General features: G+C 40.1%; 6 protein-coding genes, 1 long non-coding RNA gene and 1 pseudogene across 9 annotated transcripts; 5 read left to right on the top strand and 3 right to left on the bottom strand.

The window, feature by feature from the left end:
- The first annotated feature begins 4,594 nt into the window (after positions 1-4,594).
- LOC118228125 (neuromedin-B-like) lies at positions 4,595-6,478 on the top strand. The gene is made up of 3 exons (XM_035419438.1): positions 4,595-4,929; positions 5,288-5,487; positions 6,094-6,478. Exons 1-3 carry the CDS (start codon positions 4,764-4,766, stop codon positions 6,148-6,150), a joined length of 423 nt encoding a protein of 140 aa, XP_035275329.1. The 5' UTR covers positions 4,595-4,763; the 3' UTR covers positions 6,151-6,478.
- A 14,062-nt stretch (positions 6,479-20,540) lies between these two features.
- Positions 20,541-29,905, top strand: LOC118227619 (tetraspanin-3). Its single transcript, XM_035418263.1, has 7 exons — positions 20,541-20,769; positions 24,477-24,668; positions 25,162-25,236; positions 25,828-25,929; positions 26,688-26,840; positions 27,894-27,977; positions 28,644-29,905. Exons 1-7 carry the CDS (start codon positions 20,707-20,709, stop codon positions 28,734-28,736), a joined length of 762 nt encoding a protein of 253 aa, XP_035274154.1. The 5' UTR covers positions 20,541-20,706; the 3' UTR covers positions 28,737-29,905.
- Positions 29,906-31,461: 1,556 nt separating this feature from the next.
- On the bottom strand, positions 31,462-45,157 carry LOC118227617 (proline-serine-threonine phosphatase-interacting protein 1-like). Its single transcript, XM_035418262.1, has 15 exons — positions 45,001-45,157; positions 42,264-42,364; positions 41,689-41,763; positions 40,495-40,529; positions 40,287-40,393; positions 39,649-39,711; positions 37,954-38,058; positions 37,347-37,392; positions 35,769-35,848; positions 35,099-35,197; positions 34,498-34,594; positions 34,201-34,279; positions 33,643-33,728; positions 32,431-32,540; positions 31,462-31,597 (listed from the first exon to the last, which is right to left on the bottom strand). The coding sequence occupies exons 1-15, from the start codon at positions 45,031-45,033 to the stop codon at positions 31,466-31,468; spliced, it is 1,248 nt and encodes a 415-aa protein (XP_035274153.1). The 5' UTR covers positions 45,034-45,157; the 3' UTR covers positions 31,462-31,465.
- Positions 45,158-48,482: 3,325 nt separating this feature from the next.
- On the top strand, positions 48,483-54,569 carry LOC118226934 (dnaJ homolog subfamily A member 4-like). Of its 3 annotated transcripts, none has more exons than XM_035416937.1 (8): positions 48,483-48,792; positions 49,048-49,206; positions 49,963-50,140; positions 50,902-51,006; positions 51,770-51,997; positions 52,497-52,727; positions 52,860-52,960; positions 53,995-54,569. In XM_035416937.1, the coding sequence occupies exons 2-8, from the start codon at positions 49,075-49,077 to the stop codon at positions 54,205-54,207; spliced, it is 1,188 nt and encodes a 395-aa protein (XP_035272828.1). In that variant the 5' UTR covers positions 48,483-48,792; positions 49,048-49,074; the 3' UTR covers positions 54,208-54,569. The 3 variants fall into 3 exon arrangements, with proteins under 3 accessions (XP_035272828.1, XP_035272826.1, XP_035272827.1); XM_035416935.1 differs by having other exon boundaries at positions 48,484-48,722; XM_035416936.1 differs by having other exon boundaries at positions 48,758-48,878.
- Positions 54,570-54,899: 330 nt separating this feature from the next.
- Positions 54,900-57,367, bottom strand: LOC118228176 (annotated as a pseudogene).
- Positions 57,156-76,891, top strand: rab8b (RAB8B, member RAS oncogene family). Its single transcript, XM_035419295.1, has 8 exons — positions 57,156-57,519; positions 71,649-71,709; positions 72,107-72,167; positions 72,522-72,599; positions 72,998-73,087; positions 73,485-73,550; positions 73,831-73,881; positions 74,161-76,891. Exons 1-8 carry the CDS (start codon positions 57,396-57,398, stop codon positions 74,251-74,253), a joined length of 624 nt encoding a protein of 207 aa, XP_035275186.1. The 5' UTR covers positions 57,156-57,395; the 3' UTR covers positions 74,254-76,891.
- On the top strand, positions 57,537-59,801 carry LOC118228068. The gene is made up of 2 exons (XR_004765403.1): positions 57,537-58,180; positions 58,810-59,801. It is a non-coding gene; the product is annotated as an uncharacterized LOC118228068 (long non-coding RNA).
- A 4,397-nt stretch (positions 76,892-81,288) lies between the features above and the next one.
- trpm1a (transient receptor potential cation channel, subfamily M, member 1a) lies at positions 81,289-113,791 on the bottom strand. The gene is made up of 28 exons (XM_035419512.1): positions 113,705-113,791; positions 103,371-103,445; positions 103,109-103,185; positions 101,224-101,428; positions 100,788-101,001; positions 100,570-100,694; positions 99,928-100,099; positions 98,806-98,980; positions 98,004-98,127; positions 95,983-96,055; positions 95,721-95,821; positions 94,879-95,052; positions 94,620-94,754; positions 93,456-93,506; positions 90,979-91,119; positions 90,837-90,866; positions 90,348-90,637; positions 89,408-89,636; positions 88,530-88,661; positions 87,911-88,042; positions 87,339-87,467; positions 86,827-87,078; positions 86,299-86,473; positions 84,216-84,236; positions 83,514-83,658; positions 83,090-83,292; positions 82,707-82,839; positions 81,289-82,537 (listed from the first exon to the last, which is right to left on the bottom strand). The coding sequence occupies exons 1-28, from the start codon at positions 113,789-113,791 to the stop codon at positions 81,289-81,291; spliced, it is 5,049 nt and encodes a 1,682-aa protein (XP_035275403.1).
- Positions 113,792-124,491: the final 10,700 nt, after the last annotated feature.

Genomic DNA, 124,491 nt, shown 5'->3' with positions numbered 1-124,491 from the left:
AGGATGGAGGAATTGAGGCAACATGTATTGGGCAAATGGAATGTCCTTGTTCAGTCAAGAGTCAGTTTGAAGCCTTGTCAATTATAGATGTGGCAGATGTGGTCCACAGGTGGATCATTTCCAAAAAAAAAAAAAACTTCCGCAAAGGCTGCACTTGTGTATCCTTGCTGAAGTGTTCTCTGGCAGCCTCCTCACTCCTTGCTTCAGTAAGGCACATTTATTAACCCATTATTCAAAATTGGACTCTTCTGTTCATATTTGCAATAATTTATTTTATAACCGTATGATTAAAGATGTTGGAACAGCTGGTCATTGCATGTTGGAAAAATTTCACTCTGTTAGAAAAAACAAGTTAACAAACCTTGTAAACCCAAGACAGCACTGTGTAACCCAGGGAGACAGTGACAAGGATAAATCAACCTGCAGAACAGGGTTATTTCACATGAATTTTTCAGAAGATAGGACTGAACAACAGAAAATAAGATGAACTACTAACCTGCGGGCGGTTATGTAGAGGTTAACGCAGAGCTCAACAGCACTTCCGGGCATTCTACTCTCTGGAGTGTTCCTCTATATGAGACTGTGGTCTTTTGTATACTGAGTGGTTTTGCATTGGTTTCACCATACTAGACGTGTACTAAATACAAAGCACCTTTGTTAGAATTGGTAATGTGGCCCAGAAGGACCGACCTGCAGGACAAGTTCCAATATTACTAGCTTTTGAATGAGTTTGTGATTATGCATTTTAAAAACCATTCTTCTTTGCTAGGTTAGAGTAGGTTGTCCTGTGCAGTAACTGACTACCAGGCAGCATGAAGGAAAACAACATAAGCTAGGCTTTACCATCATACAGTTAACACGGCAGATCATTCCATGTGTACTAACACTGCAACACTGAGCTACTCTAACATTCGACTCAACAGCTGTGTCGAAGTGGAAATTTCACCCAAATAAAGAAGGGCTTTGATTCCACATATCTAAGCTTGAAAGCTATTATTGGTAGCTAATGGTAGGCCTACTTACCAATCCATAACATGTCCGTTCTGTAACAACCGGGAGTGTCACTAGCAACATCAGTTGGAAGGAAAGTGAAGGGATGGTTATTTGCAGAGCCCATTTGGTAAAATTCTTTTGGTTAAAATTTTAAAATCAATCTGGTTACACAATACAATGCTTGACTGTTGAAACTCACGGTTCTATAAGCTATTTTATGATGCTAATATTTTAGTGACAACAGTTCCATATTTTGTAATGTGGGGTGGCAAAACAAGCTTGCTGTCCTCACCTGTGTGTTTTGAAAATCCAAAGATGACACACATGATAAAGTCAGTCAAGTCAGTATGCTTGTCATAGTAAGAATTCAGCAAACAAAATCCATAGTCATTTTTAGTCCCAGGTCTGGAACATTTTTAATGTTCCAGACCTGCTGCTGCCAGAGGATGTAAGGCTAGAGCAAGAAGAGGGAGGTGAAGGGGGTAGTAGAAGGAGAGGGAGGGGGCGGGTGACAGGCAGGGGGAAAGCAGGCCACTGCTTACTCCATGAGCATATAGTATTCTAATAACGCATAATATAATTTGGTTACCAAGTGTCATTTTGGAGTCTCCAAATTGATTTTTTTGTAAACCTGCCTTGACATAGCTAAAAAAAACAAACAAAAAAAAAAACAATATAGAATGCTAATTTTTGGTGGTATTGTCATCAAATGTGAATCAGGATTTGTTTAGCATTGTGGCTGTGTCTGCATTGTTTTTCTTAGCCCACCCGACACAGCCTCAAGCATCTGTATCCACAACTAAATCTTTTAGTTGAGAAAAAACATCCACTTCCACTGTGTTTGAGCTTCTGTTCCTTTGTTGTTGTGATATTCAGAGTAGTTCTGACAAACTTCTGGAAAAGAAACTCCAAGGATTACCTTTGAGAAGAGACCAGGATTATGCCCGAAGTCAAAATGGTCCAAGAATAGTAATCATTTTATTTTCGGTATGTCATTTTCAGGCTTGTGGTAAAAAAAGGGGGCAATACATAAGGGGTAAAATAACCAGTCATTATTCAGAACTAAATTATACATTCTACCATCTACAATTCTACAAGCTTTCTTGGTCATATGATTGGAAAGGTTATTGTTTTCAATTTCTTATTTTATTTAACTCACCAACAGTCTTATTTCAGACGGTGGGAGGACAAAGAGTAAGTTCACTTTCTGGGGTTTTTCAATATTATTTAAACATAGTTTTTGTATTGGCCCAGATAGTTTGCATATACTATGAATGATATTTCGGATATTTCCAGCCTTTCTGAAGACCAGTACATTGGCTGGCTTTACAGCTTGTCTATCTGTAGCTGACTAGCACTGTTTGCCTAAGGGTGTCTGCTGTGTCATCAGGTGCAACTAATAATTAGCTCCTGACGCTACTTTGGACCCCCCTCTCTATATGCTTTGAGAATCTAGATAATTGGCATTTTTACTGAAGACGTGTGAGAAAGAATGAATAAAATTGGTCTGAATTAAAATGGTAAAGGTCAAAGCTGGGCCAAGAATAATCTGCAACTCCCCTGCTGAAATCTTGTCACCTTTATCTGAAGTAGATGATTGGTGACAAGCAGACTATTAACAGTTCTGATTTTATAGAGGAAATCAGCATGTTTTCACATCACATGAAATCAATCAGATTTCATGTGACAAATGTGACAACTGTTAAAGCTGACAGACATTTATTAGAGCAGTGCTTACAACTTTTAATTTCTCCAATATTAATAAAATAGTAATTGCAAAATTTCAGGTTTTTATCAAACTGCATCCATAACTTTTTCATGAACAATTTACCAGTCAGACAGATATAGATGGTCACTACCCTTTGGTTCATCTTGTGGTTTCCCAGCTGTTGATGAAAATTGTCAATTAGCAGAAGATGTCACGGTTGCGGACTGAGGGGGATCTAAAAGTTAACCCTGAGGGATAACCACCAAATCGCTGAGCGATAGAAAGGGAAGGGGAAAAAACCAAATAAAGAGCGAAGTAATCGCTCTCTCCAGTAACTGAAACTTCTATCAGCGGGCTCAGAAAACTAAAAGAAATGAAACACTGCCGCAGCGTAGCTGCCCAAAAAGAAAACCCCCACTAGAAAAACAGAGTGGGGTCACTTACAAAAGAAAAAGGATATTCGCAGACTGGCGGGTAGAAAACAAAAAGAAAACTAAAGAGACGAGGGCAAAATGTCCTCCACAGCGCAGAGAGATAAACAACTCGAGAAGAAACTAAACGGTGATCAAATCAGGCAGATAGGATCAACACAGTAACTTCTGCCAATTCTCACACCCCTACACACTAAGAGTCTGACAAACAATGAGTCTGTGCTGAACCCCAGAAATCAGAGGCTACATATAGGCCTCCTACACCTGACCCTCATCAGGGACAATTAGCTCAGACAAATGCCTGTGAGGTGCCATCACCTCACCATAATACTCACACACCTGCTCCTCGTCAGGGTCAATTAACCCGCAGAAATCAGAGAGAGAGGTGCCACTACCTCACAGAAGAAAAGTACGACTCAGAGCCACATCTGGTCAAATGACACAATACATGCAAGTGCAATCCTTGGGTGATCATGGGGTTAGAAGTTTGAACTCGTAAGAATAAGGTAGGCAGGTGCAAATGCAGTCCATTATCAACATCAGAAATTGCCGGAAGTAATTAACCACCTCAGTTCCTCCTACATTCATGTTTTTTTTTCTGCACTGCTCCTACTTGACCTTTAAGAATTTAAAGTGCAAAGAGTAGTGATTCCCCAAAGAGCAGTTTATCTGTTGTCTTGGAATGGATTTGCTGCACGTAACTTAACTGGCTTTGCATGGTTAAGACTTATCCATGCAAAGAGGATAGTCATAAGTGAAATGTCCAGTGTTAAATCAACTTTTATAGAGTATATATAGTCCTGTTCTGGTCCACAGTATGACCATATGTACAGGACTCTGTTAGAGTTGAATTAACACATTTTATTATGCAGAGTTGTGGAATTATGGAAATAATCTTTGTGACACAGTATCAGACATAGACCACAATTAAAGCACGTTGTTGTCGACTAATCATTTATCCATAATTATCGGTTTTACAAGAAGACAATCTGCACCAGCGTACCAATGCTGTGTGTTTTATGACAGTTAGCATCAGTTTATTATCAATAAACTGTATAGTTTAACGGCATTATTGCCACATTAACATGCCTTTGCCTCGTGTTTTAAGATGTCTGCGCTTGAATTGTCTTGTCATTCATAATTTGAATGTTGGCAGCATTACATAACCCTCTAGTTGCGAGTGATTGTAATTACTACAGTGAGCGTCTGCTGGAAACACGCACTCAGTCTACTTAATAAACGTTTATGCATCATGCTATAATCGTCCAGAGAATAAAGAATACTAGTAAATTGTGTTCATGTAGTCACCTACCGTGCGTAAAAAGTAATGACTTCCTGCCAATCTGAACCAACACCTACCGTGCGTAAAAAGTAATGACTTCCTGCCAATCTGAACCAACACCTACCGTGCGTAAAAAGTAATGACTTCCTGCCAATCTGAACCAAAGCCCACCCAACTGGTATCGTATAAATGCTGATGCATGCGTAAACGCAACAGCGTGAGGGATTCAAGGAGGAGGAAGCGGAGCCATCAATAAAATTCCACAGTTTTGTGTTCACCATAAATATACATCAAAAGCGGCGAAGTGACAAAATCTAAATTCTTAACATTCGTAATACTTTTTGGGGAGATGGCTGGAGTTATTTGGAGCAGTATCTGCAAGTTTGTGCTCCTGATACATCTTTTTTTCTTCTCCTACATTTCTAAGACCTCTTCAGTGAGTCTCGACCTGACCGAGCTCAGAAATAAGGTAGCAAAGATTAAAGTAAATCCGAGGGGAAATTTATGGGCCACAGGTAAGACCATTTTATAGTCTACTGTCTATGGATATTTGCTGTATAGTGTCCTTTACACTTTATTGTTTATTCAGTTCGCTCCTAAATTTGAAGTTTATTTCGTCATATATTGTATAATATTAGCATTTTCGGTGAGATACTTTCACATTCAAATGGAATATTCGCACTTTGAGAAATAGGTTATGTGGAGGGAAACTTAATTGTTGTAAGAATATGTTTAGACTGCATGGTCATACTTTCAAACGTTTGCAATATTTGCCTCAGATTTAATATTCGTCGACACGATTCTGTGCTTCACTATTTCTCCGATTATTGGAAATAGTTATAGTTTTTCTGTTTTCTTCCTTTAATCATGAAGGGCACTTCATGGGCAAGAAGAGCGTCATGGAAGGCTCATTGCTGGAGTCTCCAGACGAAGAATCTCTGAACGCAATTCAAACCGCGCTGAATTCAGACCAGCATGTGCAGGAACTGAGGGAGCTGATCACACAAGAGGTTCTGAAATTCGCGCTGCAGAATCAGCTACAGGACACGCGGAGGAGACAAGACAATTATCCGGTAAGCCAACGCACATATCAATAAAATGAAATGTTATGAAATATTTTTTCCCGAAACAACATGAATAATGAATTTTTAAAAATATATTTATTTTCTTTTTATTTAATCGCTGATTAAAATACTTGTGGATGAAGCTGAATTTTGGCAAAGAGCTTATGAATACCAGATATCATAAATTTAAAATAATAAAACATTATAAGCCTACTTCCCTGTTTTTTTTTTCTTATTTAAATGTTTTATTTTTTTTATTTTTTTTAAATTGTGTATATAAAAACGTTATTAGCATGCTTTTCAGTGATAGGCTAGTTTGGGAGAATAATGGGCTTATCTGTTCGTACATCACACATTTTCGTTGAGTTAAATATGTTTTGTGAATGCTTTGTGCTCTGCAATGTCTAAAGAAGCATACGATGGACGCTTTGAAAGGAAATTAGAGAAATAGAATTATATATTGACAAACACTGTTTGGGTATAAAACAGCCTTTCACGGTGAGGGGTCACCGCCATACTGTATCAATTCCGCGTCAGTGAGCTCACATAATTTAATCACTTCCGCTAATATGCGGCTCAAATCTCTTGCTTTACAGTGGTATTTCAATCTTACAGGATACGGGGTTGCTGCTGAAGTTACTGGAAAACTACATCGGATACGAAACAAAGTGATCAAGGCTCTATAGTACCGAATGTCCCCTATGGTTATAGCCTACTTCGCAGAAAGTTTGCTTTCAATACAGGATTAATTACTCGCGCAAGTAATCTACAAAGGTTTACATATACATCTTTGTGACAGACCAAAACATCCTTTTGAAATAAAGTGTTTGTAACATTATCCATTGATTTCAAGGTTAACTAGTATATTAATGTTGAGTAAAATTGTTGTGATAAGAGACAAAACCTGCTTATATATGTAGGCCTATGCCGTCCCAAATTTCTTTTGCATTATCATGTTCATTTTAATGCAATAAAGGAAACGATTTGCAAAATGAAATGTCTGTCTTAAATTGAAAAGAAAAAAGGGCTTTTGAGGGTCGTATTAAGTCTGTTCATATATTAATGAAATATAACCACTGTTCTATTACTTCAGCATCATTGACTGCAATCTTTTTGAACCCCATGGATAGTCCGAAAATAGATAATGAAGAGATTTTTGTCCATAGTAACAGTTTTTCCTGTTTGTTCCAAAATCATATTTGTCCGAAACAGGAGTCATCTGGACAACTATTCACTAACTACCGAAGCTCCCAAATGCTACTACCATGAATCTGCTGCACTGAATCTCTAACATCCAAGAATGACTAATTATTGGCTATTTCTTATGCTGGCTCAAGAGAAACTGGTGAGACAGATTTGGTTTCCGGTATTTCTCACTGTTAGCGAACTATTTTCTGCTGTGTATCTGCAGCAAACGTCCACTTCAGTGTCTGTGCACAGCTAGTGCCGGAACGTCCGGACTCGTTATGAATGGCCTTGTTATATTAATCATGCACACATATTGCACGTGCACCAGAGGTGCTTAAGTTGACTGTATCTAATAAGGTCATGTCAGAACACACACTCAGTGGCCTCTTTATTAGGTACACCTGCTTGTTGTCACAAATAGCCTTTTACTCTAAATAGCAAATCATGTGGCTGAAACTATATATATGTAAGACCAAACATTGAAATGTGAAAGATGTGTGATCTAAGCAGCTTTGACAGTGGTATTATTGTTGGTGCCAGAAGTGATGGTTCTATAAGTTTCATGCACTGCATTCTTACATAGAATGGTGCAATAAGCAAAAAATATCCAGTGAGAGGTATTTGTGTGGGAGAAAACAGCTTGTTAGTGAAAGAGGTCAGAGAGGAATGGTCAGACTCATTCAAGCTACCAGAAAAACAAATGGCATCTGTTTACAACAGTAGTGTGCAGAAGAGCCTCGCTGAATGCACAAGGTGTCAAACCATGAAGTGAATGAGCTACTACAGCAGAAGGCCATTCCTGGTTCCATTCCTGTCCGCTAAGAACAGAAAGATGAGGCTACAATGGGCACGCGGTCACCAAAACCAAATGATTTAAGACTGGAAATACGCCTGGCTGGAGTAATCACACATCCTCCTGCAACATGCAGATGACAGGGTCAGAATTTAACGTAAACAGCATGAATCCATGGATCTGTCTTGTCTTTGTCAACGGTGCAGGCTGCTGTTGGTGGTGTAATGGTGTGGGAAATGTTTTCTTGGTACACATTAGGCCCCTTAATACCAAATTAATATCATTTTGAATGTCACAGCACACCTAAGCATTGTTGCAGACCATGTGCATCCCTTTATGGCCACAGCCTACCCTTTTTCAAATGGATACATTCAGCAGAATAATGTGCTATGTCACAAAGCATATATCATCTCAAGCTGGTTCCACAAGCATGACAGTGACTTCAGTTCCAATGGCCTGCACAGTCCCCAGATCTCAATCTGAAACACCACCTTTCAGATGAGGTGGAACGAGAGGGTGTCAGCATGAGTGCGTGGCCAAAAACTCTGCAGAAACTGCATGACGCTATCAAGTCGGTATGGACCAAAATTCCTAAGGAATGTTTCCAGCATCTTATTGAAGTCATGCCACAAAGAATTCAATCTCTTTTGGAGGCAAACAGGAGTCTTACCCAGTGATAGAAAGGTGTACCTAATAAACTGGCCACTGAGTGTATATGGATAATGAAATGAAGAGAGAGTGAAAAGAAGATAGACTTTACCAGGTTTGTACATGCTTTTGAGGTGTTGTGAAACAGGTCTGGATGATGTGCGTTGTGAGCAGGATATTTGAGTGGGATACATTACATGGGGCAATCTGAGGCAAACATAAGGAACGTGTTTCTCTATAGCAATGAGACAGCTATTCCCTGCCCTGAACAGGAACAAACATTACCATAGGAATACATTTCCCAATCAAACGCTGTATAACTACCACACAATGAGATCTGTACCGTTAGCTTATGCTTATGCTTATAATTACATTCTAATAAAGCTTCATTTGCAAGCTATTTCAAACATGCAACTTTGACAGAGATGGCTAATGTGAATGTTTAATGCGAACATTAAGCAGTACTTTTCGTATCTCAGTAATGAATCCTCAAAAAGAGGTTTTTTGTTTTACATTATGCATGATCAAGAACAAATTCCGAACAATATATACTGTTTAGATTTCATATCTGCCAATGAATGGTGTCATCCCTGTTTCCAAGCAACACTTTCTGTGTGTAAGGGAACATATGACTGAGAAATGTACAGATTGCTTGCACAGCAGGAGTGACAAAAAGATTTATTTGTATGGTTTGTGCATGAAGCAAACACATTTATAAGTTATCTCAGCAAAGACACGTGCACATGATTACATATACTATATTTTCATTGGTCCGTACCAAAGCACAGATTTTAGATGTGTTTCTTTTAAAATTGAAATATCAAATTAATCATGATACGTACATGAATCGTGTTCAAACATATTACAGATACACATACTTGTTCTCACAGCAATTAATTTATTCTGCCTGTTCAATTTGAGTCCAGCCTTAATGAAGAAACATTTAAAAAATGATTTTGCATTTGTTTTATTCAAGTACTAATAAACATTCTAAATGTTTCTGTTCACGTGTGTGAATGTAAAAATTTGGTGATAAATGCAAATTAATTATTAAAACTCAGTATTATTATAATTTAATGGCTAGAATAATGATTAAACTTAACTTGAAAAGTTAAACCACATCTCTGTGTTTGGAAATCTCCTTGATAAATGTCTTCTTATTAGCTATTTGCAGTCATATGGAAAGTGGAATACAGCGGAATTGACCAATCTTCCTGTGTGACCTCTACCCTGTCTTTGGCAGCTGCAAGATTTTTAGGCTTTTGTCTTTTGACTCTGGCTTATCTGACTCCTATGAAGTTATGATGGTACCATAATTTTACCACTAGATGGAGAGAAAACACATGAACAAAGTAGATCCAGCCTATGAATGGTTCCTATGAGAGTGATTGAGAATTGTTTTATTTAATTTCTACACTGGTTTATGTACGTGAGACTGAACCTGCGAAGAATTTGCACAGTGGATGTTGGTGACTGAGCTTCCTAGCTCTACAGAATTTTATATGCACACATCTGCGGTTAAGAGGCCTGTTTCTTTAGCTTTGTATAATTTATCAACCTTTTTCAGCTCTAATTTGTTTGCTGTGACCTCCCTGAACAGGATAATGTCATCATCACAATGCCCAAGTTTGTTTTGCATCTAACAAGAACCAGGGGACTTGTGTGGGTGCTATTAATAATTAAACAACTCCTAATTGCGTTTCTTGGCTTGTGTAATTAATCACTTGCGGTGGCGCATTTGTATCTTTGGGGAGGAAAGAAATATGACAGTTTTGCTTCCCAACTCGCTTAATTACACATTTGAAAAATAAGTTATGGATTTATTCTTTATAATTTATGATATTGTGTGAGATAATCATCAACACTTCTTTACCTTAAAAAACAATGTTGAAAAGAATGTGAAAGAATGTTTTGCTTATCAAATCTGGATGTGTTCAGATAATTGCTCTTGATATCACACTCACCTACCCCAAAATGACGCAAAAAAATGTCATAAGGTAATGAAATTTGCCCCCCAAAAGTGAAAGCTTTACTTGTTGAAATGAAAGGCAGGGAAGACCACCTGGAAAGATCTAAAGACACATTAAATAATTCAAACTATTTACTGCGATTGTGGCAATATGTATTAGGACGGAGTGTAGCACAGTGGGTAAGGAGCTGGGCTTGTAACCGAAAGGTCGCAGGTTCGATTCCCGGGTAAGGACACTGCCGTTGTACCCTTGAGCGAGGTACTTAACCTGCATTGCTTCAGTATATATCCAGCTGTATAAATGGATACAATGTAAAATGCTATGTAAAAAGTTGTGTAAGTCGCTCTGGATAAGAGCGTCTGCTAAATGCCTGTAATGTAATGTATTATTACAGGACTGGTAACAGAAGGTGTTCTTATGGGACAAATCATAAAAGATACGCAAATTTGAATCTGTATCCAAAATGAACATGTCATATTTAATACACAGTCACACTCTGAGGCCATTTGTTCCTCCTGTTATTCAATCAAACCAGTCCAGCTGCATCAATCTGCTGCCAATCAAATAGCTTTTCTCTCCTGGGCAGCTTAAGATATTGTACTGAGGTTAATTTACTTTATCAAAGCTTCTGGAATAAAGAGCACAATTGGATTTGAGTGAAAATGTAACCAACTGTCATACAACTGTCAAACAAATGTTGAGTTGCTGGTTCGGGCCCCTGGTGGGCATAAAAGGAGGCTGACTCGTATCTGGAGAGATGAAGTTGGGTCCCTACACAAAAAGAAAGAAGTCATTGGGCCCTTAACAAAACAACTGCTCTGTTCTCTCTCTCAATTACAATTTGGTATTTAACAGATGCTTTTATCCAGAGCACCTGACAAAGTAGTACAGCATCAGGAGTCAACATTCAACACTGACAGGGTCGATGATTAACCTTTAAGAGCCATGAAAACAATTGCTTTCGCAGTAAGGAGTAGACAAAAGAATACTTTCTGAGCATGTTTTTTATATATACATTATTGAATGTATTAATTCTACACATACAAATTTCAGGACAACCATAGAAATTTTTTTAGCTTTTGCTTTTTTAAGGAGAGCTGATAGTTCACCCTCCTTTCATGATTTTTGCTTTAGTCACACAGATAGAAATCAGAGAGAGTCACCGACAGAGAAGCGATGCAGCCGAGCAGGTACCATTGCAGAGACAGAAACCCCACCCATACAAGGGGAATCGCATATGGTGTGAGAGTCTGCCTACATGGATAGATCAACCAATAATTGGCTGGCCAATGGAGGATGGGCTCCCCCTCTATATTCCTCCAGAAATTTCTCTTCAAAAAGAATTTTTTTTCTTGCCAATATCTGTTTGTTTCTTCTCCCAATGGGGAGTTTAAAAAAAAAAAATTTTTTTTTACCTCATTTACTGGATTTTTGTTGGTTCATGTCATGACTGGTTCATGTCTTATTTCCATTTCCTGTTTATGTCTTAAAGTTAATATAAATTGACTGCATCAACACAATTTCACGATGCATGTGTATGTGTCAGTAATAGGCTGCCCCACACACAGTATCACAGCTTGATGCGCAGAAAATGAGGGTTCTTCCATGTTCCCCATAAGGAAAAATATTGACTTTATCTTTGCATTTAAAGAGGTGGGCTAATGTTTTGTATTCAGAAATACTGTCACACCTTTATTGGCTTGCCACAATCTACAGTACTTCACTGTGAAAACATAAACAGCTCAGTTTTATTATCCATTTTTTCTGTTTCCCCCACACAATAGTATGTATTTGACATGAGCACAGAATACAGTTTGACAGTGTCCTGTGGAAATCCTGTTTTGAGGTGCAAAGCAGCTGCATTTAAAAAAAATGGGGTCTTAGCCAGTTGGTTTCATCCCTGTGTAAGTAGGTTAGGTTTGGAAGTGTAAATGTTGAAATTAAAGCTGAGATTAAAGGCATTTTAGATTTCTATTTAACTGCCATTGTTTGAGATTTAGCTGTTTAAATTATGTTTTGAAATCAATGTTCACATTTAATGAAACTGAAACAAAAATGGACACTATTTATTGCATTCAGTGAGTAATGACAGCTTCACAGAATCACACAGGAAACTGGACATATGCTGATATTCAGAAAATTAATTATCTTAAAATCTGGAGTAACTACAAACAGCAATATTGAGCCATTAACTACAACGTTAGCCACGTCATATTGGATCTGTCATTAAACCTACAGCATTCAGTATTTTTTCTTTTTTTTGCAAGAACAGGAATGGCTGTTTTCCCATGGCCCACAACCGATGTGGGAAGGGGAACACTCTTCGTCTATGCAAAACTCATCAGTCCAGATCTCCCCTGATAGATCTCTCATGACCCCCAGGGGAGGGAGAATTTAATCTTGCAGGACTTCTGAGTCAGTTTACTTCACAACCATTTTATGACATCAGGGAACATAAGTTTCCTTTTGCCTCATATCCTAGAGCCTAACTCTGACATATTCTAGCATCCATCCCTGCTGGGAAAATAAAAATGAGGAGGAAATGCCTTATTGACCCATAGTCATCGTGTTAATGATGCTGCGGGTCCCAATTAGGCAACAGAAAGTAGTGGAGCATGCTCTGATGAGTACACGCAAATGATAATCTTAAAGAAATAATTGCTTACGTAACACATGCACGTAACTGAAAAAAATGGACATGCATAGAAAGCAAAAAATGTCCTCATATGGAAAAATAATATATTTAAATATATGGTGGGAAATCCAAAATCAATGTAAATATATTGTGTAATATCTGTATTAAATATTGTATACTATTATATTTAAATATATATAAATACATCATAATATGCTAAAATGACCCATTTTGAATATTGAAATATATTTTTTCAATATATTTGAAATTGTATGTAAGTGTATGATAATGTTATATAATGTCAGACCAGGAATTATAGAAAGAAAGGATGTTTTGTGGGTCCTCATTTCAATAATGTTCAAATGTCTCAGTTTTTTGGCTGTGGCTAGGACTTTATGTATTTTCATATGTAACAAGAGTGGTTATTTTTATTACCGCTGAATGGATGCTGTTCAGATTGTGATAGTGTTCAGCCTGTTATAGACCTGAAATCAAGGATGAGGGTGTGGGCTTTTCTGTAAGCAATTTATCACAATAAAGGCAACACAGCTTTGAAGGCTAACACTTTGCACTTGACAGGATATTGAATATGAAGTTCCATGTTACAAAAACAAAATTAAACAAAAGCATTCACACATTAGAAGTGCGGCAGAAAATATTTCTATAGACTAAAGACTATGGGTAATACATGATGACCTTCTATTTTGTCATCTAGGGTACACCTGCACTTTTGATAAAAATCTGTATTTCAGCTAGCAATATAAGACAGCTAAATGAATGCTACATGCACACTCACGCTGCACTACGTTTGGACCCTGCTCTGTGGACACGTATGGCAAAAGCAAATCCTTACCACTCCCAGCGGGAAGTGGCATGTCTCAACACAGTTTCAGAAGTGTTAATCAGAAAGTGTGAACTCCATCCTCACAGTGAAAATTTTTCCTCTTTCATTCGGCTGTTGATTGTGGCGACACATGCAGGGTGTTATTCATGTCTGCTCAAGCCGTAAAGGGAGCTGCCATTATGGTCTTAAAAGTGCTGACCCGCAAAGTTCTTGGATTCCATTTCTTTGGGTTGTGTGGAAAAAGAGGAAGGGAGTTTCCTGTTTTGGTCAATCTCCACTGTCTCTTGACCTCTTCTGAATTAGAACATTAGGAATTAGGAAATGACGTCTGTAAAGGAATACTTTGCAGGGCCACTGTCAGTCCAATTTTCCTTACTGTAAATCTGACCATCTCCTTGTCTCCCTCCCCAGGCAAGAATATGAAGTCAGTCACTGCATCTGTCTGAGTGACCAAGAACAGCTTATATGACACAGGGTGCAGGGTGTAAAAGTTCCCAGCACATCTGTAAGAAGGCAGCAGCTCTGCAGGTGCCTTTGTATGGCAAGCCTTTTCATTCAAATGCTAAACAAATATACAGGAAACAGCTGGGTGGCATAGCCTCGCAAGCCAATTACTCTGGACACAACCCAGTTTGGTAGCACTGAGCAACACAACTGGAAAGGACTGACTGACTCAGTTTTGAAGTTGAGATATGTAAAATATTTTTTATTTACAGAAATGAGCAATTTATTTCTGAGATAAACATTCTTATTTTGCATGTTCAGACATGCAGAGTCCTTTAATCTCACAGTGAATGTGCTTTTTCTTCATCTTCAGCAATGTGAGAATCAAGAACGGTAGTGTGAATAAAGAATGCTGCAACACCCCATTGTTCTGTATGGAGGAGGAGAACCTGCCATTGTCTTCACTTGAGTTATTAATATGTAAATAGTTAAGAGTAAGAAAATAGTTTAGATAGCTTGTTGACAAGTAATGGCCTGATGCTGTATCCTTTAACTGTTGCCAGTAAAACCTGATAACTACGTTGTGAAGAGAAGACTCAACAGTAATATTGCAGCCTTTAAAATACATCTACATAATTTAAGCAAATACACATTGCCCAGGCTCTACCCAGCCCTTTAGAATCATTGCCTTGGCAGGAGTCAGTCCTGCAAATAAAATACTTTGTTTAACATTGACAATAATATTAGTGGCTACTCCAATAACAGTCTATCCAGGGCAAATACTTAGCAACATTTACAGAGGATCTGTTAGTATAAATATTGCATATTTACAAAAAAGTATTAATAAGTGGGTGATAAATGCGCAGAGCCTACCTGTGCAGGCAGCTCCAGTTCCCCCAGGAGATCACCACCACATCCCTCTTTCCAGACATTGTTTTGTGGTCCATGGCTGTCAAGACGATCCTCCTCATCAAGCTCACCGTCCCATGGGAGGAGGGAGTTGAGGCTGACAACAAACGGAAGACACTGAAGTACTCGGAACTAGCTGCTGAGTGCAAGGAGGCTGGCTGGAAGACCATCATCTGCCCCACAGAGGTGGGATGCTGTGGTTTTGTCAGCTCATCGGCGTTGTGGAAACTCCATGACATTGGAGTGGGTGAAGCTTTGGCAGAGGAAGAAGGCCCCACCAGTGAAGAGCAACCCTCCTGTACTGCATGTGAGAATGAAGTAAACACACCCAGCAGTCCCACAACTGCAGAGCTATGCCAAGGAGAAGCAAGATCAGATGGCTAAAGGTGAATGTGTGGCTGGTGGCAGTGTGGCAGAGTTTGCCAGTGCATTCCATCAGAGTGGCAAAGAGCTGTGGCAGTCTTCAATCCCATTTGAAACTGAACTCCTGTGATATCAGCCAGTTCTGAAGCATCAAACTGCTCAATGTTGAAGGAAAGATCTTCTTATCCATTGTGGCCAAGAGAATGACTGACTACCTCATGAGCAATGGTTACATCAACACCAGCTGTCAGAAGGCAGAGGTGCCAGGCTTTCTGGGATCTGTAGAAAAATCATCAATGATATGGAAACAGATCTATAGAGCCAAGCGAGAGAGAGGCGACCTGCATGTTGTTTGGCTAGACCTCGCAAATGTGATCTGTCCCTCACCAGCTCATTGACTTTGCCATGGAGTTCCTCTACTTTCCTGACTGCATCTGTGGCCTGGTATCCAGTTACTTTAAGGACCTCCTGATGTGCTTCTCCCACCAAGACTTCACAAAGGGGTGGCAGCAGTTGGAGGTAGGAATCGCCATGGGGTGCTCCATCTCTCCCATTTTGTTTGTGGCAGCGTTTGGGATTATCCTCACTGGAGCAAGACTGATGGTTGGGGGATTAAAGCTGCAATCAGTACAGAAGCTACATGGATGATGCCACAAGCATCCTTCAGATAGCAGCATGCACAACAAGGCTGCTGATAAGACTGGATGAAGATCAACCCTTCCGAGTCGTGAAGCCTGTCTCAGAAGTCAGAAGTGATAATACCATCTTTGTTGCAGGTGGAGAGGAAATCCTGCTGTTAGCCAGGCGGCCAATCCAAAGCCTAGGGTGGTAGGACACCACAGTGCTCTCTGACATGCAAGATAGGTAAAGTAGCACAAAAACAGTTTTCAGATGGCCTAGCCAGAATTGATCAGAGTGAAACAGGGGCGAAACATCAATGAGTGGTGGTCCTCTTCTGATGACTCTGCTGCTGACCCAAGGGCACCGTAGGAGCTGTGGCAGGCAGTAATGCCTAGCAGGAAATAACACCTGTCTGTACATTACACATTTGAAATTGGCTAAGGCACTGATTCAGCTATGCCTCCTCCATAGTGGTTTATGGCTAATAGTCTATTGCATCACACTGTTCAAATGTTCAAATTTTTGAGGATGAGGAAAAAAGAAGGGAATTTCTGTTAGACAGCGGAGTATGGAGAAGCAGTGAAAAAAATAAAGCTTTGAAATTGTTAAAGAGGACACATCATTTTCAGAATCTAATTCAATACAAGATTGAACAGGCAATAGTGTGGAGGACTAGACAGGAAAAAGTAACAAGTTGGAAGGTCAACTCCAGTAGGGGATGTTTGGAATATGATTAGGAAAATGGAAGGAAATGAAAGGAAATTGGATTATCCAGTGATCCAAAATGGAAACGATGTAGCAGTTACAAATAAAGAAAAGTATGGTGATGAACAAAGAGCATGTACTTGGAGGCTTTTAGTAAAAAAATTGATGAAGTGTGCAAGTCATAATGCGCAATTCATAGCCAGCGTTCTTTTGGGAGTGCTGTCGTGTGTGGAAATTGCATGCGGGGTAGTGACTACTTCCCTGGGCAGCCTCTGCACAGGAGGAGGGCCAGGGAACTGAGTAAAGCAGGAGAGAGTGGGAGTGAAGAAGAGCATTATCGTTCTGCTGTGTGTACATGGTCATACAGTTTTAATGAATTTTATTTGATAAAGATCCCCTGTTTTTTCTTCTACCTACCTTGCCTGTCTTCTTCTATGATTTAGTGGATTCCTGCAAAAGAAACAGAAGAAGAATAGGTTAATTCAAGGTGGGGGAGAATTTGCCCCCGACATATACACATACATGCTGTGCCTAGAGGTAAAATCCCTGCTCGCACATACCTTTTAATACTAGGCATTGACAAAGATAGATTCCACTGGCCGTATTTCAATATTGAGGACTGGTTGATGTGAAACCCTGCAGCCTTGTGGCTTAACTATGATGTAAGAGGGTGGTTTTTTCTCCTTTTTTTCTTAATTACTGCTCTCATCCTTTGGCTGTCAGCAAAGACTAATGTTCACTGTGTTACAAAAATCTAAATACACAAAAACGACTAAATAAATTTCTATTTACTTATTTGTTCATGGTTTTCTAAAAAAGTTTCTAAAAAATAAACATGAATAGGAAGGCTTGTTGACCACATTCAGCACCACAAGTCTGTCATATAACAGAGTAAAAATATACTGAAACGATTATTAAAATCATAATATATTTCTCCATGATACATGTGTTTTCATTATGTCTGCCAATAAATAAACACTGAAATATACAATGTCTTTTAATAGTCTTACATGTAGTCAATGACATTGTCAGTGTTTTTTATTGTGGATTTTTCCTTGTTTGCTTGAAAATCATGTTTAGATAGGGCAGCTCATGTGCATGTGTATGTTGCACCCTTGAAATACACTGCAGACCACTATAATTGTTCTGGCAACTTTATTTACATTCTTGGTTTTACAACTGTTATTTAAGTATTACCAAGATGAAGCGCAAAGATACAGCAATAAATTTATTAAATCTCTTTATAGCTTTCTATAGCTATCCCTCATGCTCATGAACTATCACCTTTTCCCAGTGCATCTCATTACATAACGAGACACGTAGCCATTCTGCGTATATTGTAACACTGATTAACAAATTAAATGAATTTCTGCAAATATTATTTCCTTAGTATTCTGTAGTATGTAAATATCTGAATGAACAAAAATTTGTTATATTCTTAATATTAACTGATATTAATATATCAGTTGATTGATATATGACATCCAGTGGCCAGCTAGGTAGATACCCTGGTCAGAGCCACCAGCCAATGGCACATTTCCACATTCAAAAAACAAAAATACTACAGCCTATGACTGCATTTCTTTCAATGCTCATTAACAGAATTTTCATGAGCCAGAAATTAGTGTATTCAGTCAGATTTTACGACAGTATGCAATGCCAAGGAAAGGCTTATTTTGTCTGCAAAGACTATGCTTTCCCAAGTCAACAAAAAGACATGAATTTGTAGGTGTTGATCAGCATCTTCTGGTGGAATTGAGAAACTGCAGTTGTATGGGTGGACACAAAATAACTTAACTGATAGACACGACAGACACTTTTATGTACCAATAGCTGATACGATGTTAAGCTGTTATCTGTCATCAAAATATGCATTGGAAATATTCAATATTTCACTCAATGTACATAATACATAAAATGTATTTTATTTTCTAAAATAAAAAATGAGGTAGAGGGGACAAAGCCAGATTTATGCCTGGGTTATCTGGAAACATCACCGTTGTCAGCCTGATCAAAGCCTGCCAGCTCCCTTGCCCTAGTGTTTTTCATTTTTGTCTGTTTGGCCACCTTTTTTTGGCATTATTGTACCATTGGTTTAATCATTGTTTGCACCAGTGTTGTATTGGTTTATTTAGCGCACCAGTTTTTCAGTGTATTTAAATTACTCGTTCTTTGTGTTTTATCACTTGGTCTTGGTTTTTGTTTGCATGTTCTGCCAGCCTGTAGTTTCCTGCATTTGGATCTGTTCTTTGAGCAGTGCTGATAACCCTGGGGCAAATGTAGTATTGTCCACTGTACTCATTTTTAATTTTAGATAATATATATATATATATAGCTAGGGGGGATAGTTATGGGGTGAGATTTCTCCCATGTCAAATATTGATTAGGGAGAATTTCAGTGCTGTTTACCATATTTTGCTTCAGGGTGCCCAGATATGCACTTGGTTCCCTTGAATATCAAGTTGTTAGGCTTATTCATTAGGGTGCACTGACTTTAGAACCTGATCCTGAAATCAGATCAATGTTTCCACTGCATGCATAAATAATCCAGTGCAGGTTTAGAAACCCTACCCAAGCTTGTTTTACTATTTAGCATGGCAGAATATACTGTAATCCTCTTTTTAACTCTAACATTCCATCAAACACTGATAATTAAATGTATGAAGGCTTAGCATGTCCTTGTGGAAAGCAAACAATGGTCAATTTCCTGTAAATAAATACTATTCTTCATGAAAAGAAGACATCTCCTGAAAGGAAAATAACAGCACTGTCAGCTTCAGTGTCTGCCAGGCCAGTAACAACACTGGCTGCATATTAATCATGACTATTGATCAATCCATACAGTTTGAAACCTTTTTTTAACCACTAGATGTCAATATTAGTCTTTTCTCATTTCATTTTTAAATGGCACTTGCCACAGAGGACTGGTAGCAAAAATGTCTGTTCAAAAATTGTGCATTCATTTTCAGTTAGACAAAAATGCAAAGTTAGACCTAACACGCTGCACAGAGAATGACACTTTTATCGCCAAAGTATTATCAATGCACTATGATCACTCAACATTTCATTGTAATGTATTATATAGGTCAGGTCATCAGATTTAAGACAACAATATATATTATCTATGGGAATTACCAGATGCTGTCTTCAAAGGCTGCACCCACATCTTTATTCATGGAATGCCTGTTCAGTTCTGTGATTATCAATGAATTGTTGTGATTGCAGTCATAACATAAACTCAGCTACAGGCTAAAATAGCACCACAACCATTTGTTTCAAAGTCCTTCCTACAAGCTCTGGCTACTTGTGTTTTAAAATTATTATTGTGATCCCATTACCGAAGGAGCATGTGAATGGTTGGTAGTATAGCAAAATGATTAAGTAACTAGGCTTGTAACTCTAAGGCAGTAAAATCAGTTTTCAGGTGGGGCACTATCATTGTACCCTTTAGGAAGGTACCTGAACTTGAATTGCTTCCAAAAATATTAAACTGTATAAATGGATATAAAAGAATGTAAGCAGTGTAAGTGTTTTTTAGATGAAAGTGTTTGCTAAATACCTCAAATGTAATTTCATGTAAATCCTCTGTGACATTTCACACCTAGACATTACTTTGGGCCAATATAATGGCAGAGTAGGTCTTCATATCATTGCCATGTGTAGTATAATGCTGGAAATATTATCAGAATCGCCTTCCATTTTAACTAGCAATGAAAGCATACTTTCATCGGTTTACTCCAAATAAAAATAGTATTTATTGCAAAACCGCTATAACATCACAGATGAATTCAACTAAAATGTTGATAAACTGCAACATGTAGGCTATTACATGTCACGTACCGATAAATGGTGTACTGTAAATTAATTCCCCCAGGCCGTAGGAGAGCGTGTTGTTTGCAGAGATGACCTCATCTAACCATGTGACCACATTCAGCAGGCTTGTTGCTGTTGTGGTCGTTCTTGTATATCTCGATGGTTGGCGCACCGATGAGCCAGGGAGGCGAAGAAGTGACCGTGGCAGTCAAACAGGAGGAGCCGACAGCCATTTTATAATTATAGCTGCGTTGGAAATTAGTACCGCAGAAATAACATTCTTCCAACGGCAAACATGGGACAGTGTGGCATAACCTCGTCGAAGACGGTGTTGGTCTTCCTTAATCTCATTTTCTGGGTAAGCAAAAAATACGGGGCCTGCTGTAATGCTGTCTGGAATGGCAATACGCAGTAAACTAGCTAGCTACTGTCGTCTAGGGCCTAACGTTAGCTAAGCGAACTGCAGTTGGCGTCGGCAGACCATTGTTATTGGCTGCGGTGTGTGCCCCGTGGCAGATAGAGAGCTAAATGAAATTTATTTGAGTATAAAAATAATATCTAGTAGTCACTGACACTACCATATCGAACACTAGTTAGCTAACGTTAGCTGTGGGTTAGAAGCGCAAAGTATTGTTTGAGCGTCAAGTGATTGGGATTAGCTAGCAGACTGTATGCTATTTCATGACAGCTGAACTTGTATTGCGACGCGTTTCGAATTTCTTGTCGACAGCTGATATGTAGGTCTAGTTGGACTGCAAGATAGACCGAAACGGGTATATCAACTGGAGGGTAATATTTAAAGTATCTAGCCAGCTATAAACTAGATACCGTGTTACATTTTCAGATAGCGTTAGGATAGTTCTCCAATTGGATAGCTAACGTTACTTCTTACTCGGTTCCGACTGCAAGCTAGTTTAAAATTGACATTACATTTAGCCTACATAAGACAGACAGTTATTCAGAGCGATATGCAAGAATTCTTAGTGTTGCAGTCATTTACAAGATGGCTTTGCACCGGCGTAGTCTGTTTAGCAAGGGAAATCTCCCAGGACGACTACGCTACTTCACACGCAAATTGTGCTTTTTAGTGGTTTATGTTGGCCAACAACTCCTGTCTGTAACAGGTCACCATGAATTATTTCACTTTCCTAAAGTTAGGTGACTTGCAATTTAGCTTGCTAGCAACATCGACATTGCAAAATGTTACCACGCATTATTCTGTATGGGTTGAATTTAAATGGCATTGCATCTGTTTTATTTTATTTGTCAAGTGTTAGCAAGCTACGCACCTTGAATTTTAGTCTATACATGTTACGAATGATGCTTTGTTGTTTAGACTAGAATAATTTGCGTAGTGTCGCAACGAAAACCCACTTACAACCTAGGGCTTTTTGTAAGAATCCACCCAAAATAAACCACATTATCTGCAAAACTATATACAGTACAGACATGGTTCAAAGCTTGAAATAAAGAGCACATTTGTACCAAAATGACCAAATGATCCTCCAGGAGTCTCACACAGTCAACATACAGGGCATATTTATTCTCAAAACAACAAAGAAACCAAAAAATCTTTATTTTATAGTGATTATTTATATGTTCTTCTGATACCGGACAAAACCAGATAAATTCCTATCTTACCCTGGATGTATGTACACAGGATAAAAGTTTGGAGACGGTTGAACAAAACAGAATTTTTTCTAAAGGGGGGCTCCATGTCTCCAAAACCTCTCCAAATGTCACTAAACCTCTCCAAAGTGGAATATTGTGCATATATGTTGTTCCCCACCCACATTCCATTTCCAGTACCCTCTGGAACCCCAGGAAAAATCTTATTTGTGTACCCATTCTATTTTGGCTAAGCCTTGTATTTCAGTCAAAAGATGTCCTTTTGGAGAGCTTAAAATATGTTCATTATGGTTACATATCATGCACACTAAATTCACTTAGAAACAATCAAACCACTTGGTTTTACCTTGCTGTGGGGACCTGCAGTCAGCTGTCAGTACTGTAAATCAGGCTTGTAAGTAGTAATTAGGCTGCTACAATTTACATATATAAACAGTGGCTGTATGAAATGTAAGAGGCTTCCAACACTCCTATTATTTATCAAACTTTATAAATGAATTTCACAGGGAAGTGTGAAGTGAGGGAGCTCATGTCTTTCACCAACAATCGCGCACACACACACACACACGTATGTGAGCAGGCAGTGCTCTCTACAGTAACGGTTGATTCTCCTGTGCTGACCTCTCACCTTAGACCTGTCCAGTGTGGTAAAAACCTGCCAGGAGTTTTCTCCCACTGGTGTAGCTCATAGCGTCAAAGAGGTACCATAGCCTCCTGATCACAACAGGGAAAATTTGAACTATTTACAAAAATCTAAAATCAAATCAGAAATTACAATACAATATACAATTACAATAATGTAGTGTCCTTTATCAGTATCGCAGTGACCTTTATGCAAGCAGAGACCGATGGTTAAGTGCATAAGTATTGATCAGTGTTTTTGTATAAATTGGCCTCTTGCTTGCTGACAAAGAGGTGTTGCTTTTCAACAAAGTCTATGTAGCCTATGTTGTGGCTTAACACAGTTTGTTCACATGCACTTATTCAGCTTCTCTCCTTTTATCTAGATTGGTCTGCTAGATGGTGTATTCAACTACTTCCAGGCATTAAGTTATTTTAGGATGGTTAGCAGTGAAAAATATTGCATTACAAATACAACAACTTTTGCTGCTGACACATTGGCTACCAGTCGTAATAAATTAAACCCAAAGGTTTAAAAGCTGTTTTAAAGCTGCGTTTCTGTGTTTGTTTTTGAATTGGCCTATATTTGAATTGGTTGATTCAGGTATTTAACCAAGAAACATCCCCAAAATAACGGAAGAATGTGGGCATTTAAAAACTTAAATCGCTCAGTTTTCAGGTGGTTTAATTTTGTTTACATGACATTCATTTTTTGATGATGCTCTTATGCCGAATGACTAAAAATTAAAGAGAATCTAAGGGTATCCACCAGATGTGAGTGACATTGTGCTAACAATACAAACCAAAACTGCACTAATTATGTAAAAAAAGCAGAATAATCACCCACTTAACCACCCACTTAACAACTGTTCAATAAACTACAAAGTGACCCAAAGTAAAAAATAACAACAATTACTTCAGTAAAGTTACACACTCAAAACTACATTGGCTGCTAAGTAATGATATTTAGCTTTAATGATATGCAGTATCTCAATCCACACCTGATGACCCAAAGAAAAAAATAACAATTACTTCAGTAAAGTTACACACTTAAAACTACACTGGCTGCTAAGAAATTGCTATTTAGCTTAATCAGTGTGCAGCAGCTTAATCAACACCTGATGAAATGCATTCTACTCAGCAGCTCAATCACCTCATTAATAAATGGGCTATGGCAACACATCCAGATAATTAGCAAAATGATACAAAGTGAAACTTCACCAGTCACAGTGCTCTGTGTATTGTTCTTTTAATTGGGTGTACTACAGTTCAAGGGTTTATTTTTGGAAACTGATGTTCAAGCAAATGTTATTCACTGAGTTTGCTAGATTTGCTCTACAGTGAAAGGGGAAGTTCTGGGGAGAGAGGGGATGTACATTTGGTCTGGAGTCTTTAAAATTTATGTTTCAGTTGAGCATAAGTGTGCATAAAATTAACTCTGGATTGCTGTCTAGATTAAATAAATGTGGTAGCTAGCTCCTGTTATCCACCCTTTAACTACCAAAAAACGAGTTGCTTTTGTTGTGTTTATGTTTCAATCCCAGACTAAGACACTAGAGGATCTAATTAACCATTTGGAAACTGATGCTCGGTTACTCTCATGCACACCCAGAAGACTGCTATCCTAGTGCTTGGTTCAGTCAGTACTCCAATTAACCATGTTAATAAGGTTATGAAGTTGCCGACAGGAAAGATAGCCCGTAGAGACTGTGGCTGTGGTAACCAATGATGGCATAGGTTTCTTAAACTTGTATGAATGGATCTGATAGGCTTGTGATCATGTTCTTTCTCTTTCCCTCCCCTCTCTCCTTGCAGGCAGCGGCAGGCATCTTGTGCTATGTTGGGGCCTACGTGTTCATCACATACGACGACTATGACCACTTTTTCGAGGATGTGTACACGCTGATCCCGGCTGTGATTATCATTGCCGTCGGGACCCTCCTGTTCATCATTGGCCTGATTGGCTGTTGCGCCACGATACGAGAAAGTCGCTGCGGCCTGGCTACCGTAAGTCTGTCAGGTCTTCCTTGGCTGGCTTTAGTGTTGTCTGGCCATCTTGTAGCCTGAAGGTTAACTGTTGTATACCCAGCACAATAGCTTGCTGCAATTTTCTATGAAGTGTATGGATGTTAATTGGCAAAACTGCTGGTTTATACAGTTGATCCATTATCAAAGGTCATTGCTGGCTGGTATTTTCTGCTAAGCCCATTTGCAGTATGTGTCCAGGTTCACACGAAATGTATTGAAAATAACGGGTCTCAAAATTTATCTTCTCTCATATGTCATCTTCAGATTAGGCTGCTTTCATTGGTTTGGCTGTTGCTGTAATGAAATTGACTTTAGTCACAGTATTACCCCTTTGGATTTATCATTGTAATGAAAGCTCATTGCAGTGGAAGCATAGTTTTGCTCAGTCAGTCGGGTGGTCTCACAGCATTACTGTGACTGTCAGTATAATCCTGCATGAATTTGCTAATGTTTTTTTCTATTTGTCCTGCAGTTTGTTGTCATTCTTATGCTGGTGTTTGTCACTGAAGTAGTCGTGGTGGTGCTGGGCTATATTTACAGAGCAAAGGTGAGTTCCGGTTCTTTCTGTAAATATTGAGAAAGGGCAAAGCATTACGGTAGAACACAAATGATTTCTATGCAGAATTAGGAATGTGAGATAACAACTGATATGAGCAGGTATGTACAATATGCCGGATCAGCAAACTTAAGAACCATATGCTTTCAAAAGTATTTAATTAAACAGAAAGTGGAGATACCAGTCAGAATAATCTTATATTCCTTTGCTTTTGATATGAAAACTGTGCATTACTCTGAGGCCAATGTCCTCAAAATGCAGAAATACAGAAGTGAAATTCCCTCAGAAATTCCCTGGATTCTTTGTTGTCAGACTGGTTTGTTAGCACTGGATTTTTCCCTAATATACATGCAGTTTAACTTTTAAATTGCATCATGTTTGCAAAATAGGAGTAGGCTTTGGGTTTGTGGCCATAAATTACTTTTTACCTTCCTGTTCAAACGGCAAGCTGAGGTTAATGCTAGCATGGTAGCATCGTTTGATTCTCTGTGTATGTGCAAATCCACCAAACGGAACAGGATGAGGTGGTTTTGAAAGTGTTATTGTGCTAATTTCCTTACTGAGTTGCTGCTTGTTCTTCAGGTTGAAGATGAGGTTGATCGCTCCATTCAGAAAGTGTACAACGAATACAACGGCACAAACACAGATGCCCCAAGCCGCGCCATCGACTATGTCCAGAGGCAGGTTAGTACGCTGGGCAGGGGGTTGCTAATTTTACATATGTTTTTTAATAGTTTTTTTCTTGCTTTTGACAAGTTTTTATTCAACTTGAGATGAAAATCTTTACATATTATTCTCATACTGAAATCATAAAGCTTGAAATTTTTCACAATTGAAATTTAGCATTTTTGTTAGTAAAGGCATAGTTGTGCTCCTGAGTGGCTCAGTTAGTAAATGCACATGGCTCAAGTGCAGACCAGGCCCAATAGCTCAAATATTGTAGGCCAGAATCTAGACTTTGTGATTATTTGAGTCTGACTACAAGTTCACAGTGCAGTTCAGATGCAGTTGGCTTTGTCCTACCAGGGGTAAGGTGAGTTTAAGTTAGTCTGGGTTCCTGAGGTTACCACTGCATTAGCTCCTTCAAACAGTGTGCTAATTGTTTTCAGTGAAAAATTGACCTCTTCTCCCGCTGAACTCTCCTGCAGTACTGCATAGTCTATAGCATGTAAAGTATTAACAGAAAAGAACAGGTGTATTGGACTTATAATAGTGTCCGTGGCTGCGTATTTTTGGCTGGACCGCAACAGCGGGGCCCGCCCTACAAGCGCGAATGTCTGTGACTGACTGAGTGAGTGACTGAGTGAGTGATGAAGTTACACCATTGATCGGCCGGATCACGTGTGTTAGGTCCAGCCATATACTAGGTTTTAACCTGGTCTTGTTTCAGGTTGGTTTCTGCTTTTGTAATGTCTCCCCCCCCCCCCCCCCCCCCTTTACAGCTCCACTGTTGTGGGATCCACAACTACTCAGACTGGAAGATCACTCGCTGGTTCAACGAGTCCCGAAACAACAGTGTCCCGCTGAGCTGCTGCAAACCCAACGTCAGCAACTGCACTGGCTCCCTCGCCCATCCCGCCGACCTCTACCCGGAGGTGAGAGAGGTCGCATCATCAGCGTCTCTGTCAGGCTCAACTGCCCCAGTCACTGCTTTAGATTTGAGTTGGTGGGACCTGCCACAGAGCGTCAGAACAGAAGCCGTAACATGAAGTGGGTGCGGTCTTGTTTTGCCAACTGAGAAGTTTTAAATGAATGAGACGCGTAATAATGTTCTGCATTGCAAACCATGAGATTTGCTGTTGGAATTCCGTGCGGTTACATAAAGTGAGGCGTCGTTGTACGTGTAATCGCAGATCTGCTCTTCAGAAGAGGAAGAAACAACAAAACAAGGAAACAACATTCCCCTTCGGTCCCCTAATTACAGCCTCTGATAAACCATCTGAAGGCCATTAGCCTTCTTTCTCATTGCCTTGGCAACAACAGGAACATTCCTCTCTTTCAGCCATGCACACGCATACGGTACCTTTATGAAATGCTGCTAGGCTCGAATGAGGCATGCACTTGAACCTGCACCTGCTGCTCACCCACACCTGCCCACTCATCCAATCAGAACTCGTGTCCTGGAGGCCTGTAAGGGAGGGTCTTCGTGCCCCTGTGTTCAGAGTGGCAGCACAGAGATCAGTGTCTTCACCACGGCCCTTTTTGTCTCAGTATCTGTGTTGGGACGTACTGCATAATGAGGAGGACTGGGATGTTCACTATCATTGTATGGCCACAGTGTTGTGTTTGATTGTAAGGTCGTGCTCTCTGGATAAAGGAGGACTCAACAGATCAACATGGCTGGGTTTATGTGGCTCACAGCCGCACACCTACCTTCACACGTGTACACGCACACACACACACACACACACACACACTGGCTTATCAAATTATTTCCTTACCTTCTGGTTCTCAATGTCAGTCTGTTTGTTGTCCTAAAATTCAGTGCTTGAATAAGATGCATGAAACTAATTTAAATCCATACTTATGGTATTTTAATGCAGTGAGTCATTCTTAAGCAATTGATATAGTGGGAAATGGGCTGGAGCTAAAACATTGGTTCATTATTACACTGTGCTGTATATAATGTATTTGTTTTGTGCTTTAAGGGCTGCGAAGCTCTGGTTGTGAAGAAGCTGAAGGAAATCATGATGTATGTCATTTGGGCGGCATTGACATTTGCTGCAATACAGGTAAAAAACTATGTAAATGCACACAAAGAAAATCATGCATAAATAACAGCTACCCAAATATCAGACATCTTTATTCAGTTACTTGTGAGTGTAATCAAATTAAACGTGTGTCCCAGTAAGGCTCAGAATCTACTGTGTCAGTAGATCCATCTAAAGGTCAAAATGCAAAGTGTTTTTATACAGTATTAAAAGGAGTTCCGTATTACAGTGTTCATAAGTCAGAATAACTGTAAACATATGCAACATAAAATAATCCGATAATGTGCCAGTAGGTTTACTCTCACATTACGCGTTTAGCTGAATTTTGTGTAATACCTGTGTTTGACCTGTGAGCACGATTAATGTGTATTTAACCTGTGAGCATGATTAATAGAAAGCAAACGGCAAGAAAATTTCACAAATTTATATAACAGCCTATTATATTACCATCCCCAGCAGAAAGAAACAGACTGCAATGGTTCAGTAAATATGTTGTTTCCATTAAGATGGCTGAAAGACCGGTGTAATTGCAAGGGGTGCTTGTCAGTTTGGATGGCGGGTGGAGCGCATAGATGGTCAGTTTGTGTATGAGGTCTGGACCTCTGCAGTGTGCTTTTGCAGGTAGTCAGAAACACAATTTGCAACGCTGTCCCGATTCTCTCTCTCTCTGTCGCCCCCTGTCTGCAGATGCTGGGGATGCTGTGTGCCTGCGTGGTGCTGTGCCGAAGGACCCGAGACCCCACATACGAGCTGCTGGTCACTGGGGGAACCTACGCGTAAAGAGGGATGTGCACGCACACACGCTCACCCAAACACACACACTACATTCACATATACACGTACAGTCACACGCTCATGCACATAAACACAGTACAGACATTTACAGACAAATATACGGACACGCAGTAGCACATAAGCACACACACACACACACACACAGACATGTACGCACACATACGCACGCACGTGCACACACACACACACACAAACACAGCAGGGCGCAGGATTCAGTGTGTATGGGAGGGCTTATGGGGCAGGCCCACACTGGCTTTCTTTTCCTTTAATAAGCTGAAGCACGCCTTGCACAATTCAGGACTGCTTTTAGTATCCACTGGTGATGGGTAAAGCGGTAACTAAACTATTTATTTTACATGCTTTTTAGAGTTGGTGTTTTAATTTAAACCTCCTTTTGTTAAAGTGATCTGAAATCCTTTTGGCAAACACCTCAAATTGGCAAGTAGTTATTAATGTGTATTTTTTTGTTTTTGGAACCTATGAAAAATATTTGCTATTTTCTGTAATATAGCTTTTTTCTTCTTCAGTGAGGCACAAGAAGGTGAACACTAGGGGATTGGGGGGTTTCCTGAGATGAGATTACAGACAGCTGTATGGAACGATTGTACGGAATGTATTCTTTCCCTTGTGTGGCAGTTTGCACTATGTGTAGGGCTTTGGAAATATTTTATAAATATGCGATAACACGCGAGTGCAGGGGCGAAGAAGTCACCCTGTGCTGCTGCGTTTTTATTTCTGTGGGTCATCTGCTCTTTTCCAGTCAGTTCAGGTGAGAGGTGTAGGACCCCATTTCCATTCAAAACAATATTGAAGTGTCAGGATATAGTCACACACACCCATACTCAGTCTTGACCAGTGGTTCAAGTAGCCCAAATGACAGGGTATTCTGCTTTCTGGAATAATCAATACGCAGTATATGTTCTATACACAAATGTTTAGTTTGTTTTTTCTTCTCTCTTTTTCCCCCCTCCCCTTTTTCTGTGTTTTGTGTCACCAGTCAAGCGTGCTGTTAAGACATAGATTTTAAAGTTGATTTGGGGATGTGTGTAGCCATTGATATGAACATCAGATGATTTAAAACTGAAATCCATGTAAATAGGTTGAAATGGAAAAACCTTTCATTGAAATAAATCTGTAAATTCCAAATGACAAAACTGTTTATTTTTCTTGCTCCGTCTTTAGTTTCAGTGCTGTGAACAAGTTTTTGCCCCTTTCCTTATTTTCATTCAGTGTGACAAATATGCAGTAGAGGAAATCAGGAAGTGGGCAAATAGTTTTTCATCGCACTGTGTATATGATGATATATTTTGGTAAACTGTGGTCGGCAAGGGGTGTGGTTTGAATCCCACTGCAGCTGACCATTTATAACACCAACATCAAATCTCACAGTGGGTGTAAAGAACTTTCTGCATAGACCCTTCCGCAGTGGGCTCTGGTATGGCCAGTGGTCTTGATTTACCAAACTGGAGCACATTTCTAGTCTGGTTTTTGCAGATGGGGCCTCAGATGTTTATATCCTTAAGCCAGGTATACACCAAGCTAAGAATAAAAATGAAGATTAATTTTATAAAAGAAAAAATCTCGAGCATCGTAAAACCTTGGAAATAACCCCTTATTCGACATCAGTCACTCTTTGGTATTTGTGCAGTTGTTGTATCGTGGTATGGGTTCTGTTGATAGGGACACGTTCCCTGCTGCGCCTTGTTTCTTTCCGAGCAGGCTTCTCGTATGATCAACCTCCTCTAGCGCGGTAACGGAAACCTTTGAACCCGAGGGATCGGTCTACACCGTCACCCAATACCGTGCAGAATCTCACACCGTCTGGCTCTCGCCTGTTTCGCTGACAGAACAGCACATACCCCCCAAACCCAACGCAGCAACAGTACTGAAAATCTCCTGAGGGTACTGAAATCTCCAGAACAGAGGATGTTTTTGCTTAGCCGTTTTGGCTTTCCTAACCAGCATGCATTCTCTCACATTGCTAGCATGTTAATGAATCCTTAGCGTACCAGTGCTGACTGAGAGGTGGTCCCACAGGAGCAGAGTTGGTCATATTATTGCCAAGGGAGGGATCGTTTGTGCCACTGTGGGTGTCCCGCTCTTTGCAACTAGATTAAAACTGCAGTACTTGCAGAACGATCAATGAGCAAAAGAATTGCAGCTATTTGGGCATTTGCACAACAGCCTTGTGCTGGCAGGCCTGGTCACAAATTGATGTATCCCTGTTTGACTTGTCATGCTTGGAATGGGGTAGGCATTGTGAGGAACACTGATACCAGGGGGTGTCGAGTTCATCTCTCTGCTCATGTTCCTGACAGAATGGTGATCATGGCTGTGAGCTTTAAGTCTCTTTTTGGGACCGTGTAGAATTTAAACTGAAGGCATATTTCTGTCTTCTTTCCATAGGCTTACATAAGACCTGCAGGTGTTGAATGAAATTAACGTCAGTGACCATAAGCTTGCCATGCCTACATTACTATTGTGAATATAAACTTTGACCAATGAAGTTACCAATATCACAGTTGAAAACTAACTTCAAACATCACAAGATAAGAAATGCTTAAATAGAGAATGTTTATTTTTTAAATTATGTACAGGCTTAAAACATTTTTAAAGATGCTTCCGTAATATTTAAACATTTATTTTAACAAGAATAGATTTCTTTGCATTGATTTCATTGAAAGGAGTACTGTTCTATTTTGTTTGCCTCATGCTCAGGCTTTGGTGAGGTAGGATCCTGGAACCAATCCAGCCTGTCCGTCCCTGCTCACTGTCCACCAGCCATCCTCACTTTGCTCCACCACCAGCACCACGTCCCCCTCCGAAATGGACAGCTCATCTCTGCACTGTGATCAGAGTGGATAGCATTAGGAATGCCGACAGGCTCTCTTTAACCCCCCGTGACAAATCCACCGCAATCCAGTATGGTTGTAATTAGCCTCCGCTGAGATCAATTAGCAATCTAACGTAGTGAAGGTGAAAGGGACTGACGCAGATCAATGGAACACAGAAGAATATCCTCTGTGTGACCGCATCACTAAGAGAACCGTGAGGGTGCTGACATCACAGTTCCCATGACGATGACTCTTGCCAGTAATACTCCCATCTGTATTCAAGCTGTATCTGCTTTCCTAGAGCCACCTCCCATTTCCATGGAAACTAAGGGATTTTAGGCATGGGTGCAGCATGAACCATCCCTCTGCAGCTGCTAAATCACCTTTTTTTAAACAAATTTTTATCTTGCTTTTTTATTTTTCCCTATTTGGAATGCCTAATTGTGATTAATTCACCTTGTTCCATCTTGAAGTGACCCTATGTCAATTTGGGAGTGTACAGGCAAGTGCGCATTCTCCTCTAAATACGCTGCTTCTTTTCACTCTGCAGTCTGCTGCAAAAGAGCACTATATTTTTTATTTATTTAACCTTTATTTTGTCTGAAGAGGATGAGCCTCACAGCAACCCTAAACCACCTTTCCTGGAGAAGAGGGACTAAATAAAACCATCTGTGTAAACTCAATGCAATTATGTCATCACAAGCAGAGGTGATTCACCCCTGCCCCCCCTTTTTTTTGCTGTGTGGTTTGACCAAACATGTACCCTTAATATGATCCCACATGGACACTGCTGTGTAATGGAATGAATAGATGTTACTTTGGTTTCCTCTGATACTGTGACCCACCTGGGCAGTGTAATTATATAGCACCCTGTATTCTGCCTCCATTGGCACGCTCTGCTGCGTGTGCTGCTGAAACCCGGGTATGGACGCGTACGTGTTGTCCGAGTGGTCAGCTGAGGGATTAAAACAAGCGCAAAAAGAAAACCGCTTCATTCCAAGAAACTGACTGTTACAGTCTGAGGATGCTGTCATTTGATCGCAGTCAACAGTGACATCAAAATGAAAGCATGCCGAAGGCTGAAGCCACACTATACGCCGCCGACAGGTGGCCGTCGCCGCGTAATAGTGTGGCTTCAGCCGGACGGTGAAGCCACACTGTACGCGCCGCGCCGCGTCCCCACGATCGGCTGTTTGTGGGCGTGTCACCTATATTTGACAGACAGTTGTGTTCGTTAAATGGTGACCGTGTTTAATATCGTGTTTCATATTCATTGTCCTGTCTGAATAAAAGTATTTTTTGCAGTAACCTAGATCTGAAAGATGTTAGTCAGCTGCATAGCTAGGCTGTTTAATGTCTAGCTAGTGAGTAACAATCAACAACAAAAACATTGTCTGGCTAATTAGCCAGATAATGCCTTCAGAGTTACATCTGGTCAGCTAGCTAGGTGGCTGGTAGAAACGAACAACTAGCAACTAATACATTAGGAAGATTTTTTGTTTGTTTGTTATTGTTTGTTGTTACTAACTATAGCTAGACATTAGACAGCCTAGCTAGGCAGCTTATTAACATTTTTCAGAGCTAGGTTACTGCAAAATTATTTTTATTCAGACTGGACAGTGGTAGTAGCTAACGGCGAAAACTACATTGCAGATCCACCGTCAATTTCAGAGACTTTTCTCCACACTGCGTTCCTCTTATCAATGTCTCTGTATGAGATTTTATTAAATCGGGAAACCCGATACGGAAATTACGAGTTAGGTCCTACATTGTGGAACGATAGAATGTGGAACTAAAATGAGAAAAAAATAAGGACTATTTACTTGACGGATCATTAGATCAAATCAGATTGGTTACCGCGACGCGGCTAGGGGGTCAAAGCTGAATTTATGCCATCTCCCCCGCAGCCTCGCCCCCTCTCGCAGCGCCGCCGGCAATCCCAACATGCCTTGCGGGGTCTGGCCGCCACCAGCCGCCACCTCTCATTCAAAATGAATGGAGGCGGCGGGGCCGCGTATAGTGTGGCAGTGATAGAGCACATTAATCCATAAACGTACCACTAGATAGCGCAGTTTGTGATGGAAGGTCACTGACATTTAACCTGGACCCACCAGAGCTGTTCCCTTGCAATAGATTGGAAAATCTAAAAATAGAAATGCACATGTCAGACATGCTTTTAACTGTACACACAAAAAACTGCCCAGGTATTAAACTAATCTGGACAGAATTTACTGGAAACATTAATTTTGTGGCTTGTGGTTAAATGTATGACCTCTGGCTAGACACCAAGCCCTCTTTTAACATTATCAGATATCAAAATGTTTCTAAAAGGCCACTGACATCATGTACTGAAAGAACTGGGGATTTATGATAGTCATGTACCTATCTTCCGAATCTTCCATGCCAAGTTATGAAATAATTTTCCATTTTAATTCAATAACTTAGAAACGTCCTGTAAGAAACCCTCCCCCAAAACGGACATTTCAGGACACATTCTGAAATGCTGAAAGCAGTGTTGTCTTCATTTACAATTACGGATTATATTGTTTTAGGTACAATACGTTTTAACTCCAAAAGTGAAGTGTGTTTAGAGAGCGAGAGAGGGAGTGCCTCACCTCTTCATCACTCCTCCACATCGGGCGGTGCCATTGTTTGGAGTGTCCCTCTCATAATAATTCTCAAAGAGAATGGGAGCTGGATAGAGGTGAGATTCAGCAAGGCAAAGTTACCCAGGTGCAGAGAACGAGAGAGAGGGAGCAAATGCAAGCTATAGCAGCCACGCTGAGCCAGAAGGCCGGAAACTGAGCTGATAGTATACTGATAGTTTTTCTGTACCATGTGTGAATACTGGTCAAATACTGTTCTACCTGACACCTGCCAATTTAGAGAGAGCGGCAAAAACAGGAACGTACCTGGCGGGCATGACCCTGTTCTCTTCGTCTCAATGAAACTGTTGTTATCTGTGATAATGTCACATAATTCTAGACTCTTCCTCACCTCCTCGTAATACTGCAAACATGCAAACAGGGCACATTCAGACCGCTCAGGTTTACAATACAAACACACACACATGCACACACACACAGACCCTTCATAATTACAGAAACCCAACAAATGCATGAAAGCTAGCTTCAGGGACATCTTATCAGACACTATAGGAAGTAACGGCTCAGGCAGCTCAGGGGGCTATTCTTGATCTATTCATCACATCAGTTATAATAAAACTTTATTTTAATCACTTCAGCAGACGGAAGGAAGGAAGGGAATAAATCAAACTGTATCTCTGTATTTGCCAGTGTATTTAATGTACTGCTTCTGACCAAAAAGGCTCCCTTGTGTTCTCTCTGTGTGCAGCCTAGGTGATGCTCTCACCTGTCTAAAGCACACCAGATGATTACTGCCACTGAAGGGGTTAAGCCCTAAAGGACCTGAGAGAGCCACCTGAGCCAGGTCAGGTGCAGTGCCAGCATACAAATGGCAGTTGAAGCGTTGCTAGAACAGCAGCAGACTGACCTCGTCTTCTGTGACACACTGCATGGAGAAATGGTTGCAGTGTTCCCATATGGCATTTCTCAGCATGCTGATACGGTCTCCCTCCTGCTGCTGAAAGACCTGAAATACGAACACAGCAAAACGTAAAACCAAACACAACAGGAAGTGAAACGTGTCTGTTGCTATTACTTTTAGCACTCTCACAATGACTGTCCACTCTTCTGCTCTTGAAAAATATAGCAAAGCTCAGTCATTATGAGAGTCTCTAATCTCTTGCAACTGCACTTGTCTTTGATTTGGAAGTGTCAACTGAAAAACAAGATTGTGTTTTTTTAATAACGAATTTCCACTGTTCTATTCTGTTATATTATTTTATGTTGAACATCACATTCACAGTCTATGAACTCCTGAGTCTATGTACCCCTGAACTGGCATGCACTCTCTCTCTGATTCTAAAGACAGAAGCTGAAATGCAGAAGTGACACGAAAACAAAAAGGGGTGACTCTGCATTGGAGTTTGCAGCAACTCGCTGATTAGGTCTTTGATTGGTCGATCAGAGACAGTGATTTACAGCACATGGATACATCACCCATTATGGAGTTAATTATGGTTCACTCTCCTAGAAGTAGTTATTTATGTCATGGATACAGGTGGTACAGGGCGCAGGGGTGCCAGGCTGGTTCAGTCTACCTCACACGTGCTCCTGTGCGTGTTCTCCCAGTCGAGGCGAGCCTTATCCAGCTGCTCCACATTAGCCATGTACTGCTTCTCTGCAGGGACAGCAAAACTTTCGTTTTCATCATTGGCTATTTATTTCCTTTTTTCTTTTCTCCCAATTTGGAAAGCACAGTAACATTTGTAGGCCTGTCCCATTACTGCAGCATCCTGCATCAGTTTGGGAGAACACAGACTCATGACAATACACCTACCTTCAATACATGCCTTCAATATGAGCCTTCAATAATGCTTCAATTCCCCAGTGAGTCCTTCCAATGCTTCTCAGTTCAGTTCAGTTCACTAGCTCGATCAATGCATCTGAGGAGGACACTTTGTATGCGGCTAGTGCAACCAGACTAAAACACATTGTTGTCCTTGGCGAGGCAATAGCCAATTACAGTCCCTGCACGCCTGCTGACCATTGGCACAGTCAGGATTCAAAGCCAAACAATGGTACATGAGAACAAGGATATAAGCTTCTGCAGTCCTGGTTCAGTATGAAGGTTTTGCATCAACACTTCACCCACGCAAGACAAAGCATGTCATTCACAGACTTTAGTTGCTTGCGGTAAACCACAGATAAAAACTCACTAGGTAACTCACAGACTCAGGAAGCAGCATGCGACTCAAGCATCCAGTGACTTCACCACAGGATGCTGAGCATCCAAGTGACTGTAGCTCTTATTTTTAAATTACTCATGAGGTTGCATGACTGCACCTCTTTATTTAAATGAGCTGTCATCCCGACTGGAAGAAGAACAATGCCAGAAAAGACATTTTAAATTGGCCAGAGAAATGATGGCATGGCAAAGTATGAATGCTTATGCCTTGAATGTTCATGTCCTGCAGACAGGGCTTTGGTGTGGCTCAAGCCCTCCATCTTAACTGTGGCTGTCATTATTGAAGGCTGGAAAAAGAATTCCAGGAACTCATATTTTGTGGATTCTCGACTACTGAAAGACGTCAGTGTGGTAAATTGCCCCAAGGTTTTACATTGATTCCTAAGCACATTTGGCCGTAGTGGTTTCAGCCAGGCACTGTTGGCACTGTATCTTCTCACACAATGGTGTCTCCGTGGCGACCAGGCAGCTACAGTCTGCCTGTGCCAGCTGTACTTGGAGTAGTACTTTTCCAACAGGCATACACAGCTCAGCGTGGTGGCTGACACTGATGTGACAGAGGAAGCTCCAGGGAAGGGACAGGGATGAGTATATGATTTGGCAATCAAAATTGGGAGAAAAGAAAAAAATGTAACTACATTTAAAAAAAAATAAGAGTCTCAAGCATTGCAAATTTTCACAAAACGGACTTCTGAAAGTGACAGATGCATCTTAGAACGAGCCATCCTAACATCCTTGCAAGGCCTGAAGTTTTCATCTCCCCCCTTACAACAGTGCCGAAACGTTGAAAAAGGAAGTGATTGCAGGTTTCCATAGTGACTCCCAGACTGCACGCTCTTGAAATGAGCCCCTGGGCTGAAAGAAGAACTGGTGGTTCGCCGGAGCACAGGACTGCGTGGTGAAACGCGCGAGGCGCCCATCCTCCACTCACCAGCATCGGTGGCAGCCTCGCGGCACTGACGGGCTTTGTTCTGCACCTGCGGACACAGAGGGAGGGAAAAAGGCATCACGGGTTGGGGCCATGGTTGCATCTTCCTTCCTGAGAAGAAGAATTGCCCTCTTCTCACATTTAGGAGAAATGGTGGGACAGGCCACAAAAAAGTACACATCGCAACAGCAGAGGGATCTCTTCTGCAATTTACATTTTCTGTTCCTGCAGCTCATACAGTGAAATGGCCCCTCTTTTTAATAATTTATAAAGCAAGTTACTACTTCACAAGGCGGTTTCAGTTCCACGGACTGCCAGCCATACTTTCCATATCCTACGGTGGACATTTGAATAATCCTACATGGGATTCTGTTTAAACAAGAGATTTGATTATACCTTCATCAAATAAATGCCATATAAAGCATTGTTTGCAATGGCAACAGACATGACTATGCGGCAATTGTTTATATAGCACATTTTAACTTTCATTTCAAAATAAAAAACACTAAAGGTTTAACAGGTGTAGTGCAGAAGTGTGTAAGAAAATTCTAGAACAAATGATTCCCTGAGTTGTGGGGCAGGCCGAGGGAGGTGGCAGTGGCTGTTTTACCTTCTCATACTGCTTTGGTGTGACACCGCTCACGCTGTTGACCCTTTCAGCGGCTTGCTCAGCCTCGTCTGCCTCTCTGCACTTCTGGTCATATGACTTTTTGGACTGAGAGAGAGAGAGAGAGGGTAGTAGTTAAAGTACTGGGTTTTGTAAGAGAAAATGTTCCACACTTGATTCCCACATGCAACACTGTACCCTGTAACCTAATTTGTTCTGGTGAATACCCTTATCAATGCTTAATGTGTACAATATGACCATTAAGTAAGGATGGAATTTTCTGATGGTCTATCTCATCTATGAAATGACACACTTTGGCATGTTGACTAATTCGGCTCATACGCAATATGTAACTGTGACATGCAGTAACTGTAAGTTATCCTGAAACGGGGATGATTTAAAATTGAGCAAGTCTCTGAGCCAAATGACACAAAGACAATTACACTGGTACGGTTAAACCTGTGTTCTGGGACTTACCTTTAACAAATAGTTGAAAATATAGCCAAGCTTTACTTAGAATTTATGTTAACTTTTACAGGAACCTTCCTGATGTGGAAAACATGGTAGATATAAATGTGCAAGCAAGTGTGTGTGTGTGTGTGTGTGTGTGTGTCTGTGTGTATGTGTGTGTGTATGTGTGTGTGTGAGTGTGGTGTATACTGGAATGTTTGTGGGTGGACATGTGTTCCTGAGTGTATGTTTGAATATGTATGTGCATGTATTTTACAATTGTATTGTATTATTTTCCAAAACTTTGAACCATGCTTGTGGTAAGTTTTAAGATGGCACACTGTATTAGTTCAGTGGCTTTGAGGATGCATGCCATTTGTTTCAAAGGAGTTTTCTCTGAAATGGTGTGCTTAACATGTTACAAGGACAAGAAGAGTTACTGTGTTTTTTGTTATTCACAGTAACACTCTTCTTCCTGTTCCCCTCACTGAGCAGCATGTTCCTCTCTGACTCAATGTTCGGGTATATCAACACATTTCTGTACAGCGGATACACTGTGACACTGAGAATAACCGTTCCTCTTTCTCTGGTGTCGGCATTTTCCTATTGATATGTTTTCTATTCATTTTTGTTCCTGCAGTAATATAAACATTGAAAGGACAAACAGAGAAAAAGCAGAAAAGTTTACAGATAGATGGGATCACAGTACAGAAAGTGGCACGGCAGGGAATCAAACCCACGGCCATACGGGGGCGGATTAGCATACGGGTTGCGAGTCTACCGTCCTTTCGACTGCACCACACAGCCTCCCCCGCAGAAAAATACCCTCCAATACCTTTGTGTTACATTGGATGCATCTGTGCCATTTATAAGTCTGTTCATGTATACAACTGCTTTCATTGGTGTATAAAACAAACTAGCCAACCTTCTGCATGCATTTAAGATATCACTATTATCACAGTTGTGAGAATCATGTCCATTTGGTAGCAGCCTTTGTGAATTACTGTAATGGGAGGAGAGCCAGTGAGTCTTCTTGAGTCTACTTACATATGCCCTACCAAATCACTACAAGCATGCAACAAGTTCAACAAGTTCACATGCAACATTCAAAACTGTTTGCATCACAGTCTAATACACAGTTGATGAACACATTAAGTTGCTAATCTGCACATGTTATACAGAGAGAGATGAAAAATGATTGAGCAGGCAGTCCCCATGTTTGTACACCATTTTACTTAACTAGCTCACCTCCAATGTCTTCTTGTACAAGGCCACCTTAGTCTTCTGAACTTTCTCCATAATTCCTTCAAACTGTTGCCAAAATGGAGGGGAAATACTATTAAAAGCACTGAACGCATGATGCCTGTACAGCTACAGAATATAGTAGCAACACAATGATGTTGATGATTTTCATTCATCTCAAATCACTGAAAAAAATACATCCTCTTTGGCAATTATCACATGCTGCAAGAATGTGCTTTGTATATAAACATTATGTTTAACTTAATAACATTAAGTAACACTTAACATTTAACTTCTAAATGTTTCATGAGTGCCTAACACAAGATGCCCTGTCCACCATATGCATGACTGAACAATGGGCTCAGTATGTCTAGCTGCATGCCTGAACATATGTATGCTGGAAGACAACTGCACTTCTCCATACACTCCCCTCATACAGAGTCATAAAGAAAAAGGGGTTTTGTTTATTTTGAATCAATCACACCTTGACATATAAATATGAGGATCATTCATAGTAAAGAGCCACAGAGAGATGTGTGTAGGAAGCCGTGCTTTTACTGCCCCATGTCTCACATGTCCTGCATGCACAGTGTGACTCCTCTTTGATAATCAGGGGCGGTTAATGCGTATATTCGGACAGGAACCTTTTTCCTCTGTTCCTTCTGATGCTCTCGGAAGACTTCCATCTTTTTGACTTCTTCCCTCAGCGTCAACGACAGCTGGATGTGCAAATTCCCCACATTCTCGATCTCTGAAACAATGCACCCACACTTAGAGTCACTGAGGGCATGGTACCCATTGGACAGGGTTTAAATGAGGAGGCAAACGTCTACCAAGATGCACACAACTTACGCGCTTTCAACTGTTCAAACGATGCTCTCAGGGTACTGTAAAATGAAGAAAAAATATTCTAACATAAGGGCATGTACAACAAATGTACTGGAAGATCATTTTGAAAGCATTTTATTTTTATCTAGACCTTTGATTACAATGAAATTAAATGCTCAAATCAGATGAGATAATTGGACTATTTACAGCCGCTGTTCCTCGTTTATAATGATCCCTTATCATGAATGTAAAACACATAGGCCTACAGGGCATATTCAAAGTAAAGCGTCAAACCTGAGTGGTGTCATGCATGGCTGTGTCTGTCTCTGCTGTTAATAGAGTCCCTGTGAGAGCGTGTTGCTCTGATCAGATAAGAGTCTATTTTGACAGTTGCACCTTACACTTGTTTCAGATGTCTGCACTCTTGCTCACACATAGATGTCCCTCTCTTCCTTCCTGCTTTCTTAACAACGCAAGTTTCCAGTAGGTTGTCTCTGTGTGAATCATTTACTGTCTGCAGCCGCCAATTCATAGCTGTGTTATTCATTATTAGTATCCTATTGCTCAGGTAGGGGAAAATGTTAAACTTCTTCCCCTGTGGGTGTATATGCACACTGTAAGAGACTCATTTCATGTGGTGGTGGGAGAACCCTTTAGTTCTGATCATGGAATATTGCCTCATTTAGTCCTCAATTCACATTTCATTGAAGTGAAGGCATACAGTGCAAAACTGAAAGAAGATGTTTTGCTCAACTGTCACTCCCAGCAGGTAAGAGCAGTGAAAGGGGGAGGGAGAGTATCAGTGTGTATCAGAGTTCAGTGAGTTAGTACGTAAACCAGTAGTAGACAAGGACATTCTGTTACAGCAAAAGTGTACAGCAGATAAATCTAATCTCGTGTGACTCACAAATTTCCAACCAAAAGTAAACCAATATGCAGCTGGGCAGTTGTATGAAAATATGTTACATGCGTATGTGTGTGTGTGGGCGTGAACCAGCAAGTTTCCAAGTCATTATTATGTACCATGTGCCTCTACTGTTTATGCCCTTTGATGTTACTTTGGTATGTGATGTGGACATGAATAAAAGCATTAAATATGTGGGCCAGCTATAATGAGAGCAAACAGAAATGACCATCCAAGCCTCTTCATCTTCATCTGAACCAGTTCCAAAGCATCAGTGGTGAATGACCTAACTAGAGAGGGCATCAGCCAGTCACCTGATCTCGGTCTGGCCCCCGGCTCTGCGGGCTATCATCACCAGCTCCTTGCCGTACTTCTCCTCTGCCTGTGCCCTGAGGAGAAGAGAAACCCCGCCTTCGAGTCCCTTTTCAGATGCCACAACACCACGAGTCTCAGTTTTAAGTTCTAGGTTTTAGGTTCGTTTTTGAGAGAGTTAGAATGCAACAAAACATTCTAAACAGTTAAATACATGCATTCTTCTGTGCAAAAAAGTTGAGTGCATGCTTCTTCGGAACTCCTTATAAGTATTGATTATTTTTCATAATGAACAGTTGAATTATACACATATTTATTTACAGTTGTTGACTGATTATATGTACTGTTGGCAACTGAACATTCTGATAATGATGTAAATGTTGTTGTGCGTGATGAAAAATACTAAATGAAAAGAAAATATGAAATAAAAAACAATAAGGGTTTATTTTCATTTAGAGTAGGACCCAGGTGCAGAAGGGCACACCTGTGTGGAGTTCCCTGATCACTTCCATGATTAGAGACTAACGTGCAGGATGCTTCGGGGTCAGCATGCAAAAGTTTCTGAGGAGCACTGTACCTCAGCTTAAGGAGGTCTTCTGTGTCCTTGCACATACGTCTCCCCTCGCACAGTCTCTGTATCAGGGTCTCGTAGCCCTGGTGGTTGGTGATATCCAAACCCTGGTTAGAGACGGAGAGAAAGTTCAGTTCAGTTTCTGCTCTGTGTAGATGGCCTGATGCTGCTTTTACCTTCAGCACAAGGGCTGCGAATGTTTACACTCACATTTAGGCAATTGGCAGATTATCCAGAGCGGCTTACAAAGACTTACAAGCCTGAGGCAGCAAAGGGCTGATGGCAAGTCATTAGGGTCACAGTAGATGACATGTAACTTGCTTACATCATAAGGATAAATGCCATAATAGATGGAAGAGGGAGACTGCGGATGTAGCACATCAAGTAGTAAATGGGTTTTAGGATATAGTCTTCCATGTAGCTACAACAAATTTGAGTGTTAGCTGAGCTGAGATGCAAATTAAACAGGTGTGTTTTTAGTCTGCAGCAGAAGATAGACCATGACTCTGCTGTCCTGATTGCAATGGGGAGGTCACTTCACACCAGGGATCAGATCACAGAAAAGCTGAGACTGGGAAGAGGGACTTGGAATAGAAGAGACAAAAAGCGAGCGGTGCCAAGTGGTCTGGCAATATTCTAGATGCATCTTAAATTAAAAGTCTCAAAAGTCCCCATGATAAATATCCATTTATGGCACTCATATTCCAACTCAGAAGAGAGCCGCTTCAGAGAGAGACATAATTGGGGATGTTTCTGCCTCAGTGGCCATCTTCCAGAACAACTCATAAAGACTATAACTCCACCAACCAAGGGACCATTCTCTGAGAAAAGGACATGAAATAACATTGGTGTTAGTTTCAGCCCATAAGCAAATTGAATTCAAATAATGGAACAGGAAGGTTGTCAAAGGAAAATCCCCAGCAGAGAAAACTGATACAGCACAAAACTATCAATTCATGCAGTGTTATAACCTTGGTTAATACTGTCATCCATCAGACTGAAATCAGAATTCCAGAATCATTGGCACTCTTCATTAAAATGAGCAAAAATGTCTGTAAAATACTTTCACATACAGTGAATCATATTTTGGGCTCAAAATTATGGGGGGCAGTATACTTTTGTTTTAACGCAATAATTTATTTTTAAAGAATTAAAAAAAATATATATTAATTTTTTTCCACGAAACAGGTTTCAAATTTATTGGCACCCCTAAGATTAATATTTGGTGAAGTCTTCTCTGGAGAGGATAACAGCACTGAGCCTCTTCCTGTTATGTCTGACAAGGTTGGAGAACACTTTTGGAGGGATCAGGGACAACTCCTCCATGCAAAAAATTTCAAGATCGTTGAAATTCTTAGGTTTGTGCTTGTGGACTGCTCACATTTTGGGCCAAAATATTCAATAATATCCTATACAATGGCGTCTCCATATCCGAATAATCACCACAATATTTTACTGTGACTATCATCTTTCGTCACCAATGGTGCACATGCTGATGGTGTGCATGGCCACAAAGTTCCATTTTGTTCTCATCTGACCACAACACACGGTTGTAGTGCCAATAATGCTTGGCAAAGTTCAGGTACTTCAGTTTATGGGTTGCTCTCAGTAAAGGCTTCTTTCGTGCAACCCTTCCAAAGAGCATCACATGAAGGAACTTCAATAACCTGAAGATTCCACTAAACTGTGCAGTTCTGAAACTATGACCCTCTGGTTCTTCTTTGCCTCCTTTATCATCTTCCTCACAGTATGCACATACATCTTTTTTTCTGGAAATTTTACACCACATGCATCCTCTTTCTGGAAATTTTATACATGTACCTGACTTCTGAAACTTTTTTATTGTTACCCTGACCGTGCTGTTATATTTTCAACCGTTCATATATTTTTATATCTGTTACCTGATTTGTTTAGATCAACAACCACCTGTCTCTTCTGAGTTGAAAGCTCTGTGGTTTTCCCCATGGAAATAAATTTTGCTCATTTTTATGAAGAGTGCCAATAATTATTTGACTGTAAATTCCATTTCTTCAAGCTGTCCTTTAATCAACGTGCTTTATTTTGTGCAATGTGTTCTTCTATTTCAGCTCACTGAAATACAACTTCACATTTGTATCAGCTCACTGATATAAAGGGTATGTCAGCGTTAGCATGGTTTCAGAATGTGCAATACCATCCTAGTGCTCTAGACGGGTTGCCATCAGTTTTGAAGGGATGAATATCTTTGCCTGCATTCAAATGATTAACCATTTGCTTAATGCTAGAGCTTGGTGTCTTCCTTGGGTGGAAAATCAAGGTTTAAACAGGTAAAACCAATAAACTCAAAGCTTACAAAGAAGATGTGCTGGATCACGTTTCTTAAGAAGCTTTTATGAGAAGCTGACCTTTCCAAATACATTAAATGTGGAACACCTATAAAGTGGTAAAAGCATTGAACAGGTTATGTCATGAACTAACTCCACGTTAACTCGACATTAGTCAGCATTACCACTTCAAGTTTAATTGATCATTTCATTGTGTTTTAATAAGTGGAATTTGCAGCATTAGCTGTATAAACAAGAAAAAAAATAGAAATGTGACCATGCGACACATCAACTTCCTGACAATGCACATTGCCGTAATTCACTGAGACGTTGTTTTTCCATATCAGGTGTAATATACAGAATTTATCTTAATTTTCCATAAAAATGTGGCACCCACATAATCCAGCAAAGTGAAAGCAGTTTCATATCATTGAACTCACCCAAAAAGCATCTTTGAACAGTAGCGGTGTCATATTGAGAGGTAATTCCAACTTTGAAGTATTACACAAAAATGTAACAAACTCTGTACCACATGTGAGAGCTTGAAGCAGAGTAGTGACTGAAGGAAGGAAACAGAGCACGCAACACTAGACTCAGCCTTTAAAGTGCTTCTTGTGACTAGGCGAATAGACTCAAATGAGGAAGAAACAGTAGGTGATGTCACTGAACCCATTGTGATAAACGTAGTGAGCTTTGTTTGCTATTTGAATATAAGATATACAGAGACTTCTGGATCAGAATACCCTTGAATGACAATTGTTGATTTAACAGGGTGTAATTCTGCCCAGTTAGTATAATGTGCATTCACTTGCATGTGGCTATGAAGATATGAAATAATGCAGACTCAAAACACATAGCAAGGAAGGTGGTGAATCGCTTCAAGGCATACTTATTTAATTGTCAGTAACTGCACAGCTTAAGGCTTCATGATATCAATTAAGTTTCAACACAGGGAAACTACCACTCACGGCCGACACTCCTCAAAATTTCACTGAAATTTAACAAGCCAGATATTTTCCAGAAACTCAACTTTTCATATAGAGTTAACCGTCTATGGTAGCGTAAAAGTTGATAAGATTCCTTAAGTGGTAGTCTTTTAAGCAATAACAGAATGAGATTTAATTCATAGCATCTACTTCTAGGAATGACTGAATTATGAATATTGCATGTGCTCAGGCTGCTCGAAAGATCCAACCAACAGCTTAATGGTGGTTGAGCTTCTTTTTGTATCCAAATCCAAATATTTTACAATTTTATTTGGGCATACACATTTACTTTTTTGTGCATTTGTTTAATTTGTTTGTTGACTTTTATATATAATTATAATTGCACAAATAAATAAATAAATAAATAAATAAATACTATTTATTTATCAATCAATGCTCTTAAACGATCTAATTTCATATATAGCACAATTCCAATACAACTCTGATAATTCCAGACAAATGTGCACACGTAATGTTAATACTGACATTATGCTCTCTAATTAGTTATTATGTATTATTAAATTACTCAAATGGTACATGTAAGGCACAGACAGTAATGCAATTCCCAGCAGATATCAGTCTCAAACTGCAGTACATCTTAATTTGCATTCAAAGATTTCCTCCAACCCTTCCTATACTCAACATGACTGAACCTGATGTACTTTCATTTTGAGACTGAACACATAGAAAAGAAAAATAATATACAGATGGAAGCTATGTGTGATGTACTTAGGTGCGAACAGAAATAGTAGGCGAACTAGCAAGAAAAACACTGTGCAACGGTCTTTTGCTATTTACTGTGGTAGTTGTGTAGCTAACTCACATACCCAAGCCCAAACCAATGCCAGCTTCCTGTTATAAACAAGCATTATTACCACTGACCTCATTGTCAACTTAATGTTCAGTGCAATACTGCCACTTTGTGGAACACAGGGACAAGTACAAATGTAATGTATTTATTTAAAAGTAATTTATCCTAAACCATAGACACTCTAGGCCTGATTTATTATGATTTGTAGCAAGTGCAAAAACTTTTAGCACATGCAAAACCAATAACATGACCAATCGTTGGTCGTGGTATTTGTTTTGCACCAATCATTGGTTGTGTTATTAGTTTTGCATGTGCTAAAAGGTTTTGCATATGCTAAAGAACGTAGTAAATCAGGCCCTTTGTGTTAAGGTGCCAGTGCTTGACATCAGAGAGGCAGCTGCACTCACTGCAAGTTTTTATTATTCTTACAGCATTCCTATAGTAATTCTTCAGTATCCATCTCCCTCCACACCTCATATATATCATGCGCTCTATAGGGCACAGAACTCAATTTTTTCGTTTATGTTATGTAACAACTCTTCCATTAATCAAACTCTTATAGTCAGTTCATTATTAATGATCAGTAGCAGTACAGTATAATTAAATATATTTTACATAGGGTTATTGGGTGGGATCTATTTTATTTTATTGGTTGGCCAATTTGGTGTAGATGCATTGTGGCAGTATGAAAGCCATACAGATTCTTCCCATACATGTCTGCCCCATCTACTCCACCAAGGAAACCATCTGCTCATTCCAGTTCTTGATCCAGATGCTGGCTCCCATCTACACTACTCCCTCCTCACTGGTTTCCTTGCCTCCCCTATCAGAGCTTGCAGTTCATACAAATTGCTGCTTCTTGTCTGATCTACAATCTTCTGAGCCTCAGCCATGTTACTCCCCTTTTTATCTCCCCCCATAGGGTCTTGATATCAGCTTGCTTAAAATTCAAAACCTTGGTATTCTCTATCGGATGGATAAAAGAACCACACAGTTGTATCTTCAAGAGATCATCAGACCTACACACACCAGTCATAACTGTATTTTCCAAAATCTGGGTACTTGGCCCCTCCCCCGTGCGTGCCTGTATTACCAGGTAATGTCTACTGTCTGTTCTGGCCCCCTTGGGTGGAATGAACTTCCCACGGGAGCCAAGAAAACAGAGACCCTACACATCTTTTGATGCAGACCGCATATCCACCTCTTCAGACTGCACCATGGCTCCCCTGACTCTCTTTAGCTGTCCTTTTACTTTGAAAAAATTTCCTTTAGTGATAATAATGCAGAAAGCGAGAATCAGATGCGTACTTTTGTTTGCGTTACTGGTTTTTCGTTTGTTTGGCTAACTTTACGCTAACTGATTGCAAATGCACTTTCCTTGCCTTCTTAGTGATATTACATTTCTGGTTCTGTACTTTGTAAGTTGTTAGGTAACATCGTCTACTAAGTGAACACAATGTAATGCAACATACAATTTGCAGAGTTCAAATTTAGCCTTTTCATTTGGCAAGGGATACGTGTTGTATTAACCAAGGAGCGCCCTTGTTTTTATATGGTTGAAATGGGCTTATCAACATGCTGCACATTTTTCTGAGCTAACATGTAGGCTACTGATTTGAAATGCCTTGGTGTCCTGTCACATACACAATCCGTGGTATATGGGTTGATTTGCAATGTATAGAATGGTTGTACTGTCTGTATTGTATATACAGTATATTTGTGTATTTGTGAGGTGATGATACAGCAGGCCTAGGCCTATTGCTCTGGCTGGTAATGCATTTGTTTCATTGGCAGAACACTGATTTGACATACAAAGGCACTGTATTAATGTGTACATGTATTGGCTTACTGGATTCGTCAATTGTGCTTACTCCATTGCATTAGTTGTGTGCATGTTAAATCTGTTAACTTAAATAAATGGCAGCAAATCAAACGATTGCCAATGTGAATACTTACGTAACTCATAAAAAAAATAATAATGAATAAAAACGTAAACGTTATACTGCCTGTACTCTCAATACATATAAACATAAAATATAATGTTTCTGACAACTTCTAGAAAACTGTCCCTCTGCACCCAGACCCGCAGGCGCACATATTTGTATCTCATTTCAACTACCCCATTTGGAGACCCGCTCATGGCCACCATCGGATATGGTATTTCAATGCGACAGCAAGGCGAAATTTCCGGCGTCACTACAGGGCACTCCAGAAAGTTCTGCACCGCGGCAGCGTATAAATAAAGCCAGCCATCTTTCAAGGAAGGAAAGCCACACGCCAGCTGATACGACTAGTGTGCGAGCTGGTAACGTGGGTTCTCCCGGCGTTTGATTCACTATCGAGATACGTTGTAAAGACGCGTGTGGTAAATTCAAAATATTTTTTTTTCATTAGCTACACGTAACAGTCATATTACGAATCTGTGCTGTACGTAGGCAAGTTGTTATTTCATACGTTTACATATACATAGCTATTAATTTATTGCACTGTATGTAGCTACCTAGCTAGCAAGGTCGTAACGGTAGGACGCATAATTATGGCATGACAAATGTGCATGAAAAAGAGTCGTAGCCGTTCTTTTCTATTTATGATTTAATAAGTATGTATGATCAATTGTCTGACTAACGTTTGGTTTTGAAAATCTAACATTAGCTGTACATTGATAACGTATTTCATTGTGTCTCCTTCAGTAAGCGTTAAGATCATCTGCAGTCAAGATGGTTCGGGAAACCGGTTATTACGACCTTTTAGGAGTAAATCCCAAAGCCTCTCCTGATGAAATTAAGAAAGCATACAGAAAACTGGCTTTGAAATATCACCCGGACAAAAACCCCAGCGAAGGAGAGAGGGTATGTTGCATCGGGGTCCAATTTCATCTGTACATGGTGCCTGTAAGATTGACAGTGACATGCTCGGAACTTTCTGGAAAGATTAGGGGTGTAGCTACAATAGGCAACGCGCATGCAGTGAGCATTCTTTGAATGCGAAATGCTTTAAGTAAAAAAAAAATAAATAAATAAATGCCATGTTTATCGCATGTCTAGTCTATTATAAACGGGTAATGCGAGCAATCTTTGTAAAATAGTACATACCGGAAGGTGTAAATGGGTAAACCCTTGTTTTATTATTGTCTATTTTCATGAATTTCCCATCACCAGCTAGGCCAGGCATTGAGTATTTCCTAAACGAAAGCAAGTCTATGCAATAAAAACGTCAATTGTTTTAAATCTAATTGTGACGGCGTATTTCCAGAGCCGCGTTTTTATTCATGTTTGTAGTAAATATCCACATGTAGGCCTACTTAGTAAAAAATATACTTAGTCCCCTTATTCTGTAAGCTTCAGTAGATTTGAATACAATTTAACTTAACTCGCTTCGAAGGACAAAGGTATTTGTCTTGGTCAATGTATGTGTTCAGTAGAATATGCTACTCAATGACTTATGCGTGTGCCTGTTTAAGGACCTTATTCATAAAATGTGACGGAGGTAATATTTCACCGCAAGGCTAAATGACGCGTTTACATTATGTAGATACCTTTGTTAGTTTAGGTAAGTGTGGCAATGGTCTACTATTTGAAAGGTAAAAACCACCTTCTTTTGTTCAGTTTAAGCTGATTTCTCAGGCCTACGAGGTCCTATCAGATCCAAAGAAGAGAGATCTCTATGACCAAGGTGGGGAGCAGGCTATCAAGGAAGGTGGGAGTGGTGGAGATTTCTCCTCTCCAATGGACATTTTTAACATGTTCTTTGGAGGGGGAGGAAGAATGCAGAGAGAGAGACGAGGTAAGGCTATTGTAAAACTTTCCATCTTAAAGTACTAAAAGTTACCTGTCTCAGCTTGGGAAAATGCAATTTTTCTGATTAAAAATTTTGACTTTTAATATGGGCTATTTGTAAATCCCATGGTCCATATATATTTTTTAATTGGTTCATACTGAGCTCATACTATACAGATGTTATTTGATTGCTGTCATTTTCTTATTACACTGAACACTCCAGTATCTGAACATTGTTTTACAGTTCAATGGTATTCTCATCCATCCATTTTAATGTACTGGTCTGTAATGGAACTGATTGCATTCTTGTTATTTTTCAGCATGTATTTTTTTGTTACAACCACATAGGGATGGGTGTGCCAGGGTGGATCATGGCTGCCTAAATAGTAACCTGGCCCACCAATTTATCTTGGCTGACCCATCACACCGAATTATGAATTCAATTTTGACCCATCTAGTTCCATGGAGGCCCAACTACAGTGCCTTGCAAAACTATTCAGACCCTTGACCAACCTTGTCACATTTCACTGAATTACAAATTATACATTTACATTTAGTTCTGTGAGATTTTATTTTCAAAGACTAAAAAGGTAAATGCAAGTACCATTTGTAGTTGAGAAAAATTTGATAACTTTGAAGTGGTTTGAATACTTTTGCCAGGCACTATATATTAATATTTCTGGCTATGCTACCATTTTGTGATGATTCAGTGTATTTAATCTGTCAGTCTTATAATTGGTTGATGACAATTTTCATTTTTCTTCCTAGGGAAGAATGTTGTTCACCAGCTTAGTGTAACACTGGATGAGATGTACAATGGTGCAACCAGGAAACTAGGCCTCCAGAAGAATGTAATCTGTGAAAAATGCGATGGTAAGTACTTCCACCATTCTTTGTTGTAGCTCATCATATCCCACTTTTCAGTTGTGATAGGAGAATGAAGATCAATGAAACCAAAAAAGACCAGAGATACTGTACTGTATGCTGTCAGTGACTTTTAAATCAAATGATGTGCTTTGCCATGGAAACTAAAAATCTTTGGGTCAAACAATTTACCAATTATGTGGTTTATGAAACCTCACACCCATCATTATTTTTCAGTGGATTTCATTTTTATACATCAAATTTGGATGCATAAATATAAGCATTTTCCCAGTTGCAAGCAAAATACAGTCAAGTGGCATTTTTGATACTGAGGCTAAAATGTAGAATAAATAATAATCCTCATTATTTTGCTCTTGATTTTGGCAGGGATTTGTTTCACCACACAACAGCAGCATTTATTTTGGTACAGATATGTTTTGTTTAAAAAAATAAAATTAAATTTAAAAAAAGTATTTTGGACATGTGGTGCAGTGCATAGGGCAACAAACTCTCAAGCCATATACAAGTCCCCCTGCATCGGTGGGGGTTTGATCCCTCGCCATGGCACCTTCTGAGCTGTGACCTTTTCTATTTGTTACCCTCTTTTTTTGCTCTACTTTATATAAAATACGAAGCAGGACTTTTGAATGCTGTACTGCACTAGAAGATTGTGATAAGCTCAGAAGATGTCACCAGTAGCCTCTTGGGGCTAGTGTCAATGTTGTGCCAAACGGCTGGGGCTGACCATATTGGTAAATCTTGTTTCCTTCAGGCTATGGAGGGAAAAAAGGCACTTTGGAGAAGTGCTCATCCTGCAAAGGGAGGGGCGTTCAGATCCAGGTGCAGCAGATAGGCCCGGGCATGATCCAGCAGATCCAGAGCATGTGTTCGGACTGCCAGGGCCAGGGCGAGAGGTTCAGCTCCAAGGACCGCTGCAAGGTCTGCAATGGCCACAAAGTGGAACGCAAGAAGAAGATCCTGGAAGTCCACATTGATAAAGGTAGATGCAACCCTGGGAATCCTGTGGTATTTTGAGAAAATAAAAACCATAAGAAAGTGGTTCTTGCTGGAAGCAGGAAACATTTATGAGTCAGCCTCGTATAAGGTAATAACCATATTAATCTCAAATCGGAATGTTTGTGTCAGTATCGACTCTTCTCCCAGGTGTTTGTTTCTATGTTTGATTACCTTTTTCTATTCTATTTTTGAAGGAATTCCAAAATCTCGTTACATGTGCACATTTAATGGTAACTGTATGATGAGCCATTGATTTATTTCCACAGAAAAAAACATTATTGTCCTGAAAGTTTCTTTATGCTATATAGTTGAATCTTGAGTACCTGTAGTTTATCATTATAAAATAGCTGTATTTTTTCCAAGTTAACTACTTTTAGGGAAAGTGTAACTGTGTGAAAACATCCAGCGCCTGGGATAGCTAATTGTGGATGGGAAATTTTAACTCACTGATGAAGAACCACATTGCTTTTTTAAATGGATAGGTATGAAAGATGGCCAAAAGATTACATTCCACGGGGAGGGTGACCAAGAGCCTGGGCTGGAACCCGGCGATGTCATAATTGTCCTGGACCAGAAAGATCATCCAGTGTTCCAGAGGCAGGAGGACAACCTCATCATGAAGATGGAAATCAAGCTGGTGGAAGCATTGTGTGGGTTCAAAAAGACCATCTGTACCCTTGACAACAGAACGCTCATTATCAGCTCACCACCAGGTATGTGCTGTACTCCGTAAGTCAAGGGTTTCTGCTTCTTGTGCGAGTTGACTGGACCATTAGCTGGCTGTGGTGACAGTCCATGCTTCATTCTTCTCACAAGAATGTTATACCTTCTTCTTCCCATTGCAGGTCAGGTTGTTAAGCACAATGATATCAAATATGTCCAGAACGAAGGCATGCCTGTGTACAGGGACCCCTATGAGAAAGGACAGCTCATTATTCAGTTCATGGTAAGGTTTTTTTATTTTTATAAAGCCCCTCTTTTAAGAACATTTTTCTGTCTACAATTACCCACAGCTTCTAGACAAGTAGAATGTGGGCTGCCAGGTGGCGCAGCCTACTAAAGCAGCTTCGCAGGGCCATGCAACTTTGGTTACTGTTGCTGTGGAGGGAGGGCTACAGTTGACAGGCTTGTCCCTGTTTCATTACGCAAAAGCAAATTCTCTGTGCACTCACACGATCCCTGCACCATTTGCACATGAAGTGTATTCCTCGAAGACCTGACATTTGATGCCATAAAAATGGGAGATCTTACCAACATCCATCACATTTGGGGTAAATTGAAATTCTGGATATCGAGTCTTCACAAATTCCCATAATGGGTGGAGCTACACTAGGACGCAAGGCTCACTTATGAACTCAATCAAAGACTGCATTGTTGATATTGTTCACAAATTGAAAACGCCACGATTGGTTCAAATCAGCAAGTCGTTAATGGCACACGGCAGTTCTATCCTTTACAAAACCTCAATCCCTCATTAGTCAATTCCTGTTTACGATTAAACTTCTGGTAACAGTTCACCTGAAGCCTAACATAGTGCTGTTGTACACGTGACATAACAGCTGTCCCAAGGCGGTATAACAGACTGGGATAGTTCTGTTGGTAAATGTTAATGACAGCAACATTTGTCATAAGATTTACTGATAGATGTGATGAGAAGTGATGAGTATTGTCATTTAACATAAACATTATTTGACATCTGTTATGTCATCTTGTGACAGCTGTTATGTCATGTATGTCAGTGTTATGTCAGCCTTATGTCAGAGTGTTCAAGTAAAGTGTTACCAAACTTCCAATACCCCTTCAATTCACTCCAGTCAAAATACAGTTCTTCTTCTTCCCATGCATACTAAATTACAATGTAATTAATTTTACCCAAACACTCCAGTCATCAAGCTTGTTTCCATTTGTAAAAGGTGTATTTAATCACCTTATTAGTTGTGGTCAGTCCCTGGTCAGTCAGGCTTTTCTTTTCCTCCTCAGGTGGAGTTCCCAGAAAAACACTGGCTCCCCGTTCACATGCTACCCCAGCTGGAAGCCCTGCTGCCCGAGAGAGAAGACGTGATGATCACGGATGACATGGAGGAGGTGGACCTGACTGAAATGGACTACGAGTCCCAGCGGAGGAGTTACAGCGGCGAGGCCTACGAAGAGGATGATAGTCCTCGGGGCGGGGTGCAGTGCCAGACACAGTGAATGCAGCTCCATAACGGAGCCCACCGCGTTACGTCCTCATGCATGCTCCTTCTCCATGTGTAGCCCGATTTTTGTAAATGATCAGTCAGGAAGGTAAAGGAATAATCCCTCAAGGGACCATGCAACAAAACTTGCACACCCCCGAATAATTTTTTCTTTAACGTACATTTACATTACAAAACCAGCCCTTGAGTGAACACAGGAACATCTATGCTTTCTATGAAGGTAACACTTCCATTTTGTGTACATGTTCATGATTATCTATGTATTTATTATGCACCCCAAATAAAATCTTTTTTGTAAGCTGTGATGCAGGGCTGGGGGTGACCCCTGTATGTGGTGAAGAGAAAAAAACAAAAATTGATAATTGGCTTCTTGTTGTTTATTTAATCCTGAAACTGAAAATAACAGAAATCCTTGGAAAATAAGAGAAGGGCAACCTGGCAACCAAAACTTTCTGGGCAAAGGCAGGAAAAAATACCAAACCAAAAAAGGAAACGGAGGCATAAAATGCAGCAATGTCCTTGACAACAGCCATACAATCCAAAAACCTGTCCTCCTAATAGGCCTCACCACTAGGCCTTGTAATAAGCTTAATGATTAGGTAATTGGCCACAGCCTTATGCTGCATTCTCACCAAATCTCACCATAGTTGCGATGGCCACATATCACAACTATGGTCGTATCTGTATTTAGGGCTGGTGTTGCCCCCTGGTGGACAGCACCACAACTCCTTTCCTGGAACCACAAAGCTTGAATTATTTTAAAACTTTAAATTAACCCCTTCGCGCAAGGCCCCTAGTGGTCTGCACATCGGTGTGCCTAGATTACTCAACTCAGACATCCATTGCTCCTGCAACCAAACTATGAGTTGAAACCAGAAACTCTGTTCTAGTTTAATTATTAGACAATACAGGATGACTATGCCAAATACGGAGTTTCGCAGCGCTACCATTGTCGTGCTGGTTGTTCGTTTAAGAGGGGGTGCAGTCCTGTCCCTTGCAGCTCTACCACTAGCTTGGCCTAGGTACACAGGTTCAATATGATCTTTGAGTTGCTGCTGGACATGTGGGACCCTCCCTTTCCTTATTCTTGCAATATTGTGTAGCACTGCGCATGCAAAAATCATATATGCACTATCGGGTGCCACCGTCAGGCCATGAAGGCATTGGAATCTTCCCTTTTCTTACCCAAAGGTAATTTCAATACTGGCTCTTATCCTGGGAACAGCTGCATTGTCGCCTGCTTGAGGCCCAAGGGTGGGGTCTGGGTAGGGGGCCCTAAAGAAGGGCATGCAGAAGTAGCTCCTGTCCCCCAGGAGGATACCATGATAATGTCCTGTGGAATTATGTACTATTAGATCATGAGGGAATGTAGGAACATGTAAATAAGGCCATACATGGGACTTTGCTTTTTTTCTACCATGCTCTAACCTAGAGCACAAGGTGGACTCCCAAAAGAAGCATGCATCATGGACAGATCCTAGGCCACTTTGCCTCAATATTACTGATGAGGCATGTAGAGTCGCAGATAATCTGAGAATAAAAACATTTGTAATTTTCACCAGAATAATAATAATAATAATAATAATAATAATAATAATTCCTTGCATCTATATAGCACTTTTCTCACCAGCTGGCAAGTCAAAGCGCTTTAAAATGATGAGGGGAAAACTCACCTCAACCACCACCAATGTGCAACACTCACCCAGGTGATGGGTGCACAGCAGCCATTTTGCACCAGACGTTCACCAATCACCACACATCAGCTGATGTGGAGAGGGAGAGAACCATTTCAGCCAATTAAATCAGCGGGTGATTAGGTGGCAGGTGGAGACAGCTAGGTTGGGAATTTAGCCAGGACACCAGGGAATCCCCTCCTCTTTGAAATGAGGGTCATGGGATCTTTAATGACCACAGTGAGTCAGACACCTTGGTTTAACTTCTCATCTAAAAAACAGCATTTCCTACAGCACAGTGTCCCCATTACTGCACTGGTACATTGTGGTTTTAATTATGACCAGATGGAACACCACTTCCAGCAGGAGCTTAGTTTTCCCATGAAGACTCTTATAGAAATACTAACCAAGCCTAAATTTTCTTAGCTTCAATCATTCAGCACGAGCAGGGTACATGGTGGTATGGCTGTAGCTGAAGCAGAAACATAGGCCACATTCTTTGTATCAGAATTGTCACTATTGTTTCCTGAAGGTTATGAAACACTAACCTTTCCTGAAAGTTATGAAACACTGTGCCACTTTGTGTACATTCATGCAGTGGAATGACTTTTTATTAACATAATCCCCCTCATGTGCCCAGAAGGTGCTTTAATGTGACTGTGTACAGTCTAGCACACCAAGGACATTTGGAAACTGTATAGAAACATGTATTAGTTATGTAAATTGAAGGATTGTGAAGCCCTCATAAGAATCATATAAAATTTACCTGCGACTACATACAAACCTTCCTTAATAGTGCTCACCCTTGCATGACCATCAAATCTGATGATATGCATTTTCAATGAAAGTTACAGTTTCCTGACTGCTCGGCATATTATGACTTCCCTGATATTTTCAGCGTCGCCAACAGCATATAAAATGTGCCTGTTACAAGGACCCAAAATGTTAACTAACTAATCTTGTTAATTCAGTTAGCCACGTACGGAACAGAGCCCTGATTTGGAAAGCTCTGTGGATGTACAGTATCCTACTACTCAGCCTGCACTCTTATCCAAAAGGGTGATAATGACTGGCTGTCGTTACATGCTTTGTCACTTGAACCTCTAGATAACTTTACGAGGTACGAACCACCCGACATAAAGGTATACTTGATTGTGTAAAGCACACGTATTACATTTGCCAGATACAATCATTGGGCTGCGCTGGAACTAAAGTTAATCGGACCGATTAAACACAATTTTTTGGGTACGACGACTAATAACAGCTTTGTACATTCTCCAGTCTGCAAACAAAGACATTGCATGGGCAGATTGCCGCAGATAGAAATTGACAGTCAGCGATTTACCATCAAAAACTACACGGACCAAAACTCTATGCATGTGTTCTGCACGACAAGACAGCTATTGACGTCATTGGTCTCACGCCCTCTCTTCCCTTCACTGTATGGATACAGTGTGCTACTCTGCCCCGCTACATTGTCATTATCAAGCGGAGACAGCGGTGGGGGAAAATGGCGAAAACGTACGATTATCTGTTCAAACTCCTACTCATAGGAGACAGCGGAGTGGGCAAAACCTGTCTGCTCTTCAGGTTCAGCGAAGACGCATTCAACACCACCTTCATATCCACAATAGGTCAGTTTACACGGTTCTGTCTTTGTTGATCATTTGGAGTGCAAGAGAAGCATGCTGACTGAGTTAATGTTAGCTTGCTAGTAATACAAAACGATAAGAGGGCACTGACACGGGAAAAGGCCCCAAAACTAGCATGTTCATGTTCGCTACAGTTGTGGCTGGAAATGGCTTTACTGCAGCCATTAGTTACCTCTTGCTTGTTAATTGCATTTTGAAAAGACAGCGTACCGAAGCGTTCAGTTAAGCTAATTTGAATGCCACACGATATGAAAATCATTGATTGTTTAGCTAAACAGACAACAGTTATACATTTCGTAGCTATCTTGTTGCATTGGTACTGCCTTGATTTCTGAGATGAATCTGTCAATTGGGCATTCATGATTTCCATTCAGTACTTTATCACTGTGACTTGTAGGTTGCGCCAAATTAATACAGACAAGGGGATAATACTCAAATGTCTAGCTAGCTAAATACACAGACTACACGCTTGCTCTGTGATGCAGATAGAGTGTTATAACATTGGGTCATTCAAGACTAGAAAATGAAACTAGCTAGGTAGTTATACGGGCAATTAACGGTGCTTCCCTACCCTCATCGGAAAGGAGTGGTTGCAATGGAATGAATGGCGCAGGACAATGTTGAGCTTTACAGCTGATGCCGGGTAAACCCTCGCCTTCCAAACTGAATTTATTCTTTCGGCTTGTATAGCTTCATAGACGTAGCTATGTTTTACGTTGCATCTGAAAGATAAAGTTGTGGGTTACAGAGTATGTTGTTGGCTTTGGTATACAGCATATCATTTTGGGTAGAAAAGCTCATAGAACTGGTTGAAAACTTAAATGAAATCAGGTTGTTCAACATATTGGATGTGATTGTAGCGTACATGCTCCAATCGCGTCAGAATATCATTGTTTTTATTTTGAGATGTTGTTACTAAGGAAATGGACAGTCACGTGAAATGTATAGAATTAGTTTGCCAAATGTAGTCACAAATTGTTCTTGCAAGAAAGAATTTACAGGCAGCACTTAATACAGGATGTTCAAAGCAGGAAGGTATCTTCCCTTGCTTCTGGGAGTATTTGAGTGCGTCAGTAATTTTGTGTTGAGGTTACCATTATTGTGACCGTTTGCACGTAGCCTAGTTGGAACCCACCAGTTTCTGTCCAACATAGTTAAATCATAATACTTTGATTTACAACAAATGGGATATTTGGCTAGAAACTTAAAATTACTGACAGGAACCTACTCACATTTTATATTTATATTCTCTTGAAACATGCCTTCTTACAGAACCTGCACCTGTATCTACATTCAGAGGACAATCATCCACTCATCTTCCAATGTACTGCAAAATTACACATTAATGACTGTCTGTGTACTTACTGCACTATTAATAAACATCTCTACTTCTCTTAACTGACTAATTTCCAGGAGTATAGAAATATTAATTTGACAGTTTTTGTAATCACTGTGTGCAGTAAAGTAACCTATATGTAAAGGTGAGACCATCGTGCTTCATTGAAGACCGTGTAGCAGTGTGCTGAGTATACAAAGTGTGCTTTTGCCCGGAAATCTTTTACTTGCTTCTAATTTCTCAGTTTGGTGAGTGAAAACAGCGGGGGCATGTAGCTCATGGTTTTGCAATGCGACTGCTCTGGGTTCTGGAGCATAGTGAGCTTATTGATTAGGCAGAATTCAGAGTGAGTTTTGTGGAATTCCCAGGCTAGTGGAAATGGGGAAAGTCTGCAGTGATGTAATTGAGTTGCAGAAACAAACAGGAACCCCCTACAGTATGTCACCCATTCCATGGACTTTCATTTTCAACTAGAGTCCCTGCTGGAAAGTCCCATGAAGAATACAACAAAAGTACTGAATATTCTTTTGTCACGTTTCATACAGAAAAAAACAGTGTTTTTTGTACAGCTGGAAACCCTCATTAAATTGTAATATCAAATGTACAGAGCAGTATTTAGGCATAGTTTTTTATTGTCACTATGAATCAGTAATTGAATAAGTAACCTTATAATAGTAGGCAATATTTTAGAATTTATGTTGCAATACATTCTTATATATGCAGAGTAGTTGAATCTGGTTTAAGAAGCTGGCAATTGGCCTACCACTCAGAAAAATATGTGTTTGTTACTCATTTGTTGAACTTTCAAATCTTTGGCATGGCTTTCCTTCCTTATGTTTTTAGTTTGTGATATTTGAGTATCTGCCTCCTTTCGTGTAAACTTACTATTGTTGAATGCAGACCGAAATAAAAATTTCATTTCATTTCATTTCATTATTGCTGAAGTCCACATATGTTTACAAGCCTGTTTTAGTGTTCCCCATGTGTCATGAACATATGGTTTTGTTTGTTCATGTTTCAAATTATTTGAATTGTATAGGCTAATATTAATGTTTATACTGCTAAAATATAGGCTATCCTTGTATGATTGTGATGTTTTCTGCATAATAATGGTAACCTTCATTTAGCTTAAACCTGATGTAATATGCTGTAGCCTGTATGCTATGATTTGTCTGCTCCAAGGTAATGCAACTAGCAGTTTATAGATGTTCCACTTTGAAATCATTATCATTCCTTGGATATTACATAATATATAAAAAATAAATATGCAAGATTGATGATCATGAACACTCATTCATCTGATGTGAAATGTCCTATCTAAAATTTTATTGATTATTTTAATTCCATTCTTGAGGTTTTCATTTTTGCTCAGGTGTGTAGACCTACAGTAGAAGTGGAACTGCTTGTGTTGTAAATTAAGGGAAATATCTCCCTGTTGGGTTAGCTATAACTGTAACTTGCACTCTACTGAAAAAAACTGGAAACCACTGGCTGAAACCCTGGGGATTTTCAAGACCAGGCTTGATACTGTGTTAGATTCTATCTAGTCTGTAGGTAATTGAAGCACTAGGTACAATTTACAATTTAGTCAGGAAAATTGCGAGCATTGTTGGGCTGAATGGCCTGTTCTTGTCATTATGTTATGTTATGTTATGTTAATTAAATCAAAAGTGTGATGAAGCATATGTAACCAAGAGCTGCATTCATTATATTTCCTTACATAGTGATATCTTTGAGAGAAAACCATGGCTCTATTTCTGGTATGTGCAAATACCGGAGTATGTGAAACCTTAAACTCCTTTGTAAAAAAAAATATTGAGGACTGTATGGACTTCCCTCTTTTGTCTTTTCACAAAAAAATATGAAAGGACACAGAGCTGCTTCTCTTCTGTGGGATTCATGTGTGAATGTAAATAGTTTTAACTGTCAGATATGAGAGCTCAGAACTCAGTTTACAGTGAATTGTAAGACTGGGGTGGGGGGTGAAGCATGGAGACTGACACTGTCAGTACTGCAGTGTTGTCCATGAAAACGTTCTCCATTCAGAGGGGTTTGTTTGTTTTTTATTGGCCCAGTCAGTGTGAAAGCTGGGCTTTGGTCATCTATGAAATTAATCCTTTTGCAGTTAGAGTTGCATCTCTTGAGTCACTTGTGAATACCAGTTCATTGAAAAAAATCATGCCTTCAGAGGAAAGAACAGTTTCATTTCTCCCACAATTTAAACGGAACTATATAAACTAAAGACAGAAGTAGGAATGATCCATTTTACATCCAACAGATGTGAGGTTTCTGTCATGAATTTCACTAGAGCCACAAGCTGAGCAAATGTGCTTAATGTAACATATCATATCATATACACTGCACTAGAGCTAATATCACCTAATTCCCACAATAAAAAGTGTAAGCAGGTTATGATTCATATTTGAAAATTATGCTGTTACTGCAGATGCAGAAATACCTTATGTGCTTATCTACTGAATGGTCAGAAATGGCTACACTATTCTGAGCTCATTGTTACAAAATAATGGCAGGAAAGTGTTTATTGCCTTTTGACCAGTCCTGTGCTGGAGTTAGCTTTGACATTATTCATACATTTTACACTGTAGAGCTGAGACTAGTAGAGCTGTTCCTAGAATTTTGGGGGCCCTAGGCAAAAAATAATTTGGGGGCCCCTCCAAAACATTGGCTACTCTTATTATGAGATCAAAGTCATTTCTATAGATTGGATGGCCTTCGCCCAGACAAAGCTGGTCCTCAGGCACTGGCAGCGAACATACTGTATTGTATCCACCATTGTATACAGTCATCCCAACCACAGGACAGCTTCTAACCACTCCAGGAGCGATTGATGGCCCCTGGGGTCGAGTTTCTCATGCACTGGTTCCACGCCAGTGGCCGGCAGTGTAGTACAATAGGTAAGGAACTGGTCTTGTAACTTAAACCATTGACACTGCCTAAATCTGCAGGGTACTCAGTCTGCATTGCTTCAGTATATATCCAGCTGTATAAATGGATGCTACAGTATGTAAAAAGTTATGTGCTCTGGATAAGAGCGTCTGCTAAATTACTCTAATTCCCCTTGTATTGTAACAGTTCTTCTAGTGGGCTCGGACCGTTGGATTCTGTTAGCCCAACATAGGGTTTTCTTGAAATAGGCCAAGAAAAATTAATGTTGATGTTGCTAGGCACATTAGCAATCTACATAAAATTCAGACCCCCCTCGCAGCTTCAATTACAAAGTCAGAAAATGGATCATATAAACGTCCTTGTCTCTCATGCTGACCCAGATGCCCTAGTACTGACTGAAACTTGGCTAAACACTAGTGTTGCTGATTCCACTGTAACGACTGCGGGTTAGAATATTTTTAGATCTGATAGAACTGGAAGGGCTGGTGGTGTAGCAATTTACATCAAATCATGCTTTCTGTCTGTGTGCTTCATTGAAAAATCTATTTGATTTTCTTGGTCTGAGATTACTCCTGGGACAGAAAAACTTGTCTATTTTAGTCGCCGTCCTCCTGTTGCTGAATGTGCCATTGATCATTTTAGTGATTTGATCTCTGGTTGTGCAGATTATGAATTAATTGGTATGGGATATTAATTTGGTTTTCTAAAAGACATACCTGATGAATACAAGGACGTCTGGTCTGATTTTAAACCAAACTCAGAATATCACAGGAGTAGCTTTTCTAAACTTGAAACACCCTTTTCAATAGACTAGTTAAAATGGTGGCTAATTGTTTTTGCTAAATGCAAAAGCTAAATATTACAGTTTGCTTACTAATTCTGGCAGAAATGCATCACAATTCTGGAAATCAGCAAAGACTTGTAATAACTATCATAATTCTGCCCTTCCTGTACAGATTAATTATGAAAATTGCTTATTTACGATCTTGCCACAAATAGGAGCTCCCTTAATAAGCATTTTAATTATATTGCTGCTGGCCAACTCTTTGATAGAGAGCATCAAAACAGACCATCCATCAGTCCTTGACTTACATCCCCAATTTTACTCTTTCCCTATTTACCTCATCTGAAGTGTTAGCTGCACTTATATCTATTAACTCATATTATTCAACTTATTCACCTGGAGCTGATGGCCTAGATCTATTTTTTCTCAGACTTGCTGTGCCGCTAATTACAAAATGCATTCTGCCTATATATCATCTAACTAAACTATGAACAATAGTGCAATCCCCAAAGTTTGGAAGCCTGCCTATGTACTCCCTTTACATAAAGTGGGAGACTTTGGCGATTATAATTTCTATGTTACCTTGCTTAGCAGAAATTTTAGGATCACTGATAAATGCGCAGCTTAAGGTGTTCCTGGCTAGTCTTTCAGTCTTATGTCACCAACAGTCTGGTTTTAAGTCTGAACATCACTGCTACCTCCTTAGTCAGAAATGATATTTTATCAGCTTTGGACAATCATCAATCCTGCGCAGTGATTTTTGTAGATTTGGCTTAGGCTCTCGATACGATTGATCATTTCATTCTTTTAAGTAAACTCTCCTTAATTGGCCTCCATGCCACAGCTCTCAAGTGGTTTTAGAACATCCTCTCTTGTACTGTAGATCTGAGTGCATGGTATTAGGTAGTATATGATCTGAATCATTGAGTGTCACAACAGGAGTTCCTCAGGATTCTACCTTAGGAACACTCTTGTTTACCCTGTATATTAATGATCTTGTTCCTTCTATAACTTCTGCGCAGTTCCACTTTTATGCTGATGACGCAATTTATGGCCTTCGTCATTCTATACATATAACTGTTGAAAATCTTCTATCTGCTTTTAATTATTTGCTGCATGCACTGACAGATCTCAAGCCTGTGTTAAATTAATCTAAAACGAAATGCATGTTATTGAACAAAGGCAAGAAATAGTGAATACTCAAACCTGATGACGAATGCATTAAGTGGTGCTAGCATAGAGAAAGTCTCTAAATATCTAGGCATTTGGCCTGATGCCAAATTTACTTTTAAGACTCACATTGACAATCTGGTAAATAATTTAAGAATGAAGCTGGTTTTCCTGTACTGGAACAAATCTTGTTTTCCTATGGCCTATAGGCAGAGGATAGTCAAGGGAATATTTTTCCATCTTGGACCATGGGGATCTATATAGGCATGCTCCTGTCTTACAGGTCAAGTCAAATCTTGGTAAGACTGCCTTTAGATTCTGTGTTCCAGATACCTGGTACTCCTTGGAGCGAACCCTGAAACAAAATACTTTATTATCTCTAAATGAATTCAGAATGATGATAAATAATTTAGTTAGCTTAAGTTGTGAGTGTTTTAAGTGAATGCTTCCTAACGTTATTGGTATTTTAAATTTGGCAGAATAACTCCAGTGTAAATCTCGAGCAAAGGACACAATGTATTCTTTGATATATCCCCAGTAGGGTTGCCAGATTTAGAACTTGTAAAACCAGGCAGCATGCACAGCTGGAAGCGTAATCGCAAAAAGGTCATGAGCTGTCGGACGAGGGTTGGCAGGAAGGGGGTCGTCAGACCAGGGAGTCATTGACACTCAAACGCAAATTTCTTTCATCAATTACTTGGGACCAGTTGCAAACTGGACATGGACAAATCATTTAAAAACCAAACATTCCAGTTTGGAAACCCTAACCCACTGTGACTGGTACCGTGTATGTCACCTGGATTGGCATGACACCATACTTTTCCTCTCTGCCGTTCCAATTATTTGAGAGTAGGATTATGGACAAATCCAGGATGTGTCCTTATTTTAGCCTTATAAATGCCATGGATATGAGGGTAATTGTACCAGAAATGGTTGGGGAGCTTTTCTTGTCATATTTTGTGCTGTTAGAAAACAGATGGAACTTATTGTCCTTTCTTTTTGAAACTATATAAAAGTCAACAGCATAATGTTATACCTTTAAAGAATAGTTTTTGAGAATGGATGCTTTGATCTTGTATTTGAGTCAAATTAAGTTGTGTTATGTAGGTGTGACTTACAACTCACACACCATGCACTTCAGAGGTACTAGGCCTGAATTATTGAACTCAAAAAAAGTCTCTGATTTCAGATCCCAGAGAAATACTACTACGTTATAATTTTAAATATAAAATTATAAGTTTCAATTTGAAATTTTTGTGTTTTCCTTTTCATGTGTGTGATCATGTGTTCTTATATAATTTGGCCATATTAAGCACAATTCTGCCACTTGTTTTAGCCATAGACTTTAGATAAATATGGGCAAAGTCACTGTGATGTCACCCATTGATTCTCCATGGGCTTGGTGAAAAGTGTTTTGAATCCTGGGAAGAGCAATTTGTGGGCACTGCCATGTTGTACAAATTTGTGCCAGATCCTGCGCCGTAGAGACATGAAGTCCAGTTGTCCACTAAGCACGTGAGATACAGTGACTTGGCAGTGATTCAAACTGTCCAGAGATTATTCCACAAAATATGATGGTCTTGTCCAAATAACACAATAATTAGCCTAGGCTATAACAAATCAGCACATGGAGAGACATTAGATGTGGAAAAAACACCTATTGCAACTAAATTTTCTTATGGAAGAAAATGATTGACTTTGTACTTTGACTGCATTGATACCATTGACTTGCATTAAAACAGAAACACGTAGCCTATATTGGAGCCAACCGCACTGGCGCTAATGAGCAACATCTCTCAACAAGACAAAGTGAGCTTCAAAAACGCAGCCCGGTTTTGCCGACTTAGTTTTAGCAGAAATAAACAGCTGCCAGCTGGTGTGGTGGTATCATCCCTTCTATGTCTTACTACTCATTTAATATTAAATAATGTGTCTGCAATGTTCAGGCTGTAAGCATGCACTGCAGGCTAGTGTTTCCCACAAGGAAATTCTCGCTCATTTCAAATCTGTTTTATTTTCTGTAAAATGTGGGCCAAAAAAGTGGTGTTCCCCTCCATTCGAATGTAATTCAGTGTATACCCATGTAATGCACTGAATTTACTTAATTATTTTGAATGTTATTTTAGAAAATTTTGGTTGCTTGTTGAAATTCTTTTGTTTCCCTTAGTGTTATTTCCATTTGAAACTAAACAGAAACAACAACAAAAGACCTGTATTACTGCATTTCCCCTGTGGTGCGGATGGCAGGTGACTGAAATGAAGCAAATTGGTTGTGAGCTGTGTCATGTCCAATAGAGCAGAAGCACCCTGCTTGTTTCCAAGGCAAAGTGAGGCAAAGCAGAGTCAAAATGCTTTTTTCAAATCCAACCTAAATCTGCGTATATATATATATATATATATATATATATATATATATATATATATTTTTTTTTTTTTTTTTTTTTTCAACTTCGAATGCCCAGTCATATTTCTATACCCATTCCATCACTGAAACTTCCTCTCTTTGATTTGGGAGAAAGAACTATGTGTCGCCAGTTGCTGGATCTTCTTACTTTGCAGTACTCTGGAGTCATTTTGTACAGTTCGTACACAGTTGGCACATATACTGCAAGTACCCAAATAATCAGTGACGTCACTCTTATGTTATTAGCGGGGGCCATACCTTATGTCCATATCCTAAGTAATGCAATAGCCAGTTGTGAACTAGGTCTGCACTATAACCCAGTGCTGTAGAAGGACATCCTATCTTCAGGCTTATGTAGATGCCTTTAATTAACAGGCAGTTTCCACTGTTTATTTCAGTGGGACTTCTGTAGAAAAATATCACTCCCTACTCTTATTGTTTTAAAGGTTGCCTTTCGTGCGTGAGTCAGTGTTGTGACTTCTGCAGGCTCTCATGCCTTTCCTGTGCGTATAGGCTGGTCCTCCACAGCCATTGTCTTTGTCTGTGAAAGTCGTAAAATTTCAGAAAAATCCGATTGGCTGTAAAAAAGACTTTGCTTCATTTAATTATGTGTTGCCTCAGCCCATTAAAAAGGACCTAAGATTAGACCTATCATCATTAGTAAGTTTTGTTTAATAAATGTGTTGTTGGCCCAAAATAATACTTCCCGCGATGTTTAAATGGTAAGCTATTCTTTTCCTTGAAGTTGTCCGCTTATTTTAAGATGGAGTTGGATTTGGGTGATTTAGCACATGTGCTGTTACAACCTGGCAGAGCCTGTTGAAAATTGAAACCTTTACCTGCCATTAAAGTAGCCATGTTTTTATTTTGAGCTTGCTTTATGAAGTTGGTGAAGAAGATATCTTTGGAAATGTTATTTATTTATGAAAACTTACTTTACTTCATTGAATTGCAGGCATTTAGCAGATGGTCTTATCCAGCAACTTACACAGCTGGATAAATCGGCTTTATTTCACATTAAACCTATTTGCTTCCCAGTGCTCTATACTACTAGCCATCACCTGACATATTTAACGGTAAAAGTATGGAACCAAAATATTAGCTTTGTGTTAAGGTGTTCTGCTAACATTTTTATGAGCCTAGAAGGATTAATTTCAGGTAGGCTATCGGATGGACATATTGTCTTATATGAATGGGGTGGGGACAATGGCACATAGAGTAATTCAGCAAATGCTGTATCATTGCTAATACCACATTAAATCTTTCAAAACATTTTTGTTTGATGATCTTTATATCGTTTTACATGAGCGCAGCAGATGTGAGCCTGTGATTTTGCGTGGTGGATTCTCACCCAGCCGAAAAGCATTTTTTCATGTTTAGTGAAAACAGCTAAATTTGTGTCATGAAGTGCTTGCGTGTGTTTTTCATCAGAGAAAAACAAACTGACTTTGGATATCAACACTCCCCAAATAAACCCAGAACACTATAGAATTCTGTTCTCAAAATGACTGCTTTACCTTTGACTGAATTCTCAGCAGTTTTTTATAATCGTTGTTTTGAGAAACAAGAAATGTTTGAGGTCCTTTTGGAAAAATCGCCCAGTAATTTCGGTTAGTGAAGCTCCATTCTTACAGGTCTCTTGGTCACAAGCCACTGTTTTTTTCCTCATGTTTCACACCCAGGGAGAGTAAGTGAAGGTTACGTGTTGGTTTGTGTGCCGACACACTGTGATCCATATTGAGCTCAGTGCTTTTCTGGATCATTTCCCTGCAGCCCCGGGGAGCTGGGTATGCAGCCAGGGCCTAGTGGAGGGTGGGGGGATGCAGAAGGCATATGAGCCAGGAAACTCCAAAGCTTTCAGTGCTGTTAAAAAAGATTGAGGGCTGTACCGTGCTGCTCTGCCCTGTGGGCCCCAAGGTTCAGGCTAAGCCCTTGCAAGATTACTCAGTCATTGAATTTCCCCCGTTTTTCCCCTGATGACGTGGAATTGCTGTTTGCGTCTCTGTGCCTCCCACACTTGTGTGAAGCACTACAGCTGAAGTGTGTGCGCTCCTGTTATACAGTCCCCTGAAAGCCGCTGACCCTTTTCCACACTACAGGCCACACAGTGCTACAGGAGAACTAGCAGTGCGAGGCTAGGCTCTGCTTGACAGCTAACATGTGGGTGTGTGGTGGGGTGTAGGGAGGTACTAATGGCAAGTGCTTTTATGGTTTGAACAATTCAGGACCACAAGGGCACTTGCAGTTTGTTGTAGCTGGAAGCAAGGGTCAAGATTTCCCATTTGGAAGGAAGTTAATGAAGGCACTCCTGATCTCTGGTTCTTTGTGTTGGTTAAGTGTGCGCTGGGATCGCGGTAGAGCCACGCCCTTCCCTTGTTCGGTCCCGTCCGGTCTGCGGTGACCCAAGCGAACAGAAGGCTTTCTAAAGGCCCTGGATCTCGTGACAGTGTGCTGGTTGGGTTATAGAGGAAAATTTGGGGGTGGGGGGGGGGGGGTTCCTGCATTCTTCTGCCAGCTCAGAACTGTGGCGACATCACTTCCTCTCTGCCCAGAGAAAGGTCAGGGCCCCTAGGCCCTGGCCACAATGCAGGCTTCCCCATCCGCCGCAGACAAGCATCTCCATTCCGCTTCCTGGGGTTTGGGGAGAGTGCAGTCATGAGGCTCGTGCTCTTCCTCTCAAATGAGCACACGCTCAAACGTGTTTCCTTTGCTCTCTGCAGTTGAATGCGAACCTCGCAGTTGACCGTTGAGATGTTTCTTAAACACTTTTTGTTTGCTTCAAATACAGCATTTGTGTTCTGCAACTTGTCTGCTTCATGTAGAAGAAAGTACCATGAATCACTATAGTTCTATGCTAACTCAACAAAAAAAAAAACATTACATTTTTTAATTCTGTATAATTTTTAGTCACATTTAATTAACGGTACTATTTGGCTGCTTTCAGAAGCATTTCAGTTCATCAGCTTGCTGTAGGTCTCGGTGTTGCCTGTGCTTCATTATCTAAACGCTGACCTCACAACAGGTGGTCTCCGCCCCGCACCATACGCTGCGTTCTCGCTGAACCGCCGCAGCGCCTGATTAAAGCGGTGGCGTTTAGCCCCGCCCCTCCCCCGCAAGCGTACTCGCGGGGGTCACAGGAAAGGGGAGGAGGCGGACGGCGCTACGGCCGGTGGCCCGAGGCACATCTTCCCGGAAACGGCGAGCTGCCGGGGGGCGCGAGCGTGCTCCCGGCTCACCGTCTGTGGCGCACACCACTTCCTGTGCCTGTCTGTCACATGCTGCGCGAGTAACAGCCTGCTCTGCCCCATCTTATGGCTCATTAACTCATTCAGTCAGTCTGAGCGTTTCTGCTGGCTGCCTAGCGCAACAGTTTTGGTTCTGAATGTTTTCCTGTCCCACTAAAGGCTAAATAACAAACAAGATGTTGTTTTGTCTGTCCAGTATAAGGTTATATAGCTGTATTTTGTATTTTTAAAAGCCTTTTTTGCAAATTTCTTTTTTGACTGAGAAAAACGGGCTGTCTGTAATGCAGGTTTCCCCCTTCTGGATAGTGGACATTTTTTTTGCAGTTTTTTTTTCTGTACCTGTGCTATTCTATTTTATTCTGTTTTGTATTGGAAGTCACACCAGGTCCTTTTTCAAAACTGCAGTGTTTGCTCTTGCAGGCAGATTCTCGAAGTCAAAACCACACGCCCTGTATCACATCTGTCCTTTTCTCAATCGCTGTGTCCACGCTTATGGGGTTTTTGATCCTCAGAGAGTGCTGTTAGTCATCAAGGCATCTTTTCAGAAGATGGGCTAGTGTTAGGAAGCCAGCAGGGGTTTTAGCCCTGTGGTGTACAACAGTTGGCTGGGAGGGAGGTGAGGATATGAACAATGGGCAGAGACAGCTGTTGCTCAAGTTTATTGCGATGGTTTCTTATTAAGGGGGCATGTAGTCTGAATGAGGTTATTTAAGTTCAAGCTTTATGAACTGTGGCTTTGGGGCTTTTGGTAGCAGCTATGTTTCAGGGCAGGTGAGTTCATTGGATTAATCCTGGTTTAGTCTATAACAGGGGTACTCAGCTCTGGTTCAGGAGGGGTACAGTGTCTACAATGCACTCAGCTCTGGTCCTAGAGGTCTAAAGTGGCTGTAGGCTTTGGTCCGTTCTTGTTTCTTGACAGCTTGATTGAAGTCATGGGCCATGTCCGAAACAGCTTACTTGCCTACTATTGAGTATACTAATTCCACGTGTCCCAAATGGTCCACTAGTCCTCTGTATAGTGAACTAACTAGGGTGTCGGCTGATACCCTAGCTAGTCCACTGCCTAGGGAACCACTGGAGACATGGCTATGGGCTTAATTGGACAGTTATATTGCTGGTGAGCTGGAAAACCTGCAGGGCTGGGGAAGTCATTCATGACAGATGTTGAACTGCTATTATTTGGCATGGGAGTTATTGTGCGGGTCCAGGCAGGGTTCTAATGGCCCTGATTTGAATGCAGCGTGAGCATGTCCAGACTGGGCCGTAATGGTTTCCTGCTCCCTTGGCTTTTAGCCGTAAAATCAAGGCTGAAAGTAAAAGATAGTAAAAAAAAAAAAAAAAGATAGTAAAATACATTTCACTGTAAGGGAAATATGACCGATCTAACAACCAATCAGCTGTGAGCATTTGGCTCCTCAGTGTATCCTAAATGAATGTATACAGAGATGCAGCCAAGGTGACTCTCAGAGTTGTGCTGTAGCATTTGCTGTACTGCGCCTGCCCAGTTCCCCTCCCCCCACACCTTCTAATCTAATTCAACCCAGCAAAACTGCAGTGGCAAAGCTTAGCCTGCATTAAAGAATAGGAATGCAAGAGGTCAAGGTGCGGCCGGATTGGCGGGTGGGCCACTAGGGCTTGTGTGGGTACTTTTCTGAGGTGCTGTTGTTATTCATGCCGGGTAGCGGTGAGGTGTTTGTCACTGTCACTTTTGCCATGGAGGTTTGCAGGGCCAATGCCGAATAATCACCCAACTGTTTCTGTGCAAATCATCGGGTGCTTCTGTCAGGGTCAGAGGTCAGGTTTCAACATCTCACTGTGAATTAATGCAGGTTCTTTCTGTCACAAAGATAAGTGGCCCTGCAGCCTGGTTTCATATCCACTGTGTGTCCATTGCAGCTTCATGCAGATTCTGGGTGCGTTTGCCTGCATTTTACAGGGTTTCTAAAAAGCCATTGTTAAGAGGTTTGTGTGGTGCACCCAGCTAAAGAACAGGCTCTCGGCACAGTGGAGAACAGCTTGATCTGGAGCGGAAGCTTAACTGCGCCTGTGAAAAAACTGGCAACTGAGCTTCTCAGCTGCTATAGCCCCACAGTGCTATGGATCTGATTTGATAAGGGGGTGAGGGGTGCTATTTAATCAAATCCATTGTGGCGTGGGACAAAAGCAGGCTGTGGTGGAATTACCTTCTTGGGCCCTGCGTGCGTTTCGCTGGATGGTCATGTGAAAAGCATTGACACACTTTCTCCCCCTCTGCTGTGATTCCAGGGATCGACTTCAAGATTAGAACAATAGAACTGGACGGCAAGAAAATTAAGCTCCAAATATGGTAAATAGCATACACACTGTCTAAACTGTGCTTGTGAGCATGTGTGTTTCTCTGTGTGTCCTTAGTCTGGTATTATGCTAGCCTGTCTTCGCTGAAGTACTTCAGTTCTTCTGTGGATGATATTTTCTTGTGGGGCCTGCTGAGACATACATGCTGATTGTTTTCATGGTCTATGAAATTGAGCCGTGCAGTTTGTATAGAGGAGTAGGTTAGGGGTGGAACTGACTAAACCCAGCTGTACGGAGCTCTCTTAGTTTCTTCCTGCCGTGCCAGTGGGAATCTGCGCCTATTTGAAGAGCACAAATCTCATGACCCGTTACTGTGTCTGTTAGCTGGAGAAGATTTGAATGCGTGTTTGTTTGCTGGAGTGGTATCAGACATTTTATGTCTTTCACAGGGACACGGCAGGGCAGGAGAGGTTCAGGACCATCACCACGGCTTACTATCGCGGAGCGATGGTGAGATGACTCCCGCCTTCACAGAACCACCTTTCACAGACACTGTGGGAGTCCTCTTTCCCGTCATATGCACACTTAAAACCTCAGGGTCCCAATTGACCAGTAGGCTAAGGATTAGTTAAAAAATGAAAAACAAACCGGAGCCAGATATGGTTTCAATTCAGCTGGCAGGTTGTGATTGCTCTAACCCAGCTGACATCCGGTAAAGCACGACAAGCTGATTTGGAAAGTTGAGAAATATTTGCGCCTGTGCTGGGATGTTGTATGTTCGATTGAGCATCGCCTGTGTGATTCACAAGCATACTGCTGTTTATTTATATTGCTGATGTACTGACCCGTCCTCTTGATGCCCAGGGCATAATGCTGGTGTATGACATCACCAATGAGAAATCCTTCGAAAACATCAAGAATTGGATCCGGAACATCGAGGAGGTGAGCCCCAAAATAGTTTATGATGCAAATGCTGCACGTTGTGTTTCAGGTTATAGTCTCAGGTAATACTATATTTATTGTTTCAGGTAATATTTCATGCATAACAATACATTTTTCCTGATATTAAATCTAGATGCACAATAATATTGGGGTAATATTAGTATCAGCCAAAAAGTTATGACAGATTGTATTTAATTTGGGATTGTTGCATTCACTTTAACTGATTTCAAGTGAATTAGCCATAAAATGAAAAGACTGTGTATGTTTTAGAGCAAATGAGAAACATAGCATGAGCATGATGACATGCTCTCCTGGCTGGCAGCTCTTTCCTGTGTCAGATGTAATTCATGTGTTCTCCATGTTTCAAATGCAGTTTTTATTGTTTTTCCTGTTTCTAGCATGCATCTTCAGACGTGGAGAGGATGATCCTAGGGAACAAATGTGACATGAACGACAAGAGACAAGTGTACAAAGAGAGGGGAGAGAAGGTAGGTTGGATTTCCTGTTCTCCCTCCCCCTGAAAGTCTTTTATTAGAAAGTTTCTGTGGTTTTCAGTATCAGTTTCAGTGTACATTGACAGCTGTCAATTCTGAAAGTTCACCACTCATCAGCCAAGGTGCTGAGGGAAGATTTTTACCAGATAGACTGGGACAATCAGTAAACCAGATTAGGAATTGGCTGGGACGCTGGTGAACTCCTACTGTTTATGTTGTGTGGAATCATTACCAATCACACTGGCCTCAGTTGATCTTCTCTTCTGGAAGACTGATAACATACCATTTGCATTGTCTTTAGTGTGATGATATATTACGGTTTGTGATTGAAACAATAATGGTATGTGGTATCAATGATGGCTGTTAATTTTGCTAATCTTTTTTATTTCAGTTAGCAATAGATTATGGGATCAAATTCCTGGAAACCAGTGCAAAATCCAGCTTAAATGTGGAAGAGGTAAGAATAATACTCATCGTATCACTTTAAATAATATACAATGGACTGTTTGTCAGCTTTACTTTTTGTTGTTGTTAATTTTAAGTTGTTCTATAATGTTTCATAACGTTTTTATTCCCACCTGTCTTTGTATCTTTTCAGTTTAAAATAGCTGCATATTAATGTATATATAATGCTATATAATGCTCTTATGTTGAGTGCGTTGTAAAAGAAAGGGGTTACTCGCTCGCTTTGCAAATGGCAGATTTTAATGTTCTTTGTTGCACTGGATCTTTAACAGGCCTTTTTCACACTCGGGAGAGACATCATGACAAGACTCAACAGAAAAATGGTGAGTGTGTGCTTTGAGGTGATCACTGTAATTGAGGAACTGAATCCGGGCGGAGGAGAGAGTGCAGAATGATCCATTCTGTGTGCCGTACTTATAGATGTCTAAGGTCATTCTGAGCTGCATTTGTGCCTCCATTACATTCCTCCATCAGGCCTTAGGCAATACTATTGAGAAAATAGAATTCAGGGAAAGAAATTCAGTGTACCACTCTAACCGAAGACCGTGCTCCTTAAGCCGACTCAATCCCATCACCACCCCTGCTTCCATTTTCTCTGGCAGAATGACAGCAATCCGTCAGGTGGAGGGGGACCGGTGAAGATCACGGAGAGCCGATCCAAGAAGAGCAGCTTCTTCCGATGCGCGCTGCTCTAACGGAACTCTGCACCTCCGCGGACCAAACACAGACCTCTTCTCTCTGCTTCCTCGGGAGGGCGCCATGCCTCCCAGCCATAACCCAGGACTCTCAGCCGGCTGCTGCCGGGGGCCGCCTGTTCCCTCCGCCTCGGTGGGGGGAAGTCTCTTTGTCCCGTCTCAAAAAGAAGAAACGAAAGCTGAAAAAAGGAGCATGTACGTGGACCTGCTGATGAGGCGTCAGTGTTGACCTCCCCTGGCACCTTGACCTCCGTGAACCGTAGCAGAGCCTTGACCTCCCCGTCTCTGGGATTCACTTGGCCCTTTTTTTCTGACTGCATACCCAGATTTGTGTCTTTGTCCCAGGCTTAAACTTTGCTTACTGCCTAATGCTTTTAGCAGGACAACACACCTTTTGATTGGATTCCTTGTTTTAATGTTGTCTTCGCATTTGCACACTTCTTGGGTGCCCTTGATATCTTTTTTACTATGAGAAGGACTCTATCCATGATCATTAAACACACTTCAGCATCCCAAGTCTAAATGCCCAGTCATTATAGCCAGAGTTGTTACAAAAACGAGAAGAGGTGCACCACAACAAGCTGCTTCAGTATGAAAGAGAAGTGTGAGCGTTTTCTTTTTCCCTAGACTTTGCTTTTATTTTCTACCAAAGCTTATCGTGTCATCTTGATGTCTTAGTCAGTTGCTTAGTGACGGTAGTTTACTGCGGTAGTTTGCGCTTTAAATAATGGCCTGTTTCGTATTGACGGTTCTGTGTCATAGCCTTGGACATGGGAAATAAGAAGAAGGATAGGAAAAGCTATGTGCAAACATTCGGCTTTTAATAACAGATTAAAAAGCTGTGACTGAAGCCATGCTTGATTGCATTGAATAGCTGTAATACAGCACTTTTATAAAAACAGTAGTATATTAGCAAGAATGTCTAAGTAGGTGTTTGTGGTTTAGAAACCTTTTGAGTACAGCTGTCTGGTGATTATTGCCACCGTATGGTGTAGTGGAGGGAGGTAGCAATGCTGGCACTTTGAGTGAAAATCACCTTGGAGAGGACTTCACTTGTATGATTCTTCAGAAAAATTCAGAAATGAGCTTTTTTAAGTTCCCTTCAGTGTACTTTTCACCTACCTTCTCCAAGCTATTATCGCTTGGAGAACTGTGCAGAACTATTTCAGTCATCAAAGGTGTGCAATAGTGTACTTTGGTTCAAGGACTTTCTGCTCTAGTTGTTTTTAACAAATGATCTAATGAGAATAAATTGAAATCGGCAAATTATAACATATCAAATGTATCTAACTAGGGATATCTTTCTTACTTTTGAGTGTCTTTGCAGCTTTTATTGTTATTTTATGTTTAAATTCAACAGGCTTTGCCATGCATAATTGATGCACATCATAGCGCATTGCATCTTCTCCTGTGGAAGACACTTGCTTCTTGCATCTCAAGTAAATGAGACCACAGGGGGGCACTGTTTGGTTGTGAGGTGAGACGAGGGAAGGGCAGATCTCTATGCTAGTGTTTGTTGAAGCAGCGGCAGACTTGAGCTGTGCTGTGACGTGCATTTAATGCAAATTTCTTATGAGTAATTCATGTATTATTATATTTTTGTATGTAATCTTCCAAGAACATTGAATTCGTACACCATGCTCTCTAAGAACGTGTGAAACCATAGGAGAACCACTTTATGCATGCCTGTGTAAATTCCCTGTAAGCTAAATTACTGAAATGTCATGCATCACTTGTTGATTAATCCATGATTTTATTTCATATTAATATTAGCACTGTCACAGTCATTTTTAAAAAATGTTATTGAGTGCAGCCTGTTAATTTTTTATTCTTTCTTTCAGAAAACAAAGTTGTATAATGTAAAAGATTTTTTGCATTGTTTACAAAAGCTGTTCTTCAGTATTAACTCTTTCTTTAGCTGCACTTTACCTTGTGTGTTTTTGCTCTTAATGTAAGGGTGGATGTTTTTTTTTTACACAGGTGACAATAAAAGTCACACTTGTGCCGATTTTCAGGTTGAACGCATTTCATAGTACAACTGAAGACTAGCGACAGGCATAGCTTGTGACCTAACAACTTAAATCCTGGGCTGTGATTGGGCAAAGTGTCCTTTAGGAAGTAACCACTGCAGTTCACTTTACGGGTTGACACAACAACTAATCGCCATAACAACCTCATGCAGTGAGACGGTATTTCAGTTTTCATGAGAGTCGGATAAGATTGAGAAATCAATTGCACCGATCCAAGCTGTTGCATTGTAGCGCAATATGTATTGAGGTATTTAAAGTCATTTTTACTGTATACCTTATAGTATGGGCACCTCCAAAATGTGAAACATTTTGAATTTGTCTTGTTTAAAAAAAAAAAAAAAAGTTCAATCATTTTCTTAACTTTGATGCCGTAGCCTGTCAGTACACCCCAAGTCTCAGCTGAAGGTAAATAAATTTGAATTTTATTGACACACTTGTCCCAACTCCTGTAAAACCTGTATTTGTTTACTCATCCCAGTAAATTCTGGTTTATTTGTATTTCTCTGTGCAATGAAAGAATGTTGTTTTGACTGTGTCCTACTGTACTTAAGTGTAAATTGAAAGTGCTTCACAGAGAAAGAAACATTCTGGCTCTGTCATACAGACATTTTGCCGTGAAAAAAATTGGCCCCTATATTGATTTCCTCTGTTGCATATTTGTAACATTGAATGGTTTCCGATCTTTGGACAAATGTAATATTAGACAAAGAGAGCTTGAGTAAACACAAAACACATTAAAATTTTTTAAATTTCATTTATTTAATAAAAAAAGTTATCCAATACCCATATCACTTGTGAAAAAGTAATTACCCCCTTAAACTACACTGGTTGCACCACCTTTAGCAGCAATAACTGCAACCAAACGCTTAGAATTTGATATCAGTCTTTCACATTGCTGTGGAGGAATTTTAGCCCACTCTTTGCAGAACTGCTTTAATTCAGACAAACCGGTAGTTTTCTGAGCTTGAACTGCTCGTCTCAGGTCCTGCCACAGCATCTCTGTTGGGTTCATGTCCGGACTTTGACTACGTCACTCCAAAACTTTCATTTTGTTTCTTTTCAGTGAACTTGCTTTTGTGCTTTGGATCATTGTCTTGCTGCTTAACCCAATTACACTTCAGCTTCAGCTCACGGCCAGATGACAGGACATGAATTCTCTGGTACAGCACAGTGCATGATTCCTTCAAGTCATCCAGGACCAGACGCAGCAAAGCATCCCCACACCATCATGCTACCTCCACCATGTTGGACTTTTGGTATGATGTTCTTATTGCAAAATGCTGTATTTGCTTGATGCAAAACATAATGGGACACGTCATCCAACAAGTTCCACTTTTGACTTTTAGCAGTGGTTTCTGCCTTGCAAATCTTCCATGAATTATTATTGTGGAGTCATGAACTCACTGACCTTAGCTGCGGCTAGAGGGGCTTTTCTCTTGGATCTTTTGTGACTTCCGGGTTGCCATGCCCCTGGAGAAATTTTGGCAGGCTGGACGCTCTTGTGAAGTTTCACCACTGATTCAAGTGTTCTCCATGTGGAGATAATGGCTCTTACAGTGGTGGAGTCCCAGTCAGAACCTTATAAATGGCTTTGTAACCCTTTCCAGACTGATATATTTTAACACATTTTTTTCCTCATCTCTTCTGGAATTTACTCTGATTGTGGTGTTTTTGTAGAAACTTTGTGATGACTGCTTCACTTTGATGGTAAAGTTCAATATGAGTGAGTTTTAGATACCACTGGGCTGGCTGCAATCAAGCCTGGCTGTGTTCAGTCAGCTGAATCTAATTGTCATTTCAATTTGGGTAATTGGTGGAGTGAGTAAAGGGGCGATTTTTCACATGAATTATAACTTTTTTCATTAAAGAAGTGAAATAATGTAAAAATATGTTTTGTGTTTACTCTGTTTCTCTTTGTCTAATGTTACATTTTGTCTAATGTCTAATTTTGTCTAATTTTGTCTGAAACCATTCAGTGTGACAAATATTTAATAGAGGAAATCAGGAAGAAGAAGGCTTTTTCACAGCACTGTATTATCACCTCCAGAATTGGACCATTTCCATTCAGAGGGGATCGTGACTAATTTGAACAAATTTTAATGATTTCTTGTTTCCATAAATGAAAGTTCACAGACTCACTTTGTAGTTGGATTAATGTTTTGTAAGATGGTCATAAACTTGAGTGATAACTGAGTTCAACAATTTATTTCTCAAATACCTGACATTTAATGAATGTGCTGTTTGTAGCTATATTTCATTTATTACCATCCATGGATTACATGGATACTGAAATCATAATGTATACTTTTACACTTATGGGGCCACACATTAACTGATACTTTATATGTGTGTACATATTGTATACATGTTTGTAACACAGTTCTCTGATGATGTAACAATGAAACCATTCCATTGAAGAAATTTCATTATGTCATGCTGCAAATGGCATTATAATTCACAGCTTCCTTCTGCATCCACCACAATATATATCAGCTTTTAGACTGTCTCTGAGCGCCAACCATTCTGACAGCTTGTCATGTCTGTCACTACATAAACCTGATCTCTGGTTGCTTTGTGTGAAGATTAAGAAAAAAAGACCTGTTGGTTTTGTCAATTGTGAATCTTTTCTATGATATGCAACTGAAGTAAAGTTTGCATTAAAAAAAAAAGTTTTGTTATTTGTCCCCCCCCCCCCCCCCCCCTTTCACAACCAGATTTCAGCTGAAAATGTTACGGTTATGTTGGGCAGAGAAAATTAACTACTTTGAAAAACCAGGCACGACGAGAAATAGGTTTTATTTCTGCAGAAAGAGTCCGGTACCTACACACAACAAGGTGGATAAGGCTGAACCGAAGAAAGCATGGGTGGTCCCTGTTTTTATAAGCAAAAAGTGTTTTAACAATAACATGCATGTTGTATATCTGATTGGTACATGGTTAATACATAAGCTTAAAGTAAGATTTAACAAAGAAAATGATTAGCTGTGTCTATATTTAAATTTTCTCACAGAGAGGTAGATATCCTTTTCCCCTTCTACTCCACTACATATCTGGCCTCACTTGAAAAGCATCTGCATTTGGGTTTGTCACCAGTGTAAAGAAACTTTGTCTGACATTTAGGCATACATATATGTCAAACAGACATATAGATATGTTTGTTGAAGTTAGAGCCGTGAAAAAGCATTTCCCCCCTTCATGAGGCTGTTATCGGTGTTTGATAACTTTTTTTCAGTAAATAAATGAAATGGTAATTTAAAGAATGTTTTGTGTTTACTCAGTTTCCCTTTGTTTAATATTACATTTTGTCTCCAGATAAGGCAAATAAGCAGCACTAGAGGAAATCGGGATGGGGCAAATACTTTTTCATGGCATTGTAATTCACAGTACTTAACAGCTCTTTGGCCATCAATAGCTTGATAAACGATAGTGTGTGTATTGGATTGTGCTAATTCCTGTCAATCCAGGGTTATATAATAGGAAAAACCAGCACCGTTTTGCTAGTCTGATGATCACAGACTGGCAGAAGGATCTCAACGAAATGCTGTGAGGATATTTTTCCATTGTGATTAATCCTATTTGGTTGTGAGAATTAAGCATAAAACGGATATCTCAGTGTAATAGCGTACTGTTCACCTTGGCGTTTGATTCTGTGTGGCTCCCATCATGCTTCTGTCAGAAGCAGGTGCTGAAAAGTAAGGCGCCACCAAAAACCTGACAGATAGCACTGTGCATGTTCCCTTTTCATTTGTTCCATGTTCATATCTCAGGGACAGATCACCTGGTACGGTATGAAGTAATCCCAGTTTTGTAAAAAAAAAAAAATATATATATATAAAGAGACAAATCACTTTTGATACGAATGTGGTGTATGAATATTGACTGAACAATATTAATGTGGCCTATTGACACTGTGAGAAAGCATTTGATAACTAAATATATAGTACTGGCAGAAATTATGGATACACTGTGCTTAAAGAAGTTGAGTACTAAATACTTTTATCTGAGCCCTTTTTTTCTGTTATTTCTTGGGGCCATTTTTGTCTTTAAAAAACATACACAATTACCACAAGTGTTATTGGCATTATGTGACCAATAGAAATTGTACATTAAGCTTACAAGCTTAAAAAAAAAAAAAAAAAACTTTTTTCACATGAATATTATAATTTTATGTCAAAAAATCCTGAACAAAGAAATACATGTTCAAGATTATTATGATATTTCCAACAGTAAGAAACATTTGACCGCTCAATTATGTTGGTATAAACTAATACATATAGGAAGGTGTAATGACTATTACTTGTTTAACACAAATGCTAATTGTTTCCTCAGTTTTTAAAATGTTGGAAATACATTTATGACATCTTACATTTATTGAGAAATTGTTGAACCTCAAAAGGGTTAATAGGGAAATTTCTTAGGTTAGTGGTTTGGAACAATGTTTTCTCTGCTTCTAAAAAAAACTCTGACCAACACTTAATTGACAATTGCACGTATTTGACTTGGGGAAAGACCCATATAAATTGGGTCTTTCCCCAGACCCATACTGCCTATTCTGTTCCCATGGCACCCAGGGCACTTATATACAAACCTTCTGGTCATGTTCTGAAGTACTTGTTCTTGAACCATGTCACCAGTATTTCTGTCAAAGATTATTGAGTTTGATTTACCAGTGGAACTGCACTTACTTCTTATTAATGATGACTCAATGATTCAACTTTCAAGATCACAAAGAAGAATTTTTTAAAAGTGGTTTCAATACAGAAAATAAAATTTTGGTCCAATGACGGCTTCTTTCTCATGAGTTGTCTTGGCACCAGTGGATGCAGAAATTTCTAGATGTTATCCCATTAGAATTGTCTATTGCATTTATCAAAACTTCACAAAATTTTACTAAATCGTTTATAAATCCAATGTTTCCATAATTTGTGCCAGTATATACAATATATATGAGTATATCATGTCATTATATACAATAGTATGACTTATTTATAAAGCGTGTTCCTTATTAGCAATCTGTTTCATCTGGCATTCTTTGATTGGGGTCTCTTTTTTTCTTGGCCTCTGATTGGTGGATCGAGCCCCCGAATGCCCCCGCGATGTCCTTGACACTTTTGGCCGCCCGGGGCTTCTCAAAGCTATCCTGTGTAGCTTTCATCTTCCTGGGGTTGGTGTTCAGGCTCTTTGACCTGAGAGATGGGTAAATCCTGTCCTCATCCAACAGGTGGTCTGTGTCCATTGTCTGTTCTCCCGTATCTCTTTCATTCTCCTTTTCTCTCTTGGTCGCCCTTGAAGGTGTCTCTGGTTTCGCGATCAGGGCTTTTGGCTTGGCAGGCTCCTCGGGTTCAGCTGAAGGGGGTGATCCTTCTGGCGGCCTCACAATTGACACTTTAGGGGCGTGGCCACAGAGGCTGGGGTGCACCTTGTACTCAAAGCATGCTGTCCATCGCCCAGTGACAGTCGGGGACCTGGTCACCTGCTCCATGAAGGTGCTGTAATCCGTGGCCCAGTTGGCTTCCTCCCCATCGGCAGGTGAAAAGACGATGCTGCTCACAGCCTTGCTGCCCGAGGCTATGGAGGGGGAGGTGCTGAGGGCCTCGGGAGAGTAATATCGCAGGGACTGGGATCTCTCCAGGGGGTAGGAGACCGCAGCCTCCAACTTTGCCTTTTCCGTCTTCAAACCTACTTTTACGAGTGGAGACTGGTTCTGGCCACCTATGATGGACCCTGTGGATGCTGATACCCAGTCACCCGTACGGTCCCCTTTCTGGTCGCAAGGAGAGATTGTGATGTCCACGCAGGAGCTGGGCCACGTCCGGTCCATCGGGGCCACCACCTCCAGGGTCTGCCCGTACTCCTTGGCTCCGGCAGCCGGAGTGGCGGCTGTGGAGGCCTGGCGGAGGCTTCCCTGCCGCTCTACCCTTGGATGGGCCCTCCTCTCCTCACCATCCCTGTCCTCAGTAGGCTGAGGCCCGGCGTCTTCCTGGTCCAGGTGGTAGCGGTAGAGGCTGTAGCCATCAGCGCTGTTCACACTGCCGTGCCGTAGCAGGGAGGAGGGGTCGGCCGTCATGGAGGCTCCGGAGCGCGTCCTGCACAGTTCAGTGGTGTCCACCCCCGCCAGCTTCTCCAGTGCATTCATCATGCGTCCCAAGAACTCTTCTAGCTGGGCTAGGCGCAGGTCCACTGTCTGCAGGGATGCCTTCATGGTGTGCTCCCTCTCATTCACCTCCTCCAGCCTCATGGACATGTTCTCTACCCTGAGAGTATGGGGAGAGGGTTGTGAAAGTCATCTTATGAAAAGAGTTTTTTTTTTTAAACACAACTTTTCTGTTTGGATATGCTCTCCAACTGTTCACATCCAATAATTTATGATTGTCCCGCCAAGATTTTGGCCAGGAATATGCCGATTCATACTATTCGGTTTACCTTTCGGATGTGACTCTAATGCGCTCATTATTTGAAGACTGCTCCTCATCCTCTTTCTCCCGGAAGTACTCCTCCACACACTGCTCCTCAAACTCGTGTAGATTCTTCAGCTCTTCAGCATTCAGAACCAGGTCTATTGCAAAGGGAGAACGAATACAATTAGCCTCTCTTACAAGGAAGTCTTTAGACTTTTTTGTGTTTACTTTTATTTAAAGGTGCAGTATGTACATTTGTTTTAGAACACTTGTTCATATTTGGTTAAATTTACTTCAAATCTTGACAGCTATCAAAAAATTAAAAGCTCTAAGACAACAATCAGGTCTCTGACTGGGGTTATGACTGTTTCAATCAGGTGTATTTGGTGGATAAAAAGTTTGAATTACTGAGGCCGCGGTCACGATCATCCAAGTCACCCTCCTGTTGCCTCCGACAACGGCAGCAGATGCGCTTGAGGACAATGTAGATGTGACTAAAGATGATCAGCGGGGGTGGGAGGACTGGACGATCATGGAAGGTCATGATCAGTTGGTACCGCTGAAACTTCCACACCTGATTGGAGATGGACTTCACCTCAAAGAATGTGTTGCTGTAGAGAGAGAGAGGGGTAGAGAAAGAGGGACATGGGGGAAGGGGGGGGGGGGGGTAGAGGGAGACAGAGAGTGGAGATACAGAGATAAGGAGTGGTGGAATGTAACAGGTATCTAGCAGGTGACTTCCACTGCTAGCTAGTGATGCTTATGACTAAAGCCCTCCATGCCTGAGCAATCCAATGACCAATTATATGCCACTCTGTACATGAGTCCTCACTTGAAGACAGCGATGAGCAAGTTGACAAGTAGGATGTTGGCAACAAGCAGGTAGCAAGCCATGATGGCAGGGGTGAGCCATGCCCCAGGAATGCAGGGGGGCAACTTTTTTCCATCCTCATCATACATGTTGTCACCACAAGGAGCTGAGAAAAACACAGCAAACACATTTTTGTTTTACAGTATTAATGTACTTTCAAACTCCAAAAATCTTTAAAGAAATTTTTCATTTTGCTGTTATTTATTTGCTTGGGAGCTTCCTTTGTACAGATGCTATTACCATTCATACCGGTGAATATTAACTTATGCCTGAATTGAAAATATGTATCTTTAAATTTACAGTGCCATGAAAAGTATTTGCTTCCTGATTTCTGATTTCTTCTATTATTGCATATTTGTCATACAGAATGATTTCAGATTTTTTCCAAAATCTGAAACTAATCAGTGTGACAAATATGCAATGATGGAAGGAATCAGGAAGGGGTCAGATTCTTTTTCATGGTACTGTAACTCATAGACCAATACAAGTAATCAATTCTTTTTTCTTCACAGGCAGTTTTTCAAGTTCAGCAAAAATCACCAGAGTAAACGCCACCAACTTTAAGTCAATGTTAATTGGAAATACAAGCATACAATACATTGTCAATCAAAGAGACTGGAAAGAAGCGAAACAACCTTTTTATTGTTAATACAGGTTACTCACGGTTTATTTCCATTGCGTAGACTGCAGACAAGTCCAAGGAGGCAGGGATGTTTTAAATGACAGAAGAAACAGAATAACAGCAGCCAAACATCAGGTAAAATAGGCCTACATTTTATTTTCTGTCACGAGGAAGAACTCTGCATGCTTGTGTATAAGTTATAAAAGCTTCAGTTTTACAGGGTTCTTTTTTGTTTCAACTAAAGTATATTTGTCCTCATGACAACTACATTTTAATCATGCTTAAGTTCATACAACTTTGCATTTATATATTTTCTGTTAGGAAAAGTTGTTTCCAGGTACTGGTGTGAATTAGAATTTCAGGTGGTTGTTCAATGTCTTCCTCTTGACAGAAAAAAACAGGGCACATATGTGATTGCAAGCAGGCAGATGATCAACTGAAGAGTTATGACATGGCTATGTTTAGTTTCTGATTACATTCAACATTAAAAAATATATACTTTTTAGATACAATTGTGGCTACACTGAAGACCACTAATGATGATTAAAAAATGAATGACAAAATTACCGCATGGAATACTGATTACGGCAAACAACAGGGGAAAAAATTCCTATCACATTCTATAGTATGATTCCCATTTAAGGGGAGGCACCACAGGCGAAGGGAGATTTTAGCTGGATTAATTTTGAGATACCATGATATTTAGCTTAATTAATACTATAATTTCATAAATGTCCAAAACAATGATCAGGAAAATGTTAAATTATTAATTTTGAAGTTTTTATACCAGCTGCATCAAGCATACCAAACACAAAATTATGTCTAGAAAACCTCTCTGTAAATTGCCAGATATTTAGTTATTAATCACATTGAAACAGTAAAATTAACTTAACTTAATCCACCAAGAAAAAAAAGTGTTATTAATATGCAAACTTACGCTGTTTAATGATTCATGAGCTCATTTGCATATGTGGTTAAAAAAATAAGCCATAATAGTTATAATACAAAACACATTTGCATTTGTGTCCGCATTCAAAATAGTAAATAAAGTGAAAAAAATTATAATTTTTCCCCTGTGGTACCTGCCCTTAAGATCACAAGGATACAAATCAAACTTCATTATCAGAAGATCCTGCCTATGTATGGTAAATATTCTGTTTCCTGATGAGTAGTTTGGAGAGTTAGGCTTCATTTAGGCATCAGCTTAATATTTCTCAGTTTTTCAGCAGTTATGAATATAGCAGTTTAAAAACTGTGACTCATGTCTTTCTTCTGTGTTTTGTTCCCTGTTTTTTTCATTCTTTATGTTGCATTAGTTAATTATTTGGCAGGTAATATATAAGTGCACTTACACAGCATGCTGAACAATGCAAACTGCCTATGTACATAGATTTCCGTAGGGTCTATGACTTCACACAACAATGAAAACATGTTCCACATAGGATACACCTATATCCTTTGCAGAGCAGTCTTTTGCAAAGGGGTTTTGTTGATTGCATAACTAATGGTACTAAAGCTCTACCCTCTGTAAGTGGTCAACAAGGCTTCCTTCTTCTGTCAATAAACTAAATCAAATTTTAAAACCATCCAATGAACGTTTCTCATGAATTAACTTAAAACTGTGAAGATATAAAGGCCACAGTTCTGTGATTTGGGATGGATACTAGTGATTAATGAATAAGCCTTTATTGATGCCATAATGGGTGGAGCTATCATAAAAGAGTCACTAATCTGAACTAATAGTGTTTTGCTGCTGGTTACCAAGTATTTTTTTATTTGTTCACATTATTGACTGACTGCTCATGGTGGATTGACACAATATTGTTCATGAGGCCTTACTCTCCCATTGCTAGTAGATGACGCGGCTTTAAGCCTTGGAAATAAAATGGTGACTACTAACATAAGTGCAAACTAACCACCAGGGGGAGCTATGTGAGCAAAGTACAGTGCATGGTTAGTCAACTGTCAAGATGTACGAGGAAAAATGAGGGGAAGAAAGACTAGAAACCAGAACACACAACATTCTGCGACTAAGTGCACTAATGAGGGCATGGCGGTAGACTCAAAACTGATCATCCACCCTTGAAACAGGAAACAGAATCTTACTATGAATTCTAGTCTTACGGTCTATGGAATCCGCAAACACCTCTCCATAGATCATCCAGTAGGGCATGTAGAAGATGTTCCGGGCCAGGCGCCATGTTGGCTCCTCATCCGGGTGCAGGATGGCCTGCCGGGCCACGCCAAAGCTCATCAGGACCACCAGCATGATCACCACAAAGTACAGCATGTCGATCATCTGTAAGACACAAAGTACAGCATGTTGATCATCTTATAAGACACAAACAACAGCAAATCCATCATCTATAAGATACAAAAAACCGCATGTCCATCATCTGTAAAAGATAAATTACAGCCTGTCAGTCATATATAAGACACAAAGAACCACATGTCCATCATCTCTAAAAGAAGTACAGCATGTCAATCATCTAGAGATGAAAAACTCAGCAATCACCAAAATTAGCTTTGCAAGTTATTTCTGATTAAGAACAACAATTTATTGAACAGAATTCTAGGTATGTTTAATGTGTCAAAAATGTTCAATTAAAGTGTCCTGTTGAACATTAAGAATAAGAATAATCATAACCTCACCATTTTTCCAATCATCATGACATAGGGGCCCAGGTACTTGTTGACCCCGAAGATGTCGAGCACTCGGATGTACCAGAAGATGATGTCCACGCAGTAGATGACGCGGCCGTAGCCCATGTAGGGCTCATTCTGCAGCCGCAGCAGAAGGCCCAGCAGGAACGTAGAGATGGCCACCAGATCCGTGATGTTCCAGTACTCCTCCAGCCACACGTTTATCTTCTGCTTCAGCTTCCCGGGCTCCGACATCAGGATCTGAGGAAGCGGCGAGACCATTAACCAAAAGCGTGATCAAAAAGCGCCTTCAGAGCACATTATAATGGACTACATGGAGGGAAGGCTGAGGAAGGGTCAAAAAATGAAATAAAAAATTCCGGATTGATTCAATTTCAATCTTTCTTTCCTTTAGCAATTATCTAGCTAGGAAGCCACATTGAGATTAAATTCTAATTTACAACTGTACCCCACTGTTTTTCCCAAGTCCTGCAGTAATTATGTAGGACATGACCTTCTACCTGTCGGACTTTCTCCAGTCCCAGGGTGATGATGTAAGCTATGACAATCCACTCCTGGAGAGAGGGCCATCGTTCCATCTTGACCAGGATGATGTAATTGTACAGCATCAGGTACACAAGGTAGGATAGCTGCCAGGAAAGATGTGATTGAGACGTGTCACAGATTGAGACCAATATACCATTGTATCTCTAGTTAAAGACATCCCTTTTCTAGGTAGAGGGATCCTAGTTTAAATAATAGAGAACAGACCTATTACAATAGTTACAAATTAATAATTACACAGTCATAGACTGACTCTGTCATAACATTGAGATGTTACCAGTGTACAGAAGCATTGTACTGAAGGTGGGAGAGCTTTGCAAGGCTTCACAAAGCCCCATACATATGGCACTACCCTAGACTGGAAAACTCCATTGCATATGAATCAATGCATATGATTCAATACTCTCTTCTCTGTAGAAAAATGGAACCTTTGGTTAATTGATGGCACATTTCAACCTATTTTTGGACGAGCATGAATGAATTCTCTCACAACCACATTTCAGGTGTTTTGAGCCGTGGGGTCTCTTACAGTGTTGAACCAGAACTTGGTGAAAGGGGCATTGTAAAACTCATAGATCTTGTTCCCGATTGGAATTCTTCGCTGTTTCTTATTGCCTTCTTCTTCATCGCCTTTTCTGGACACCACATCAACATTGCCATCCTGAAAATGATTGATAAAAGGTAACTTTGTATGCAGTGGTAATGTGCAATGCAATACGTCCAGCTGTGTGAACTGCTCTGGATAAGAGCATCTAATAAGTGAATATAATGCAGTACTATGTAATGTGTGCTGCATGAAGGCAGCTGTGTGCTGAAGCCTTGGTGCTTCAATGCATGCCATTGACAAGGATATTAAAAGGATGCCACCATTTGTCAAAAAACATACTTTTTCAAGAAATTGAATTAAACACGGACTCCCAATCCATAAATGAGTCTTTACAAATCATCCTATCTTTAACAATTCACAATTACAATTTACTATCTAATCATTTGGTAAGTGTTTTTTGCCAAAATTAGTTATAAACATAAGACATGAAGTATGAAGCATTGTTATGGTATACTCTTCCATGCTGACTGGTGGTATATTATAAATGGGAGTGGCTTTCAGTGGGGCCCTGGTAGAGGTTCTTAAGACTTACAGTGGACACCTTGCTGGACTTGTTGTCATCGTCCTTGTCCTTCCCTTCCTCATGGTCCCCTGAGGTGTGGTATGTTGCATCCTCACCAATACGGAAATCCAAAAATAGGATGGAAGGAGGGAAAACTATGCCCAGAATCACCTGTATGGATGGGAGAGGTTTCCGGTGGGAGTTAGTAGCAGCAGGCATCTTGACATCTGAGAACCATTGTCCTGAGCTTTAAATAGTCAGGCAATAGCCTGTTTATTGAGATTCCATATACAAGCTACATGAAAATAACTTACTGATTCTTTAATGTCAGTTAAGACAATTGGTCTATTTGTTAAAAATATAATTCACTTTCATTGGACACTGGGAGAGGAAGAAATAAGTGGATAATGCTGTGAAGTCTTGAATATTTTAATACTATAAACTACTAATTGTAGAAGACCGAAAGTGCAATCCATTCATCTTAAAACACATTCTGGGAACAAGAATGGAATCATTTTTCCACAATTCACAGTTCTACAAGAAAAAAGATACCAAATTCTTTACCCTCATTTTAGTTAAGTGCTTCATGACAGTGGAGCATATACATCCCTTTAAACAAAATTCATTTCTAAAACTGACTTCATACTGGTGTGTGGGAGATGAGTATCTGTTCTATTTTTATTAAGTTAACCTTACTATACATAATGCTATAACTGAATTAGCTATAATAGTGCAAGATCATTTTCTGAGTCTGAGGGCAATATTGCTGCATTGCAATCCTTTGTTATTGTAAACAATAACCAAGCAAATACCAGGATTGTTAAACAGTCAGTTATTTTTGTGTGTATTAGCAGCCTTTGTCATGCTGTTTGGTTTCACATGAGAGGTTCAGCTGGACTGGGTCTAAAGCTCTATACCTTTAGGCTGGGGCTCTTTCCAAACCTCAGACAGCCCATCCACATATCAGTGAGCAGCATCTGGCTGCAGGTGTGGGCTATGAAGTCACGGTGCTTGGCTGCCACAGCCAGCTTCAGACAGGTAGATTTGCTCCAGTTCTTCAGCTCGTAGGTCAGCAGCTTCATGGCCACCTGCTCATCACGCTTGTATGACTGGTCCAACAGCTCGTATGCCAGCTGTCCAAATTCTCTGCGGAGCATCATATGAGAATTGGACACACTTAGACACTTCCTTATTGCTCATAAATGGACTGAACATACCTGAGACAATTCTTCAGTGATTTATTAAGAAGTTGAAAAAGATAATTTAACAGTACTGTATGTCTCCTTGGATACTGAATGTTCTCATTTCTAAATAAAAGTTAATTTGAAATAAACTAGTTTAAAATGAACCCAGGCAAAGTATTTAGTGGGACATAGTGTGCTGATCACACACCAGTGGTAAATGGCTGACTTATAAATGTTTCTAGCAACCAACCAAATTATTTCCCTGGGATTTGTATTTGAATCATGAAAGCAAAATAATTCAAACTTCATATCTGTAAGCCTTCAAACTTGGCCTGATTTTTTTCTTTAATAAGCAAATAAATAAATAAGAAATAATAATTTGAAAATTTTTGAATCAAAGCCGAAAAAGTCTAATTGAAATTTTTTGCTGCTTACACCAAGACGTTGAATATTTTTAAATGTTCTATACATTACAGCCAAACAAATGCAAGCATGGCTGCCTTTAATAACACTTATTCAGAGACAAACAATGGCTAATTCATTTTTGTAAAACAGGAGAGGGTTAGAACAAATCCTAACCATTCTTTAACAAAATGTGGCTTGTCTGATGTTATTGTATAGATGGGTGCATGTAAAGGAAACAGGACTTTAACGGGCAAATAGGCCCACTCACTTGGAGTTGTTGTCCAGGTCCTGGGAGATGTCTTCCACCAGCTCGCTCTGGGAGGACTCGTGAGCCATGGCCTTGTACAGTTTGCAGGCCACCAGGGCCTTGGCCATGGCCTCCTCTCCCCTCTGCCACAGGAAGAGCGCCATCTTCTGGCGCTTCATCAGCACTGCCCACACCATCAGCTCGTGGAACGGGTACTGGAACCGGCTGACCTCGGGGTCGTCCACGTCGATGTCGATCTCCTCCTCCTTCTTCTTCGCTTTCTTCTTGCCCTTCGGACGGGGGTCGTCATCCTGGTGGGTGAAGATGTGAAATGCTTTGTAATCATTCTCTGACACTTTTGAAAATTTATTAAGATGGGGTTGTTTTCTAAACATTTTCTAAATGCTTTTGAAGCATGGAATGATGAGGACCAAAACGGCATGTGACAGATGATTTGCATCATTTATGTATATGTACAATGCACAGAACAAGACATTTGGTGACTCTCACCTCCATTCCCAAGAGTTTAAGAGCTTTTGGCTGTGAGAAAGAGGGAGACAAAAAAAAAAAAAGATATACATGTATAATCATGCCAAATAACTTGCTAACAACAGATACTTTTCAGTTGAATATGGTGGATGTTCCTTCTCACCCTTTTAAGTCCGTACAGATTGTTGTAGAGAGTACGAAAGCTCTTTCTAGTGTAGTTGCAGCGATAGGCTCCACCCATTAAGAACTCCAGCACCAGCCCAATGTCAATCAAGGTGATTTGATAATCTGGGGGTAGGTTTCCCTATGACATCACAGGAACATTGTTTTATAACAACACTCAAAAAACAACATTCAGAGCCCTCATCATTTCTGAGTACTGGAACATATTTTTGGAAATCTGTTTCAGTGTTTATCTCACTTTATCTTTATGAGAGGATATGTCTGCATGTTGACAGATGATTGTTGCTCTTAAATTTTTTTGGGTCACAGATTTTCACTTGTTGATGGGGTTTAATCTTATCTGTGTAAGGGCAGAATTCAGTTTGTGGCTTGGGGAATTTGCAACACTATTTTATGTTATATAATATATATATATATATATATATATATATATATATATAGGGGTTTCGTCATACTTGTTCCTGGTTATGGTTATACACTTTGTTGTACGTCGCTCTGGATAAGAGCGTCTGCCAAATGCCTGTAATGTAATGTAATGTAATGTAATATTCCACTGATTACTTAAAAAGGAGGCCATTTTTACACCTGCCGAGTTTATTTACTATGCAGGTACTATTGTCTCAAAAATAAATGAATGAATAAATAAATAGATAAATAGTGTCGTAGGCTAACCGTGTCTCATGGTCAAGGGAGGTTGTAGGAAGGCTCAGGAGGCAGGAATTCAGCAGAACTGATATTGTTTTTCATTTTTACAGTGATTAAATATTTTCAGTGGAGTAAAGAATGGCAAAAACAAAACAAAAAAAACTAATAAATATTTACAAACGTTCAGACTTGTCGCCGTTGCACTCATTGCAACACATGAATCTCAGTGCAATAACTCGCAGCCATCATTCAGACCTCTCTCCCCAACAGTCCCGCACCGACAGGCTTTTAAACACTTCAGCCTCCCGCTAAGTGGAGGGACAAACCACGATAAAATTCCCACACGTCACTTAATTATGCAAGCAAAATGTACACCCCCCTTCGGTAAACACAATAGGTTCGCCTATTCCTATAACCATGCGCGTGCCCTGGCTCGCCGTTTGCGAGTGGATGAATCGACAAACAGATTTGCGCGTGAGTAGTGAATGGAAAGCAGTTTATATTTAAACAGCGTTTACACAGTTCTCAGCTGTTCCATGCCATGTGAATTAATTGTGCACGTATTAATTCACAAATTCAACAGCCATGAGAGAAAAGATGTATAGTGAATTATGAGTGTTGGCTGAAGTTTATTTTTAATGTGGGAAATTGTCCGGGAGTGAAAAATACGGAAGTGGCGGGTTTGAGCGGTTTGATGCCAAATGGCGCGCCCCTGATTATATGCGCTTCAGCACTTAAATGCGCGCTCATGATAATGATGCATGAACAAATAGCATGAACATTCCGTGAATAAAATATGACTTACAAAAAATATTTGTAACTTACAAATAAAATAATTGGTTCACGAGTAAATGTAGCTGGTTCACAAATATGTTTTTGCCCTCACAAACCTCTCCTGGAAAATCACTCGATGTGCATTTATGCGTTGCCTGGGGCATATTCAACAGCTTGCTTTTATTTGTGGATTTTTGGAGACAATCCTCGCAGCACAATTTGCAAATAAATCCTCAGATAGATTTTCTGAGTCCCCAGTCAGATTTTAAGACATCCTAACGCCCACGTTAGGATGCACCAATCACAGCATGCACGGTGAGCTCCATAATGCCTGGGACAAAGTTATATCATTTTTCTTATTTGGCTCTGTACACTACACAATTTTAATAATTGGTAATCAAATAATTTGAATCACCATTCATATGTGGTTAAAGTGCAGATTCTCAGCTTTCATTAAAGGGTATTTTTTAAATATATTTTACATGTAGAAATAAAAGAAACCCCATTTTTTTATACATCTCCCCATTTCAGGGCATGTTAAGGAGTGGATGTCTTAAAATCTGATTGGCTAGACTAGTGAAAAAAACAGTTACATTTATTTGTGACCCAGCTACATTTGTTTGTGGATCTGTTGCATTTATTTGTGGATCTGTTGCATTTATTTGTGGATTTTACATTTCATTTATGTTATGAAAACATTTGTGATCTCATTGTATTTGAATGTACATGCTATTTATTTATTTATTTATTTATTTATTTATTTTTGAGACGATGATATCCCCATACTTTATAATTGTGTCATGGAAGGTATTGCATACCAACACTAGGATTTCAGTCTATTGACTTCTGGAAGCCTGATATGTCTAACAGTAAATATTAAACAGAACTGTTTGGCAATTAGCAGTATGCCATTGTCTTTAAAACCAAACACAGATAAACTCAACATGTCATCTCATCATAAATAAATAAAATATTGCATATATCTAATGTTACTTCTGAATCACACAATTATCAAGTTTCTTGAGGAGATTATCTTACCTTTTTAACATCCCTGACTACAAAATGTAATGTATTGATTGGCCCCAGCCTCTGAAAAAAAAAAAACAAAAAAAAAAAAACAGGATTGTAGGGAAACTCAATGCAAGAGCATGTCAATGCTGTATTATCATAATAATACATGTATCAAGGCAAATACGAATGAAGACTAACAAACCTTCAAAACAGATCATCAATGTTGTAATGAGTAATTAAAATATTGTAAAAAGTGTAACTCAGTAATAAAATAATATGCACAATTACCTTTTCACACTGAATTCAAGATAAGCCTTATAACAGTACAATGCTAGAATGTGAGTGAAGACAGCAGACTGTACACAATAATCAGAGGTAAATGTGGTATTTCTCTGAAGTATTGGATTTATGTCGCTCTTTCATCATCAGTAACTAACCAGTATGGATGCAAGTTGTACAAAGTATTTGCATATGGGCCACAGGCTATGCTCAAGAAGGGTACACAGCTGACACTCACAACCAGTTCCTCAAGTCTTGTTCTGTTTATGCTCACATTGCTTTGCAAGTTAATAAATAAGCACAATGGCTAAAATTAAAGATCCCCCCGTCTGTCCCTCTCTGAAATTGCTATAGTACTCCCTTTTTTGGAAAATGATTAAAACATAATCCTATTTGTTCCTCATGGAGTCTCTTATGAACAAATTTGAGATGAAGTAAAAACGTTTGATGAGCTCAATTTGTGACAGCCCAGTCAGGAATGTGTGCAGAGGCTAACTCACAAAGGATAGACTGTGCTTGGTGCTTGGTCTCCAATGAGTCCAGGGCGTTTCTGTAAGTATTTTATTTCCTGGGATAGTGTTTGGCTGTAGGTGCTACTTATATGGTAAATACTTATATTTACATATTTGCCATTGACTTGGCATGAGTTTGGTGTTCACCTAAACTGTTTTTAAGGTTAATTTTCCCATATCTGCTCTATCTAGAAATGGTAACCAATTCATATATGCATGGTAATTTATATCCATTTAAGAGTGAGCGAGCTTAGGTGCACCCTACCATTTTCCTAAGTAGAAAATGTGCTGGTAGCCATTTACTTGTTGGCTAATGACATGCCCCAAAGAAGAAACTCCAGAAGTTTTGTAGATAGATACCACTCTTGCTGAGGCTGTTACGGCTGTTCAAGAGGCTCACCGTGTTGTACAGCTCCTCAAGGCGGGGGATGGTGAGAAAGTGGTGGATGTTCACTCCATTTTCAATCAGCAACTTGACAAAGTCCACCCTGTCCAGCACCAGTGCGTCCATCATGGCTCGTTCCAGACAGTTTACCTGTGAGGACACCGCAAGAGTTATCCATCCTTCCTGTTGCAAGATGGGGCTAATGTAACTGATGCCAAACTGCATGTTTCTCTTATATTGTTTGGGTGTCTGAGGTTCTAGTTCTCCTGCTTACCCAGTTGAGTAGTTCTAACTTCCTGGGGTCAGTCTCCTCTGGTGGTTCTGGTTTAGCTTTACCCCCTTTCCCCTTCTTGCCTCGGACCTTGCCCTTGCCGGTGCGGGGCCCTGTGGTGGGGCTCTTGTGCCGCTCCTGGATTGGGGTGGTGGCGGTGGATAGGGCACTTGCAGGCTGTGTGAACAAGGAGGGAGGGAGGTGGTGCAGTCTAATTGGGCCATTTATAGTGGTTCTACACTTTACATATACTTTGCTGAAAGGGTGTATGAGGGTGGATCATGTTCCTTTCCTTAATTTATAAGCAAATAGAATGTTCCCTGTGATGACAGCCATTTAGCCTCTTCTGTGTCACAAGTATGTTTTATTTATTTATTTTTTAAAACATTTTTTAAATATTTGAATGCACCCAAAAGCCATTTACTCAAATTGCCCAACCAATAATTTCCCCTGGGTTTCGTGTACCTTTTATTAAATTATTCTGAGGGATTTCAAGCCTTTTCTTCGTTTACATATAAATTATGTTTGTGAATTTAACTGTGAAGACTTCCAGAGAACTGCCACTGGTGAAATGAGTTGCTCTGAAACATTTTCTTTTCTGTTCTATGCCTTAGTGCAGGGTTGCAGTGGGATTATGATAGAGTATATCTCTTTCGCTTTGTATTTTAATGAAAATATTGAATTGTATCCAATAGCAAGTCAAGATAGATGTTTGTGGGGAAATTGCCAGCCACTAACTCTTTTGAGGAGAGAGTTGTAATAATTTTATTGTGATTCTATTGAACAATGAACAGCATATGCAGTACATACTGTAGGGGTCAAAAGGTCAAAGTGACCACACTTACAGGCCAGTGGTGTCCATAGACAAAGATCTGACTGCGGGCAATGTCCACTCTGTTCCAGGCCAAAGCCAGGCTCAGTTGGTCCGGCGCTGAGGCATTTGTGCCTGAAAAACACATTCAAATGACCTCTGAACCCCTGCCAAGGGGGTACGAAGTTTACTCTTAAAGGCTCACTTTATATGCTTTGCTCTTGAATTCCTAAACCAGCCAAAAATATATATTTTCAGATATGCATCTGAAAGTAAAAACAGATCAGTGGTTTTACCTTTCAGTAAAGCAGTCAAAATGGCCATCTCTATGTCCTGCTGACCTTCAGAGCCCATCCGAAACACAGTTATCTACATCAAAGCGGAGAAGAGGACAAAGAGAAACTCCTCTGGCAGAGTTGCTTTGCTTGTCTTGTGATTTCATTGTGAGAGAGTCAGCCAAGGCATTTTCAGTAAATGAGGAAAGAAATGCATGATTGAAAAAAAAATGAAAATGGATGAGCTGATGAATGAATGGATTTTTTTCTTTGTTTTTTCTCTTGCTAGTTGCCCAGAGTAAAAGTAAAAATAAATGAATGATAAATACATAGGATTGAGCTATAACTAAGAGGCAGAAGGATGCTTTATGTGCTTCATTTGCTCATTTGCTTCTCTGTTTACATGACAGTCCTTACTCTGTTGCGGTAAAGCAGAATGTTAATACAGTCACAAGTGGTATGAAGTCAATGGCACTATTATAGATCCTGGTATTTGCCATCACATGCCAGTAATTACAGAAGCTTCCTCTAGATTCACTGCTAATGAGGGCCTCGTGGCTCCAGGACTGCACTGTATTTGCACGTTGTTTTCTTTTTGGTTGCGAAAGAGTCCCTCCTTCATAGGCTCTTCTTTTTGCAAATGGCTTGTATTATGATAAACTATACAAAAGGTCATACATGCTGTGAATGGAAACTAATATAGTCTTGGATCCAATCGCCTTAAAGTATCTTTGGCTTACAAATCAATGTTACTTTCTCAATGCAAATACATTCTTTTCTCCAAATATTTTGCTGATCAGTGAACTTTTCCAGCGTCCCTTAGATCTCACATCAAATCGTGCTCAGTGTAAGCTCACTTAAGAACATTATATACAGTAAAGTGGCTGTGTACTTGCTTTGTTCTAAATATCGATAGCCTACTCTGTCCTGGTGCTTGTAATTACCAATGCATTCTGGGTTGTTTGCCAAATTGGCCTTGTAAGTCATTTGAGACACACATCTGCTGAATGAATATATGTAATGTAATGTAAATGTGGGAGTGAGCTAAGGAAGCTTAATATGTACTATCTGGCAACCAAATTCTTCTTAAACTTGAAACGAAATGCCAAATGACAGAAACGCAAATGGACCCATTTTAGTCATGAGTATTTAAAAGTCTGTTCTCTACAGGTCATGACAACATTCAGCTCTTATGGGCTGGGGACCACTAGGTGCATCACACTTTAATAAATTTTATTGAATTCATTCAAAAGGTACCTCTATGTCCAGCTGAATGAAGGTTGAACTTTGTACAGAAAGGTCATTTTTGGAATATGTGCTGCAGTAGCCAAAATGCAATAACATGCATTGAAATGCTTTGGAAATGGAGCAATGCACGTAGCCAACCACCCTGCAAAGTTACGTTGGGCCCAGTTTTAATCACTTAAGAGCACCAAGTCTGTGAGGACCAAACCTACTGGTGATAAGCCACAATTACACAGTTTATGAGCTCAGTATGAAGGATTTACTAATAATTTCATGGAAAATTAAATCAAATATCAAAACATTTGCAGCAGTGTTGCTCTGAGACATTGTTGAGCAGAGATTTGTAATGGGCGCAGTCTGTCAATAACAATGCAATCCATATTTTAGTGGGAACAGTGTGCAATAAGGAAGGCAAATTTAAGCTTTTGTAATTGAAAGTGATGAAGGATGGGATGGATGCCACAGAAATGAATATGCAGGACAATGTGGGTTGTGAAAACATGGGTTTATTGATGTATACAATGCAAGTAATACATTTGAAAAGCAGTCATGTTTTTTTACATGCTACTTAAAATACAGCTTAACACTTGTTGGTTTGGCTCATGAGTAAATATACAAAACTATATACATATATATAATGCAGAATATCTTATTTTTCTTTGTCATCTTGGCTCATATATAAATGTTGTATGTAATTCATAATGCATTTTTAGTACATTCTGTTGGGCCTTAGCTGGTGCCTGAAACAAGAAGTAAATAAGTGATCTTCCCCTGGTTTAGACATACCCCTTACTTACGAGTTCTCTCTTCTTCATACATTCCATGACCATCAGGAACATTTGCTGGGCCTGATTGCGGTTGTAGTTGAATGTTTTCTGAATGGTAACCAGCAGTTGGTCTCTAGCATTCTCACTCACCATGCTGAGTAAAGATCAGAAGGGAAGACTTCATTACCTACAACATCACGTAGAAGAGACACTGTGGAATCATGGGAAAATTACCATGGCTTCTGCTGTTGTGCCCTTCAACAAAATATATTTCACCTGAACTGCATCATAAAATTGTCCAGTTGTGTAAATGTAGAAAATCTAAGGTCAGCGTGTCACTAGGTTGTGTCCCCAGCAAATGAATAAGAATAATAAATCCACATAAACCTGAGTGCTAAGTGAGAACTTATTGTACAGTGTATGCAATATATACATACTACGCATTGTAAGAAGGCGAAAGTCTTTTTATATTGTAATGAAGGCTTATAAGCTTTTAAATCCAATAAAATACCTTTCCCTTGTCACAAGTAGTGATTGAGGTTGGTAGTGGAGCTGATTCTTATATCAACTGAGTAAATAATTTCTGAATTGCACCATTTTTTCTTCACCAGACCTATGTAAGTAGATCTGGCACTGGCTACCAGACAGATATATGAGTTTCTGGCTCAGATACATTATTCAGGTGTAGCATCATGTATAATTAAAATATCCGAGGACCAAAAGGGGCATTTTGGCAAGAAAATTTGCTGATTTTTCCCCCAAATAACATCCGAGGACCGCAATAGCAGCGAAAGGGGTGCAAAAGAAGGGGCGGCCCAAATTCCATGCTCACCCGCCATCCTCCGAGTGTTTGTGGGCAAAGGAGACGATGTCGGAGGCTCGGCCGCTCCCGTCCACCACCACCACGGGGACGGGCGGGTCCTCCCGAAGGCTCTCCAGCGCAATGGAGATCACGTTGGGGCCCCCCTCCACTATCAGACACACCAGCGGCACGCCCTGACCCAGACCTGCGGGAGACAGGCATGCACCGCATGTACCCAGCTCTTAAATTTCTGAGGGAAACCTTGATGAGGTATTACCACTGTCTTTGAAAATGTCATCGTCAGAAATGATTAGAATGGAATATGAATATGTACTGTAAGCATCACAAGCCTCCCTCCTGGGCAGGTGTGTGTGAAACTGCAGAGGTGCTGTTGTCTTGGTAACTGTTTCAGAGAGCATTACATCATGCCGTGTTTATTTAGGTCATCCCCTCAGCCAGGTAAAGGGTTGAGGGAGAGGAGCGGGGAAGGGAAAATGATGTCAGTGGTGACAGCTGAGCTTCCCTTTGCTGTCCCTGCCTTGTTGCTTGCCCCAGGCATAGGATGACAAAGGGAAACCCACAGGTCACATTATCAAGAGGACGTTCCTGCAGAACCCTTCCCTAGAGGGAGCATCACTCCTGAACGGCTGAATCGCTAGGTCCCACTGCCTGCCTGCTGTCCCAACTTCAGACACAAACATGCTGCTCTGGTCCAGTCTGGAGGTCATGCCACACATATCCATGGCACAAGGGCTCAAGTAAAGCCTTTTAGCATCACTATTTTGACTGCAAGCAGCCATCTCCCCTCGTGGTACCAAGAAATTTTTAAGAACCTGAAGGGTGGATGAACTCCCCCTACTGTGGAACACCCTCCCAACGTTTTGAAGGGAATCTGACTCAATATTTAGGCCAAAAATTTAGCAAAAAATGCTGTCATCTGGCTCCCCTTGACTTCCTTCCAAGTTGATGTTTCTTCCTATCTGTCCTGGCCACCATTGCCCTGGACTTCCTCTTGTGGAAGTTTAGGCCAGGATCCACTGTAAAGTGTATTGTGACAGATGCTTGCAAAATGTACTATACAAGTAAATTTGATCCGATTTGATAAATTCATGCTAATGGAAGCATGATGAGAAACAAGAGTGAGGTGCTTACGGGTGTTGATTTTTTGCAAGGAGATGTGCTTTTCCAGCTGACGTCGAAGTTTAACCTCAGCACCGTACTTCCCACAGGTACCGTTGTCAGCCAGGATGAAATGTGAGTGACTGCTGTTCAGCACTGAGAGCTTGCTAAGAGGGTTTGACATTGTTTGGTAGGGTCTGGTCACCTATAAGAAACAAAGAAGGTCACAGGCCAAAGGTCATGGTCTTCCAATGAACTCATCTCTGGATTCTCCCTTGAAATAATGATACTGACTTCAGGGTCAGCATATAACTACAGTGTACATTCACATTCTCTGTTGCAAGAACTGTACTATGTAACAATCTTTATGCGCAATATGATCATGCCACACCTGTTTTCATAGTTGCAATGTAATTACACAGGGATTAGGGCCAATTAATACAAAGCTGGATCTTGACCTTCACCGTATGAAGATGTAACTGTGTGCCTTGCATGGAGGCCTTGGTTGATTTTGAAATGGTGTGTTGTTCATATGTTGACAACTGAGCTATCAGCAAGATTTACAAAAAACTAACACACACACACACAAAGCTGGGTTCAAGGAAACATTTTTCAAGTAATTTCCCCTACCAACCAACCCTTAATTGAAATTCAGTTGCACAAATGCATACTCACATCCCTTCCAATGAGATCTTCCTTGTTCTCCACAATCCCCCATGGTGCAATTCCTATGGCACAGACCTTCCCCCTGGACTTAGAAGAGTGTTCCTTCAAGGCATCTCCAACATGACGGATCACCCCTTGGGAAAGAAGCAGGTGCAAAACACCATTAGTCTTACACCAATTTCCTTGCCAGAAAGCTAAGACGGATTATGGTGATCACAGATACCCACCAGTGCTGACTCCGCCAGTGAATATCCAGGCCCCCGTGGTGACGGCAGCCTTGATCAGGCCCTTTCCAAACACCTGCTTGAGTTTGGGCTGCAGGTCAAAGTTCTGAAGGCCCCCATGGACAGATATGAGCAGTGTGGGCAGCTCCAGCTGCCAGTCCTTCACCATGAGATGTAGTAGGTTATCCGGCTTTGAGTCATAGGACACCCTTATATACTGTCCAGTGGAGGGAAGAGGGGAGGAGAGGAAGTGTCATGTGTAAGTTTACACTTATATAGTTAAACCCATTCAGATTTGTGATGGCCATAATAATAATTTAAAATTAAGTAAGTCTTTCATAAGATATATAGTTAATTGACCAGTGATGGAAGAACCCTAGGTGCCTTTTAACAATGAAATCACCAGAGCTTTTATGGAGATCATGATTGAGAGTCGTACCATGGCCTTGTTAACATGTCCACCCCCCTGGAATTCGACAATGCCATAGGCATCAGTGGGGGAAGCCTGTGTGTGCTTTACGACAGACCATTTCTCTGGTGGGGCGTCTGTCTGCACAATCTGATTGCTCTCCTCCGAGCTCTTGTTTGTAGTGAAGCCAGGAAGGATGGCCACATGTTGGTTCACCAGCTGACCACAACTGCATCTAGAGGAATGGAAATAAACATCTAAATTAGACCTGATTCTTCATTTGACAACATTATTTACAATGTATTCCCATTGTTTCTTTATTACCAGTCTTGGAATGCTTTAATATTCCACATAACTAAACCTACATAACTTCAAATGTTGTCATTACATGACATGTCATGCAGCACCCTCCTAAAATACAGGAGGGTACAGACCACGTGCTCTCCCAAATGTGTAACGTTGCCACTTCTTTTGACTTTGAAGCCCACCGGCCAGACTGGACAGTTATTGTGCTTTGACACTGCTCAACTGGATCCACTTTGTGTAGTGAGTGGGGGATTCACAGTGGCCGAAAGTCCCTCGAGACTATTAGTCACAGCCAGCACAGGCCTTTCTGTTTATTGACAGCAGAGTAAGGAACACAATGTAACTTAATGCTTCATAAGAGTGGTTTTTGTGTGATTTACTCTTGAAATTCTGCATTAGCTGATTAACAACAACCAGTCCAGGAAATACAGAGCTATCCTGTCGGATTTCCGAGAACAGGGAATCATTTTCTGATGAGTTGCTTAAAGTTTCATATACGTTTTAAAATTCTCTCTCTGTTATCTCGCAAAAACATTCCAGAAAGTATTTCTATTTTCATTGCTATACTCTAGGGAACCATAAAAGAAACTATAAAGAAATGATCAGTACAATTATTTTTATGCTTTATTGCATGAATGAAGCACGTATGTTCATTTCTTTGCATTTTCAGCAATTTTTTAATAAAGCCTTAAAAAGTACATAGCCACACGTCAGCAAATAGGTAAAATGAGCAGAAAAAGGATAAACAATGATGAGATGGAGCGTGTATATTTCTATCTCTACATACAGAACGTGGGTGATATCATGCCCATTTTTCCATTTTTTCCCCTTGTAATCAATAGAGGGTCCTTGATGTCTCTATTCACCATGTAGTAGGTTTGTGGCAAATGCATGCTTCCACACACCAGCTGTCCATCTACTGTAGCTAACAGGGCACTCTTTTATCGCATACCTCCCATTGACACGTGACTCTCTCCATGCTATGCAAGTCCCAGCAATTTTTTTCTATTTCTATCCCATGGCTTGGTGATTTGTACTTCCATGGTTTGTTGGTTTCTAATCCTCTAGGTTAGAAATCCATTCATTGCTCACAGGTCCACCCACAGACCCACGCAAAAAAATCGCTCATATGAGACAGTTCTAGTATAGACAGACCCCTCATGACAGCCACAACTATTGTAAAGAGATTCACAGGAGTGAGTTTGGAAACTGTGTTAGGAAGGTGTAACCTTTTATTTCCTCTTAGTAGCATAAAAGGCATTTTTTTGCTGATATTACATGGGAATAGGCATATTGTTCAACATGAAATTGTAAGGCAAAGAAACTGCATAAATATGTTGAAAATCAGCACTGAGTTTAGTACGTCAGCAAGTGTTAGTTTTGCTGCTAGTCTGTATTAAGATTTTCAGAGCTACACATCCATGTTTTTGTTGGGCTGTAGTCCAATGTGCATATTTTGTATGTTTCTTGCACTTTGCCAACTTTAGTAAATTGGTAGGTCTGAAAATTGAATTAAATATGAAAATACAATTTACATAAAATGTAATTTGTTAAAATGAATGAGGCAAAAATAGTTGAAAATAAAGAAAGCTTTGACGTTTATCCATACCTGTTTGGCTCTTTGCAGGGGTATATGTGAATGCATTCTCTCTTCTGGAAGGTCTTCTCTATCCAGGCCTTCTGTGCCTGCAAAAAAGTACAAAAAAAAAACCCCACAAAGGCCTGGGTTAGATGCCATCATCCGTTGAGACAAATTCCAGCTCTACCATGCTCACTGACATAGAGAGTATACAGGGCTGAACAGTGAATAATGCAAGTCTATTTTAGTTTGAAAGAGCCACTGTGTCTCCCATTTTCTTAACTGAAATAACAGGTTTTGTGACTGAAAATGTACATTTGTTTAGTGTGTTCCTCTGAAATAGTTCCTCTTGTTTTACCTGTTCTGGCTAAACCTGGTGAAAACTGAAAGGTTCTGGGGCAAAACGTATGTTTTTTCACAGTACCCCAAACAGATTCTGTAAGGGGATCTGATATATTCACTGTTCTACTCCTTCAGCAATAATATAGAATTCATTTACGGTGTTACAAAGTGTTGCGCTTGTTCCAATTTGTCCCTGCTCTTATCACATTCTACACCACACCAAACACCTGCAGTTAATTCAGAAACACATTTCACCGTACGCCATCTGGATACACGCACCTGAGTTTTGCTAATTACCTCAGGGTTCATTTATGGAAAAACAATGGAGCAGAAACACCCAAGTTTCACCGTCCTGAACGCAGTAAATCCTCTTATTCTGGGCAAGGACATAATCTCTCCTAAATGCCGAAGCAGGAGTCAGGCGCGGCTGGGAAACTGCGGGACGCGGCGGAGAAAACCTGCGTGCAAAGCCTGATAGTTTTAACGGCGTGCGGTCCGTTGTTCGGCTGTGGTGATTAGCGCAACGCTCACCCGGCGAGGAAGCCCTCGCGCCCAGGCTCACAGTTGCATGTCACTTTTGAAAATGCATTTTCTCTGGATTACGAGGGATTATACGCGAGTGCCAGCCAACAGGCACACTATGAATGCGCAGTACCACCATGTAACAGTAACGTTATAAAATCCATGAGACCTGAAACAGTTGTTAGCTACTGCTATGGTTGATTATTGCAGGGTGAAAACCACTTACATAAAGGACGGTTCATAAAGCACATCTACAATGTGCTATGCTCAGAGGTTTTAGAGCAAATAAAATGAGACCCCAGCTTCAGGAACATCAGCATTGTTCTTTGAATTTGCCCAAAACAAACCTGACAAAAGCTTGTGTTTGTAATCACAGCTTAAGTCTTTCCACGAAGGAATTTTTTCCAAGTTTCATGCCAAAATAAACTCAATCCAAAGCAGTATCTGTTTGCGTTTGTGCTTGGCCAAGACCTAATTAAAACCAAAAGTTTCTGAAGAGAGCTTTCCAGGAATTTTTGTATGGTTGGCAAAGAGGTTTGGGAACAGCAGTAGAAAGAACAACTCACAACCCTCCTTTTCTTACGGAAAACTATAATGATAAATATATGTAAATTGCTCAAATTCAAGTGAATGGATAACTATAAAGTGTTTTTGTATTTACTGAGAATAGCCCTCAACAGTGCTAATTAAAGAAAATGATCAGGGATTTTGACAGAAAATAAAGTTCAATTTCCCAAGCTTTAAGTTTTCTCAATTGTTCAAACTTTTACACAAGTATACGATTGATTCTTATACATTGCAGTATCAAGCCATCACCAAACTTTTCATCATTCAAATGTAACACACAACATAAACAGTACTGTCATCATTCAGAACAATTATTTGCAGCTCCTGTGATAAATCTCCGCAAATCAGTATTCACACCTTTCTTTAATTTGTTTTTCGCAAACAGCAATGAGAAATGCCGATCCCACCGTGAACATATGTGTCAGCCACATACACATAATGTCGGTTACAGAGACTCCTCTAACGGGGTGTTCCATCACCACTGCAGATTCCAGCAAGAGTGCATCTTACCTGCGGAGCATGTGGAGGTCAGGCCGGGAGGGATGTGAGAGAGGGGCTCTTTAGTGAGGTTTGAGCTCCCCTCGCTCACTCTCTGAGGGTCCTCTGCAGCCGACATCTCTCTGTCCACCCCGCGCAGTGAACCCCACACAGATGAAAGTTCATCACTTTATGAGGGGCGCATTCATATGATGAACATGTGAGCGGGCTCTTTGTTTGACTGAGTCTTATGACTCCAGTTCAAGGTAATCCTCTAGTCCCATGACCCCAGTCCCCATGCCTGGAGGGTATTTTCATCCCCCCACTGGAACAAGGCACAACAAATCTACTTTGATAGCCAACCCCCTAATCTCCACTCTTGGAGAACTTTTTTCTCTTCATCTCAGCATTTCTTTTCCCAGTGCAACATGGGGAATGATAGTGATAGTGTCCTTGTGTACAGGGACGCTGAGGAAGGGCAAGAGGACATCAAGACAGGAAGGGAAATTAAACATACTAATACATGCCCTCTCTCTATCTCTCTCTGTTACTCTCTCCCTCCCGCACACACACATGCATGCACATAAACACATACAAAAACTTTCACCCCTATACATGCACGCACACACACACACACACACACACAGGACAAAACGATGGCTCTCTAAGTCCTCTTGGAAAGTGCCACCCTGCCCCACTGCTTTGATTTCAGGCCCTATTTGCATAATTGAAACAATTGGACACAGCCGTTCTATTTAAAGGGCTCCTTGTTAAGACATGACTGAGCTTGAGTGGGCCAGGTCACCCAATTCCAATCCTTTTCCAGCCCGGTTATGAGCAAACTGCTTTTTGCTACAGCCAAACAGCAATGCTTTCCTGTGATTTCAAAATTCACCAGCTGGAATACAAGTGTGAGTGATTCTGCCCCATGAAGGATGCATTGTAGCTCAACAAATAAAACTACTGAGACAAGCCAAATCTGCCAAAACACTAGACATTTATGGTCCAGCACAGAACATCTATAGCTCACAAGAATTAAAATGGCTATATAGCTAGACTAATTTATAAAGAAAACCTGTCAAATGATAACAGTCAACTGATATTGCATATATGCCTGTATACACCAGTGTCTTTAAAAAAAAGTCATTTTCTGTCCTTTAGCACAATTAAATCAAAGTTTATATAAATGGTAGGCGTTTGAATTTAGAGTGAACATGCTACAGTTTCATTTATGGAACTGCTATTCTTTGTGCTATCACCAGAACATGCTGTCTTCAGAATGTCCTTCATTGACATTCAGAAGCTATGAAATGTACAGCATGTTCATCATTACACATTCCAGGAAACTACAGCTGAACCTTTCTCAGAGCAAAAGTTCAGTCTTACTGCTAGAAAGATGGGCGTGGTAGGGATGAGGGTTGATGGGGTTGCATGCCCCAAATAGATGTTGACTGCTGTTAATTACAGCTACAGATAACAAATACTGCATCCACAGAGGCATGAACGCTATGATTTAAAGCACTGTAAAGCACACTCTAAATCATTATTAATGGCATTTAAAATCTTAGATATAGCTCATCTACGCAAGGCACGACCTGCCACTAGCTCATGAACAATAAACAGCTAGTTTTAAAGAACTATTGGGTATCCAGTATTTAACACACATCACTAGCACAAAAACACAATTGTACATGTTTGAAATTAAGTGGAGAATTTGTCCATCAGATTTTCAAGAAACATGAAAAACAGATTAACTACGTTTTTTTTGTTAACAGGACTATTTGTGCTGCTTTTTTTACTGCTGTTTCATTAGGTTACAATGTTCACATCTGCCGAAAGCATATATTAAATTTTCCAATAAAGTACCACCTTAGAAATAGTCCCACAGTTGTATTTCACACCACTGTGATCACTCGGTCTCTCCTGAATGGTTTTGTTCACTTCATTTTCTTCGAGAAGCATGTTTCCCAAACAACCCTTAGTCTCCTTTCTTTGTTGAAATACATCACATGACCCCAGCTGGGCTGCACTTTTAGTTAATTACATTAATGTTACCACAATGTTCTATCAATGAATGATTATATTAATACGCATTATGTTTTTTTCTTCATTGACCCAATATTTGCATATTATCAGTATTATTAGTATTTTTGTAAATAGAAATGTATATTATTTCACTGTTCGAAAGAACAGAAATAGTTCCAGAAATTAACAAAGGTAAACATACCAGTCTACAGACCTAAATTTGTCCTGTAAAATGTATCACCTACTTTCATTGACATAAGTACCCAAATTCAGAGCTCAATTCACAGAGCTCAAAATGTATTGTCCTTTATTTCCCGCACAAACATGATCATGTGGTTCTCACTTGAGCACATTCTTGCACAAAACAAATACTGTGCTAAAAGAAGAGCTCTGGCCCCAACTTTTCTGGTCAAAAAGTCAGCAGGTCAGACACCAGAAGGCACCATGTGCCTGAATTACACCACAACTCTGCAGCAGTCTATTCTCAAAGTGGCAAAATACGGTTGTCATTATCAAACATAAGAAGTGAATATTGACCAATATAATTATAAAGTTAGCCTTCTCAGTCTGAAATAAGAATGTGAAACCCAGCAAATGTTGATTGGGCAAAGCTCATCAAGCATATGAAAAAAGCCAAATAAAAACATTTGACATTTTTATTTGCAATATGCCCAAATACATATTTTCCAGTGGGTTCCTTTGTTGACACATGTTTTTTTCAAGAAAAACGTCTAATATATATACATAGATTTCATACAAATATTGATCTCAAGTTCTGATTACAGATTGATGTGCATTAATCATTGGAAGATGAAATACTGACCATTCTCTCAGTGAAAAGGCCTCGGTGGCCTTTGGCAGGAGCTTGATCAAAGTTTAGCGTAACTAAAGCTGAACAGAACCAGTGCAGTCAGTGAGATATGTGGAATGCGATGGCAGCGAGGGGGGAGATGAAAGGTCTGGCTAATTCAATCTGCCCGTCTGGGAGCCCAGATTTGAACGCGTTGGATTTTAATGGAGTGTAATGAGGAAAAACTGGGGAGGGGTTTGTGTTTTGTGTTTTTTTTTTCTTTCAGCAAGCTATACTGGATTTATTTCTTGAGGTGTGTTATTAGACAGAGGTTAACCTTCGGTTGGAATCTAGAGGAATGTGGGTTGAATGTGAAAAGGACATGACTTTACTGTTTCTATAGCACGCTGTTCATGGAAAGTTTTGAACAAAGTTGATAAAGGGCACAATTTGGTCAGGCGCATGCCTGGAGAGTTTGTCCCTTATTCTTAAACAGGAACATTTCTAGTAAATTTGATGTTTTATTATGTAAAGACCAATTGTACTCCTGGATTTGAAAATGCAGTTAGCTATCACATGCCATCAGTTACCCCTAGGACCGGAAAAAGTCATGAGATAAATTTGTAAGGCAACAGTGTATGTGTATGTGGGGGTAGGGGCCCAGGGGGCTAATTAGCGGGAGGTTGGGAGTACACAGAAGCTGAATTACAAAAAGAGGTTATAGTTAAAACTGTCAGATGGCCTCAGTACAGTTTTAAAAAAAAAACTTTATGGCAAAGCTATGGTTTATGTTTTGGTCTGGTCCAAATGTTGGGAAATAAATATATATTTTTATGACTCAACATTTGTCGACTCTAGATCAAGGCTAATCAACTCCAGGTCCTGCAGGGCAAAATCTGTAGGTATTTGTGTTAACCATGCACTGTATCACCTGATTTTACTAATAAGCCCACTTCCTGAATCAAGCAAGTACAATAATTAGTGATATCAGGTGGTGTAGTGCATGGTTTGAGCAAATGCATGCAGACACTGTGGCCCACAGGACCTAGCATGTATGCACAGTAGTTAGCTTTGTTTAATCAGTCAATTACATTTGGACAACTATTAATAAATATGTATGCAAACTGTATATTATATATGAATATGTATGTAGGCATATACTGTATGTAGATACTGTGTGTATATATATATATATATATATATATATATACTTCTTATCAGACACTTTTATACAGAATGACATGCAGTATATGAATGCATATCAGTATCTGTAGTCCCCAAATAAAAAGCTGAAGACAAACTGGCAGTAGTGCATTCTGCAGTGTAACGGAGGCAGGTTGCATTCGAGCTACAGTCATATTGAGACATACTGAGCTTCAGCCTTCCCTGCTTGTATGGCACACGGAACATTCAATTTCACTTGTTCACAATGGCAGCATAAGCCCACCCACTAAGCAGTATGTAGCGAACAGCATTACAAGCATAACTCCTGTGGAGCCCTGCCGTTCTCTCTCATCCTCTAATTATGAAATGGGTTCCAGAATTTCGGGGATAGCCTAGTGCCGATTGAGCTGCCAATCAAGTGGGGACACAAGAATGAGAGGGACCCTTTTTAAGTCTGCACTCACTGAGTGAGTCTGTCTTTCAGATACCACAAAACAAACAACAACAAAGTCCCACAGTTTTTGGCTTTCTCCCAACATACTGTAGAACTCCAGTTCAGACAGGCTTGTCGCTAAGAACATTTCTATTGTTGTCTTTGAAGATAATTCACTCATGAAACCACATTTAAGGGGTCTCTCATGAGATGAGTTGTGAAGAAGCGAGAGAGTAATAGTGAGTGGGTAAATTCCGCTATTAAAAGATTCATGGTCATTGCAGCTGTGTAGATATGGACAATGAATACTATCAAACAATTTCATAAATCTATATATAACTGAAATATTGTACATATCTATAATAGAAAAAAGCAAGATACTTTTCACAGCCTTAAGTATAATACAAGACAGCTGTCATTCACATTTCTGAGTATTAAGAGTAGTTCAGCGCTGGTGTAGGTGACAGACCAAGGACCCTATTAAGTAAACCCACATTGCACTGCATCATTGAATTTGAATAAGTTTGTCTCATACAACCTACTGAAAACTAGTAAAATAAAAATGAACACTGTAAGAAATGTGACAATTTGGTGTATTGTTTCAGTTCATTGTTTTTAATGGGTCCATGTAGAAAAAATAAAGAAAACTATTTGTCTCTGGGTTGTATATATGTAGTACTTTTCATGTGCCTCTCACAATGAATGACGGAAAGGAAGCTCCCATGAATCACCTCAAATATGCAGTACCCACCTGGGTAAAGCACAGCATCCATTTTGTGCCAGAGCACTCACTGTATATCAAAAGCACCTTCAATATGGGTCAAGAATTAGCACTATCAGTAAACTACCATGCACCACTGCTCTCAGCTTCAAAATCTACAGTACACAGGACATGGCACATCATGCCTGCAAAGCCTTCATTTCTGTTTTCTTCTTTTCCTATTTCATTCACTGGGCACAGTAGCAATTTTCAGTTTCAAATTCAAACACAACGGGTCAGTTTTAGCAAACTGCAAGGATTGGTGGGGATTACAGGAGGTAGTATTCATAAGAATATGGTACTTTTACTCTGTGGTTATGCCTATGAAAACCTTTCAGTACAAGGTGAACACCTGTCATATGAACTGCCTAACCCTAACCCTAACATGAAATCATTATATTTCCTCTGAAGTTCTGGGATATGTAATAGAATAATGTAAAATACAAATTGACCGGCATCATGCTTGATTAGCAACAATGTAATTAATGTCTATAATTAATTTATTTACAAGGGAAAACGCTACATGATTGTCATCAGTGAGATGTATTATTTTTCCTTTACCCAGGGAGGGGGGACTGTGATTAGCAGGTTATTCCCAGCCTCACTGTCCAATAAGCATGCTATGGTTTAAATTGTGGTGCCTGCAACAATTGCCTGCAACAGTTATATTTCTACATCAGGGTTCTCGTGCAATAACTGAATGAAAATAAAGTTGGCTGCATGTATTTTTGACGGCACATGCTGGACTTGTGATATTAGTACAAATGTCTATAGATTTCATATTTTATGGATGCCCCAATCAATCATTGCCTCCCGAAAATGTTTTGCAGGTGAATGATGCTAATTGAATTCATGAAATGATCATTGGAAGGATAATGACTGTTTTTCGTCTATGCTAAATATGATGCAATTATGTAGCTCAGCAACAACTGCACAAAGGAGTTGTTAGTTAATTTTTTCTTAAATGGATGACATCTAGAAATCACAAGATTATTCTAGTTTGATGAAACATGTTTTTGTATAATATACTAATATGCATTCCAGTGAGCTACATCAGAGATAATGGTTTGTTGATGTGAAAGAAACCGAAAAGGTGGCTTTTGCGAAATGTGTAATGTATCAGTTCTGTCCATTAGAATCTGGGCCACGTCCACAAATGCACACATCTATCTGAATCTACCAAAGCTTTTTATTTCCTTCATCAGTCATTTTTTAAGTATACATTTATATTCCATTAATCACATGAAAGCAGATAACAGTAAGAACAAAAGGCATTAACCTAGCTCAGCTGATGTAGTCCTCATTTGGCCATTACAAGAGATTAAATGGCCATAGCGGAGTCCTACACTCACGTGGCTCCACTGTCTTGCTGCCATTACAAGCTGATCTTGGGTCAGATGTGAGACCGGTTAGCATGTAGACCCTTTTCACAAACTGAAAATCATTTATTTATTGTAGCTTTATTTTTAGCCAGTTGGATCAATTAGGCGTAAATTTTCACACACCCCTGAAAATGTGGTATAGAAAACATGTACGTCAAACATACTAACTTATGCCATATATATTGATGAGAAACACACCAGTCATACGACAATATTCAGACTGCAGGCTATCACTATCTCAAGAAAGGAATTCTATGAATGATGGATGACTTAAAGATCATAACAATATTTACACATATTTTTACTATTTAGCTGTTAATGCCAGTGTAGCTACTGATCTTCCCCTGCTACTACGCATCCTCTGGTCGAAAGAAGACATGTCTCCAATGTGCCACCTGAGTAGCCACCTGCCCCTGAGCTATGCCCACAGTGTAATGGGCATGGCCACAGTTCCTAAACAAGTCTCTGAGTGTGGCTTATGAATCTTATCCTCTGACCCCAGCACTACCAGTCTAGCCTTTAATATTTCTCATAATCAACACAGGGGTGGCAAATTAGCCAGAATTTTAAAACCTGTAGCAAAATCCATACACTGTAACAGGGAACAACAAACAGATCAGGCTTATTGCATTACTGCTGAGTTTAGCTGGCAAAATACTAACATTTGACAAGGTTTTGAAATGGTAATTAGTGTAATCTGGTTGTTTTTTAAAGTGATTATGCAGAATAATCCAAATAATTGCACAACTGACCTAGGGTATTTATGAAATTTTTGGGATTGAATCCAATTTTCTAGAAAACAGTTGGTTTAAATTTTTTACAGTGTTCGTCTCCTTCAAAAAAAAAAAAAGCTTTCCAAAACTGGATTAATTCAGAGTAACAAAATATTGGTACAGCGCTACTTGTGCCTTATTGTGGGAAAGTGCTTATAGTTTTTTCACTTCATTTTTTGTCTGTTTTTTTGTTTAAAAGCAGGAAGGAGGTCCACACATGTACTAGCACACGCTAAGTAGTAGATTTTACACAAAAAAATACATTAAATCCCTTTTTTACTTCATACAAACTCTCTTTAAATTGAATTAACACAAAATATTTTAAGGTTTAGTTCATGCCTTCATATATTATATGCTATTGTACTATCAAGTAAACTTGATAGTATAGTAGCATATACCAAACACTGGCTTAATATAGAGTCCTAAAACAATACATTATCAATTCTGTTATATATATATATATATATATATATATATATGAAAGATGGGTATTTCAGAACCATGGCCAGCTGTAACCAGAGGAAATCGGTGGGAGGGGCTAAACTCTACCTGCCAGCCCTGGTTCTGTTTGTATGGATGTTATTTTTGGTCTCCATTGACATAACACTCACATTCTAGCTCTTGAATCCCTTTATTTCTACAAAATTGTTAAACTACAACAAGATCACTGTTAATTCACACTGGCTTTTGACTGCTGTAAAAATACCAAGAATATTTTTGACTGAGTTGTGAAGAGAAGAGTTAAAAGGTTCTTGAAACAATATTAAACTTATTAAATCTCAAACACTTGTTGATACGCTTCAATATCTAAGCCTATGCATAGTTAATTATTAGCATAATTATAATTGTAATTTACACGTACAGTGTGTATTAAGAGATTCTGTTATCTTGTTTTGTACATATGAGAGATGTATATTTTTATAGATGTTGAATATGTTCTCATGTCACATGGTTTTGTCTCACCTGTCTTCCGTTAGTCTTGTAAAAGAGCTATGCTGATCACTGGTAATTACCCTGACAAAGACATCTTTTGCCAAAAAATTGGTCAATAAAACACAGCAAACAGGAACTTGAGTGGAACTTGATCGCTACGATATCTTAATATTTACATTCTGTTAGTCTGGACCTCTCTACCTTTTTGGTGTGTACATATAAACATTTTATCATTTGCATTAAATGTATTACAGTTTATCTTCTGTCACAAGGGTAAGAGATGCTTCCTGACAGGATGAACTGGCTCACCAGCAACCTACACCTGGTCCCCAAAGAAATAAAGCCGAGCTTTCAAATTCATCCACACCATCCTACACACAATGAATCCCGTCTGCTGTGGAACACTTGTAACTTCATCGAGGTGCAGCAGAAAGTAACGGCATGCCGGGCCACCTTACCTTCTGTGAGCCAGAAGTGGTGCGCTTGATGGAGGTGCGTTTGAAAGAGCCGCTCTGCCTCTTCCCACCAAAGCCTCTGTTCTCCATGTGTGACCCCAGGAATGCGTCAGGGAGCTGCGCCCCTCATCTGCTCGGCCTGGGTTCCTCTGTCCTGAAGCCAGCGTTCAGCCACAAATTAAGAAAAATACCGACATACCACAAGGACAAAAACCAAAAATAAAACGGGGTATAAAAAAAGGTACCCCACCCTCCTAAAAGAAAAAATGAGGAGACCTCTTAGGGAGCTCCTTCCCTATCTCATCCTTACCTCCATGCCACACTTGTGACTAACAAGATAGCTGAGATTCCCGCTCTATAGGGCGGCTGACACATAGACCCCCTTTACTCTCTCCAGCCTTCTATAATCAGGCTTAATGCACTTGGCCCTGGGGAGTTGTGGTTTTAAATGGATAGAGATTTAATAAATGGTGATTGAAGGTAAATCTACTTTGATATCGCCATAGTCCCACCCAAAAAAAGGGTTTAAAGCCTGGAGAGTGAAAGCCAGATGGAAATGGCTATTGTCAGCTGTCAGAGGGAGAGAGAGGGAGAAGAGGCAGAGCAGATGGAAGAGAATACGAGGGAAACACTTTAACAAAACAATTAAGCTGAGGATAACCCGACCTTGATGGACCCAGTGCTGGCGGGAACACTGGAAATGGTTGAATCCAGCCTCTACCTCAGTTTGTGCTGAGATAAATAGACATTGGAAATCTGAAACTATGTCATTTGTGATGTGTGTGATGTTGTTGCCTTGTTTGAGTGAGTACTATATGTGAATGAATGAATTCACAAATTTACTCTCTATGGCTCGGTTCACTCTGATTGAAAGATCATTTCAGAGAGAGACAGAAGAACAAGTCTTGAAGCATAGTTATTTGGGAAGCAACTTGTCTGCACTCAATCAAGGCCGACTCTATTTCAAAAACCTTCTATACCTCTGCTTCCTCTGAATCCACAAACCATCCAGGTTCCATTTACAACTTAAAAAAAGATCCTCACATGAAGCTTAGGTTGCATGCAAGACACACATCCAAAATATGTTTTTCAAAAGGGACTCCTCCAACACATCAGTCAATCCCCTCCTCACAAAACCCTTACCCTCTCCCCACACAATACACCAACCTTCTCTCTGCCTTTTCTCCTCTTACATGTGCTGGCCTCTCTCAACTCCTGTTCTACCACTGTACTGTCTACTACCTGCTCCCTAGAACCCATCCATAAATACTTCTCCTGACACCCTCACATTAATCTCCTCTTAGATGAAATCATCCATATCCACTAGATATGTTCCTGCAGCCATCTCACAAGCTTGCGTCACTCCCCGGCTCAAGAAACCCCATCTTGAGCCCTCTGTCACCCAGAACTATTGTCCCATCTCTCTTCTTCCCTATCCTGCCAAAACTCCTGAATGTGATGTTCTCAACCAGCTCTCTCAAATGACCTCCTAAATCCTTATAATCTGGCTTCAGGACTGAACACTCAGCAGAGACAGCCCATCAGCAAGGAGCTCTACCCTGAAGAGGCGGCTTCTCTCTCCTTCATTCGAATCCTTCTTAATGTCTCTGTGGTTTTGAGTTGGCCACCAATTCCTGCTGTCTTCCCTGACTTCTTTGAGGATCTGTGGCACAGCTCTCTTCTGGTTTTATTCCTATCCCCATTCCATGCTTTTTCCAGGTTGCATGGGGGCGTGCAGTTTTGAGACATCAGAATCTCCCAACAGCTAGGTATAGCCGTGTAAAGACATGTTATCTGTCTAGTGGTATCTTATTTCCTTACAATAATTTTTTAAAATTATGCTTATTGATTATAAAAAGGCCTTCTGTGCCTTCTTCCTGATATCACACTTTAGTATCCCTGAGACTAACAGATGTTTGATCGTCTCCACTTTTGTAAGTTGCTCTGGATAAAAGCTTTTGCTAAGTGATTGCAATTTTACTGTAAAGATCAATAAACACAATAAGAAAATATGGTCAGTCCTGGAAATGCATACCAAATCAACTGATAAACAGTATGTTCATCTTTACAATCAGTTGGCTTAAACCCAGTAAAATAAAGGAAAGCCCATGAGCTTAGGCTTCAGTGGTCAGCCTCTGGTCACAAGGATTGCATGGCCAGTGGGGTGTAAGATTATTTTTATTTTGAAAATTTTGTTTAATTTCTCCAGGTTAGCTTGCAGCATCGCATCACAGTGACATAACCTCCAGCATAAAAAAGCAAGGGTAGACCTGACACATATTTACACTGCCCTTCACAGCTGCAGTGGGGATCCAATACCGGCCCACATCAGATCTACTGTCCTGTTAGCTAAAATAGGAATAACACAGAGATGTGCTAAAAATATATATATTTAAAATCACTGTACTACAGCAATAATAAACATTTATTACTTATGACCTGTACAGGCATTATTATTATTATTATTATTATTATTATTATTATTATTTGAAGGCATCTCAGAGCTAATTAAATAGGCAGCAACCCCCTCTAGTGGTCATTGCCAGTCCTTTTTGTCTTCAAACATGCATTGTGTAACTGCGAAAAGGGCAGTTTAAAAAAAAAAACACATATTTAAAAAAGAGATTAAAAATAATTTGGATTTAAAAGTAAAAACAAGGATGGTTTTTGCTTCCTATTTATTTGTGTCTTCCACTTTTTACATTTTGTAACAATCAGCTACAAATACGTGCATGTCCCATTCCATTGCAGCAACACGCTTCATCAGCCTGAGGGGAAAAAATGGACACCCAGATCCTCCCTGGACACTAACAGAGTGCTAACAGAAATGCCAAAAGCACAGTATTAAATATAGACCTAGTAGAAATGATTGGGCTGGGGCGGCCATTTCAACAAAGCCAGGGCCCCGTCCCGCCTGACCTAGAAATAAGAGGATCGGATTCAAGCTAATCCCAACTATACAAAGGGCTCCAGTCAGCCATCAGAGTAAGTCCTTTCAGTGACATGGGGCAGTGCTCATATGAGCAACCACTGTGGGAAAAAAAATGATTTGCTGAAAAGAGGAAGTGGAGAGACCTCTGGAAATTCAGGCGAAACATGGTCAATGAAATGTATCTGGCAGAAGGCGGTGATTAATTTGAGAAGATGCAGCTTGTGGCTGGGATAGGCCTAAAACAATAACCTTGGCTGTGAATCTTCAATTTAGACCACTAGTCCACTAAACAACTGAAATCGCTACTGATAATCTTTGAAACTAAAATAAAAAATTAAATTCTGTCATCAGACCCACAGGATAACTACACAGGAGGTACGTCTTTCTTGCATGTGTTGAACCAACTGTAGATCAGTGCCTGGTGAACCAAACCTTAATAAATAAAAGCACAATGTGGAAATGACAGTTGATTAAGTCTATTTGTATCTAATGTTTTTAAAATGATCATCAAACATTCAGCTCATAGTAAGGAATTATCATTTAAAAGTTTCAAGTGTAGTATTTCAAGGAATTGTTAGCATTTGGATAGGTGACTATTTGCAAATACTTACAAATACTTTGTAATCAAACAATTCACAACTCATACCCCACAAACAGAATTGTAATACAGCTTTGGCAGAGCATCAGTAGAGAGGATACTCCGCACCTTTTGATGTCTATGGGTTGCAGACTTCAAGCAGTCATAGCATGTATTAGCAAGTATTAAACATGACTCCTTTCATTTACATAACATTAATGTCTCAAACGTTGTGGTGCTCTGAAATGGATGAAAATGTTTGGTACATCCTAAAGGCCTTAGTAAAACAGCTCATATGTGTGAAGCTAGCCTTGATCAGCCAGCCTGCTGATGACAAACACGTTTTTAAAATACTGGCCATAATGGGAGGAGTACTGTTTGATACCCGCCTGTCCCTTATGTCATGAAAACACACTCGGCATGCTGAGTGGGTTTGTGATCGGTTTATATCTTTGACACTGTCTGATCAATTGGGTTAAGACACAATACCGTCTGAGTATTTTTGTAATTATGATTAAGCATACAAGTCAACAAAATATCCAACCTGAAGTTCTGTCGTTTAGTGTGTTTTACAGCTAAATTCACTAGATGGCGCTCAAAGAGTGCAGTTGCCTATTTATTGAAGACTGCCTTGAACATAGAACAATGTTCTCTGCATTGTTTTGTGGTTTTCCAACTGGACGCTTATTTAAAGACACGAAACTAAACAAACCTTTCAGTGAAAATACTACGTGACACTTCTGAAGATGTGGACAAATGAAAAGGTAACCAAAACACCCAGAAAAAATTGGTCAGTAAGCTTACGTTTAATTTTGCATACTGTGTACTTGTGACATCCGGTTGAGATGACCCCCACCGCATTGAGTTACTGGCTTTGAAATTCAAGACTTTTTGTGACTATTGTGAGCACACACGGCAACACAATTAATCAAAATGCGTGTTTCATCGTGTTTTCAGGTGTCTTCCTTACGTTGGTTAAAAAAAATACACGCCACCGAAGGAAAGTTCAAAATGGACTCGCTACATCTTGAATGAAATGAACTCGCACTTCAATTTATTATCTCATGCTAAATCTCATTAGTGAGGTCAGATGATACTGAACTGCAGTTTCGTTGCAACGACTGTATGTTTAGTAATGATTCATTTTTTAATTACAAAGTGCAAAATAATATCAACATGTTATTAACCATAAATAGAGACTAACAATACGTGTTCTATAAATGTATAGAAAGCTACATTTATCATTTCTGTTCACAGCTGTATATTTACCCAATCAGTCTCACTTCACTACATTGATCCATAACGAGCATTGCCTCACCCTGGGTTTATACACAAAAGCTGCTGTGGGCACCAGGTGGTTTGTGGTCTAAATAAAATACAATTCAGTAACTCCAATCAGCAGCTTGTGCAGCAGTGTTATGTTTCCACCAGCTGCACAGATGTGCAGATTATTTTTAAACTCAAACATAATGTGTAGTTTTTATATCATGCAAGTACTTCTTTCCTTGAGTGTAATGGTCTATTTTACATGCCTCATAGGAAATAGTTCAAACAAGAAAGTATATATATTTTTAAAAGAACAATCAGTTATACGTGTACGTATGGTACAACCTCTAGAGGCATGATGTCACTGTCACTGTGTTGAAGTTCCATATAGTGTATTTGGTTGCTTTACGTTGCCATATCCTCTTAAAAAACATACACTACAACTGAAATAATATATTGAATAAAACTTTAACATGTAAACAAGGATAGCATGCATTCATATGATTTTAATACATTATTATTATTTTTTAATCTGAGCTGCATATAATTGTAAACTGGGCCACATTAGGCCTATGGATAGCCCCTTGCCAAATATGGGTCTGGTCAGGAAAAGTCAGAGGATCAGCATGTGTCCATGTAGACCTCTCTGTTTAGACTGAAAATGGTGATTGAAAACAAGCAAAAAAAACCAAATCAGAGAGTGAAGGCCTTTCATAATGCTTTCATAAACAAAGCACAAGCCCAATGTGTCAGTATCAGTTGAGACACTGTGTAATGCCGTGCAACCGACAACGTGCCGATGTCTTTTGTGCACAGCGTTCCATAACTCAAACCCTAAGACAACAGAGAGAAAACAGCTGACCAGCTGTTAAAAGCCAAAATGAATTCCATGTGTAAGGTTATGGATGGAGGAGGAGAGAGCATGTAAGGATAACAACATAGACACTCAGAACGTGGCTTGATTCAGAGCATACAGTTAAAATATTTAATGCCTGCTTTGTTCAAAATGAAATGTGAAAGCACAAAGAAAATGGGGTGGAGCCTGAAAATGAAAAGCTAATTGACTTGAACGTAACTTCATGTGCAAATTCTCAGGGGAGGAGTGCCAAACCCACTTGTAATGGAAACCACACTGAAAAATGACTTAAAAAGGCCATCCTAAAATTCTCATAAAGTCTCATAAAATCTTGTTGCCCCTTTGTGTTTCATTGGGTCTGTTTTCAAACAAGACCTATATGTGGGCAAAATGCCTTTCAGCAAGGAGACTTGGCATGGCAGTAGCTGTAAATAGTCCTGCTACCTGGCTTCCAACCTGCAAGTGAACATGGCTGTTAGGTTGCCATAGAGACCAAATGAAGCCACACCAGGGACCGTGTGCTTGCTAATCTCAGGTACACTAAGTCACACAATGAGAACCAACACTAGCCTTACCTGTAAGGAACAGAGAAGGACATAATTTGCATTGAAGATCATAGTCATCAAAAGGCAGCTAAGATCCAGTACCATTGTAGGTTTAGGATTCAGTTTGCAAAGAGTCAAGATTTACAGGCTGTAGGGTGTGAGAGTGAGCACGGAGGTGCATGACTCTTGCGCACAGAAATGTTTTGTTCTGTGGTGAAGGCAGCTGCATGTCAAGCATTTAATGGGGATGGCAGTTAGTAAACTGAAATGTGAGCAAACTGGGCTTCAGGGCTCTCCTGGAGTTCTCACAGCTTCACACTGAAGCCTACTACCAGTGCAGATCCTTATTTTGTGATGGACAGCATTTCATATACAGTATTCTCAAACTATCACAGAACAAAGGCTTAGGAGAAGAATTGTGCTGTTTTTAAATTCAGTTATCACTTGGGCAAACCAGATCAAAACAACTGGAAAGGGAAGCAAATGAAATCAGTCTTGAGTAACTTTTGTAAGATGATAAAAATTATTTGTAAGCAGACATCATAATATAGGGAAACATACCCTTTTTAAAATCCAATTTTTTAAAACTTCTGTTTACGTACTGAAACTGTTCAGGTTTGGTACCTTGCTCCAGGCTACAACAGTAATGCTCCACTTAGATTTTAATCTGCAGCCATAAACCCTGGTTCTGCTATAGAAATGCAAGTTGAAGTCATTTTCACGAATGACTCATTGGACTTGGCACACCACATGAGTTTATATGTTAACTGAGGGCTGGTGTAAGAGTGCCAGGAGATGGCGTGGAAAACTCTGGAGAGTAATTAAAATAGAAAAAAAAATATTTAGCTAAATCAGCGCTGTGATTCAGAGCTGAAAAGCTGGTGATTGTAATGTACGCTCTATCCCATTACATATTGATTTCTACTAGTAGCCACAGTAGCATGTGTGTTGAGCCCTACAGTGTAAGCTCCAGCTCCGTCCTGCAGCCAGATCTTCCCTATGCAGCCCTGAGCTGTGCTCACATCCCTGCCGCTACGGCTGGGCATGTTGGAGCATGTCAGGATGTCTCACCGGGATTATCCAAGGTTGTGTGTGCAGGGAGATCTCCAAAAAAACCAGAGCCTCAAGTTCAGTGAGTGCAGAGATAGAGAGATAGAGCTCAAGAAGTCTGTGGTGCCTATGTGTCTATCAGCTGAAACGGGAGAACCCGAGATAAGCAACCAGCATGTTACCAGAAGATTTGTTTTACATCTAAGTTGAATAATATCTGGCTGTGCACAGTTATGAGCTCAAAGTTCTAAGTTCTACAGTATCAACATTAATGATAATAATGGTGTAATTCTTTTTTGCAACAATTAAGAATTTTAAATTTGAGGTTGTGATGGTTTGGCTGTGTGTGTGTGTTTATGCTTTTTTGAATTTTTGTATGTGTGTGCTTTTGTGTGTTTGTGCTCATTTGTGTACACAAGGCAGAGCTGTGGCATCAAATCATAATCATAATGATCTTTACACTTTTGCATTGTCAGCTATTTCTTCCTGGGAACTGCATTGTTATAAATCTGTAATTCCTCCAAACATCAGCAGTCATTTCTAAAGATCCCACATCTACCCTAATTGAGGTAGAGCAGCCAGTGCAGTCAACAATAAAACCTTTAGACAGCTGCTGCTGTGGACATACTTCAAAACAGAAAATGCCTAGACAAGGCTGTAAAATATACCATAAAGCAAAGGCTATAACAACAAACTGCTTTTCTGCGTAAACGGAACCCTGCAGGGACCCCGTACTCATTATATGCACATTGTGACCTCAGATCTTAAGCATACAATCTGTGCCTTTCAGAACTGTCTTAACCTGCTGTTGCTAATTGATCTGCAGAGTAGGGTACTTGTATCCAAGTCTTAACCAAGGGCTGGGATTAATGAGAATAACTGGTGCTCTCAGTCAGTTAGAGCCTTAGTGAGTAAACTAATTCTCTTAAAACACTTTGTCAATCACTGATTATCACGCACCCTGACACCGGTGGACATTTCTCTGTAAGCTTACCTGGTGTTAGGGGTTTACAGGCCAATCACTGCATGTTCTGTTTTACTGTGAGTGTCACAGAAGCTTCTTAAAGGAAAGGCTTGTGTGAACAACAGAAACCACTTGTTCTTCTAACTTGCATCTTAATCCCCATCTTCAGAGGCAATAAACAGACAGGAATTCGCTCTAGGCTATTGTGAGTGTCGACAGTCATTTACCTGTATTTTTCCATCGCATGTCATACTGTGTAATCTGTTTATGCATGTAGTCTTTTTTTCTGATTAAATCAGTCCATCCATTATTGTGTGTTTTTGTGTAATTAGTAGCTGCAGTTGTAGCACTGGTGGCATGCCATTCATCTGGACCAGTGGCATCCACTCCAGTTCAGGGGGTAAGTCAGGTGAATTCTGACCCAGTGGGGGAAGATAGTGGGGGGTAGGGGTGAGCAGTTGAGTTCTGTAATTAAACTATGGAGGGATGGTCCCTCACCAGGGCCTGGTAAATCAGGTGGGCCCAATTGCCAACAACCCATGTTTGTATATACCTACCAAAGGACTGCATACCAACCCTACTACAGGGTTTTGAACGCCAGGGAATCTGTTTCTCCAAAAACCTGCTGTCCCGTGGGCACCATTGTTCCTTGAGCCCAACTCTCTGGTCACAGGAGAGTGGTAGAGAACAGAGTAGGCACAGTAGTGGCAGTTGTCATAGTGCATGCAAATGCTGTTGGTGCACTATATACCCTAAGCTTCTGGGGGGGCTTAAGGCTACAGTGTAGAACTTCTGCAGCTTTTCCACTAGAGTTAGATTTTAATGGGCTACCAGAGGTTAACAGGGGATTTCCGTTGCTGTTATAGCTCATTTTGAACTGGTAAGAATACATAGTACGTGTCTGGCTCTGTCTAGAGCAGTAAAACAAGGGGCCTGTTGACCTTGTAAAGTCAGGCGCTTGCTTTATAATGGTGGCCTTGCTTCTACGCGGTTTGCGTATTTAAAAGGATGCCGGATGCTGTTTCACTCTGGTGTGGTGAGTAGATGTTTTGCTGTTTGAATCTTCTCATGCCTTTGGTGTTAAATGAGGAGTGATATGCTGGCAGAAATTTGTAAACATAAGAAACGTCCCATCACGCATCTATGGCCGCATGCCTGTGTTTGGGAAGGGGTCAGTGTAATAGGCAATTGATTGTTGGAGACAGCTGTGTAAACGTACATTATTACATAAACAATGGAATCTGTGTTTCTGATGTGGTTCTTGAAATATTTGGAATTCTGGGCCAGGAATTTCGCCCGACCCCGTATGTGTTTACGGTGAAGATGATTTTTCCAGGAAAAGTGATATGTTGAGACACCTCTAGCTTTTTTGGAATTGCTTACTGGCCTGATGCCCTAGGCAGAATTTATCTTGAATTAAATTTTTAATAGTTTTGCACAGGAGCTATGGCACTCAAACTCTGCTTCCTCCTCTCTGGGCACTTCGTATGCCTCTGACTGTTACAGCTAAATGTGCATCTCATCCTAAAATAACACACCTCCACAGGAATAGCATACCTCTTCACGAATAACTCATCACCGAAATAACACACCTTTTTAGGAATAATACACCTCTGCAGAAAGATGTCACTTTTATTTGTAGGATTAACAAATCTTTTTTTGAAATAATCCTTTTCAGAGCAGTAGCACCTCAATACTCAAAGTGAATGCCCTTCTAAAAATAATGCATCTCTGTTGAAATAACATCTCTGTAGGATTACTTCTTTGTTTATCAGCCACTGAAGGGACAGAATATGCGTATAACAGCAGCCCAGATGTGCCACTCAAATTTACAGTCACGTGTCTGGTTGCATGACCGGCGCCCCTGATTTAATAGATACCAATTTCATTGTAAAATCTAATAATAGAAAATCAATAACCATTTGTGCACCCAGCTGATTGCTTCAGTGGATGGAGGGCAGCCTTACATGGAGAGATATATTATCCACTCACAGATCATAAACAGTTAATATTTGAATTCTCCATGCCAAAGAATGTTGCTGGAGTCTGGACTATCAAGTTTAGGGTTTTTGTTATAAATCAGTGCATTATAAGGAAGATTCTCTGTATATATGTATACAGTATTCTGCATTGAGCTGTTCCAAGTGAATTATGGGTATTAGGAGAGCTTGACTGATGAATCCATGCCAAAAGATTTTTTCTCTTTTTTTTCTAGAAATGTTCTGCAATAAAAACACAGCCTGTTATGCTTAGTTTCTTTAGACTTTTCCTGAATGGGTTTATTTTCACATTTGCTTTGCAGTACATATTGTATTGTGTGCCCTACACCCTACTCTACTCACAGCAAATTCAGTGTAAAATCAACTCTGATAGAGTACATTTGGTCCCATATACTGTTATAGTTGATTTAACTCTGAGAGTTCTGCTGTGTTGATAAGATATGTGAGGTGAATCAATGACCATTTCTGACTCAAATTGAGAAGATGGATCCACATTGAACAGATATCTGTATTCTGCCACTTGAATTAGCATTTTTTGATATGCATGCCAATAGACAAACAGTGCTCTTCCAGTAAGTTCTATCAATACTGGGAATTTGT

Source organism: Anguilla anguilla, chromosome 5, assembly GCF_013347855.1.
Source record: "Anguilla anguilla isolate fAngAng1 chromosome 5, fAngAng1.pri, whole genome shotgun sequence".
In the NCBI taxonomy this organism is placed as follows: domain Eukaryota; kingdom Metazoa; phylum Chordata; class Actinopteri; order Anguilliformes; family Anguillidae; genus Anguilla; species Anguilla anguilla.
The sequence above is the reverse complement of the archived record's forward strand: the minus strand, read 5'-3'. Positions and strand labels throughout refer to the sequence as shown.

Excerpts from the sequence above, each read along its gene's own strand:
- LOC118228125 (XM_035419438.1), top strand. The coding sequence starts at position 4,764 with ATGGCTGGAGTTATTTGGAGCAGTATCTGCAAGTTTGTGCTCCTGATA. Across the intron at positions 4,930-5,287 it reads GGGAAATTTATGGGCCACAG|GGCACTTCATGGGCAAGAAG; the intron begins GTAAGACCATTT and ends TTAATCATGAAG. Across the intron at positions 5,488-6,093 it reads GGAGACAAGACAATTATCCG|GATACGGGGTTGCTGCTGAA; the intron begins GTAAGCCAACGC and ends TCAATCTTACAG.
- LOC118227619 (XM_035418263.1), top strand. The coding sequence starts at position 20,707 with ATGGGACAGTGTGGCATAACCTCGTCGAAGACGGTGTTGGTCTTCCTT. Across the intron at positions 25,237-25,827 it reads GCTATATTTACAGAGCAAAG|GTTGAAGATGAGGTTGATCG; the intron begins GTGAGTTCCGGT and ends CTTGTTCTTCAG. Across the intron at positions 27,978-28,643 it reads TGACATTTGCTGCAATACAG|ATGCTGGGGATGCTGTGTGC; the intron begins GTAAAAAACTAT and ends CCCTGTCTGCAG.
- LOC118227617 (XM_035418262.1), bottom strand. The coding sequence starts at position 45,033 with ATGACACCGCTACTGTTCAAAGATGCTTTTTGG. Across the intron at positions 42,365-45,000 it reads TGTTCAAAGATGCTTTTTGG|GGTTTGGATATCACCAACCA; the intron begins GTGAGTTCAATG and ends GTCTCTAACCAG. Across the intron at positions 35,849-37,346 it reads CGAGGCTGCCACCGATGCTG|AGAAGCAGTACATGGCTAAT; the intron begins GTGAGTGGAGGA and ends CTGTCCCTGCAG.
- LOC118226934 (XM_035416937.1), top strand. The coding sequence starts at position 49,075 with ATGGTTCGGGAAACCGGTTATTACGACCTTTTAGGAGTAAATCCCAAA. Across the intron at positions 51,007-51,769 it reads AATCTGTGAAAAATGCGATG|GCTATGGAGGGAAAAAAGGC; the intron begins GTAAGTACTTCC and ends TGTTTCCTTCAG. Across the intron at positions 52,961-53,994 it reads AGCTCATTATTCAGTTCATG|GTGGAGTTCCCAGAAAAACA; the intron begins GTAAGGTTTTTT and ends TTTCCTCCTCAG.
- rab8b (XM_035419295.1), top strand. The coding sequence starts at position 57,396 with ATGGCGAAAACGTACGATTATCTGTTCAAACTCCTACTCATAGGAGAC. Across the intron at positions 72,168-72,521 it reads CTTACTATCGCGGAGCGATG|GGCATAATGCTGGTGTATGA; the intron begins GTGAGATGACTC and ends CTTGATGCCCAG. Across the intron at positions 73,882-74,160 it reads CAAGACTCAACAGAAAAATG|AATGACAGCAATCCGTCAGG; the intron begins GTGAGTGTGTGC and ends TTTCTCTGGCAG.
- trpm1a (XM_035419512.1), bottom strand. The coding sequence starts at position 113,791 with ATGGAGAACAGAGGCTTTGGTGGGAAGAGGCAGAGCGGCTCTTTCAAA. Across the intron at positions 88,043-88,529 it reads ATGACAACAAGTCCAGCAAG|GATGGCAATGTTGATGTGGT; the intron begins GTGTCCACTGTA and ends AATCATTTTCAG. Across the intron at positions 83,293-83,513 it reads TTGCTCATCGCTGTCTTCAA|CAACACATTCTTTGAGGTGA; the intron begins GTGAGGACTCAT and ends CTCTCTCTACAG.